This window comes from Tenrec ecaudatus, chromosome 12 (assembly GCF_050624435.1).
Source record: "Tenrec ecaudatus isolate mTenEca1 chromosome 12, mTenEca1.hap1, whole genome shotgun sequence".
NCBI lineage: Eukaryota > Metazoa > Chordata > Mammalia > Afrosoricida > Tenrecidae > Tenrec > Tenrec ecaudatus.
Window position 1 is genome coordinate 17,149,155 of NC_134541.1, and position 101,160 is coordinate 17,250,314.

Consider the following 101,160-nt stretch of genomic DNA (forward strand, 5'->3'; position numbering starts at 1 on the left):
AAGATGGGGGTGAGGGGGGTAGAGGTTCCCAGGACATGAGGAGGTCATGCCCACAAGGAGGCACCATCAGGCTGTGACCTGATTGACATGCTAGACTCCACCTCTCCTCTTCAAGTTGACACGAAATGATGTAACTACTCCTACAGGTATGGAGATATCTATGATATTTATTATGGTTATAGATATCAACCCAACTTGCTGGGTTGATCCTTCAGTATGATGGGCACCTTTGGATCACAAGATTACCTGGTACCCCATAGTTAAACCTTCATTTATTATCAAGCCTGGACCAATAGAGAGAGAGAGAGAGAACCCAAATAACATACCTCTTTGTGTGGTGGCACAATCCCAAGGTGTTGGATCCATGTGGCCTCTGTGAGCACCAATTGTGGATCCAAGCAGGAGGAACCCCCACCCCCACCCCGACAACGTTGGCCTTTTATTCATCCATTATGCTGGTCTCTGTTGTACAGTTGTGAGGATTTGTGTTTTCTTCAGTGGAGGCCGCAACCCTTGATCTTCATCAGCAGGTGCTTGTGTCATCTACGTACCACAGGTGGTTAGTAAGCCTCCCTCCCATCCTAATGCTCTGTTCTCCTTCATAACGTCCAGCTTCTCCGCTTCTCTGCTCAACATACAAACTGAAAACTCGAATAAAGAGATTGTTACGAGTTAGGTGGGGCCGTGGCTGGAGACATTTGGAGCGGGAGGAATAAGACCCGGCGTCCCGGTCCTCAAGGACTTTGAATCCTTCCTCGATGTGATGCTGCAGGATGCGAGGCCCTTCGGTCCCACGTAATATGGTCCAGTGCCTGGTCTGAGTTTGCATTAGCCAACCCACCGCATTGTCCCAACCCAGCCAGCTGCAGGAGCTAGCGCAGAGGATGCAGCACTCCAGGTAAGTGGGTATCCACAGCAACAACATCAGTCATGCCCCAAGCTTAAGGTGACCAGACGTCCCACTTTTGGTGGGACAGTCCTGATTTTTAACAATTTTTCCCGCATCCTGTGGCGTTTTTAAAAAGTCCTGATTTTTTTAAAGAATGCACGCCAAACTAGGGTAGACGGTTTTCGGCTGCCATGTGGCTATTTCACCAGGATATGAGTTTTATCAATGGCGTCCCGCTTTGCCAATGTTAAAATCTGGTCACCTTACCCAAGTTACACTTCCCCTTCTGTCATTGAGATATTAAAGTTTATTGTGCCAACCTGGCCGATAAACACAAGTGGAGTTAATGAAGGGCGGAGGGATAAATGGCTCGGTGAGCCTCATCTTTCTAGTTCTTGGGTCTCTTGCTTTCTGATGGTCGGACCACGGTGAAGTTGCCTTAGCCAGTTCCCTACTTCAGCTGGAAAAGCTCACTTCCTGCAAGACATCCCTGAGGAGAAGTCACATGGATCTACCCCGATGCAGCCCTGGGTGCTGGAGCAGCCGTGTGGAGACCCCTACCAGTGCTGAGATGCTTACACACTCACTGACTCAGCTTTCCTCCTGCAGCCAGCATCACAGTGTGTGTTTTGAGAGCTGGAGGAGGACTTTGTGGACTGGTGTTGGACATATGAGTTAATGTTGGGCTTTTGGGCTTGGGCAGCACTGGGTTGGGATGTTTTCTTGATATGCACTTAACCTTTATATAAAACTCTCTCTTCTACATGAGTTTCTGTGGATTTGTTTCTCTAAAGTACCCAGACTAACACAGTCATCACAGACCACAAAAATCCATTTCCACACACATCCCCGAGGTTTTCAATAGCGTCAGTTAGCAAGCTTCTTCAATTCTGCCCGAGCCCAGAGCTGTTTCCTACTTAGGCCCTCCCTTTGATCCCTAACCAGTTGAACTGATCCAGCTTCCAGGTAGGTGGCTTTGGAGGATGGGGAGGGGTGAGTGTGTGTGTGTGTGTGTGTGTGTGTGTGTAAAATTGAGGGAGGGCCTGTTTCCACCCATTGTTTTCCAGCATCTTTAAATTCTCCCACATCCTCTGGCCGGGCCATCCCATTGCCATCCACCCACTCGCTTTCCAGGCACACCTAACTGCAGAAATTCTGAATTCAGCCACCTGCGTAATCAATTGTGTGCTTTGGCTTGGAGCTGCCCCAGCCCCACTGCAAGTCACGAGACTCTTTCATCGTGGCTCTACATTCCATGCTGTGCTGTGTGGTGACAATTGTTATATTTGCATTTGCTTTGTCACCTCTCCCTGTTCAGTCAGAGCCAAGTGTTCTATTCCACAGCCTGGGCGTCCCTCACCTCCTTGAAATCAGACTGCCCTTTCTCTGAGCATCCCGCCCTCCTCCCTGTCAAATGCCATCCGTCATACAGACGATTGTTCCTCTCCCTGCCTCTCCCTGGCAGTCTGCGGCTGTCCCGGGCCAGAGTTCAGATGCCTTTGCTGTGTTTTTTGCTATCACAGTCCAATGATGTTTAGTTCCTCACATCTCCTCAAGGTTATGCTGTGTTCTACTCTACTCTACTTCCGGAATCCATGTTCCAGGTACCACTTACCACAACAGAATCCAACTGACAAAGCCTTTAAACAAAAATAAATAATAACAGAAGATGCCTTTAAAAGGTACTTGTATGTGGGCGCACCTGCATGTGGGCAGACCTGCCTGGAGACGGATAGAGGAGCGGTGTCTCGGTTCCTAAGACCATCCGAAATACGTGTTTTCCCATGGTCTCAGGCGACCCCTGTGAAAAGGTCGTTCAACACCCACCCCCCCAAGGGGTTGAGAACCGCTGACCTTGGAGGCAATGACTACCCCTCACTTGTCCATTGTAGTTTACAGCGTGATTTCACAGACATTCTCTCACAGCCTGCCCTCAACCACCCCTCGAGACACGACCCACCACAATAAAGTCACTCTGTTAGCCCCAATGGTCCGATGAGAAGGCTGTGGCCCAGGGTCAGACCGCACAGTGAAGCAGGGATCCAAGCCCAGGCTTCCAATCCTACATGGTACTTGCCTGGCACCACATGCCACTTTGGGCACCTGGTGTTTGGCAAACTTGGCTCCCTGGGCACCACTGCAGGAAGTGGCCTTGAGCACGGGCCCTGTTACAAGGTCTTGTTTACTCTGGCTCTCTGGACATAGCCCTTAGGTGCTGGCTGGGATGGCCCTCCCCGATGGCCAGACCTCTAACTCTGGGCCAGCCAGGTCCCATGCCCGAGAATGGAAAACTTGCTCCAGGATGGCTTGAGAGTTTCGGCGCTGGCATTTCAAAGGGACGGAGTCTTTCAGAGCCCAGCCTGTTAGGAAGGAAGAGGACAAGGGCAGGTGCTGGACTGCTGCCTAACCTTGTTCAGGAACGGCAGGAAATACATTCCTTTAGGAAGAGAAATTGCACCGCTTGGACTCTGCAGGCAGACCTGGGTTCAAACATCGGCCCTGCCATTTCCCGTCTGTGTGACTTGGATTGGCTTCACGATGCGCCAGGGAACACCACCTCATCGCCAACCGCCAACTCGATCCCAAGCCTTCCCTCGTGCCTTTCCTTCCTGTCTGTGCGCCAGGACTCTTTCCATGACAAGTGGCAGAAATCCAACGGGCTCAGAGGTTCAACTGAGGCCATCCCCTCCGGCTCCCCACCTCTCCCTCTGCTCTGCTCCCGTGCTGGCTCCAGGCCCAGGCAGGCAGGGCGCTGTTAAAATGGCTTGGAGGCGAGAGATGCCACGCGGGACAAAAAGGATATGGGCCTTGAACCTTGACGTCCCACTACGTGTGGGCTGTGTGATCTCGGTTGGGTTTCTTGGCCTCTCTGAGCCTGTTTCTTCTCTTGTCTTGGTCTAATAATAACTCCACCTCAGCGTTAATGTCAAGCTCAGGTTAATCCAGGTGAAAATAGTGGCACAATAAATGGTAACAAGAAGCATTGGCAGGGAGGAGAGCTCAGTGGCGCTCAAGGCTCTGTTTTCTTCCTCAAGGGGGTGCAGCGACTCTGGGGGGCTTGGGTGAGTAAGTCATTGACGTCCAGCAACCCTCTGGGATGGAGCAGACGTGCCCGTGGGGGCGTCCTCGGCGGAAAAGTCTCGGAGCAGGTGGTCAAGTCCTTTCTTCTCGCAGAGCCAGTGGTGGGCACGCACCACCGCCTGTCAGTCAGCGGCCTAGAGCTGGCCACTCGTGTCTCCAGACTCACTCCTTGGACATGGAGCCACAGTTAAAAGCCCAAGAATGACCGTCAGTCATCAATTAGCCAAGGTTGAGCCCAGATTTAACTGCTGAGCAACTTTGAGCCTCATTTGAATTTGAATCACACCCTCTAAGTAGGACGCTGACCGAGATAAGGCTAATGGGCTGAGGGGCCCCACCCCTTATATTTGCATAGGCCTTGGGGGCTTCCAAGGGGTTTTCTGGCTCATCGTCTTGGAAACTTCCAGAAACGGGAAAGTAGAAGTCAGAGATTTAATTTTTTTTGTATCATATACTTGTACATGCACAAGAAAAAGCAGTGTTCATCTCGATTGTTCTCACCGTGAGCACAGAGGTGGCTAGCACCCCAGGAACTAGATCAGTACCCGGCCTGCCCTCCTCGTGTTCCCGCCCAGTCACTACCCGCCACCCTCCAGGGTCAGCAGCCCCCTGACTTCTAACACCACATGTTGGGCTTCCCTGGTTGCAGACTTTATGGAAACAGATTTGTCCGGTGTGTGCTCTTCATGTTTGTGAGATTCAGCCCTCTTGCATGTAGCGATGATTCAGTCACCATCTATATGACGTCTGTGCTGGGTATCCAGTCTGCGTTACTGGGTAGCTGTTGGTCAGCAGTCTGGCACACTCATGAATGATAAATGCCGCCATGAGTAGTTTCAGTCTGTGTCTTTTGGTGAAAATATGTCCATTTTCAGGGGCGCACATCTAAAGATAGAATTGCTGTCTTTGAGAGTTCTGGTTGTCTTCCAGCCTCGTCTAGGAGCCTTCTTTGCCATTTTCATTTTAGCTCTCCTGGCGCGTGTGAAGTGGAAGCCTATTGCCGTTTGAGTTTGAATTTTCCGGTTGGCCAAGGAAGCTGAGCACAGTCATGACGGCCTGTTTTTGAGGAGCACAAATCTGATTGCATCATGTGCCTGCTTCAACCCCGCTGGCAGCGCTCTAGCTCGCGGGGACGGCACTCCAACCCTTTTCTGTGGCCCGAGGCCCAGCACACTACACTCTGGCAGCCTCACGGCGGCTGCCAACTCTCATCTTTGTACACTCCGTTCAGGTCAGAACGGCCGTCCTTCCCAGGAACGTTCTGGTTCCTGCCTCAGGGCCTTTGTTCTCCCTCCAGAGCTTCCACCTGCCGGCTCTTTCTTATCATTCATCCCGAAGGCAGGATCCTTCTTTCAGAAGTCTTCTCTTCAGAGGCTGTGCTAAGCCACTTTACAGAGTTGCCTGCAAACACACTCACACACTCAATTCCATCACCCAGCTTTGTGTTCTTTTACGGTACTTGTTCTCTGCAACGATCACGGATGGGCCTACCTGTTTCACAGACTCACTGTCCATCTGACAGCTACAAATCTAAGCCACGAGCTTCGCTCTCAAGTGGCGTGATTTTCGGAGGCACAGACAACCCTTGGCAATGCTGAAACCAAACCAACTCCAGGCTGTCCATCCCCGGAAAGTGGCACAGAGCGTTAAGCTCTTCATGGGGTGCTCTGGGTCTAGAGGTAAATGAGGCTGGGTGTCAAACCAGGTATTTCTAGAGTAGAGGGCAGTGAAAAAGAGGAAGGCCCTCAACAACATGGACGGACACCGTAGCTGCACCAGTGGCCTTGAACGGAAGAACTGAGAGGCTGGTGCAGGACGCGCAGTGTGTCTCTCTTGTACGCGGGGTCGCGATGCGTCCGGCCTAGCCACGACAACAATGTATAAATAAGCTTTGCCCTGACACATCCAGCGGGACATGTGGACGTCGTGCCAGATGCTGGGCAATGGATTGTTGTGCAGGACTGTCCCAGAATGCCTTGCAGCACACGGAGCATCCTGGCCTCTACCCAATTATTGTCACGACTTCACCCACTCCTACACCCAGACCCCTCCTGGTACCGCGCCCCGGAGAATCATTGTCAGGCTGAGAACCCATGGCCAGGAGGAGCGGGAGGGAAGTAAATTCACATCTAGTGACCCGTACGCCAAACCACAACGCAGAGCCCTGCAAATTACCCTTTCTGTGGATCTACCACTCTGCATTATTTTCCCTAAGAGACTTTGTGTGAATGAAATGATTGTGCCCAGCATCTAAATGCTCAGTCTGTGTGGACTTCTCCCTCCCTCCCCGTAGCTGTCAAGTTCTCAGCCTGTTATCAATCCTGGTGAGACAAGAAAGTACACTGGTTCATTGTGGGAGGGCGGTGAGTAAATTTAGCACCAGCAAATAGGCCCACATCACCCCAACTCCCAGAGAAGCTGGGAGGACAGCATGTCACAGAAGACTGTGGGACTGATCGACAACCCTGGAGAACGACTGCGTCCGGAGATACCTGCTTTTCAGTCTCTGCTCCTGCCTAGCTGCGGAGTCAACTTCCTGCGTGAGGGCCACGCACGGCTGCTCCTCACTGGACACTGGCTGGGCAGTAGCAGACGGGCATGGAGGGTTCCACGGTGATCCTCACCCAGGCCGTGTGCAGGCTGGTGCCTCGTGGTCCTCACTTCCTGTCCTTTGTGCACCAGGCCACCTCTTAGCCCCTTGTCACGTCTCAGGCTGTACTGCCTCTCCCAGAGGCCAGGCTTCCTTCTCAGCAGAATTGATGGTCACGCTGCATGTCCTTGGACCCTGCGCTTCCTTCTGCCCGGGCCGTTCCAATGTGATGTATGCGGGTGCTTGACGAACCCCCCACTAGTCTGCAAGGGCTGTCTGGCTCGTCTGGATCCCCTGGCACTGGTGCAGTACCTAGCGCATAGCAGGGGCCACCACACGTTCACTCCCTCCCCGCAGGTCGTGAAGTAAGCACACTGCAAACTCGGTGCCACAAGGCTGACAAGGGCATTTCCCAGGAAACACGTGGAGAACTCGATCTGTATTCCAAAGGGCAGTTTATTGAAAACAAAGTTGACACAGTACAGGAAGACGAGGGGGGAGTAAAACCACTCTGACAAAAAGGCACATAGGAAGCATTTCAAATGAAAGAAAGCACAGGGCCGGGAGGAAGCTATGTCTCACATATACAAACTGCTGGCCCCCACCGGTTATGTACACCCAAACCTTACAAAATCGCCTTTCAAGTCGCATCCAAGCCAGTGTCGTTAGCTTTTGTTGCAAAAGTTAAAGCTACAAACTTCACATTTTTAAACTGTACATCAGCAAACAGTATTTAACTTTTGTTTTTCCCCAAGTTGGTCCGAGAGCAAGCTGGTGGAAGACATGTTTTTGAAAACACACACAAGAATGTGGACTACAGAGACTGTGAGCAGAGCCCCAGCGAACACAAACATCATGCTTAAGAAAGGACGGGGGGCGGGAGCATGATCCAGGCGAGAACAATTTCCCAGTTCAGGAGGAGCTGCAATCTTTAGAGGCAACATGGTATGCTACATGGGCACTGGATTTGCATCCTGGCTCTGCCACATCCTAGCTGCATGGCCTTGAGCCACGGACTCCATCTCTCTGAGCCTCTGTAGAATGAGGGCAGAGCTGAGGACTGAGCCCCCAGAGCTGAGGTCGGACAGGCGCAGGCTACACGGGTTTCCTAATTCTTGGATGAGGTTTGCTAGTTTGTATCTTCCAACGAGTTTGCCCATTTCACTTAAGTGGTTGAGCACAGTAGCATGAAGTGGTTCGAAACATCCTGTTAGCATCCTTTGAATGTCTACAGGAACCGCATAGTGGTGTCACCCTCTCAGTCTGATATTGTGAAGTATTACTGAGTCTTACATGATAAAATATATTTCTGGCACCTGGTAGGTGCTAAATGATTCCTGGATCAGAGGCTGTACACTCAAGGAGTCAAGGCTTCAGATTATTGGCTGAGTTTAATCTACCTACCTACTTTATCTAATCGAATCCATCCACCCATCTGTCCATCCATCCATCCAAGTTACCTCCCTCCACCAGTCAAGTGAGACTCATTCTCCCAATTATTGGCTGGAGGAAGGGACATAGGAGGGAGACAGACGGGGAGTCAGTTAAGATACTCTTAAGAGAATCTGACATTTTTAAAGATAAAATAGGCGTGAGCTATTGTTTCTTTGAAGCACAAAACCCGAGAGGGCTCAGAGCCCAGTGGAGGTGTGGACCAGTGCCCATGTGGTGACGGGCACTCGGGTCCTCCAGTAAAGCCAGCAGATCCACCCAGAACTTCATGCACTAGGGAGAAGGAGTGAGCAGCTGCTCCGCTGCCCCCACCCCTCCAGAAACAAACGTGTCTTGTCAGGACAATGTATCTGATCCCAAACGGGCTTCTGTCCAAAGGGTTCCGTCCAGCCAGAGTGGTGAATGGAACATACTTTGTGGGACCAGCATGTGGGGCACACAGGCTGAAAACAAAACAGACACAGGTCCAGGTTCCTGACCCCGGGAGATTTATGAGGGGAGTGAGCCTTCTTTCCCAGACGTCTGGCCCAGAGAGGGAGACATGGACGTGCCCTTCCGCCCTGCCTGGTGCGAGTCCTTGGTCTGGGGAGCACATCGATGCTTTGGCTTTTCACAGTGACTAGCAGACTGACAGCTACGCCAGCAGCTTCCGAGCCCAAAAGGCCGGCACGAGTCATGGAGTTTACAGGAAAAGGGGTCGCTTTTGATGTTCAAGGCTTGTGACACACCTCTGCTCTGCACAAAGTGGTCCCATGAGGTGATGCTGCGAACCCGGACTCCATTAGCTGCGCCTGCTGGGGCAAGAGTCAGTCGGTCTTCTCTGAACCCCGGGGTGGGAAGCAGGCCCGCATACCCCAGTGGCTCCCGAGCCGTCCACACCACGGCTTCGCTGGCCAGGTCCCGAAGACCAGCCAACCCCGTCTCTCGCAGTTTTTAAAAACTCGTTTAAAGGCAAAGAACAGGACCTGGTGACAGAAGAGGGCCATCCCACCCTTTCTATCGATTCCCACGTCTGGGGCACAAACCTAATTATACAGTTAAATTACAGAACGCCAAGGTGCAAGCCGGGCCTGGCTGCCCTAGCGGAGCAAGAGACAGTGGGAAACAAATACGCTGTCTAAAGACACTCACTCCTCTGGCTCAGCTGTGTCCTCTGCTGGTGACCGGTGCCACATGGCCCTGAGCTAGCCCGCAGGAGGCCTGTGGCATCCGAGTAAAGCCCTCTCCCCAGCGGCCGACTCAGCGCTCCCTGCAGCCCTCACAGGTTCGCTGAAATGGAACCAGTGGGTGCCCCTTGGGAGCCTCTGCCCACTGGGCCACCCACTTAGGACGCAGGGCCCCCTGGGCACATGTCTCCTCCTGGGCAGAAGAGGCTGCTTGGCACAGGGTCCCAGAGGGAGGCAACCCCGTCCTAGGCCCCGTGCTCCCCTAACCTGCTTTGTGCCCCAGCACCTGCCTCCAGCCCAGCTGCCCCATCTCGACAGCAGAGGGGCCCTTCCAGCTCTGGCATTATGTATGTCTGGGTCGATCTTCTGGAGAGGTCCAATTTTCATCTATGTTTTTCAGACCTCCTTAGCGGTTACATGAGAAAGACATCAGCCACAACTTTGAGTGTGGACAGCGAAAGCACAGAAGGCCCTCTGCCCCTCTGGGTAGAGAAGGCAGGACACAGCGTGGACAATGAGCTTCGGAAACCCTTTCCCTGTGCAGACTGGCACAGCCCCGTGTCTGCCGAGAGCCCCTGGGCAGACAGCGCCCTCCCTGGGTTGCATCTTCTCTTAAGGCACTGAGCAGGGTCTGTGCTGGGACTCCAGGCAGCGGAGAGTGGGGAAGGCCCAATTGCAGGCAGGTGCCAGGCTACCCTGGGAGCCCACATGAGCCTGAAAGTGGCTCGGGCGTCATGTTGAAATGCAGCCCTGCAAGGGGGTCAGACAGCCCCCAGGAGCCCAGTATCCCAATAGCCCCCCGGAGGCCTTCTGCCTCGCCGTCCACAGTACCGTAATCATACAGAGAAGACGCCAACTGCTTACCACCGTACCTGTACAGAGACGCCACCGCGCCGAGTGGGAACCCACTTATAACTTATATATATATATGCATATTTATATATCTTTAAAAGTCTCCCAGGAAGAACCGCTGAAAGCTATCAAGAGAGGATACACAGAAAGACCACGTAAGGTTTTCCCAGCAATCAGTCAACTAGGGAGTCTCTGCTCTGGGGCTTCACAATGCGGAGTGAGTAAGCGCCAGAGTCACGCCTGCTGGCCCGCTGGCCTGCAAGGCAGCCCTTGCCTCTGGCGCCCATTCCTGAGTTTGCACGGGGCCGTGGAGAGGTGACGGCGAGCAAGCACAGCTGTCCAGGAGCCCCGGGCCTGGCCCAGCTCAGAAGTTCTGCTGCCGCCGCTTCTTGGCCTCAATGGCATCCAGGATGGGCTGCCGTTTGGACTGGTACTTCTGTCGGATCTCTTCGATCTCCTGTTCCATCATGGGGTCAAGGGCCAAGAGCCTCTTCTGAAGGTCTTCCACTGTCCACGTCTTCAGCTGGAAGAGAAGCAGAGAGCAGTTACCAGCACACCGAGGCCAGGGGAGAGCCGCCTGCCAGAAGCTCCCGGAGGACAGCATGGTCACAACCAAGTGGGGAGGGCGGAGGCTGGGAAGCGGCAACTCACTGAAGGGACTGGCACTCAGAAGCTCCCCTGAGACACGTCATCCCGGAGGAGCGCCCAGTGCTGATCCCTGTCACTTATTGTCAGGCCGGCTCCCGTCGTGCTGCACAAGGCTTACAAGTATGGAAGAGCAAGGACGTTACTTTGAGGACCAAGGAGCACCTGACACCAATCATGGTCTTTCCAACCGCCTCACGTCCATGTGAACGCTGGACACTGCCTAAGGAAGAAGGATGTACTTGGACTGTGGTGCTGGAGAAGAACATTGAAAGGACCAAGGCTGCTGGAAGGACAAACCCGTCTGTCCTGGAAGAAGCAAGGCCAGAGGGCTCCTCTTTAGAGGCAAGGATGGCAAGACTTCGTCTTACATCGCTGGACATGTTGTCAGGAGACTGGTCCCTGGAGAAGGACATCAGGGTGGCAAGGCGGAGGAGTGGCGGGAAGCAGCGGCCCCTCAAGGAGCTGGAGGGGACAAGGCTGCATCAGGGGCTCAGCATGGGAAATGTGCGGAGGGTGCAGGGTGGGCAGTGTTTCCCTCTGTTGTGTCTGGGGTCACGATGGGCCGGAGGTGACCCGATGGTCCCTAATAGCTGCTCCACTGCATGCCAACCCCGGGAACCACAGAACCAAGCAGGGCCCGCACCATCGCCACTGGCCTGCTCAACAAACCCACTGCTGCAGCCAGGAGAGGCTCCCAGGGCTTGCTGGCCAGGGAGCTCACCTTCCCTCCCGAAAAGACACCATCCTGTTGGCACCCATACGTTTGCACGGGCTGATTTCAAATCATTCCTGGTCTGCCTGGGCCCACAAGGTCCACTGAGCCATGCCCACCACGGGGGATCCCGTTGGTCTTGGAACCAACTGCTGGTAGCCTATCTCCCAGCATCATGGCAGGAATGCAGGCCGCCCACCACACTGACTGATGGGCAGGAGACTCAGAACTCAGGGACTCGTGCATGCTCCTACATCCTTAGTCTTTTTAACGAATGAACCGCAGATCCAGCGGGAGGGCTTGAGAATCACGGTAACAGTATACAAAACCACCGTTCCTGCCCCGTGAGCACTGGAGAGTGGCTGTCGGGATGGTGCTGGCTGAGGACAAGTGCGCTTCCTAGATTACTCCTGCTGGTTTTGCACTGTAACATCAATGAATTGTCACTAACACCTACGGGGACTATGGGGTACTGGTTCAAGTGTTCGGCTGTGAACCTAAAGGTCTGTGGTTCAAACCCACCCATCGCTGCAGGGGACAAAGACGTGGCCTCTGCTTCTAGAAAGATCACAGTCTTAGAGACTCTCCGGGGCCAGTTCCACTCTGTCTTCAGGGCCATGATGAGTCAGAACTGACTCGGTGGCAATGGGTCTGGTTTATAACGATGTGCCAGCACTTTATACAAATTATCCATGTAAGCCTCTTGGGAATATAGAAGCAACCCGAGGGGAGGGGCTGGTTGCAAGAGCCCTGAGACTTCGTTTCCGGCGCCCAGACAGAGAAGTGGGCTGGATAAATTAACGGTGACAGCTGGCATTTGAGAAGCGTCTCCTGCGAGCCAGGCACTAAGTGCTTTAGATACATTGATTTGTTTGCTGTTCCCAACAATCCTATGGTCTCAGCACATTATCATCATCCACCTTAGGAACAAAGACGCCAAGACGAGGGTGGTGGCTAATTTGTCCAAGGTCTCCAGTTAGCAAGCGGCCGAGTATTGGTTCAAAGCGGGGCACAATGGCCCCCAAGTTCAGTGAGTACTTTTAACTGGGAGAGCAGAGAGTATGCCTCGAGCCCGCTCAACCACGTGCCAATGAGGGTTGTTCTTGCAAATGTGGCCAGGTGGCCTGGCCAGCCCTCCAGTGTCCCAGCGACAGCGGTGGGGCCGGCAGCTCCTCCCATGTTTGCTGTGAGAATCGCGCGAGACCAGAAGCTGACTGTCGCGCTGTCCGAGCCTTCTCACCAGAGTGCCCAGGAGTCCTTGCCCCTGTGCTGCACGGGGGCTGCGGGCCGGGCGGGCGGGCCTGGGCGAGGATGTGGGAATGAATGCGCCAGTGTTCACAGCAGGTGGTGGCTCCCCGCCATTTTAACAGGCACAGTGTTTCCAGAACCGGGTGGCTAACCTAAGTCTTACAAGGGGCTGTTGTGTCCACATTCATAAAACTGTCCTTCCCCCTCGGCCCTTCCTGAGGCCTCAGGGGCGGGTGAATGAGCCTCTTTCTGCCCAGCCTTCCTGCAGGGAAGGGTGGGATCCAGGGAGGTCGGCGTGGGACAGTGGCCTCTCTAGAAACGGCTTAGTGGGGCTGTCGGCCACCGGAATGTTCCTTGGCCTCCGTCAGGCTAACTGGGAAGGGAGAGAAGAGGATCCGTTCAAGGCGAAAGATTCTTCATGGTGTGAGAATGGAAAGACTCTGGAGTCCGGGGAAAGGCTGGAAAGCTGGGCTGTGAAAAAATGCAATTTTTCTTTCCAGCCTGTGGTCTGATAGCCCCACGGAGCTTGGGGTTCTTGGCCCAGCGACACCCCAGTGAGTGATGCTGGCCTAGGCTCTCGCCTTTCCAGCTCCTCCCCAAAGACAGCCGAATCCCACACTTCATCATGTGTGCTACCGGAGACCACGGGCTTCATCTTTGGGGTCACAGATCCTGGATCTACACCTGCTTTGCAACTGTGGGCAGGTAACTTCACCTCCAGAACCTCAGTTTGCCCCTCTGGGAAACAGACATGAGTACTCCCTTCCCCCGTGGGTTGTAGTGAGGAGGCGGTGACAGGCTGGGTAGGCGCTTCTCAATCCAGAGCGTCACAGTGTGGTCTTGGCAGAGCACAAGGCTGCCATCCAGGGAAGCAATCAGTATTGCTGTTGCCCTGATTGGTAACTGTGGTGAATACTAATATCATTGGAACGTTTTTAATTATCATCTTCCACAAACAAGCCGTTCTTGGACGCTTTGATCCAAATTAGAATCAGATGAGTCAAAAAGAAAGAGTGCGTTTCCTGCGAGCTGTGGCTAAGGGTGGGCACTTGCCCGCGATGCCGTTCACCTTAAGCATTTGTGAGCATTCACTCAGGACTTTCCCTCCAGTCAGTCACCCATCCGTTTAGCACGTATTTGTGTCTAACGCCTGTACTGAGACAGGACCCATCTGCCATTTACAACAGGCCCCTCGCGGGAGCCAACTGCAGCGCCTGCTCTGTAACCGGCACCTCCACAGAGCCACTGCACACCTGCCATGGGACAAGCACTGCTGGAGGCGCAGCGGAGATGCTTGCGGGAAAGACAATAAAACCACAGTGATGATGGAAAAACAAAGATAACTGCGGCGGTGGGGGGGGGGGGGGGGCAGACAAGTAAATCTAAACCCTGCCATCAGAACCTCCTTCTCAGGGCAGGGGTGAAGCGTGCTACTGGGGAAACCAGAGTGCAGGAGGGGGAGCCCACAGCCCGCGGGGAGACTGGTTTGAATCCACCCAGAGGGAGGACGAGGAAGACGTGTAAAATGAAGAACGTGGTCTCCGTGGGGACTGGCTTTCTACCTTCTCTTCTCTAGGCCTCAGTGTCCCCGCCTGTCACAGAGGCTGGGCCACCTCTCACAGGTCTTAGCATTGCTGCGGTGTGGAAAATGGGGCCCCGGTGCCAGAACCCCTGGGGGAAGTGGAGTGAGCCAAGGGTGCTGGCGCGCAGGGGGAAGCGCCGGGCTACCACTGTGCTATCGTGAGGCAGGCGCTTCTTCTCAAGCAATGCCCAACTGTGAGACGCAGGATTCAGCACTTCCCATCTCCATTTCCTGTTGCCAGAATTCTCACACGTTCCTGCCCCTGCAGGCTTCCTCTCCGCTCCAATTTCCATGCAGGGTTGTGGCTCCTTGATTCCAACATGGGAGCTGCCACAAACAGCCCTGCTTCCTCCAGGTCACCTTCAGACGAAGGTACTTGTTCTGCAGCCTTCTGCCCTGAAGTTACACCAGTCCCGGCGGATGACTCAGCCACCCACCCCCGCTATGGACTGCTCTGAAAACAGCACCAAGTGTAGCATTTCACTCTCCTGGCCCAGGGGCCGAGAAGACACTTCCGAGGGCTCTCTGCAGTAAGGGCCGAACTCTACCATTCTGCTGTAAGGAGCAAGCTCGCAAAAGAGCCACGCAGGCAGCCCAAGTCGTGTTTACCACTTAGTGCCTCTTCCGCCTGGACTAGGATTCTCCCCTGAACCTCAGGTGCACGCAGCCAGACCAAACCCGGTCGGGTGTCTCAGCTCCTGGTTCTCCCACAGACGCCTGCCACTAACAGCTAATGCACACTCGAGTGCCCATGCCTACCCTGCCCCTTATTCCAAATCTCTTCTCCCTGCTGCCCAGGAACGGAGCTGCTGTCCACCCAGGCTCTAAGAATCGCCCTGGACCCTCCTCCCCTCGCCCAGCCCCAGCCGGCCTACGGATCTAAGCTCTGAAATACTGCTGGAACTCCAACCCACCACTTCTTTCCACCACCATCTCCACATCCTCAGTTCGGGCCACCCAAGAGGGCACTGCTCAGATGGCCCCTACTGCATGACCAGTGCACTGGGCACCAGGGCCCTGCCGCCCCCTCCAACCCCGCTGCCCACCACTGTCCTCCAGCTGCACTGAATCCAGATGCTCACGCAGGCCAAACTTATTTTTTGCTTCAAGGGCTGATGTAATTAATGAGCCTTCGGCCAGGATGCCCTGTCCCAGCCCCCATTTGTCCTCATTCTTGAGGGCAGGGGTTCTCAACCTTCCTCACGCCACAAACCCCTTCATACAGTTCCTCATGTGGTGGTGACGCCCAACCATAGAATTTTCGTTGCTACCTCATCACTGTCATTTTGCTACTGTGATAAATCGGGTGACCCGGGACAGGGTTGTTCAACCCCCATATGGGCCGTGACCCACAGGTTGAGAACCACTGGCTTCAGGTCTTAGCTCTGGTGACAAATCCTCAGGTAAGACACCCAGGCCTTCTCTGCCATCCTCACTAGAAAGGTCTCTCCCGACTCGCCCCATTATTCTGTCTCAGCCCCTGGCTCACGTCCTTCAGAACAAGCGAATACCTTATCGTTATCCGCGTGCTGGTCTCTCCTACGGGCGGGCAGTGACCTCACTAGTCTACGCGTCGTCCTGATTGGGGGGATGACTAAGAGCCCTCTGACGTGCACAGAGCGAGTGACACACAATACCTCTGCGGCACTGCCAACTGCTGTGGACCGGACAGCAGGTCTGAAGAGTGGGCGCTGCCTCAGGGAGCCTGGCAGCTCACAGAGGCCGATATCCCTCCCTGCACATTCTTTCAGAACCAAGAATGCGGTCTAACTGGTAGGAAGCAGGGTCTGAGGCTGGGACCCAGGGCTTCTCGACAAGGCAAGGCAAGCCTGCTATACGGCTGTATTTGGCTAGTGTGCTTTGGAGAAACAATGAGATCATCTGAAGACACGGCTGCGTGCATGTTAGGGCTAGTGCTGTCGAGTTGGCTCCAACGCCTGACTACCCTTCGGACAACGGGATGGAACGCTGCCCGGTCCTGGACCATCCTCCATTTGACCCAAAAGGGGAATGCCGACCCCACTGTGCCAGGAGTCCTGAGGAAGGAGGGCTCACAAAAGGGAGGGGAAACGAAAACCCGCCTCTCCCCCAGTGGTGGGGTTTCCTGACCATGTGGGCGGGTGATGGACCCATGGAGGGCAGGCTGAGGGTGACAAAGTGCCAGCAGCTGATGCACATTCAGGCGCTGCCTCGCACCTGTGGCGGGCGGTTCCCGAGCTGGCTGTCCAAGTACAGGCAGCGCGAGCTGTGCGGGGTAGTTCTCTGAAAGGATGTCGTCTTGGGAGACGTGCTTCCTTCTGCCCTTACGACTAGAAGCCCTGCTCGGCACACTGGTTACAATGGGTTGCTAACCTCGAACGAGGCCAGCAGTTCGAAACCACCAGTCGGCTCTGCGGGAGGAAGATGCGGCTCTCTACTCCCATGACGAGTGACCATCTCAGAACCCCCTGCGGCCATTCTACCCTGTCCTTTGCAGTCACCATGAGGTGGCATCGATTTGACGGCAGTGAGTCTGGACTGCGGTTTACCACCAGACTCTACGCATGGACATGGAAGGGATGTCCTGCTGACCAAGCGCCTGCCATGTGTGAGGCACCGAGCTGGGCATTTCCTGCACTGTTTTCTTGGATCCACACAGCACCCCTGCAAGCAGGCCCTGTGATGCGCCTCCCTTTAAAGGGAGGACAGTGGGGTGATTTAGCTAAAGCGACGGAGCAAGCAGCTGGGAGACTGCCACATCGCGTGAAGCGTTTCTGGAATGGGGCTTGTGCGAGAGGACACATGGGCAGCACAAAGCCAGAGTTCACAAATGCTCCCACGGATGGCATAGGCCGTGGCACTGGGCCTCCCTGGGATTTGGTTTCCCATCTGGAGAGTAGGGTGCTGCTGCCCATTTCACTGCCTCTCCTGACGGCAGAGCGTGCGCGGCTGCGGCGCCCACTGAGGCATTCCGGGCTGCTGAACACCATTCAGAACAAACCAAACACCCCCTGCCTGCAGCTGTGGTGGGCCAAAGGGGCCCAGGTAGCACAGGGGTTATGCACGGGGCTATGATCCACAAAGCCTGCAGCTCGAAACCACCAGCCACTCCTCGGGAAAAAGACAGCTCTCTACTCCCGTAAACAGGTATAGTCTTGGAAAGTCACAGGGGCAGCTCCACCCTGGCCTATGGGGGAGCAGGAGTCAGCATCAACTCTGTGGCAGAGAGTTACACTGGGCCAAGACCTGTGTGGGAAACTGTGGGCACCATGAACACGAGGGAAGATCTTTTCTGAGAAGCAAGTGAGTCTGTTTATGGGCAGGAGTAGTACTGCAGAGTCAGATGGGCCTGGGTCCCCCGGGGGCTCTGCCCTGTGCACCTGGATGCCTGTGGACGGGCCACCTGGTAGGTGCTTCGGTTTCTTCATCGAGTCCAGAGGGCAATAGTCACCCTAAAGCAGCGGTTCTCAACCTGTGGGTCACGACCCCTTTGGGGATCCAACGACCCTTTCACAGGGGTTGCCCGATTCATAACAGTCGCAAAATAACAGTGATGAAGTAGCGATGAAAGTAACTTTATGGTCGGGGGGGTCACCACCATGAGGAACTATATGAAAGGGTTGGGCATCAGGAAGGTTGAGAACCCTGCTCTAGAGGAATGCCATGGCATGAGAGAGGAGTAAAGTCCAGTCCTGGATACGTGGGAGCTACCATTTTAAATGTCCTCTTAGCAGATGGAAGGAAGAAGTAACTCAGATGCAGTGGAAGGGGTGAAGGCCGTAACTTGACTGGCTGCATTGTTTTCCCAGGTCTTGCGGTGTCTCCCTGTGAGAGGGTGCAGCCCCCCACTTTCCAATGACACGTTAGAGTGGAAAATACTCGAACCCCCCCACACACACGCACAGGTTCCTGACGTATACAGCCTCCAGTTTCCGCAAGCTTGACTGTGGTAAGAAGCGAACCACGCGGGGAGCTCCCGTGGCTCCCAACACGGTCCCCATCAAAAGGCAGGAGCACCTACATGCCCGTCAGCGGGGAAGGGGACCCCCAGAGCACGGATACACAGTGGGCTGCTAGGCAGCGCTCAAGGGAACGCTGGATTGGCAAGGGGCCTGACCACATCATGAACCTGGAGGCCACGGCGCCGAGTGAAGCAAGTCAACCACCAAACCGAATGACGACCTCACTGCGTCAGGCTGACGCCGGCTCCTAGTGAGCCCACAGGGCAGGGTGGGGCTGCAGTTCTCGGTGGGAGTCGGAAGGCCCGGCCTGCTCCTGTGGAGCAGCTGTGGTCTCAAACTGCGGATGTGACAATGAACAGCCCAACGTGTAGCCAGTAGGCCACCAGGGCTCCTAAGTCAACCCAGAAGGGTACGTATTCTGAGACCATGGTTTATAAAAGTCGAGAAGTTTTCACACAAACAGAGGCGGTCTCTGAGGGCTGCCATGGAGGCTCAAGGAGGGTCAATCACTGACTAGTGTCATACAAATGAATAAAATACGATACGGTGTACAATGTACCTCACAGTAGTGAGGCTTCCCTTGTGAACTCTGAGACGAAGCCCAAAGCCTATGAATTGGGCCTCCGCCAGGGCGAACCACATCACAATCCTGTTTCCCGCAGTATGAAAATGGGAGGCGCTCGGGAATGGACTTCTTCTCAAACAGCCCTAGCACCTGAGCATCTGAATCAGACCGCGGCAACACTGGCTGCAGGACTGGCCCCCCGAGACCAAGGCTGCATCACAGGATCCGACCAGCCTGTCTAAATCAGCAGAGGGAAGCGAAGCCAAGCACACTCGATTGTACAGTCGGGGCTGCTAGGCACACAGGAAGCAGCAGTCTGCTCCACATCTAAATTATCAGGTTAGACCTATTTCCAAATTTCATTCTGACGCTGCTCCTAACTCCCATGTCAGAAGTCTACTGAGCAGACAGTGTGAATAAGGTGTTCCCAGAAAGCCCTCAAAGACAGATTCTTCAAAGCTTTTAAAAGAAAGGTTTTGGTGCCATGCATACTGTACTAGAACATGCATGGTCCTGCCTCCAATGTCACATGCAGATTTCCCAAACACGTCATTTCTTCTTGGATGGGTGGCTCATGTCAGGCCAAACCCTGTCACAGGTGATCCTTTCCCCATGGCCAGGAATGAGGAAAGAATACACCTGTGGGGTTTAGCACGATGACAGGGCAGCTTGATGAAGCTCAGAAACCAAATGAAGTCATCAACATGCCACCCACGAACTTGAGAGTGAGCAGAAGTGCAGCGGGGCATCCCAGCCCCAAGGGTGGGGTGGGGGTGGAGGTGGCCTGGCTTAGTTCCACCAAGTGGTCTCATCTCGGAGCACATGCTCGTTGGGGGAGAGGTGACCCGAGTAAGGTAAGATTCCCGGGGGATGCAACACTTCCTCAGCAGGCGTGTGAGAAGGTGTCCGAGCAGAAAAGCGAGGTGGTTGATGCACCCGAACACAAGGTGCGGGGAGTGCATGAGCACCAGGTCATTGCGTTCAGAAAGCCTCGTTCTGGAGACAAAGCCCGGGAAGAATTCAAATGAGACATTTCCTCAGATTCAAATGAGAGTAGTGACCAGTTCTACGACAGCTATTTCCCACAGTCTCCCTGATGCTGCCCCAGTAAGGAGAAAAACCGACCAAATCTCATCGGCTCCTTCAATGCCCTCGCGAGTGTCTCGTTACTTCCAACCCGCTGGAATTCAGAGGAAGAAACCGTGTGGACAGCATGCTTAGCAGAAGGCTGGGGTGGGATGTGGGATGCCTGGCTCCCCTGGGCATCACGGAGCAGTGACAGGAGCCCCGACCTGGGTCAAAGGCCGGGTATGGGGACGCTGGACGCTGCGTCCACAGAGCCTCCCGGGAACACAGGGAGCTTGTGGGTGTGAGAATAAAGGATATGATTGGATCAATGGTATAACCGAACATGGAAAGCAAGGGAATTTTGTTTAGATAACTAAGTTTTACTGAAATTTAAAGCATCATCTGTATATTATTAGGCTTTGGGAGGCTTTTTGGGTGTGATTTGTTGACAATCCTTCTTAAATCTGGGTGACAAAAGGCTTTCCTTCTGGAAGTCAGACCTTCCTATGTTTAGAATTCAGCCAGCTCTGTTCTGGCACACCTCACTCTGAAACTCACAGCATACCTGTGCTGTTTGTGTGGCTTTGTTCTGAGAGCTGGTAGGCTGGCCCAGGTGCTGTCCTGTCCCGCGACAACAGGATCTCAGGAGGAGCTCCGTCCTCCTAACCACAGACGATCCTGGCTGCCCAGGGCACGGCACTCTAATAGCTCGCCTTCCCGCTTTCCATAATTATAGAGGCAGTGCCAGCTCTGAGCCTGCCATTTGTGCTAGGCTGGACTGGGATTGAGGCAAGGATGCTGGAGAAGTATAGACGAGGATGGGCCAAAAAGGATGGAGCGGGATCACGGTCCCTCCCACTAGAAGTGAAGGGAGGCGGATGTTACTCAGTCACCGCGCACCTTACTTAGGTGTGGGTATTAGGACCCCGTTTTACGGGGACAGAAATGGAGGCTCCAAGAGATAGAGAATCCCCCTAGGCCCCTGGTTGTGTTAGGATAGGAACCGTCATGTGACCGGCTGTAATGCCCAAGCCAGTCTCATCACGACAGCAGTGACTGCGGGAGCTGAGATGAGAGAATCCCTGTGGTCAGTCTCTGACAGACACAGCAAGGACGGCGCGGTCACTGCAGTTGAGGAGAAAGTCCGAATCAACGAAGGAGAAAGGAAATCTTTTCCTTCATGTAGCTGTGGCACATCGGTACCAGGAACTGGATAAAGTTAGATTCCATCAGGGACAGTGAGTGAAGTGACTCAGGGGCCCGTGTGTCACCAGTGTTCGTAACCACTCAACAGCCCCTCCAGGCGCCATGCTTCACCACAGCTCCTGGCTCTGCTCCAACCCACCCTCCCCTGGCTGCGGGGATCATTCCACCCGAGGGCACCCCTGCCAGACAGCGCTCCTGTGCAAGCCTTCCACGCCGTGCCGAGGGTTGGGGGTCTGTGACGTGTACGGAAGCAGGCTGGCAGCCCTGTGCCACAGGGGCGCTGCTAAGAGGGAGCTGCTTTGCAAAATGCACCGCCAGAATCAGACCAGCAGGTCGGGCTCGTCACAAGGAGTGAATCAAAGCAGGTATCCTGGATCTTCAGGCCTCCGCGAAGGAAGCTGACTTTTCACAGAGTTCCCTCAATCACCAGCAAGATGCTGCACTTTTTGGAACGTTGAAAAGCAGAAAATCAATACATCAGCCTAAGAGGGCAATAGAAGTTCGTTAAATAAAGCTAGGCCAATTCCTCAAAACTGACCCACTCGTGCCAAAATCAAAAGGAGCGGCTCCTCCAAAGTCAGGGGGAAACGGGCCTGCAACCCCGAGTTCCGGGCGATTGGAACCGCGCGTCAAGGAAGCACGCACTTAGCATTTCACACTGGGAACCAACCGACAGGTGAGAGGCAGGCGTGTACACTTCGAGAGTAGGAGGGAGTGTCTGAGGATGGTACCGGAGAACAGGCAGAAGATGGTGCTCCCAATGTTGAAAGCAAGAAGGGGAGACACAGCACCGGTACCAGTATTCTTGAAGGGATATCGATCTTTCAGAGGATGTGAAACCCTAAAACTGCACCAAGCTGCTGTTTCAATGCAGCTTAATAATTCAGTCAGCTAATGCGGGGAGAGCTGGCTAATCACATCACGAGTGGCTGCAAGCAGGGCCTCTGCCGACTTTCTTGGGCTGGAAATTTCCAAAACAGCAGTGAGGCCAGGGTACTGTCTTCTCTTCCTGCCAAGCACAGGATCCCAAGCACAAGTCAGGCTCAGGTGCCGGCCGACCTGAATAGCTCGCGGATGTGCTATTCTTACAGGGTAGCCGCCGACTTCAGTGGGACCGGATTTTGACTGCATGAAAAATGCAAACGCTGCCTCTGTCCTGGAGTCTTAGCCTGTCAGCGGCCTTCCTCGGGGAAATCATGAGGACACACCCAGGCACAGACAAATCTGGGCTGAAACTGAGAAACAAAAACAAAACCCAGTGTTATCGGGTAGAACTTTTGACCCGAGGTACGGCTGACTTCCCAGTTTCTGGAATTCCTTCTCAGAAATGCCCCTGAGGTGTTCAGGAAAAAGCTGGATGCTGCTCTGAGTTGGAGACTAGCTGCTGGGGTCTGGGACGCAGGCCCTGTGAAGCCCTGTCATCCCGAGAGCCTATAACTCTCTGACTCCCGGAGCACTGGGGAAGCTTCGTGAGAAGGCGACAGCTCTTTGTGATTCAAGACAAGCCCCGTTGGTCAGCTGGGTTTCCAGCTAAGCGGCCTGGCAGTGACTTGAGCACAGCACTCCAGGGACCAGAGAGACCATCTGCTCTAAGCCATGCCCTTATATATGATTTCTTGCCACTGTACATGTCCTCTGCCCAAACCCACAAAACCCGAGGTCTGGACAGAGCTCGGGCCGTGTCTAAGCTAAAACGCCAGCCTCTATTTTAGCACCAGGGGATCATGCGCTGTGAAGAGTGAATGCTAAGGGCAGCTGCCAAGCAGCCTGGGTTCAGGCTGTTCCCGAACCAAGGAAATATGCGGTGTCAGACTCACACAGGCCGATCTTCCTTTTAAACAGCCTCCTGGGGCCACAAACCGCTAGCAGCTGAGCCTCCCGCTCCGTGCCAGTCAGAAAGTGAGTTAGAAACCGAGCTCCAGTCAGCTAATGCGGTTCACCAGCAGGAGCGGGCGGCCGCGGCGGGTAGACAAAGAGGGCCTTCATCTGCCCTGTGGCTTCCCGGAAAGCCTCACTGAATGGCAGCAGGTTTCCCTGGCCATTTTGGACACATATTTCTTTTTCAGACCGCTGCTCTTGGCTGGGTTTGCTAAAAGCAAAAAGCACAAGACCTCATTATACTCCAAAGTACAAATAAATTCCCTCACGGCCCACCTGAAACCCGGTTGGTTTTACAGGAAAAGGAAGAAATGTGAAACAAAAACAGTGTGCCCTGCCGACAACAATTTGGGACATTCTTCTCAGCAGACACAGCTCAGCAGGATGACCTCAGTACAGACCCATGAACACGCAACTGGTGCTTTCCCTGGCAAGCTCGGGGCCCCGGCACACGTAGGGCAGAGCCCGTGCACCTTTCTGCCAGCACAGCCAGGGGCTGCCCATCAGTCCTAACTCGAGGTGACCTGGGCTCTACACGGCTCCCAGTGGCTGACTCTTGCTTGGGTAGCAGACTGCCAAACCTTTCTTCTGAGATCAATCTCTCTCTCACTGCCGTCGCGTTGACGCCCACTCATAGCGACCCTGTGGGACAGGGTAGGACTGCCTCAGACACGGAGTTGACAGGAGCAGCTGGTGGTGGTTTCGAACCTTTCACATCGCAACGCAGCACGTCACCACTCAGCAGCCAGGGCTCCTCTGGGCTCGGAGGGGTCTTTAGGTGTGCGCACGCAAGCTGTAAGGTGAGCAGGCGAGCACGCTGACCTGTGCACCAACCCTCAGGGATCCCCGACCCGGCACTGTTGGGTGGATTCCAACTCGTGACAGCCCCCGTGTGCAGAGGACGGCTTTCCAGCTGTGGCCTTTCAGAAGCACACTGCCAGGCCAGGCTTTGGAGCCGCCTCTGGGTTGAGGAAATCAGCAAGGACCGCATCCTCAAGCTTCAACCTTGTGGTTGGTAGACAAGAGCTTGGCACTCCTCATTCACCCAACACAGGCATTGGAAGAAACTTCCAACGGGGCCGGGAGGCAGCCGAGCCTGGAGATCATCCAGAGCCACGGGGGCAGTCTGAGGACAAGCTCCTCAATGCCAAGCACAGAGAGTGTGGGGTCAAAAGAATGTGGCGTGAAGAACTATTGTGTAACCCACAAAAATGATGGCTTAAAATGCTTTTAATGATGCTGGAAAATGTTTACAATGTGTTCGGTGGAAGATTATACATAGAGAATGAATGCAGTTGTATAAAATACATCCGTACAGAAAACGGATGGAAATACCTGGCGTGCAAACAGCGATGATGGCTGGGGGTGGGGGGTGGAAGGACTGAGTCATAGGTGACATTTTCTGTTAAGCTTGTCTTCTATTTCTAACTGTCTACGGGTAGTTGGGGGAAGGTGGGAGGGAGGGGTAGAGTGGCATTACAACATCCTAGAAGAACAAACCAACACTAATTTTTTTTTAATTTATCAAGAGTGTTACAAGCATTATCTCACTGGTACGCACCACAATCGTATGAGACAGGTTCTTGCCCAGGTGGCAGTGCAGGTGGTGAAGACGGGATATGAGCTCTAACCAAATGATTCCCGCCACGCTTCCACTGCATAGCGCCTCCCAACCTCAGGGTGGAACCTGCCTCCCTGCCTGCAAGCCATCTCCTGCACGAGGCAACCTAGCACATTAGGATACCAGGGCCACAACAGAAATGTCCGTCGGGAGACTAAGCTACTTGGGTAGAAGTTCAAAGGAGAGGGCCTAAAACCCAAACCAAGCTGGCTGTCACCGCACCATTCAGAGTCACAGCGGCCCTGCAGGACAGACAGAGCAGCACACTGCCCCTGCGGGCTGCCGAGGCTGGAGCGCTTCACAGGAGCTGAACGCCTCCTCTTCCTCCCACGAGGACCTGAAAGCACCGCTAACTGAAGCCAGCAAGTGGGGAGCATCACCAAGGGTAAAAACCGTGTCAGCAAAAGACATTCCAGCCAGAGCTAGCGAGCAGCCCAAGCGCAAGTGGAAGCTAGGAATGGCGCTAAGGCAGGTTCTGGAGGCCTACCAGTCTTCCACTCCAAAAGGAAGAAGCCTTTAAAGATGCACTCACTAAGACTCGGACTGAACAGATTTCTGCACCCCTCACACGCGTCTCCCCAAAATGTCCCCCAGCGAGCAACTAACAACTTAAGAGGAGAAAACGTATAGAAAATTCAAACACCCAGGACTGGAGGCCAAGCACTGGCCTCTGTGCCTGGTCTAGGAGGCCCTCTTGTGTCTTTTCAGCCCAGCCCCGCAGGCCTTGGTTAGAGAGAAGCCATTGTGCTTGGCAGACGGGCATCAAGCTCAAACGTACGATGGTTCAAATTCTGAAGAATCAGCCGATTTGAGATGCATTATAGTTAATGCCAAAACCAAGCTGGCGGCTGTGTTCACAGTTCCCTTCTGGGGGTCCTCAGGGCAGGAAAACTCAGAAACTCGGAGTTTGATGTGGAGACTTCCTATCTGTACAAACACTAGAATCCACCGAGATTCGCAAGACCCAGGATGCACCAGGCGCATTAATTCCTGGCTGTTGGGACAGTGGCGGGCTGTGTGGAAGATAAACGGGCTGTTACTTCCCTCCTCAGACCAGGGCCAGCTTCACAGCTTTGGATCCGATACTGACAGGAACACAAGCAAACATCCTAACACAACACACAGAGTGCTTGAAGTGCCTGTGTTCTTAGGGAAAATATACATATTTAATGGAAAAAATATATTTGGGGGGATTCTTACGATAGATGTTAAAAGTTCAAAGCCTTCCTCAAGAGGGGAACAGCTGACAGTGACACAGCCCATCAAATCCATCTGTTGTCTTTAGTTAACCGGCACTTTAGGACAGAGACGAGCTTCCCTCTGGGGTCCCTGGGTGTCATTTTTATGGACACAGACAGCCACGTGTTTCTCCTGCAGGGTGACGGGCGCGTTCAGAGTGTCAACCTTTTACAGACTTCACTGAGAGAATTCTTCAACATCAATAAGGGAAATTACAATTCTATAGAAATTCAGATAAAAGAGCACAAACTGCCAAGAATTTCTGTCACATACCAAACGAGACGGGAAGTTGGCAACGTGTACCACGATTGTCTATTTATAAAAGGTTTAGCCCAATAATTCCTCTTCCAGGAATTAATTCTAAAGACAAATACAGCACACAAAGATGGTCATGAAAATGAGGTTTATGAAGACGAAAATCCTGGACGTCGCCTACATGTCCAGGAACTGAAGAGCGGGGACATCAGAGCTCGCCCACATGTTTCTGGGGCCAGGGCAGGCTCACGGGCCTTTACTAAGATGAAAACAGGGAGTGGCGGGGCGGAACTGACGACGTGCTCATGCCCGCTGTCAGTCCAGCCACACAAATGCCACATGCTGCCACGTGGCTCTCCCTCCCCTGGCTGGCGCCCCTGCCTTGGGGCTGGTGAGCACATGATAGCCCAGGGGTAATCTCTGCTCCTGCTCTCTCGGCAACTGGCCACGCAGGAGCTCCTGAAGGCTCCTGGGCTCTTTCACAGTCCAGTAGCTACAGAGGAGCATCAGAGGAGCCACAGAATGGATGAGCTCTAACGTTGCCACCTCGTCCCCATCGAGTCTCAGCTGCAGCCAGCCTCGCATAGTCCCTGATGAAGAAAGTGGAGCGGGGAAGACCGGTCAGGGAGGCAGGATGAGGCTCTCCTGTGGGGTTTTCATGTTCCGAGAAGAACAATGGGGCGGGAGGGGATTCAAGGATGATACACAGGCACAATCCTGGACATCAGGTCTCTTCGACATGACGGTGCACAAAGCTCCAAGCGATGGCCAAACACCAGGAGCTTAATCTCCCTGTTTCTTAAACTCCTCAGATCAAGTGCTGAATTCTCATGAGACAGGGGTCACAAACACAAATGTTTTCGGGGGCCAGGGCAGGCTCAACAGACCAGATTGAAGACAAACAGTTAAAAAGACAACAGGAGGAGGTGGGAGTTGTGGGGAGCTGGGGGCTCATGCCCACCGCAGCCACCTACACTGCACAGATTCCTTGTGGCACGGCCAAGGATTCTAATGAATCCAGCAGTTGCTATGAGGATTTGAAGAAACGATGCTGAATTCACAGTACCAGCGCAGTGCTGGCACGTCCCACAGTAAAACTTCAGGGCAGCTGTGATCCTCATTAGCCACGCCACTGCAGGGCAGAGTTGTCACCGGTAATGTGGCAGGTTATACGTGGTATTTTTACTGCACGATCTTAATGCATCCCAGGGATGGCTTTAAATTAATCTGAGAATGGCTGGTGTTTATATTCACAGTCTTTGCAGCACTTCCAAGAGCAGAAAACCTCCACTTCAATCTGAATTGAAACGCTTCTTTTCCCAGTGCATGAAAAAGGGCTTTATGCTTGGTCCTGTCATCCCTGGGAAAATCCTAGGACTTCATTTAGGAACCTCGCCCTGACGGTATTTTAAATTCCAAGGACGCATCCATGGCTGAAGGCTGCACAATCCGAGAAGAGTCTTTGCTATGATTTTCCTCAATGAAGAAAGATAATCATAGAAGTGACCGGTGGGGGTCCCTAAAGTGGATCAGGGCCAGCCACCTTCCCACACAGCTGCACTATCAGAGCTCCAAAATACTTTGAGTAACAGCATGAATGGGTTACTTGTCCCGTTCTGACAGCACCCTGGCAGGCACAGAGAGAAACCATCCAGGGAAAGCAAACAGAAGGTTTCCAATGTTTACAGTGGTATGTTTGTCACTTAAGCCCTACACACAAGATTGTCACCACTGAACTAAGCTTTCCTTAAGTGTTAAATGAATACTTCAAACCAAGCATTTACGGAATAAAGCCCCAGTGGCTTCAGCTGGGTGCTCAACAAAGTTATGAAACGTGTGGGGCCTCCCTCCTACTTCCCCTCCGTGGTGTCCCAGCTCAGCCTCTTCCCGGTGGGCCGTCCACCGTTCCCACCCCGCAAGTATTACACCAGAGGCCTTCCACTGTGCAGGCACCCTGCTGAACACTTGAAACGCATTTGCTAATTTCATCTTCCCCGTAACTCAGATAAAGCTTATTTGCACCTGCATCCTAGATTAAGCAACTTGCCCAGGCTTCCTATCTGATCCGGGTGGACTCAAAGTCTATGTGGTTCTTGGCTAGTGTCTTACACAGAATGGAATTGTGTTTGCTTTATCTACTGAGCATCTACCCAGGCTCTCTCCCAGGCTTCCTGAACTCCTAGGAGTACTCTGCACAGTCTCCATCTCCAAGATCGACAAAGACCCGCAGAGTTCACAGACCCCTAAGGGCCTTCAATAGCATCTCTCACCCAGAAAGCTTAGGCGGCTTCCTATAGGAATACAAAACTGGCCCCAGTCACCCCGAATCCACTGCTCTTCCTGATTCTATCAAGCTGTCTTCTCTAAGGACACCAACACACCAAAGATACAGCAGGAAGGCCAGGCACTTCTCCAAATGCTTTGCCTGTCTTACCCAACTCTGATCTGGGGGTTGCCCAACATCACAATTGCAGCCAGTGTTTCCTACTCAAACTTGACCAAAGGGAACAAATATCTAAATCCACAACTATCAAATGTATAGTCCAACTAAGTGTTCCTGTACACCCAGATGAGTGGATATGACCACAGAGAAGTTCTGGAAAGTTTTTCAGATAATGCACAATGGGCTCCAATGCCGTAATCAGCTAGCACCACACTCTGAGCACTTGTGTGCCCCAGCAATTGGCTACGGGCTGGGCACCCAGAGAGAAAACCAGCCGCTGTGCCTGCATGTGATGAATGGCCTCTGACGCACACAAAGATGTACTGTCCTACAAGAAGGAAGGTCTTGGCACTCAGTCATCTGGATTGGATGCCTAACTTCCTCTCAGTGATTGGGTGCCATTAACCAGATGTCTCCTAGCGTCTCTGGGTCCCCTGTTAAACAGGGGGGTATTGGGCCGGTTGTACACGGATGTGGTGAGAGGTCAACACATTGACACAGTGCAAGCCTGGCAGTTAATTTCCCACAAGTGCGCCGTGACAATCCTCTAGATCACAACAGAATATCAGAAGTCTACACTGAACCTCCTCCTTGGACTTCTGCTCTGTTCAGAGTATGTCTCATAATTCAATAATGAAATAAAAGATGGTGGTTTTTAAAAGGCAAAATAAGAAACGATGCTCAATACATGGGGCAGAGGCACATGTGGAGCAGTGTGAAAGCAAGGGCTGGCTGCTTGCTAACCAGAAGGAAGGCTGGCAGTTGGAAGCCACATCGTGGCTCCCGGGACAGAGACTGGACTGTACAGACCACCGCCCAGCAAATGCTATGGGGCGGCTCTCCTCTGCCACACGGGCTGGCTACGAGTCAAAACCAACTGGTCCGTGTCCAACAAGACCAACAACAATACCTACAGCACCCAACCGGGACGGAAACGGGCTCACCATTCTCTAACAGAACACTACTCTAGTTCTGAAACGGCAATGGAGTTCACCTAGCCCCAGCCTACATGTCATCCGATCCTTTCTCCAACACCAGAGAAAAGTATGGCATGTGGTGTTCTGCGTATTTTACAGACTGAAAACCCGAAGTTCAGAGAGAAGAGGGAGTCACCCAAGTTCCCAGCGAAAGCCAGGGCCATCCACCGCTCTCCCGACATACTTTAGCATCCATTCTACTGGTCTGTCTTCGGCTGTCACCCTCGGCTTAAAGAAAACTTGCTTTATACAGCGCCAACCCCGCCCCTCGGCCCCCCACCCTTGATGTGTCCACGTATCACTCATGCTCCCCAGCTGGCAGCCTCTACCTTAAGGCCCTTTCAAAGAAAAGACCGCACAGAAGTGGTGAGAGGGTGACACCTTCTGGCAAGAGTGGGCTTCTGCAATGGAGACGCACTGAGGGCGTCAAAATTCAAAGAAAACATAAGAAGAAACCCCAACTACACAGGGTTTCCGAAGCTGTCAATCATTACGGGAACAGACAGCTCACTTTCCCCATGGAGCTGCTGGTGATTTTGACCTGCTGACCTTGCAGTTAGCAGCCTACCAGGGCTCCTGACCCATCTCCAGTCCTTACTATGCTGTGATCTGAGACTTGCATGAGGAGGGATCAAGAGTCAGGGCCGGAGGCCACGCAGACCCCCCCATGAGGCAGCTCTTGTGCACACCTTTCTCTAAGGTAACCACAGGATGTTCTCCACCAAGGTCAGAACTAGGCCAAGTGAAAGAAGCTGCCGGACTCCAGATATTGGATGTCAACACAGAGAAGGGAGGCAAAAATGAGAAGGGATGAGGCAGGATGTTGATGACGGAGCAGGCGTAGAGCTCAGCCAGTTCCGATGAGTGCGTGTCAGGACGCTCCAGGAGCGTTTCCGTGAGAAAGAAGGATCTCATTGAGAAATTGATTATCTGATGCATCCAAACATTCTGACAAAGGCCTAAAACTGGTAGAAATTTAGAGGTTATTTGGGATGATGATTAAAAAATAACCCCATGGAGCTGTTCTACGCTGTCACATGGGCTCACTGTGAGTGGAAAGCATCCCCACAGTGCCTAATGACCTGCAGGGACTCTGCTAGGCATCAGAGACAGGAGAGATCAATAAGCAAAGGCGGGAGTTTCAACTCAGTTCACCACGTCAGAGGTGAGTCACTTCCGGAAGAGAAAGAAACACACTTCTACTTATTGGTCCCTCAAGCCTCGCATTTGAGGGCAGGTCAACATTGAATTCCTCGTGCAGACTCAGATCTACACAGGGAATGAAGAGTTCAGAAATGAGGTTAACTATTCAAAATCACACAAAGTAACTGAAGGTCTAAAATAAGAGCCCTGGATTCCGGAGTATATACCGTGTGTATCAGGAATATCAGGTAAACGCCCAACAGCGGCACAATCGAGGGGAGGGGAGACAGGAGGGAAAACTATGGTAGGGCTGAGGGGTGTGTGTGTGAAGAGGCGCACTTCATTTGGAGGTACGCTGTGATACAAGCAACTCTTGGAAAGGTACAGGATGAAAAACCCCAGCCTGATGTTGAAGCTGAGCTAGGCTTGTTTCTTTCAGAGGCACTGAGCTACCTACCTAAGACAATAACTACTTTCAGAATACTCAGGGACGCTTCCTGTGTACGTAAACCGCTGCCACTGAGTTGCTACGACTCACAGCAGCCCGTCAGAGGGTCTCCCGGCAGGCTGTGACTCGGTCTGTGAGCACGTCCCCTCAACTTCTTCCCACGGAGAGGTGGGAGGGTTTGAACCATCACCTTTGCGGTCAGCAGGTGAACGCTTTCTTCTTTGAAAATCTCCCCCCTTGTCTTCTGACCATTTTGTCTCAGGAATATAGATTACTGAACTGTTAAGAATCCACGAGAAAAAAACGAAAAACAAAAACGTGAGGTCAGGCTGAGAAGAGTGAAGAAGTGGCTGACAGCTCAAAGGAAGAGGACAACGGGCAGAGGGCGCTGGGAGGGCGTGGACCTGGGGGAAAATAAGCTCACGTCTCCTAGCCGGAAAACAAGCCTTGCTTTCCAGCTCAATGATGAACGTGCCCTTGAAGCAGCCTTCCCGCCGACGAAGCGCAAACACTGGGGCAGAGAGCTGTTTGCTCCTTTCCTTCCTGACTCTGCGCTCGGATGGAAGGTCCGAACCAACCCTGCAGCGTGGCCCTGCCTGGAAAGAGAGCCCGAGGTTAGAGGTTCCAGGCTCTGATGACAAGGGGACACCCAGGCTTTTCAACACCAAGCTGGCAGCATGCAGACACCACGGGGATCTCACCAACACCCTTCACAGGGGCCGGCTGACTCATTTTCCCGAGACACAAGGGTGTCACGACAACATGCAAGTCTTCTTCGTTCATATAAACTGCACCAGATTTGGCCGAGCAACATCACTGATAATATCTACTTCTCGCTTTTTTTTAAAAAGAGTTACTCATGCCTAAAATATGAAACATGCTTCTCAGCACCAAGAAGTCAAAGCGGGGACCTTAGCCAGTCAAAGGCCCCGGGAGCTGTGAGGCCTGGGGAGGGGATGATTCAATGGCAGTGGGTTGGCTGGCCTGGGGAGGGGATGATTCAGTGGCTGTAGGTTGGCTGGGTTCGGTTGTTGCTTTCTGTTTGGGGGAGAAAGTTTTTGGTTTTTTTCCAATGGAGAGTGGTGACTGTGACTGCGATTCGTGGAGTTACGTCAGGGAGCTGGCTGAAAGAGCCACAATAATAAAAAAGAGCAGTAACTGTAAATTGTTTCATTTCCTGTTTATGAATAAACTTAGAAAGCAATCAACTCAAACCACCACAGACATCCTAAATGTCCACCAGCCAGAGGCTGGCACAGCCTCCTCTCAACGGAAAGCAGCAAGCACTAGCACAAAGCGCCGCAAACTACATTTAATTAAGGAAAAGCCAGAGGGAGGAGTCTGCACCGTAAACTACTCTAACTGAGAATGCAGGCACGAGCAGACACACTTGCCCATATATGACTTCTCAGCACAAGGGTGGGGAGGAACCGTAGGGGAGGGCAGGACAGGGGTAAAAGCTACATCTGAATAACTCTGCTTTGTAGATTTGCCTTCAGAACCAGACAAGTAGTTTACATGAATATAAAGCAACAAAGAAAAAGAAAGTGTTTAACAAAGGGAGCAGAAAGGAAGAACAGAGCCCATCTGTGTAGGGAGCGTGTAGCTTCGCCAGTCACACAGGCAGAAACCAATCCACGTGGCTTCAACATACAACGCTGGACCTGGCTGAGGGCAGAGGGGCGCAGCGCAGCCTGAAGCTGGGCCGGTCCTTGCCGCTGCTGGTCACGCGGTGAAAAGCAAAGGAGGATGTATTGCAGGTTCTGTTCTACATCACTGTAGTACCGTGCACATTGCAATGAAGCAAGTGCATACGAGAGTTATGCCTACACTAGACTGTATCTAGTGAGTGTGCAAGTGTTATGAAAAAGTGTGAAACCTGTGAGAATGGCCAAGATGAGACACATGGAGGCACAAAGCAAGCACATGATGTTGAAAGAATGGCGCTGGCAGATTTGCTCGACCACAGACCACAAGCCTTCAATATATTTTTTTAAGCAGTATCTGCCAAGCACAATAAAGCCAAGTGCAATACAAAAAGGTCTGCCTGGAACTACACTGGTTGTGCTGGGAACTGACACTGCATGGGGTGGGGAGGGAGACTCAGAGATAGCAGATCAAAGAGATGAAGGTTTCTGGTCTCGAACCTGCGCTGAAAGCAGCCTACAGACTCGTGAGTCTGTCTTTTTTTGTTTTAAGCCTTCCTAGTTTTGTCCATTGAAAAGGCTAGACAAACTTCCCCTAACCCAATGGAGCAGCACCCCTGGCACCCTCCTGATGGTCCCAGAGCAGCAATTCCCATTGGGAAGAACCAGAGCACTTTCAAAACATGGCGGCTTCCAGTTTGGAGCAGGAAGAGTACAAGATAACCCTGGAGCATCTTGTCATGGCAGAAAACAAGAAGCTATCAAATACTGGGGAGTGGGGGGAGAGGGAACACACCATTTCTCAGTAAACCTAATTTAAAATAGAAAACAATGCTGCTGTCCTATTAGGATGTGACCATTTGAATATAAAAATGACACAAAATATTTAAAAATCCAATCTTTTATAACAATACTAAAAATATTTTAAAATTGGTTACCTTTGAAAGATGCTAGAGAGCCAACCCATCATTTTGAAAGCTGGCAAGGACAGGGTGTCTGGAGAAGAGATCAATGACAGACTGTCTGTCCTTGAGCAGCCGTATCTTGGAGGATCTACATGATGGGAAGGGTTACGTTACAGAAGTGTTTCCACTGGTAAAGCGAGAGGAGCAATGACACACCACTACACTGAAACCTGGGAGCCAGAACTCGATGAGACCCGCCTCATTTTTCTGGGTCTGCTACATTAGTTTTCTGTCTTGATAGGGGGCAGCTTCTCACAGGTGCAATGCAGTGAATTTCACTGTGCAATGTGGTGAATTATATTTAATATGGTTCTCTAGCCATAGCCTTTCTTACTCCCACAAAAGGACATTTGTTTTCCTGATGGGCCTGGGGAAGAAGACCGGGAAGCTGTTGATCGGATCCCATTAGTCAGCTGTGAGTGACATGGTTAACTGTGTTGACAGACAGCTGGGTATAAAAGGAGCCCTCTCAGAAACAGGAAGGGGGAATCTCATTTCCAGAAGAGAGAAGAGCCAGGAGAGGAGCATGTCCTGGGGGCTCCAACATTTCTCTGCACTGAAGCTCTTAGATTCAGGAGGCAGCTTTGACACCAGAGGGGGGCCAGCAGCAGAGACAGGGCAGTGGACTTCCCAGCCACACAGTTAAGTGAAGCTAACTTTGGGGCAGGAGGTTGGCTTATGGAGTGGGGTACCTCTGGGCACAATTGGGGGAGCTGAGTTGCTGACCCTGGGTTGGGGCTGGATGCCTTTGATCAAGACTTCTACCAAATGCCATGTGGACATTTAATGGTGGTTCTAAAAGAACTGTGTAACATTTCCAAGCTGGCTAAAGGCCAGGCCAACAGGCTGAGGGCCAAAGAGGGACATGCCTGGGATAAAGGAAAAGAAACTGTCCTGACCAAACAACTGTATCCTGAGGACTTCTTGCCTTGGAACCCGCTTAACTCCCCCAATAAACCCCATAACTGTGAGCATCTGCGGTGAGTTCTGCGTGGCCACTGCAATGAATCAGAGCCCAGCGGAGAAGTTGAGTGCTGTGGGAGGGACAGGTTTGGAGGGTGGAGGCATGTCTGACCTCTGCTGTGTGGAAATCGGCCTTGGGAGCTAGAGGCGATCAGATGTGCCCTCCACATGTAAAGAGGCAGAGGAGAGACTGACTGGTGGGATTTAAGCAATTGGCTTATGGGATTACTGGTGCTGCTGACATGTCCAAAATCCACAGGCCAGGTAACAGGCTGGAAACCCCAATGGGATAGCTACGTCACAGCCTTGAGGCAGAATTCTCTCTCTCTCGCTCTGGGAAACCTCAGGTTTTGCTCTCAATAAACAGCCTTCAACGGACTGGCTGAGGCCCAACCACATTACTATGTTAGTCACCTCCAATATACCTGCAGAGCAGTATCTACACGAAAGCATGGGCAAATAGCTGGGCGACATAACCTGGCCGGCCAAGTTGACCCAGAGAATGAAGCAGCGGATTAAACTGTTAAGCCCTTAGCAAGAATCAAACTGGCACCAACTGCATACTTCACAACCACAGGGACCAGTGAACAATTAAAGCCCATTTCCTGAAGAATGTTCTTGATGAAGTAGTACAAACCTTTAGTTTTATAAAAGGTGAGCCTCTAAGCCCATTTGTAGGCCACTGGACATCCTCTTACAAACGATCTTGGGGAGGAGACGAGGCACTCAGGGTGCGACGGAGCAACGATGAAACATACAACTTTCCTCTAATTCCTAAATGCTCCCTCCTCCCCACTATCATGATCCCAATTCTACCTTAGAAATCTGGCTAGACCAGAGGATGCACACTGGTACATACAGAAACTGGGAACACAAATCCAGGGCAGATGATCCCTTCAGGACCATTGGTGTGAGTGGCGATACTGGAAGGGTGGGTTAGAAAGGGGGAACCGATTATAAGGATCTACATGTGACTTCCCCCCTGGGAAACGGACAACAGAGAAGGGGGGGAAGGGAGATGTCGGACAGGGCAAGATATGACAAAATAATAATTTATAAATTATCAAGGGTTCATGAGGGAGAGGAGAATGAGGAGGGAGGGGGGAAAATGAGGAGCTGATGCCAGGGGTTTGGGTGGAGAGCAAATGTTTTGAGAATGAGGAGGGCAACGAATGTACAGATGTGCTTTACACAATTGATGTGTGTATGGATTGTGATAGGAGTTATATGAGCCCCTAATAAAATGATTTTTTTAAAAAAGGTAAGCCTCTGAGTACATGCTTTTAAAACTGTTGTCTGGGATCAAATAGCAAGTGAGCAGACAGCCCTCTTGCCACATCCTGAAACCTGGTGGTTGTCTGGGGAAGCGCTTGTGCAGCGGGATTGTACACTAAACCAGATGCTGCTGCACTGACGTCACTTTGATTTGAAAGAACGGGCGACAGATGTGGCTGTTCAGACTTTGGTGTCAGGAAGAACAACTATTTGCTGATAAACTCCAAGCTGCCTAGCCAAACTTGGCATTGGGAAAATTTTATTCCACCACTTGGCGAGTTTCAGTTTTCGAAGACTTTTCTGATGGAATTGTTAGTGAAATTGAACCTCGGTGCTATATAATGAATGGAGTGCTAGGTGCCCTGCTGGCCCAGCGGTTAGGGTCTGACTGCTGACTGACAGTGTCAGCCATCTGAACCCACCAGCAGGCCCCGGGAGACAGATGAGGCAGTCTGCTTCCTGTGGGACTGACAGCCGGGGGACCCTAGCAAACAGGTCTATTCCGTCCTACAGGGTCACGATGAGGCGCAATCAACTGGACGGCACTGAGTCTGGTTTGCATTGAGCTTTATGAAGCAAATGGCCAACATTTGCAAGATCTGTGTAACTCAATGAACCAATATTTTCCAAACTACCAGTGCATGATGTTATCAAATCAAGTCTGAGTAAAAGTGGCATTCAAAGAACAGTAAGAAAAGTTCACTGGTGATGGCTTCAGATTCCACACTAACTAACAAACTAACCCCTAAGAAATCACCACTTGTTAAGTTTCAATGTTGGATCAAAGAAGAAACTCCACAATTGCCTGAAAAGACTATTAAAATACTTCTCCATTTTCCAATTACATGCTTTTGATAGGCCAGATTTTCTTCATATACTTCAATCAAGATAATACATTACAACGGACTGATTATGGACACAGAATTGATAATCCAGCCATCTTCAAGAAGCCAGACACTGAAGCGATTTGGGAATAAAAATGCTGATGTCAATCTCGTTTGTTTTTGTTTGCAAAAACATGGTTATATTTTATAAACAATAAATTTATATGAATTCATCTGATCAACTTATTATCTTGAATAAAAAGTGCCTCAGTTCTTAGTAATTCTGTAAGTACCAATAAATAGAACTCACGTAAATAAAAGCTCTTTGGGGCCCAGACACCATCAGGACACATTCTCAAAGACAGCAGTAAATAAAAGAGCCTCTGCTGCCACCATGCTTTTAAATTACAAATAAGGTAGTGATTCTCACTTCCCACCAAACATCTAATTTTTAAAGCATGTAACCCAAATACACAGCCTAATAAAAGCAAAAATAATGGACTACATCCCGACAGGTCAATAACGTGTCTTCATGGAAACCCACAGAAATCTCTTCTTACAATCAGCTTGCAGCCCTGGCACGGGAAAGAGGGGAGATAACGTTTCAGGACCACAGCCCGTTGTCATTCTCTTGGGAGAAAGCTCAAACTGATGTCCCTTCTCTACCACAAAACGCCAGTCGAAATGGCATCTTATTACCCAGAAAGTCTCAACACTCAATCTTGTCCAGGCTTTGTTACTTTCATCAACTTAATTCTGGATTAACATTTTAGTGGTTTTATACCCTGCTGGCCCCATCGTCTCACGACTTCATAGGGACACTAGGTCTCTGTGCTGCATTAGACATCTATTTTTAATTTCTCTGATACATCAAGGAAAAGTCTGAGAGCTAAATGTTTCCAAAAACACAGGGGCATGCCAGACACTAATTTCCTTCACTTGAAGGTCTCTCCTTACTCTTTCCTCACCACCCCCACACCCTCTCACCTCCAAAGGCAATTACTCAGTACTTCCCGACCCCACTCTATCCCTTCAGGCCTCCCCAGACACACTCCATTCTGTCTCCAATGCCCTTCCCCTCCTCCTCTGGCTGGAGAAGTCCTAAGCACTTTCAAAGGGAGGAGACTCGGAGGGAGGGAAAAAAAAAAAGAGGACCTGATGCAAGGGGCTTAAGTGGAGAGCAAATGCCTTGAGAATGATTGGGGCAGGGAATGTATGGATGTGCTTTATACAATTGATGTATGTACATGTATGGATTGTGATAAGAGTTGTATGAGTCCCTAATAAAATGTAAAAAAAGAAAAGAGGAGAAAAAAATGATTAGGGCAAAGACTGTACAGATGTGCTTTATACAATTGATGTATGTATATGTATGAACTGTGATAAGAATTGTATGAGCCCCTAATAAATTGTTAAAATTAAAAAAAAAAAAAAGGGAGGAGACTCCTCCATGCCTCCCTGGGGCTCTTGCGCCCTCTTCTGGGCTCCTACAGCATCTTCACAGGTACCTTACCAGCAGGATGTATCAGAACAGCCTCCAGAGAGGTCATCCTAAGAGGATGGGCCCTGGAGCCAAACTACTTAGGTTCAAATCCTTGCTTTGTCACTTACTATCTGTACAGCCTTGAGGAGACCCGGTGTCAGAGTGGGCTTTATGTTGGGCTGCTGTCCACAAGGGCAGCAGGTCACCCAACCCACCAGTCGTTCCTCGGGAGAGGAGGCTCGCTGCCTCCTCAGAGGAACAGCCTCGAGCGACTTCCTCTGGCCTTCCCAAGGTCTCTGCCATCAGTTGTATAAACTGTGGCGTTCCTGACACTTCACTTGAGTTAAGGAAGAATCACACCGTTTCCTAGGAAGGCAGGATTAGAAAGGCTTCTCAGAGACTAAAACCCAACGCCTAAAATAAGCTCTTTTGTAAACAACAGAATGATGAAAGCTGAGTAGCAAACTTTTGAATTTAAGGATAAAAAAAACCTAATTCCTGAAGAGAAAATTCTCTTCTTAAAAGCACTCAGAGAAGGAATGTAGATTCCTTACTTTCTCCCTGAACTTTTTTTATTGACTCTACTCATTAAAGCCATGCGAATAGTAATAAGTGTCTGTGGCTGAGGGAGTCTTTCCACAGCAGAGAAAGCAAAAACACACCCAGTTCTTCATAAGAAACTCTGGAACAGTTTAATAGCCATCCTCGAACAAAAAAAACAAAAAAAAAATCAGAACCTTCTCTGAGGACATTCAATTAAGAGCAGGGTTTGCAAAATAGCAGTCCCTGCAAACAAGCATCAACTAATTCTTAAATATAAAATCACAATCCTAAACAGAGCTCTAAATACGGCGGGAGCTTCATTTGATGGTAGAAGGTTTCTTTTACCACGAACAGTTTCAAACTTGACAAAAAGAAAAGTGGCAAGAGACTAAAGGATTTCTCGGTTCCCACCCCACCCCACCCCCCAAAAAAACCACCCCACCAGCCAGGGGCCGTGCAAGTGCTCCAGTGTCAGTCAAAACACTGCTCCCTCAAACTCAGATGGCGCGCAGGCTGGGAGCTGCTGCCAGGGGGGTTAGCAGAGACGCACGGTGCCAGGAGGAAAGGCCCAGACTCGTCCAGTGAGCGGACAGGGTTGGGTGTGTGATCTTTCAAATCGCGGCCTCCAGAAGTCATGGCCACCTGGCGTCCAACCCTACTTACAAACTCATAGTCTCCATCCTGCGGCACCTTCCAGTGGGAAGAGTTCCTCGGTGGGCCCGGCGCGCTCTCGCCAATGCTGTTGCCCTGGTGCGCCTTTTCTTTCTGCTCAAAGTACTCCAGGAAAGACGGCTTTGCAGGCTGCATGGTCTCGTCTCTTCCTAAAAACCCGGAGAAAGAGAGGGTGAAAAGGAGTTTCTCTTGGAACACAGTGAATGCTTTAACAGGCCTCTCCACTGACGGACTACCTACAGTCTCCGCATCAGTGGCGCTCCTTGTGAGGGAAAGGGTCCTTCAAAACCCTGGCCAACATCACAGGTAATGCACAAGCATTCAAAATATTTCTCCCAGAATTTAAGAGGATTCAGAGTTCCCCTAAAATCCATGCAAAGATCTCCCTCTTTTCTAGATACAAGATGATGCAATTATTTTGAATAAGTTCCAAGCAATATTCTCAGTCTGATAGTTATGGAAACAAAGACGTATTGGTAACGTCCAGTATTCGCCACAGGCACACGAGTAGGGAGGGACGGTGATATAGTACACAGGATAAGACAGCGATTTCCCTTGATAACCTCATGATCTACCTGGATTAAAGAAAGAAGTATGCATGAAAAAGAGACTACAAGTAAATCATAATCTAGCCAGTCACTCTATAAAACATTATGTAACTATAAAAATGTTATGAAATACAATACATTTGTAAATGTTACTTACAAATAGTTTACAGAGGGTAAGGAGAAAAACAAGATGTTAATATATGTGAGCTCAACTTTATAAGAATATAAGCATGAGACACAGAGAGGAAAATACAGAAAGAAAACAAGAAAATATTAGCAGTACCTGCCCTGATAGTTCTGCTTTCTGTTTACTTCCTTGTGTGTGTGTGTGTGTGTGTGTGTGTGTGTGTGTGTGTGTGTGTGTTTCAAGAGTGTACCATGTTTTAAATTCATAGAACTGGTGATACAAAGTCACATGCCCCAAACCTGGAACAAAGTGGAGCAATCTGGGAAGATTGGGAGTGGAGGCCTTAGGTTGGTCCTGAACAAAACCACCAGGGCAGAACCACAAGCCGAAAATAATAAGAGCGACAGAAAAAAATAATAAGTCTTACCACAACTGGCTTTCAAAGCTAGCTCACCTGCTCCAATACCTTTGTGCCTGTGCTCAACCTATTAGACTGCATCGGAAAGTACCAATGCTTTTTCCAGTTTTCTGTGAGCGTGTGGGCTTATACTGACCTTTCCCCTCAGTAACCACAGTAAGTCCAGAGTCCTCAAAAGTTGACTGGGGGGGGGGGGGTAGGGCGGGACAATGAGGGGGGTGTCTAGAAAATAAAGAGTGCTTCTCTTCTGGTACTCCAGTGCCAAGAAATCTAATCTCCTGACACTTGCCTAATTCCCAGCCAGCGCAGCGACATCTGCTACCTTTCTCACTGCCACCACTGCCAGGTTCAACAGCAGCCGATCCCGCCTCACTTACTTGGGATTAAATACAGCATGGCTAAGACCAGTCGGTGGGCATGTGGTAAACGAGAGTTTTGCTTTGTTTGCTCTCAGTATGATGGTTAAGTGCTTTTCATACTTATTGTGTTTAATTTTTAAATTAAAGCTATTGGTTCATAATATATTTCTAGAGGAATGGGTATCTGAGGAGACCCTGAGCGGGGCCTGTCAATTCTGATAGAGCTACTGATTACTGACACATCCATTATATGAGGGGGGTTCCAAAAGCGCTTGGAAAATGGTATTAAAAGATAATGGAATCTTTCCACACACTTTCAAAGCCCTCTTGGGCAATGCACTTTCACACAAAGTATCAGGATTACAAAGAGCAATCAGGTGACCAGAATGGAAAGTCCAGATATAAAACAGAACACCCAATGGCGACCTAGCCGTTTGGAAAAAGATGGAAGTGGATCCATCCCTCAAACCTTAAACCAAAAAAACTCCAACTGGATAAGAACTCTAACTGTAAATGAAAACCCTGTAATAAAGCCTAGAGGAAAACGTGTGTGAATTCAGTTAAAACCTGAATTTCTAGCTTGGACAAAAATCCAAATGCAATGAACTCAAAGAGAAAATCTATGTGTGGTAAAAACATCATATATATTTAAAATAACAGGCATTTATATGTACTATAGGCAAGAAATTATGTGACAATCTGAAAATTGGTAATTCAGAAAATAATGGTAACAAATACCACCACGTTTTAAAAAAGAAAAGTTTAAGGAGTATTTATATATGACAGCAGTAAGCTCCCAATAAAGAACTCTTTTTTAAAAATCTTTTAAAAAAAGGTCAAAAAGTAAGTTAAAGACTTGAGAAGAGAGCAAGCACACAGATATCCAATCAACCCTTAAGTGCATGAAAACATGCTGGGGTTCACTCACGGTGACTCAGGCTACTCGGAGCTGTTACCCCTGAATTCCATACCCGAAACCCGAAAACGTGCCCATCTGTGGGAAAAGGATGCAAAAACGCTACAACACCTATAAAGGGGACCTGATAGATCTAAATATAAAAGTGTACAACGGGGCATCTATCTGTACAAATAAGGGCACTTTGTGGAAAAAAGAATGAAATGATGATGAAATTAATCCACAACTTTATAAAAGCCCCTCCATCGCCAAGCTTTCTTCACTGAGAGGTCTTGAAATCAGGACACTTCATTAGCAGGAAGCGCAATTAGCACCCAGGTTTCCAAATACCATTACCCACTAAAAGAAACTCAAGTTTCTTTTTTTTTTCCATATTCCACATTCACTTTTCTTTTTTTTTTATTTGAACATTTATTTTATGTTTTTTTTTAATTTTAACAATTTATTAGGGGCTCATACAATTCTTATCACAGTTCATACATATACATACATCAGTTGTATAAAGCACTTCTGTACAGTCCCTGCCCTAATCATTTTTTTCTCTTTTCTTTTTTTACATTTTATTAGGGACCCATACAACTCTTATCACCATCCATACATATACATACATCAATTGTATAAAGCACATCCATACATTCCCTGCCCCAATCATTCTCAAAAGCATTTGCTCTCCACTTAAGCCCCTTGCATCAGGTTCAAGTTTCTTTAAAAAAAAAAAGCTGCTTTCTGGCCTAGGGCAGGAAAAGTACAAAGTGGTCCTGGAACATCTTTTGTCCCCCCAAAGTCAGCAAGTATTCAAGAACTTATGGGGACATCTTCAAAGGCCACCTTGAGCTTCCAAATGAATGAAAGTGAACTGGTGCGCTCCAAACGTAGGGAAGCCTGGGAGAAGCGCCAATATGGACTTTGTTAGAAAAATCACCATATGACAATTGTATTGCAGGTGCAAAAGAGACCATTCCCTTCTTTTAGGGGTAGTGGTGGTGTGGTGGTTACACACTGGGGTGGGATTCGTATGGTCGGCCGTTTGAAACCACCAGCAGCTCTGAAGGAGAAAGACTGTGACCGTCCTGGAAACCCACAGGAGTCTCTATGAGTCAGCACTGACCCCAAGGCAGTGAATTTGGTTGTTTTTTTAGGAAACACAAACAAAAAGGATATTTCCTAACTTAGGAAACACCACAAAACCACTAAGTGTTTAAGAGTAAGTTACAAGGATCATGCATCATTCTCTCATTACTTCTGGGACTTCATGTCCGTTTGTCCATCCTCCTGTGGCTACAGGGAGAGAAGAGAGGAGTTGACCAAGAGGGGCAGCTCCTAGAAAATGCTCATTTCTCTTCTCCTGCGGAATTTTTACAAACAAAAGGGTTTCAAAAAAGGGATCATTGTACACAAAATGAGAAGCAGTGACCACGACTATCAGACGCTGACGGTTCCCCAGTCATCCCTCCCCGTCGCACGACTGCGGGGCCACTGCAGCACCCCCACACCTTTCCACCAAGGCTGACACGCAAAAGGCACCATTTCTGTGACCTAGTTCCCCATCATGTCACAAAGACTAAGAGCATGTGCAACCTGGCATTTGGACATCGGCCTAGCTTCTTTCTGTCAGTGAAGATGAGCAAGTGAGAACATTCGCTGTCTCCATCTCTGAGTTTCCCTCTTGTGTGGAAGACAGCATTTCTGATATTTTGGGAGCTGAAACATTAACGCTTCTTTGTCTCTTTCAACAACCACAGGTAAGAAATGGGAAGTGCTGTCTAAAAGGTCTTTGCTTCCTCTTTGGATCTCACTACGAGGGATCTTATTACACCTGACACTAATTAAAATGCAAAGTTCCAAAAGTTACAGCGAGTTCTGTTAACAAGAAAAATGTAAATCTAATCACACACTCAATACGCAAAGTTATATATCTAGTTATAGTGAAATGATTAGCTGAAAGGTGGTAACAGTTTACCAATAAAAACAATAATAATAAAGCTAAAACTGATTTTGGAGGCATTATATAATACACAAGACAAATCTCTAGCCTTGCTTTTCAGATATCTACGTTCTGGGTCTGATTAGCTGATCTTGGAAAAATCACAGGTTCCCAATCTACAAAAAAAAGAACACTGGACCAGATTACTAGGAATGTCCCTTGCTGCACTGAAAATCCCATGATTCTATTACGTTACAGCAGCTTATGAAAACACATTCATGTCCAGCTACTGATAACCATCCAGATAGCTAGGTGGAAGTTATGACAATATTTCATGTAAGCAAAGCTGAAGAGGTGAATGAATCTACAGGTAGGGAAGCCACCTCAATGGGCAAGCAACAGCCCAGATTCACCTGCAATCAAGTAATGCCTGTCTTTAGTGATTCTGGAAATTAACTGCTTACACTACACAGCTTCTCTATGTGTGAGATTGTATCACTATTTGGGGTGGTTACATAATCTGGTGTCAATTTGGGACTTGAGAGGATTAAGAGTGAAGGGGTGGAGTCTAGCCTGTCAATCAGGTGATAGCCAATGAGGCCTCTGTGTGGGCCTGGCCTTCTCCTGAGGATTCTGGGAAATCCTGATTTTCCTCCTTGGAGGGGGGAGACAATTTCTCTTTCTGCTGACGTCCTGAGACATCCCTGAGAAGCCACATGGACCTACCCTGATGCAGCCCTGGGAACTGGAGGAGCCACGTAGAGGCCCCTGCCAGTGCTGAGATGCTTACAACGCCAGTGGATCCAAAGACTTTCTACCCACTGGCCTGTGATCGTCCTGCATTCAGTATCATTGCATGTGTTTCGTGAGTCTGAAGAGGGCTTTATAAATTGGTATCAGACATATGGGCTTATATCGGACTTATGGGCTTAGACTGGACTAGATTGGAAAGCTTTCTTAATGTACAATTACCCTATATATCAAAGTCTCTTATACACATACTCTCTCTTATACACGAGTTTCTGTGAATTTGTTTCTCTAGTCCACGCGGACTAACACATTGTTGCAGTTTATTGATATGGAGATTTTAAACGCCCCTGCTGTCAAGTCAATTCAGGCTCATAGAAATCCTATATAGAGCTTCTGAAACTGTGAACTTTTACACGAACAGGGAGCCTCAAGAGCAGTTTGAACCACCGACCTTGAGAACAGTCCAGTGCTTATCCAGCAGCACTACCGGGGCTCCTGACGGCAGCGCTCCTTAACAACACTGTGATTAAACTGCAGCCCTGCTGAGTCTGAGTACACGATTCCTCCTGGCATTCATGCGCTTGAGTAGTCCTCTCGCGTGATGACTCGGAACTAGGCCAGGCTCTGACCAACGAGACTGTAACAAATGTACTGACGGGGAGGAGAGACTTAAAGTGCACTTGGGGCCTGCAGGGTGGTGAGAGGCAAGTCAACAGCTGTCTCAACTACAGCCTTCATAAATCAGCCAGCGCCACCTGCTATCCTACCAGCTGGGTGGGCACAGAGGGAGGGAGCCAGCCAGCCAGCCCAGCTAGCTAGAACTGCCTGGGCAACCTACAGAATCCAGAATTCAATAAAATCATGGAGGCTAATTTTAAGGTGTTGTGGTTACACATTGGGCTGCTAACCACAAGGCCAGCAGTTTGAAACCACCAGCCAGCTCTTCAGGAGAACAATGAGGCTTTCTACTCCTATAAAGAGTAACTCACAGCGGCGGTTGTACCCTGCCCTAGAATAGGGTCACGACGAATCAGAATTTACTCTATGGGAATGGGTTTGAGTCGGGGGGTTTGGTGCCATGGCTAAAGCACTAGGCTGTTAAGCAAAAAGTCGGCAGTTAGAACCCACCAGCGGCTCTGGTGTGGCAGTCTGTTTCCATCAAGATTTATGGCCTTGCAAACCCCACAGGACAGTTCTACTCTGTTCCATGTGTTTGTTGTAAGTTGGAATCAACTCAATGGCAGTGGGTTTGGTTTGACCTTTTGTGGTTGTTTTAAACCATTAACTTTTGGGGTAGCTTGTCCTACAGGAAAAATTACTGATACAATGTCTGTCTCACACACACACACACACACACACACACACACACACACACACACACCTATGACTATAAGAGTTCTAGACGTTCAGAACTCAGGTTAAGTTCAATTAACATTTGCTGAAGTTTCACGCTCTCTAGTAGGTGCTTCCAAATGAAGTTCTCATCTAACCTCGGGTCCATCATTTGGTGTGTGTGTGTGGGGGGGGGGGAGTTGTTCACTTCTTAAGACACCTAAACCCGTGGCCGTCTAGCGGATCCCGATTCATTATAGGACAGAATAGAACTGCCCAATAGGGTTTCCAATGCTGTAATCTTGACAGTAGCAGACTGCCACATCTCTCCTCCACAGAATGGCTGGTAGGCTTGAACCACCAACCTTTCCATTGGCACGTCAATGCTTAACCACTGTGTCACCAGGAATCCTTCATTAGACACCTACCAATGTACTCAAAGAACCTATGGAGGCAAATATTCTTCACTTTTTTTTAATCATTTTATTGAGAGCTCTTGCAGATGTCATAATATTCCGTAATCCAAATGAATTGAGCCTAACTGCTCAATTGCGCAATTGCTACTACAATCAGTTTCAAAACATTTTTCTTGAACTCTTTGATATCAGTTCCCCTTTATTTTTACATGTTATATGTGGGAAGCATGTCTAAGATCTCACAGCTGGTAACTGGCTAAGACAGGGTTTAACCCCAGCGGTCAGGTGGCACAGTGGTTCCATGGCCGGCTGCTAACTGAAACCCCCGGCCGCTCCACCAGGGAGAAAGGCTAGACTTGCTACTACAGAGTTACAGTCTCGGAAACCCACAGGGACAGCTCTACGCTCTCCCTTAGCGCTGACTCGGTGGCAGTTGAGTTGGGTGGGCTTGGTTTGGGGTTGGGTATGAAGGTTGGTGAGCTGCACTTCATCCTGTAAAACTCTCTGAAATCCAAAGGAAGATTCTGACCATATTGGAATGGCCCTTAAGCTGAGTGTAGAAGGAGTGAGGGGGATGGAGCTTTCCCAGGCATCTTATCTTTGAACTCTTCTTTCAGAGCCCTCCCTCCGGCTAGCTGATCAGGTTGGCAGGGCTGCTGCTGCCTGTGGGTCCTGAAAAGCTTTGGAGATTCAGCTCTGGGCTGATCAAAGGCAAGGCTGTCCCAAGGCTTTGGCTGGCCCAGGGACTTTTTGTTTCAACTTGAGCTTGGGGATTTCTTAAGATGCAACCCAGTCAATGAAGGCGCTGCCCTGAATGATAATAGAAGAAAACCCAAATCCACTGGGAGAATGGACTAAGCAGAAAGCAAGGCTTTGGAACACACCACAGCCTGCTCTGACTCTTTTACCTGACCCGAGAAAGGCTTGAACCCCTGCACAAGGAGAGCTCATTTCCTTTGAAGCAGCATCTGGCAGGAAGGCAGACAATCAGTCAAACCCCACAAAGTCGAATTCATAAGCAAGCCAGCCCGCTGTGTTTCTCTGAAAATGCCAGCTGAAGGCTGGGAGGCTTGGAGCCCACAATGCCCAGCAGCCGACGAGTGGGAACGGAGCGCGTGGTGGATCCTCACATACAAGACGCAGAACAGCAGTGAAGCAGGTGCTACGGCAGGGATGAACCTTGGTAAAAGTAGCCAGCCCCCAAATTACAGGGTCCTTTTGGTACGGAATGCCCAGAATAGGCAAATCTACAGACACAGAGAGGAGGTGTGTCCTTGCTTGGCATGAAGATTCTGGATAAACAGAACGTGGTACACGCACACCACAGAATATTATTCAGCCATAAAAAGGAATGACACATTGACAGATGTGAGAACTGGATGAACTCTGAAGGCATTCAGCTTAGTGCAAGGCAGATACAAAAGGTCGCCTGGCCTGTGATGTATTAAAACATTCCCAGGCCAGGCCAAGCCACAGAGACGGAAAGTGGATCAGTGGCTACCAGGGCTGGGGAGAGGGCGGGGTGGGAAGTGACTGCTAACAAGGGCGTGGGTTCTGTTTGTGGGGAGGGAATGTCTGGAATGCGACAGTGGTGACAGCTGCATAACCTTGTAGGGACGGTGAAAACTGCTTCACTGCGGGATTAAGCACTGTGCACGATGAGGGCTGGGACATGTGACTTGTAATTCCACTTCAAACGGCGAACTTTTGAAAATTGGATTGTGGTGACGGCTGAACAACTCGGGAGACTCTAAAAGCCACTGCCCGGTACACTTGAAAGGCGCGTGTTGTCATGCTATGGAGGTTAGGCGGAAACCTTGGAGAGCTTTGTTTTTCCGGGACGCCCAAGCTTTCTTGGCTCCTTCATCAGGGTGCAGCCTTACCGCTTTGTCTATCGCTCTGTATTAGTGGGAAAGGTTCTGCCTTTTCCATCTCTGACAGGCTTTCGCCTTACACAGGTTTTGCTATATATCAATTATGCAATTTTTAAAGCTAGGTTTTCTCCACTCTCCAAAAGTAGAGGGTTCCAGTGAAATCAAGTAGTGTCAAGAGAAGAAGAAATTACCATTCATCCACGTGAAAAAGTGTTTGCATGTTCGGAGACCCTTCCACCAAATCATACCAAGTACCACATACAACCTAAAATGACACACATAGTTAAAAAAAAAAAAAGACACCAACAAAGTCACTTCAGTAGTTTTGAAGGTTCTCGCTAGGTGTAAATGTAAATAGTATACCGTATATACTCGTGTATAAGCCGAGTTTTTCCGCACATTTTTTAATGGTTTTGTGGTAAAATTAGGTGCCTTGGCTGATAATCGGATTGTCTTGTACTCGAGTATATACGGTATGTTCAACACCCGCTCTTCAAAGCTCTCAGCTAAGTCCCATTTTATGCTAAGGGTAACACCTTTATGTGCTTTCCCATCCTTTAGGGCACATTTTGCTAACAGACACACCACACAAGTCAAGATACGGAGCGGATGTTTCACAGACACAGTAAGGCAATGGAGGCTGGATGCCAAGTGTAGTCCCTGGGCAGGTAACCTAGCAACGCCACGCTAGATGCTGAGGCTGCGGACCAGCTTGCTGCAATGCTTGTTTTGACAGATTCTGGTGGGGTTTTTTGTTTTGTTTAGTTTGTTGGGTTTTTTTTGTTTTGTAAAAGCAAATCCTCTTCAGATTGCTTTCTGGCAGCAAACAAGTACTAAGGTGGGTCTTTCATAAAAGGTGGCGTAAAGCAAACTTTCATCAACCAACAACCAGGGACACGTGCATTTCTGAGCTCGCCCCAGGGCCCAGGCGGGCCTAGCTGGGGAAGAGCTCGACAGGGCCGGAAGCCCGTCTCTCCCTTTGGAATGGAATTTACTGGACTTTACATGTCAGGCCCTTCCATTTCACACATTTCAGACTGTCAGTAAACAGACTCCATGGTCAACCTACTGGGCATTTGCTCTCTGTAGCCCTAACTTCTCTACCTTAATAATCCATCACGTGGATGAGAACTGGGCAGAGCCTGCATGTTCTTCTCCGTCTCAGGTGTGAATACTTGCAAGAAGTAAGAACCTCAGATAGGCCTTCAATTGTTGTCTTCTGCCTGGGAGCAGTATGCCTTAACATGCACTTAACACAGGGCTGGGGTTTCCCTGTCTACCATTTACTATGTGTGTGGGAGTGTAGGTGTGGGTGTGGGGGGTTGGTTGGGTGGGGTTTATTTTTATTGCTAGGAATATGCTAGAAGCACAAGTTCTAAGATTCCTTGGAGCCAGAATAAAATGAACACTTCCAATTAACCAGCATCACTAACTGCATGGACTTGAAATCACTTGATATCTGGGCCAATGGGCTCTACTTGCAGCCACTCCTATTCAAAGAGATGCAAATCCAGATTTCAAAGAGTGACTGATGAGAGTCACAAAGGAGCAGCATATCTAAAAAACTGCAGAAGGTGTGCAGCTAGGAATGATCCACACCTTGCAAGTTCAAAGGCTCCCTCCACCCCCTTGGCATCCAGGGTCCTCCAGGATCCAGACATCACCCACACCTAGCCCTCCTTCTCCTTCAGGAACTCTCAGCTGCCACCAGACTCAAGGCTGCGCAGGCATTTCCCCCTTTCTGACCTCACACAGACCTGGAAGGTTTCCCCAGGCCTGCTGTCTATCCAGCCTTCCTCGGATAAATCCTTAGCATTTCTCCCTGCCACCCTACCCAGCACTGGATCGCTCCAGAGGCTGGGATCCAAGCTCCTTAACCGAATCAGGTTACTATCAAGGGCCCCTCTCGGAAACACTAGGGTGAAGCTCCAGAGCAGCTAAGAGTACAGGAAGCAGGTGTCAACATTACATGGTGGCAACTGGCCTCTTCTCCTTTCAATGCAAGGGTCTGGTCATTTTGGTTTTAGAGACTCACAGCATGGAGACACAGTGACCAGTGAACAGTAACTGCTCTGTTCCTTGTTGTCAGGGGACTATCCAGGCGGTTCCAACTCCCAGCAGTGCCCTGGACAGCAGAACGAAACGACAACTGGTCTTGTGTCGTTCTCACAGCATTCCTGACGCTTGAACCCACTGTTGAAGCCACTGTGTCAATCCAGCTTGGAGAAAGTTTCCCACTTTTCGCCGCCCCTCGACTTTACCAACCATGATGTCCTTCTCCGGGGGCCAGTCTCTCCTGCCATCCTTGCCTCTAAGGAGCACTCTGGCTGTACCTCATCGAGGACAGATTCGTTTGTTCTTTTGGCGGTCCACGGTCCGTTCCATCTTCTTTAACAGCACCGTCATTCGCATCCATCGCTGCTTCTTCAGTCTGCCTTATTCAATGTCTAGCTCTCACAGGGGACTGAAAAGACCATGGAGTGGGTGAGGTGCACCTCAGTCCTCCAACTCACTGCAGCAAGTCACTTCTGGCTCGTCGTGAAGGTTTCTGAGACCATAAAACTGTTTATGGGAGTCAAACGCCTCACTTGTTCTCCTACCGCCTTCCAAAGACTATCAAAATAACTGGTTGGCTTTAAATACTAATTTTAACCAGTGCTGCTTCCAAATTATTACATTTTATGGGAATTGTGGTAGTTACATAATCTGGTGTCAACTTGAGCCTATGAAGAGTGAAGGGGTGGAATTTAGCCTGTTAATCAGGTTGCAGCTTGATATTTGTAGGCACTACAGAGATAAACAGCTCAAGTAAGCCAGACCCTCACTTTCTGCTGGTCTCCCTGTGAGACATTCCTGTTGACAAGCCACAGGGAGCTACACAAATGGAGCCAGAGTCCAGGAGCTGGAGGAGCCACATGGAGACCCAAGCCAGTGCTGAGATGCTTCCACTGCCACTGGATCCACTAGGCTTTTCACCCACTGGCCTGTGATCTTCAGCGTCATTGCATGTGTTGCATAAGTCTGAGGAGAAATTTATAAACTGGAATTGGACATATGGCTAATATTGAATTTATGAACTTGATCTGGACTGGGCTGGGAATGTGTTCTTAATATACAATTACTCTTTATATAAAACTCTTTCTTATACACATATGAGTATCTATGAACTTGTCTCTCTGGTCAACCCAGACTAACACAGGAATCATCTAATTTTTCTTTCTAGATCTACTTAAACTCATTTATGAAAATGCACGTCCATGTTCTTGATGACCAGGAGTTGATCAGACTGCCGATAGAACCAAAGGACTACATTCTGTGAGCTGGCCAAGATGGATTTATCTCGCTCGGAGGTACAAGGATCAAGCTAGATCTCCTGGTAATCACTTTCCTTTGTTGGTCATCACTGCAATTCTCTTTCCTTCTCTGGGAAACGCCATTCCCCCACTGTGAGTCTTGACTCTCCTTGTTGCCAGTAAGGCTGAAGCGCTCTATCTTCGGGGGGAGGAGAGAGGCTGTGAGCCCCTCACCCAAAACTCACACTGAGATCTGGTCTTTGTGTATCCTCACATGTGGTCTGGCAGGATGGTCTGAAGGAATTCTCAGGCACCAAGAGTCTGTGCTTTTTGGCTCATCCCAAAAGAATCAAGAATGTTAATGGTTTCCAAAGATAAAAGTGGTTCCAACATCTGGACACGATTAGAAACCCTGCACAATCAGGACCTGGTCTCTACTCTGGCAGGGTGACCTTGAACTATTTGTGCAACCAACTGTGAGAAACAGGTAAGTGCCAAGACGCCTGTCTGTGCTTCCATTGTCAGTCTCGCTCGGGAGGGAGCCTGCGGTAGACGCACAGCGCCACCGTGATCATTTCTCAGGGACGGGACCCAATCTGCCAAAAGTAACCAAGTCCACAGAATTAAGATAAGGGTTTGAAACTTTACAAAGGCGGTCTCCTGTGGAATCTGAAGCTTGGCCTTCTGTAAAACCTGCCATCTTGTGTTCGGAGCACTTAAAAGATTCCCAAAGGGCCTACTGTCTTGTTGCCAAGGAATTTTAAGCACACACGCTCCCTCCCCTCTCTTCCCGGCACACAGCACCAATGACAGCGCCCACTTTCAGTCCCGAGCTCAGGCACAGAGATGGAACTTATGAAACACCATTAGCACCATGGTTTTTACTCATGAACAAAACTAAATGCAGAAGCAGCAGGAGGAGATGTGGAAAAGCACTCCTGGTTCAAGGAATTCTTAGGTCCGATGAAAAAGCCACTCCCAGACGTATGACAATAGCCACCAGTTTTGAGCATTTGTACATTACCTATTGTGTACGTATTACCTTGCATCTCCCTCACAAGCCTGCAGGGGAGGACCTTGCATGCTCCACTTTCACAGGTTCGAAAACTGAGGTTCACAAAAACAAAGCGTTTGCCCAAGGTGGCTCAGTCTGGAAGACCTGAGCCAAGTTTGAGACCACAGACGGACTCCAAAACCAGTGTTCTTTCCAATACTCGTTTTGACTTCTGGCTTTGCCCAGAGACGCGATCCCAATAAAACCGAAGGGGCTGCACTTTCGGCTTTGGTGCGTACAACTGCTCTAGGACATCGGAGAATGGCTCCACACATGGACATTCAGACTCTCTGAGGACAGCTTGAGAAAGACTGGAGGGACCAGGAAGAGGACAGGAAGGCTACTGTGGAAAAGCAGTGTTTATATACCTGTAGCACTGTACGTCTTCACGCCTGTACAGGTGTGCCTGGCTTGCGTACGGGCTGTGCAAGAAGACATTACGTGACCTGAACATGGTGCAAACACCCTTTTAGATACTTCGCATATATATGCAACGGCATCCACTAGAGAAGCCCAGGCAGCATCGTGGTTCTGCGTTAGGCTGTAGGAAACCACCAGGCACTCCAAGCCAGGGCTGTCTGCTCCAGGACTGTCAGAGGCGGGCGGCCCCACCCTGTCCTAGAGGGTTGCTCTCAGTCAGAATCGACTCAATGACAGTGAGGGTGATTTTGTGGGGTTCTTTTGTTGCACCTCCAAATGGGTGCTTCTCCTTGGCCTCTCTCCTGCTTCTGCTATCTGCCACTGGACTGGTCTCGCTGGGCTTGGTGGCCAAGACACACTTCCCGGTAATATTTTCTAAAGAATAAACAGCACCCCAAGCACACTGCAGGCACATGATACATGAGACTGGATGGTGCGGCCTACAAGTCTAAGCATACACTGAATTAAAATAATGAGAAAAGTACAGCCTAGTACATACAAAAGCCAGTAACACACATTACGACTGCATGACATGTGTCATAGATGTATTATAGATTATGTGTGCACTGTACCATATCAAATTCAAACTCACTGCCATCAAGTCCATTCCGACTCACAGTGACCCTCTAGGGCAGAGAAGAGCTGCCCCTGTGGGTTTCCAAGACTAACTCTTTATGGGAGGAGAAAGCCTCATTTTTCTCCCATGGAGTGGCTGGTGGTTTCAAACTGCTGACCTTATGGTTAGCAGCCCGATTCACAACCCGCTACACCACCAGGGCTCCTTACTGTACCATCTAGACATATGTACTATAGATTACATATGTACTGTACCAGTCTCCCCGTGGCAGCAGATTCTTTGTAAACAAGAGACACAAGATTAGGTGTTTCATGCTGGAAGCTGTTGTGTTGGCGACATCTAGTGATGTCTGCGTTGTGCTGCACTCTGAACCTTATTATAGCCTTACGGGACCACAGACGCACATGCAGTCAGACACCGCTTGCACAGGTGCTGTGCGCCAGTCAAGGGGAACTTCAAAAAGTTCGTTGAAATATTTTATTATCTTTCAGTTCCATTTTTTCATGCACTTTCTGAAGTCCCCTGTAATTGTAAATACTATTATCTGAGTCCAAGAGAAAGAGATAAATAACACAGGGAGGCAGTGTTTCAATATCCTCCTTCAGACAAGTGCAGGTGGAAAAAAAAAATTGGCGGGCAGTCAAGAATGCCTCCCTAATACAGCTCCAAAATGAGTATGTGATAGGCAGTGTTGAAATAAAATCATTTCAGCAAGAGCTTGGTCTTTGGGTTTGATAGGAAGAAATGCAGTGATAACAAGTGCTTTCATGAGACTTGGGACTCGCTGGGGCGTACAAGTGCACACTGCCCTCACAGTAATGGTGCCGACAACGGTGACAAGTCACAGCAGCTCACCTAAAAGGTGCTTCTGAGGTGTCCTAATGCGACTGTCATTGGACTTCAAAATTCTAGTTCAGAGTGCTTAATGTGTACTAGGAAAACAATTAGAATTTTATGAACTAAAGGTGAGTTTTAAAGAAAAATTAGTTCATGGAGTCTAGTTTGAAAGGCTTGAGTCCAGGGAAACAGTCTCAATTCAGGTCCAAATTCTGCCTCCCACTGTCCTAGTAAGCCTGGAGCTAAAGAAGGGGGCAGGTAACCAAGCATCTCTCAGGGATGCAAGGAAGACAAGAAGACCATGATATCGCACGCCGCGAGTCTTCGGAGGGAGCGCCCCTGCATGCCAAACCCTGAGCGGATGGGTACCGATTGCTGTAGGTGGTCTTCCTTTGGCTTGCTTTGCCTTCACATGGGGTTTCTACACCAACCCAAACGCTCACTGCCATCGAGGGGATCCCAACTCATAGCACCCCTATAGACAAGGTCGAACTGCCCCCCCCCCCCGAGTGCCCAGGGTCTAACTCTTACAGGAGTAGGAAACCCCACTGCGTCAACACTGATTCATAGAGACCCTAAAGGACAGAAGAGAACCATCCCTTTGAGTGTTCAAGACCATAAGTCTTACAGGAGCAGAGAGCCTCATCTTTCTCCCATGGAGCAGCTGATGGGTTCAAACTGCTGACCTTGCCGTAAGCAGCCCAGTGGGTGATCCAGTCTACCACGAGGGCTCCTAAGAAAAAGTCAAAGGCTATAAAATAATTTTGAAGACCTTTTCTATACTCAACATGGAAATACATAAAATTAAAACTAAAGATGTAACTATAAAATACCACAATTAACATTTTTATATGTAAAATAACTTTCTCGTAAGTCAATTCTGCCAAAGTCCTTCGTAATATCAGAAATGTTTATTCAGTCACTCCGTGGCAGCCATTCTGGGTAGTAATGGTTTCAAAATGACACTAATGGTACCAGGCTGCAGACAGGGGGCACCTGCCGGGGCTGAAGCCACAGAAAGACCTGGGAGGGGAGGAGAGGATGTCAACCACCTGAGGTGACTTGGCTGACTTCAAGTAGGAGGCACTCCACTTTTAGAAAATCATAGCCTTAATCTAGTATAAAGCCTGCCAGACACGGGGACTTGTCTAGTCCATAGGAAACACAAGCTTACCTCCTACCAGCGGTTCTCAACCTGTGGGCCGCGACCCCTTTCACAGGGGTTGCCAGATTCTTAACAGTAGCAAAATGACAGTTATGAAGTCGCAAGGGAAATCATTTTATGGTTGGGGTTTCTGTATGAAAGGGCCGCGGCATTAGGAAGGTTGAGAGCCATGCCTTATCTGTTATTCCAGAGCTCCCTCTGCTGGCCCCAACGAAGCACGCACACACTCACTCAGCCCTCACTCCCTGCCATCAGGCCAAAGCGGATTCACAGCAACCACACAGGACAGGACAGACTGCCCCAATGGTTTCTGAAACTGTAACTCCTTTCAGGAGAAGAAAGCCTCCTCTTTCTCCCGAGGAGTAGCTGGTGGTTTAGAACTGCTGACCTATCGGTTGGCAACCCATCTCGAAACCGGAGTCATCCTTAACACGGTCCCACATCAAGTCATTTCAGAAGCACACCCTCAGTTCCTGGGGAAAAGCAAGCTTCTTCTACAACCTTGGTCAAAAAATCAAACTTTAAAAAACAAAACAACAGGAAGACAAATTAGAAAGTCTTCCAAACTGATGTTTTATCTAAATGGTGGTTTCAAAGGAGAGTGGTTATGGCTTACGGTTACTTTTCTTATGGCAATTCCTCGTCACCACCACCACCACCTCCACCACTACCTCCACGATCACCACGACCACCACGACCACCACGACCACCGCCGCCACCACCACGACCGTTTCCCCGCCCCCCCCAGGGGAGAGTGAGAATGCAGTCCCCCACTACCACAAATTATGCACATATGGGGAGATCACAGGGCTCAGCACACCCGGAGTGCAATGGATGAGCCTCGCCCTGAGAAAACCACCTTCGTGATCGTGGCACCTCCCCTGCCAGGTAAGTATTCTTACGGTGATTTTTTGAGGTGTCTTAGCAAGCCACCATATCCTGCCACACCACCCTAAATCTTCCCCCAACCACAGTGTGACTCCTTAAGGTAGACCCCATTGACAAAACCAAAACCTACTCCTCCCTCCGATGTAACTCTTATCCTTAGTCTTATCATCTGAGGCAGGCTCCCTGTAAACAACCACCCTGTTCTTTCTGTCATCATTCTCTGTAACTGTGTCTGTGTTTTAGTTTTCCATAACAAGATATTTAAATAACCCTTAAACAATAAAGGTAAAGATTTCAAAGTAGGTAGCAAGTCAGCCAAACTTGTGACCCCTTGGGCTCTTTGTGAATTGAGTTCATTTAATAATATTACTCAGCTGAGGGCTTCAAGTGATTCCCATCACAACAGGAAATGATGCGCGTTTCTCTTTGGCCAGGCTAACGCTACCCCCATTCAGAAAATGGAAAGAACACACAATCCAGAGGGATTGATTGGCACTTGAAATATGAAAATTCCAGCCGGAACAAATCTTTAAATTGCAAAAGGCATGGATTTTTCCATCAGGTGTGTAAGCCCATCCTGTGGGTCTGCTTAACGCTATTCACAGTGATTAAAATCACGTGCACAATTAAAGCACTAAGAGGCTGGGAGGAGACTCAAAGGTCAACAGTCCATTACAATAATGCACACCTTCCTAGTGAGTCACACTGCCTGCTTTAAAAAAACCCCAAAGACAGAAAAGCTACGTCAGCACACAGCACTCACGCAGTTAGGTACAACCAGGCACAAAGTATCTAGAGCGTTTTAAATGTCAAGTTCAGGGATAAGGCACAACCTAAGTGCACTGAATGAAATGAGAATTTAAAGAGTCTTATAACTAATGTCATGACACCAAATTTTTTTAAAAGCATAAATGAATGAATGGAAAAGTAATTTGTAAACTTCCACCGAACTCACAATTTAAAAGGAAAAAAAAGCAACTGTAAAGAGTCATGCATACCACCTGACATTCCTTCCATCGGGGTTTGTAAAGCTTTCATAAAAGAAGCGGGGCAGGCATTCCCAAGGCAAGGCTAAGTTCAAGGTTCTAATCTACGAGAGGCATCGGGCTTGGTGGAGGGTGCGCAGGCGCTCAGAAGCGGGCGGGACACGGGTTGCAGTGAGCTCAAACACAGCGGGGATGGTGAGGGGGGTGCAGGAGGGGCACGGTTCTACTTTGCCACACCACGGCAGTGGACATCCACAAAATCCTGCCAGCAGGGACAATAAGGTGGGAGGTAGACGGTGGTCAATGAACCTAATCATGTTGCAAATGCATCCACGTAACTACCCCTGGGGACTGGGAAGAACGCAGCTGGCCCGATTAACTCTGGGAACAGCTTTGGCAGGACCCGGAAGGCCACCGACGTACAGAGCCGGATGAGGGGCTGCAAGAAGTGGGTGGAGAATTCCAGTCTCGTCATTCCGTTTGCCCGTAACCTTACGATGCCCCCTTGTGCATTGATACCACACTTCAGCTGGTACATTTGCTTCTCACGGGGTACAGACCAGTGATTTTGGAAATGTATCAGGTGTGCACTGAACTCGGGTTGAACAAACAGGCCTACAGATAATGGCAGGGCTCATGGCAGGGAGAGAGTTACAAGTCATGAAGAAAGAAAGAGGGACGGCTAGCACTGACCTTAGGGTGCCGATTCAGAACCAACGGTATCATAGTGGACTCATGGTTCTTATACACATATGCACGTTACATGCAACAACACAGTATATGTGTCAGAATGATACGTGTGCCTTGTTTTATAGCTGCCTAGATAGTCACACTCACGCATATGTATAGATAATACACGCACAGGTGAACAGATACCAAATTATAATCATGTGCGTGTGTTTGTGTATGTACATAGATCTCCTAGCTCTGTCCACTGAGAACCTAGAAGCAATGATCTTGATGTAGAGCGATAAAAGACGCCAGAACTCCTTAGAGGTAAGGATGCTTCCCGAACTGAAGCAGGGAGGTGTCACGCTAAGGTGTTGAGCCATAATCCCCGAGGAAAACGGCAAAAGCAAAAAATAAATAAAAGCAACCGAGAGAGGATTCAATTTGAAGGAACTGGTGCCCTTGAAGCATACAGCGTGCCCTGTCGTCTCTGATGCATTACGTGTTGGGAAGCTTAGGTGAACCACACAGTGTCATGACAGTGGACTGCAGTCATGTCCCGTGAACCACTCAGTCTCCTCACGTTTGGAGAAGAATGAAGCATCAGCACGGCGTATGTGCGGGCCCACACTGAGGGAGAGAACAGCTGTTAACGTGCAAGTGAGCCCTGTCTCACTGCTGCCCCTTCCCCGTCTCGGATCCCACACGCCAGCGGACCCTTCCTCAGTTGGCCCGACACCGCTCAGAGCGAGCGTGCGAGGGCCAGAGCTGTCTTCTCTAACAGGCGTGCTGTTTGTGTGAGATGGTAGCACCGACAGGGCGCTCTTACTTTTCATTGTGCCTTCCTCTTCCTCATCCTCCGCGTTGATCACCATGGTGCCCAGTTGTGACGGCAACGTGTCATCGTGCTCAATCATAGTATTGGCTCCGTCACTCAAGGTGCTGGCCACTCGGACCGTGCCCATGTCATCGCCCACTGCTCGAACCATCGTGCCAGAATCCATCTCATCCTCCTCCTGGGAAAGGAGGGAATCTTACATTAGGGCTCAGGTGAGCCAATGACTGGGAGCTTTCTGCATGACTTTTACTGGTCATGGTGCACAGGTGTCTGGATTTGACACTAATCAGTGGTCTAAACTCCCCTTGTGGAACCAAAAGCATGCTTACTTGGCCCAAAGGTTGTCTCCTTCCCCCCTCCCTCCCTTCTTCTTAGCAGAGAGCTGCAATATGAACCTAAGACACGGAGGTAAGGCGCCCTGGAATCTCAGTGTTGTGCCGGCACCCACACGTGTAAAGGCCACGCCTTTAGAATACATGGTAGATGCCCAGTTAGGGTATAGAAGAACCAGACCTCAGACCTGAGCATTCTGCCTCCGGAATAAAAAGGTAATTGAATATAAGGGAAGGGAGCAAGAGAGGAAAGTCTAAAAGTTCCCCCAGAAGGCAGTGGGAGAAGAGCAATTACAGATTCAGCATGATGAGCTGCCCCGTCTTGAGCAAGCTGTGAGCCCAGACTCCACCTCCAGGGTGATCCACCGGTTCCCACTCATCTCACCCGGCGTGGCAATCGTGAAGTAACAGCACGGATGCCCACGGCCCAATGCCTTGCACTCACTGAGTTCTCTTCATCCTCCTGGTCCACCTCCCGCTGCTGGGCTTCCTGGCGCTTCAGCTTCACGTCCATGGCTTCATTAATCAGGTCCCGCAAGATCGACACTCCTTTGGCACTCTTGACAAATGGGTGCTTAAACGAGAGTATGGAAGACAGTGGCTTAGTGCCCAAACAGTGTCTGGCACACAGAAGGTACCTGTACCGGTGAATCTGCTTTCTCTGCTTATGCTTTAGACAACAGCTAACCCACACTCACTGTACTGCCCCAGAGCAGATGCATAGCCAAGCCTTGCTCCTCTTTTGGCTGCCCGGCTGCAATGCCATTTCTCTTGGCTCAATCTCAAGCCTGGCAGCAGGGTTGTGCCACTCCCTAGAGGACGTGTGTCCACGTGTGGGAGCTTGTGATGGTTGTCAAAGACTTGGCGAGCACAAGTGACATAGGAGGGAGGCAGGGACACCAGTAATCCTACAATGCATGGGACACGCCACACAACAGAGAACTGTGCCCTGTTCTGCCAAATGGTCAGAATACATCTGCACTTTGGTGAACAATGCAGAAAAGTTCCTCTAAGAGAGATTCAAAAGTTTAGTAATTTAGGAAGTCATTTGGATTGGAGAGTGACATTTAAATGAAATTAAAAAGACATTGTTTAGAAACCACAGGATAATTTATGCACCCTATTTATTCTTCCGATTCAATATATTAGAGCATTTCCAGTGATATATTTAGGGAAAAATACTTTTAATGCAGAAGGGCAGTTACTGCAGAAATACTAAAATGATCATCCACATAAAACAGATGTGGACCCAAACATTACCCAATCAGCAAAGGCACTTTAAACATATGGTTATGACTTAATTTAATAAGAAAAGCTTCTTTTAAAATTGTATATGAACCCTACATTACATTTTTGTTGTCACTGGTAGCACAACTACAAACAAACAGAGAAACCATGCTGATGAAAGTCACACGTGGAAATTTCCTCTGCGGGCTTGCCCACTTCAATGGGAGTGGATTGGTGAACGTGGCTCTTCTAATCAGTCTCTGACACCCACCAAAGACCTTTCCCTGCATGGGTCTGGCTAAGAAGGTGGAGAAGACATAATAATAGGATTCACTTGTAACTGTTAACAGGGTTCGTCGCGATTGCTATCCTGCTGCGCATAACCCTGAGATCTCTATGGACTGAACCTCTGAGATCAAGAGACAAGGAGTGGCAGAGAACCAGGAGGCGGCGCATGAGACACAGTGGTGGACTTCCCAGCCCACAGAGCAAGGAAAGCAGAGTGCTTTTGAGCAGAATGGCTTTGTGGGGTCGAGTGCCTCTGGGCACTTCAAGAGGGACCTGAGTTTGCTGACCCACAGAAGTGGAGCTGGGTGCTTTCAGGTTGTGGCTTACTGGAGTGGGGTACCTCTGAGTATTTCATTTTCAAGGAGCTGGGTTTGCTAACAGAGCTTGAGTTGAATGCAGTGGAGGCCTACAGCAGAGTCGAATGCCCTTTGGGCTTTTATCAGCAGCCCTGAGAGGCCTTTGTAACATGCTCTGACTGAGTATCCCTTTCTCTGTACTTTTCTCCATTGTAGCACAGGCTTGATTTTATGTGGATTTTCTTTTATCTAGGAAGCTCATTCCAGAGGTATAATGAGAGTGCCAGAAATACATATTGGTTCTAAAAATGGGTCTGATACTGAAATAGTCCAAAATGATTTTTCCAGCCCAGGGGTTGGCAAACTGCGACTCACGAGCCAGGTGCAGTCCTTCCATGCATACGTATGGCTCTGCAGGAAAACTGCAAGTGTTTAAAGGATATCACTCAGATAATGGTGACTTCATTTGTTTGCAAAGAGATTTATTTATGGCTCTCAAATAACTTTTAAATTGCTGGGAGGGACAAGATTGGTTCTTCCGTCTCAAAAGTGTGACAACCCCTGGTCTAGTTCAATAACCATAGCAGATATCTGCCAAGTTCGTACCATTCTACCTGTAAGGCGCTCTTCACTCAATCTTCACAACCAAGAAAGCAAGTATCTATTGCCCTTTTAAAAGTTACTTGTCCAAGGTTACAAACCTAGTACATAGAGCCAAGATTTGAACCCGGGCAGTCTGACTGCAGAACCCAAGCTCCTACCTGCTAAGACACTGCCTGCCACTCAAGCCCAGGTATCGCAGCTTTCTCCTCCAGAAAAGCATTCTGGCATCTCCATCCCAACGAGGCCTGCTCCTAACCTAAGCTAGAGCTCCTATCGCTGACCCAAATCTCTGTCGGCAAGGTGACTTTTGTGTTGGAAGTCAGGAAGACTTGGGTTCTAGACTTTCCTCTGCTCTACCAGCTGAGTGCCTGAAATGAGACCACCTCGCTAAGCTTCTGTTTCTTCACCGGTAGAATTGAAATAATACCCGCCAGCCGGGGCTTACCGGATGCTTAACTGGCGTAACACATTCAAAGCAACGTACACACGGCTGGTGCTCACTAAATATCTATTTTCACTCTCTAATCCCGCACACCCTGTATTTTCATGTGATGTTAGTCTTCATCTGTGACTTTCCAAGTCACATCCACTCAGTGGGAGTGCAACCTAGAGGCAGGGAATGTCTTGGATGGCTTCGCTACCTCCAAGCAGCGTTCTTAGTAGCTTCTTTTCGTCAGCATGTGAATGAAAAGGAGAGGCAGCATGTCCGGGGCTCCTACCTGCAGCAGCTGCGTGGCTGTGGCTCTCTGGTCAGGGCTCTTCACAAGACACTGCTTCACAAAATCCATGAAGTTATCTGACCACAGCTCTGGCTTTCGGAATGTAGGGGGAGGGTTTGTAGGAATCATGAAGATTGCCTGGTTTAAAAAAACGGAAGATTAAAGTGATATTCCCATAAAAATCTGAGATGGCATCTGAAGGTTGGTCAAATGAAAAGAGCCGACCCAAATTCCAACAAACTCTAAGGATCACAAAGTGGGGAGTTGGACCATTAAACTTGACCACTCGCGCTCCCCTCCCCACCCCACCAAGCCCCACACTATCCCAAGTTTTTCATTATTGCTAGCCGCCGTTCGTTGCTTTATTCGCCTCAGGCCCACAGCCGTCACGCTTCCTTCCCTCCTCCTCGGCTGGGTCACTCTTTGTTGGGTTACCCTCAAAGCATCAGGCCCCACGACCACCAATTCCCGAACCTCAGGACAGAGGTTATCTGCCGCTTCTCCCACGAGGGGAACTGCGCTTAGTGTTCAAGGGAGCACTTCTGCTACAAGTGTCTGGAAGGTAAAGTCCAGCTCACTGAGTGGGGTTGCCAACGGAGGGTCCTTCTGGTGGGGTCTATGAAGGGTGTTGTGTATATTGGAAGGACAGAGTCTCATGTCCGAGTTCTAGCAATAGAATGACCTGAGGCCCCACATGGAGATGACTCATGATGTACTACAATCAAATGGCAATGATGTCTCTGAAAGCGGGCCCGGGATTGATAGACTATAGTTAAATGAATGGATTTGAGTTCTCACTTTGGATGGCAGCCCTAATATAAGAACATTAGTTCAGCCCTGCCTGGGACTTGCCCTCATGAGATCACTGAAGACAGGGCTGCCATAGCAAAGTGTGGTAAAGAAATCAGAAGGCAACCGGTTATCATTAAAAATAGCCTGGGGGAAGGGGGGTCTTAAAAGCTTGTCTTTAAAACAAGCAGCCATCTAAGTGAGGAATCAGCTAAGTCCACATGGAAGAAGCATGCCAGCCTGTGTGATCCAAGGATTGTAAATAATATCCAAACCCAGAGGAAGGAACAGTACCAACGCCTACTCCTAAACACCTGGTTTTCAGCAAGCTAGGGATGATGGCGGTAACCAAAGTCGATTGGTGGGGTCTCTATGAAGGGCGTGCTGGTGAAGCCCCGAGGCACACAGGGTAGGCACGTTAACAGCCCTAACAGCCGACAAAGAGCAGTGTAAGGTAGACTTCAGCCGCTGTGTTTAGGCTAGAATGAAACACCCTGTCATTTGATCTCCCTCCAGACCTAATGTGAAGGTATTCTAAGTTTTTAATCTTCTCTACTTTCTCTTAGATTGAGATATTTCTCTGTTTTATGTGGTCATTGTTGCTGGGTCCTTGGTTGTTGTTTGCCCTTAGATGTTTATCTGGACAGGGAAACCAGGATGGGTGGATTTAGGAAGACAGCAGCTGGATTAACGATTGCTGGGGGCCCGGAAAGAGGGGCGGATAGGGAATTGGGGAGTCAACGCTAACAGATACATGAAGGAAGACAAGGTTCCAAAGTTGACTGGGATAATGATTGTACACCCTTCTGAACTATTAAATTGGATGTGTTATTTTCAGCTCAATCATTTTTTTATCTGAATTAGTAGATAAGGTCATTAAGATAGATTTAATAATTATGTTTTATGTTAAAAAAATCAAGAAATACTGAAAATATTACATAGAAGCACAACATATTTTTCAAAAAAGCCAAAGTGTTTACAGATAATAACTTCACTGTCTGCAGTAAAAAATACACTCGATAAGAAGATTAAGGGCATACGAGGGGGGTTTAAAACCATGGAAAACGAGATTAAAAGAAATGGAATTTTTTTGCTGTAGCCCCTTCCTATTAGTCAATGCCGAGGAAAAATACTAATAAACTTGGAGGCACAGCAATAACAACTATAAGATTGTAGTTTCATGTTAGGAGAATAGTTTATTTTCCCAAATCTACTCATATATCACCAGTAAATTCTCTCAACTTTCCCTACTTCTTGCCTCTCCAGGAGAAGCTTATCTGTGGTCTCAGATAAGCGCATGAATACTTTGTTGTTTTTAAAGTCTGAAAAGGAGAACTGCGTCATCGGAGCAGGGCAGAGTCCAGGTCGGAGCTATTGCACAGCCTGTGGAGCCACAAAGGAAGATGAAGCCTGGTTCTTGAGAGTGCAGAGTAGGCTAACACTCTACAATTAGCTGGAGGCTGGAGAAAACAGATGAAGAGTGTCTGGGGAGCCACAAACGAGAACTCGCAAACGCCAACGGCTATGGGCGGCAGGCAGGAAAAGGCAACCAAGGGACCAGGCTTGGTAATAGAGATAGGCGTTCAAAATATTAATTTGCTGTTCTCTTAATGTGACAGCTGATGGCTGGCGATACAAAAGGAAAGCCCATGCCCTGGATAAGAGAGAGAAGCACGACTCAGCTCCAGTTACTGTCATCGTGCCAATGTCGACCCCTAAGAGATGCAGATAATGATATAAAAATGTCACATAGGTCAAACAAAGCGTTTCTGTGGCCCATGTCCTGTGAGAGGGCTACCATGACTCACCGTGGCACTGGAAAGGGCTGGATCAAGCTTGAATTCAGTAGTGACCACAACTAGTCAACAGAAATGCATCATCGAAGAGTCTAGAGCGGCACTTCTCATTTCCCTGCAATTCATTTATTGTCCAGTTCCAAGCCAAATATGCCATTGAACTACCTTGCTAATCATCCCACTGGTTGTCCATTCCCTTACCCTCATGGGGTGGATGTCCGCATATGGGGGCTTCCCTTCGGCCATCTCTATGGCAGTTATGCCCAGCGACCAGATGTCTGCCACACAGTTGTACCCAATTTCCTGAATGACTTCCGGGGCCATCCAAAAGGGTGTCCCAATCACAGTGTTTCTCTTAGCCATCGTGTCCTAAAATTGAAAGAGGCGAGAAGATCGTTAAGCCCTGAAGCGATGGAGAAAAAGAGATTTCACCAATAATAAGAAATGCCTCATATTGGAAATATATCTATAACCTATATTCAACACACGATCAAATGAGTCATAAAGGAAACTCAGATGACCAAGAAATAAGATTATCCATCAACTATGAAAACAAAAAATCTGCTACATAATCCTGTTTGGGATCCAAGCAGTCCCCAGGTTACAAACATCAACCTAGGTACAACCCATAGTTACGGACCAAGACCTGTTTTGTTAAAATACAAGGTATATACAATGGTTTAGTAAACAATTGGGTGCAATCTTAAGACATCCGAGAACACATTAATAGTATGTTATAAAAGTAGTATATTTGAAAGTGTTTAATATTTTCTATGCATCAAAAGGTATACTATCTAAGAAAAATACTTGACTGACAACAGATATCAAATCCTAATTGTTGTGACTTATAAATTCAACTTAAAGTCAGACCTAAGAATAGGACTCACTCGGGGGGCGGGGGAATCACATCACCATGAATGAGGGGGAGTGCGTGATGGGGACCCAATGCCCATCTGTAGATAGCTGGACACCCCTTGCAGAGGGGTAGTGGGGAGGAGATGAGTCACTCAGGGTTCAGTGTAGCAACAATGAAACTCAAAACCTTCCTCTAGTTCTTGAACGCTTCCTCCCCTCCTAATTATCATGACCCCAATTCTACCTTGCAGACCTGGTTAGACCAGAGGATGCACAGCGGTGCAGTAGGGATCTGGAAACACAGGGAATCTAGGACAGACGAATCCCTCAACACCAGCGGTAGGAGTAGCGACACCAGGAGGGAAGGGGGTGTAGAAAGGGAGAACCGATCTTGGAGATCTATGTGTAACCTCCTCTCTGGGAGATGGGCAATGGGAAGGTGGGTGAGGGGAGATGCCGGGCAGTGTAAGATAAGATATAATCATTATTTATAAACTACTAAGGGACCACGGGGAAGGGGAGAGCAGGAAGGGAGGGGGAGGGGAAAAAAAGGGAAACTGAGCTGATTCCAGGAACCCAAGTAGAAGGTGAATTTTGAGAATGACGAGTGCAACGAATGTACAAGGGTGCTTTGCCCAATTGATGTATGTATGGATTGTGATAAGAGTTGTATGAGCCCCAATAAAAAGATTTATTAATAAAAAAATAGGACTCATTCATAATCTAAGGACTGCTTGTATCATCCTGAAAATTTCATAAATATTCAAAATAAGTACTGCTGGTTAAAAAGGGGGCAGGAGGAGAGAACTCAATACAATGTTACTGAACTATATAAATTGGTAAAACTTTCTGGTAGGTTATTTGGCAGTATTTATTAAATTATTAAATATCCCTATCTTTGAAAAATGAATTGCTCCAAAAGTTAAACCAAGAACATAGTTTGTTCTTTTGTGATACTATTTTTAAATGAAATTATCTGAGAAAAATGTAACCAAATAGTAATGGCTATAAACTACAACACATCTTTGAAATAAACTAAAAAGGACCTAAATAAATGGTAGAACATCCTGTGTCCATAAATTGTAAAACTTTAATGATTAAGATGGCAATACTTTCCAAAGGGATCTAAGATTTAACACAATCCCTATCAAAAGTCTAATGGTCTTTTATGACAAGATTGACAAGCTGATCCTAAAATTCATACAGAAATACAAGAGGCTGAGTCAAAACAACCTTGAAAAATAATAACATTTGAAAATTCACACTTCCTGTGGCAGTTACATGATCTGTCGACTGGTGAAGGGGTGGAGTCTAGCCTGTCAATCAGGCCATAGCCAATGAGGCCTCCATGTGGGCATGGCCTTCTGAGGACCCTAGAACTCCTGTATTCCTCCCTGGAGGCAGGAGACACTCTCTGCTTCATCTTCCTGCTGACAAGCCACGTGGAGCTACATTGAAGCAGCCAGAGCCTTGGAACTGGGAGGAGCCACGTGGGGACCCACACCAGCCCTGAGATGCTTCCACCACCACTGGATCCAAAAGACTTTCCACCCACTGGCCTGTGATCTTCCTGCTTTCAGCATCATTGCATGGCTACGCAAGTCTAGAGAGGAATTTATGGACTAGTACTGACATATGGGGTAATGTTGGTCTTAAGGACTTGATCTGGGCTGGGCTGGGATGTTTTCTTAATGTACAATTGATCTATATAAAGTTCTCTTTTACACACCTGAGAGTGTCTCTGGATTTGTTTCTCTAGTCAACCCGGACCAACACACTTCCCTATTTCAAAACTTAGTTCAAAGCTACAGTGTGATGAATTGAGAGCCATGCATATAAGCGCCTACATTTGGGGTTAGTTGATTTTTGACAAGCATGCCAAAACAATTCAGTGGAGAAACAACAATCTTCAATAAATGATCCTGAAACAACTAGATCTCCACATACAAAAGAATGAAATTAGATCCCTACCTCACACTACATATAAAATCAACTTGAAAGCAATCACAAGCCTAACTGTAAGAGTTTAAAAAAACACACTCAGAAAATAACAGGAATAAACCTTTAGGATCTTAAATTAGGTAACAATTCTCTAAGTATGACACCACGTAAAAGAAAACATGTGAACTGGACATACCAACAAAGTTAAACACTTTTGTTTCAAAGTTCACCATTAAGACTGTAAAGAAAGCCCACAGAATGGGAGATCATTTATGCACATCATATAGGTGATAAAAGACTTGTATCTGAAATATATCTTTTAACTGGGTAAAGATTTTGAATCGGCATTTCCCCAAAATGGCAAACGGCCAATAAGCACAGGAAAAGATCCTCAACGTTACTGTCGCTCCTACGTGCCCACGTTGTTCCAACTCACACCTGCTCCACGTGCGACGGAATGAAACGGGCCTGTCCTGCATCAGGCTCACCATCACTGCGGCTGGAGCCTACGGCAGTCGCCACACTCAGTCCAGCTCATTGAGGGTCATCCTCTCGTTCACTGACCTATTGTACTTGGGACATGAGGTCAGGAGAGACCAGCGCCAGACGGACACCATGCTGGGTAAAGCAAAGGGGCAGCAAGAGAGGAAGGCCCGCGAGGAGACGGACTGACCCAGCGGCTACAAGGACGGGCACGAGCACAGGAAGAACTGTGGGGCTGGAGCGGGACCTACTGGCACAGGGCTGCCATGGCACCGCACACCGATTTTACCCAGGGATTGGTCCCTCTTGTCATGAGTGTCCAGAATGAGTCACTCTCACCATCTTTGCTTCTAATAAGCATTCTGGCTGTATTTCTTCTAAGACAGATGTAAGTTTGTGCTCTGGCAGTCCATGGTACTGTCAATAATCTTTGCCAATACTGGAATTCAAAGGCATCGATGCTGGTGGCACCATGGTTGAGCACCGTATGCTAACCAAAAGGTCAGTGGTCTGAACACACCAGGCACTCCTCAGGAGAAATGTGTGGCTTTCTGCTTCTGTATAGATTATATCCTGGGAAACTCACGAGGGAGTTCGACTCCGTCCTATAGGGTTATTATGAATTACAATTGTACACACACACATCATTTTACACACACCTATACCACTGTATACATAAAATGATACACTATTGTGTATGCTGTGTATCATTTTATATACAGTAGTATACATGTATATAATTACACATGCATATATACATTTCTACTATCCAAGAAAAACCACTTAGCATCTGCTCTTACAAATTTTAGTGTCTACCTACCCCAAACTTTTTCTCAATTACTTTAAGATATATTTACCCATTTTACAAAATCAGGTAATTCTAGATTTGTGAGCTGAAAATGGGTTTTCATTACCATGTACCCACCACTGAGACAGTGGGAGAATCAAGAGTCTGGTATTCTAGATACAGTGATGGGCAGTGTTTTCAGTAAAGTTAACGTTCAAATATGGTCAGGAGTTGAATGAAATGATGTCCTATCTTATTCAAGAAAAGAACGAATTTCATTGTTCTTCCTTTTATAACATGATGATCTAGCTCAAGCAAATTTAAACTTCTACTTTATCATGTCTTACATTTTAATTTTAAACATGCACATCGTGATCTGAAAACCTTTGGTAGCTCTAAAATAAACTACCAGTTGAATTATAAATTGTTACAACATCTGTAAGAGCTCCCAATAAAATGATTAAAAATAAACAAGTATCCTACCAGCATTTTTGGATTCTGTTGATAAAAATGTACATTGTTTCAATGGATGGATGGATGGATTGTGATAAGAGTTGTACGAGCCCCCAATAAAGTGATTTTAAAAAGAAAAAAAGTCCACATTGTTTTGTTTCAGTAACATGATCAATCAAATATTTTACTAGTGAAAGAAAACATACAAGCAATTAACTTCAAGACAGTGCTGCATGTGATCAACATGGGGAACACTTTTGCTTACTGTGAGCTGGCCTGCTACTCCAAAATCTGCAAGTTTTGCATGCCCCTCTGTGTTTAGCAAAATGTTTCCTGCCTTGATATCTCGGTGTATTTTTCTCATAAAGTGAAGGTATTCCAGTCCTTTGAGTGTTGACTGTAATATGGTTGCTATTTCATCTTCTGTTAACTAAAGAAAAGAAAAAAGAAAAATGAGATCAAATTCTACCCAATTACATCAGCACATGAGAACAACTTTCCTCAAACATAAATACGTCCTCATTCAGACTGTGGACCACTCTTAGTTGTGGCTTACACCATCAATATGCTGACCATTCCCACTTCTGTTTCCAGCCCAGATCTCTTCAGAATCGTGTATCGGCCCACTTAGCACTTCCTCCTAGATATCTAACCGGCATCCTAAGCATAATGTGTCAAAATCAAACTTTATTTCTACCACCACCTTACCGTACCCCTTCCCGCCCACGCTTCCCCAAGACTCCCCTCGCTCTGTTAAAGGTCAAAGCCTTCTTCCCATTGCTCTGGTCAATTCCAAGTCATCTTGACTGGCTTCAAAGTGTTATCACCTGATTCCAGCCACCACTGGCCTGAACAATTCTCACCATCTCCACACTGCTCGCCCCACTTCCACCCAGCAGCCCCAGGCAGCGCTGTCCAAAGCCCTCCAGAGGCTTCCTCAGTCACTCAGAAAAGCCCGTAGTAGGCCTCTGAGGCCTTTCACGCTCTAACTCCCGCCTGCCTCTGCAACTTCATCTTCCACCGCTCTCCACGCTGCTCAGCCTGTGCCTGCCGGGCTGGTACGTCTGCAGTTCCTCCAACACTCCAAGCTCGGGCCCACCCTTCTGCCTGCTTTTCTCTCGGCCTAAAATGCTCTTCATCCAGACATCTCTACAAGTTGCTCCCTTACTTCCTATCTCTACCCAAATGTCACCTCTTTAAAAGCATCCAGGTGGGCCTGGCCTAGCTCCCGTCCATTCCCAGCATCTCTACCCCTGGTCCTACCGTATTTTTCTTCACCCGGCGGCATCTGGTTTGTTGCGGGTTCACTGAGCTTGTATACCTTTTACAATGAATATACAAGCCGTGCTTGGACTGGTTGGGATACTTGGTATACATGCAGTATTTGTACTTGTATAAAGAAAACAAAAACACACTGACACTGCGTTAATTCTGATTCATAATGAGCCTACAGGACCGGGAACAGCCCCCACAGGATTTCCAAAGTTGTACGTCATTGCAGAAGCAGAATGCCACCTCTTTCTCCCTCAGAGCTGCTGGTGGGGGCAAGCAATGGCCTTGGGTTAGCAGCTGAGTGCTTTATCCATTGGGCTCCTAGAATCCGGGCTGGTTGGAATAAAATTTAAACTCATGTTCATGGTCGACCATACCCAACATAATCGAGCCAACCACGGCTTCCTCTCCATCTTCATCTTCTACCAGCTTCCCCTGGCCCGGGACCCTCTAGTCTCTGGATGCCAACCATGCCCAGGCTCAGGGTCTTGGCACTGGTTAAAAACACTCTCTTCAGGGTCAAGTCTTAGCTTAAATGTTGCCACCTGACTGACCTTCCTACCAGGTACTCTGGCACTGCCATCATGTCACTCTGCCTGGTTTTCTTCAGAGCCTGCACCGTTACCATTAATGTGCTTTTTCGTTGTCCTATCAAAAAGTCTGCTCTCATGAGGGTCACTGTTGAATTGTTACTGAAGCCCTCAGCCGAGAACTAAAGCTCACTCACTGCCAGAAGGCACTCTGACTGGCAGTGACCTTATAAGACAGGGTAGGGAACTGCCCCTGTAGATGTGTGTCCGAGACTGGAACTCTTGACAGGAGGAGAGAGCCCTTCTCCCAGAGGTGCCTGGTGATTTGGAACTGCTGACTGCAGGTAGCCGCCCAAGGCACAACCCATTGCGGGGCCTAGAAGAGTACACTGGAAATATGGAAATATTTCCGGAATAAGTGAATATACAGAGTTTGAGAAATCAAGCCCATGGCTTTGAATTCTTAGTCCAGCTCTCAGGTTAACAGCAAATAAGCTTTCTTCACGACTTTATCCTTCGATTAATGATTCAGCTGGGCTTCAGAGTTTGAGTGCTTAGATGGAGGAGGTTGTTGTTGGTTTCCATGGAGTCAATTCTAGCTCACAGCGCTGAGAGCTGTCTTCTGTGACACTTCTGGGTGGGTTTGAACTGCCAACTTTCAGCTACTAACTGAGTTTGTAACTTTCTGCGCTCCCAGCATAGGGTAGGGAGGGCACTGAGCTGTGAACACACTGGATGTGTAAAGAAATTCAATTCCTAATGTAAGCATTTAAAATTCACTGCTGATTTAATAGTCAATTGTTCTCCAGCAAGTAATATGCTCAGAAACTTGAAGAGCATATACAATGTCACTGAATTTTATGTGTGAAATTTCTGGAAATGGTATATTCTTTGTTTCTTTTCATGCACACGCAAAAAGGAAATTCAAAGTAAGTTATATATTTTTTAAAAGGAGGAAATAAGCAGCAGGTGCTACAAACGGGGTTGGTGCCACAGCTGCTGTATCTAGGAGAGGTCCACGCTCAAAGTGGGGGCAAGCAAGGCCCTGGGGAATGGGGACGGTGGACAGCCCCAGCTCCGAAGAGGTAGTAGTAGGATACTCATGAATCAATGCCCAGAGAAAAGAGGATGGTAGAGGCACTAGCTCAGCTGGGCTGTTCTAGAAGCAAGCTTACCGTTTTATTTCGTAATCGAATGATATCAGACACAGAGCCAGCCCCACAGTACTCCATAACAATCCACAAGTCTGTGTTCTTAAAATAGCTGCCATAATATTTGACTACATGAGGGCTAGAGAGAGAGAGAGAGAGAGAGGCAGGGTGCAGATTAGTGAAAGCAACTACAAACACCTGTCTTGAACGCACGTTAAATACACACAAATGCACTCCTCAGCTCAAACGATCAATTCAAACTCAAGGTGAAGACAGATGCCCTCCTGTTAAGAATGCAAAATAATACCACTTTGCTGCATGGCACTAAATAACCAAATGATCGATCATACAAGCTCAAATACTTAAGTCCTTTAACCCAGCATTTCTTTTCTTTCTTTTCCTTTTAAATCACTCTACTGGGGGCTCGTACAAGTCTTATCACAATCCATACATGCATCCATTGTATGTCAAGCACATTTGTACATGTGTCACCATCATCCTTCTCAAAACATTTTCCTCCTACACGAGCCCTTGGTTTCACCTCCTCATTTTCCCCTTCCCACCCTCCCGTAACCCAGCATTTTTAACAAAATTTGTTTTCCTAAGAATTTTACATTTTCAGAAAGAAGTTGTTGTCATAGTGCTGTTTATAAAAATGAGAATTTAGTACGTTATATAAGTCTAACATTAGGGAGAAATGACAATATAACCACATAATTAAATTACCATGAATTCATGAAAAACATTACAGAAGAGTTAACATGAGAAGATATCTTTTTTTCTTCTTCTTCTTCAGGGGAGAGTGCGAACGCAGTCCCCCACTCCCACAAATTATGCAGTCGAGTTTCCCACAATTGGGGAAATCACAGGGGTCAGCACATCCAGAGTGCAATGGATAAGCCTCACCCTGGGAAAACCACCTTCATGATCACGGTATCGCCCCTGCCAGATAAGTATGAGAAGATATCCTTTTTAACAACAAAAAAAGCAGGTTACAAATTAGTAAACATAGTTAAACAAACCAATTGAATGGTTTCCTCCAAGATGCCATATGAATTTTATATTCAGAAATAAAATTCACACTGTAATCACCTCCAAAGACAAACTAAGCCTCATACTCGATGAGATATTTTTTAAAAGGGCACCAAGAAGAAATGGCAATGAAAAGTTGGGCGTCCAGTTGAAACTAAGTCTGCAGCCCAGAGGAGCCAGCTCTAACTAGCTGGACGGTTATCAAATCAAAGTAAAGTTGCATAATAGCTGCAGATGTGAACATCCCCTTGGACACTCGGATGCTCCTTCCTCCTGGAGAAGCATGTCAGTGATAAGGGGGTCAGAAGTTTGTGTGCGCCTAAGCACACCCAAAATGTTAATGGAGAGAGAGGGGAGTATGTCTGTTAGGGTGCAGATCACCACAGCTGCTGTCCCCCCTCTAAGCTCCTGCCCCCCTCTAAGCTCCTGCCCCCCTCTAAGCTCCTGCAGCACTTACTGCCTCTTTCAGGAACTTACTGTCAGAGTGAGCGTTAGCCAGCCGGTACTGCCCACTAGACTTTACTGTGCATGCATGCACCTGGTCTGTCCAGTGAGTCTATAGACCCTCTGAGGACCAAGACTCTGCCCTCCATTTCTGGTTCTGGAGGAGGGGGAAGGGAGGGAGGGCAGGAGAGGGGCAATCCTCAGTGTCCACCACAGAGTAGCAGCTTCATACGTATCTGTGACTAGAGACAGAAGCCCACCCTTTGGGGAAGAGAGCTCTCTGTAGTCTATCCAAAGTGCCACGGTCCCAATCTGCCAAGTGGAAATCGAGTCCATTGGAAGGAAAAGGAAAACTGGCGCCTGGATCTGGTCGCTCTCACAAGGAGAAGGGGGTGTAAGTGACCTAAGAGACATGAACTGGGAAATCAGGGGATAAAAATGACTGCATTTACAGTCTGCGAGACTGAGAGCTCCTGGGCAAGTTTCCTGCCCTAATTTTGAAGCTGAACAAACCAGGGTACCCAATTGTTCTGCTGACTGAAAGGGCTTCTGAAGAACGGACACGGATGCAAGGCTGGGAGCACAAGGCCTTCTCAGGCCCCGCCGACTCCTCAGGGCTGGTACTCCCCCCTCGAAGTAGCAGGTACTCAGGAGCACGCAGGAAGCCTGCACCATCACAGAGACGGGCCATGTTGTCAAGGAGTGACGGCACAGGTCACGTGCTTGTCTGTGGTTGTCTCTTGCCTGACTTCCTGCTTTCAGAATCTAACAAATCTTAGTTCCTCAAAAAAAAAAAAAAAAATGATTCCTAGCCTGAGTATATATATTTTTAATGCAAACTAGTTAATAATAGCATAAGCACTCTCCATAAATCTATTAAATACTCCAACACTTCAAGGATTCAGAACATCAGAATTCTCTCTCCTTTGCTGTCTCGGGAGAAATGTTTTCTCAAAGTTAAAGAGATGTTATCAGGGGAAAAGCAAGCACCACCTTCAGCCTCTTCTTCCCACTTTGCAGAGGGCTTCTGCAGAAAGGAGCGCTAACACAGCGGTTCTCAGCCTCCTAATGCCACCACCCTTTATCACACTTCCTCAGGTGTGGGGCCCCCCAACCACAAATTACTTTTATTGCTACCTCTTCACTGTCATTTTGCTACTGTGATGAATCAGGTGACCCCTGTGAAAGGGTGGTTGGACCCCCCAAAGGGGTCGCGACCCACAGGTTGAGAACCGCTGCGCTAAACGGTTCTTCCTGCAGCCTCAGGGGGTTCATCTTTTCGGGGTTTTTTTCTGGAAAGACCAGGCAACATGGTAACATTAGACTCCTCTTCTACAAAATCTCTAGAGTGTATTTCCACCAAGCCCGGGAAAGGAATACAAAACCCCATTCTCTCCCAAGTAAACCAGGTGTGTTCCTTACCTGTCACATTGTTGCATTATTGAGATTTCCTTGATTATCTCCTGCAGGTCCGATTCCACCGGAACTTGCTTAATAGCAACAATCTGGCCCGTCTCTTTATGAATAGCTTTGTACACGCTGCCATAGGACCTAGAATCCAGGGAAGGAGAGCATTTGTCAAGTAAGGCAAGACCCCATTCACTGTCCTAGTTTAGGACCCTCAAGTCCTGACACGAGGGGGGCTTCAAAACGTTGACGGGAAAATTCCATGCTCATTGGATTCCATTTCCCAGAACTTTTAAAGTACCTAGTACATATGCATCCAAAAGTGAGTCCAAAAGTACTGCTGCAAAATCACAGAAACCTTTAGTAAACGACAGGAGCCCTGGTGGCATACTGGTTACAAGTTGGGCTATGATCTTTCTTCAAGGTCAGCAGTTCAAAACCACCAGCCGCTCCTAAGGAGAAAGATAGGGCTGTCTACTCCCATAATCAGTTAAGTCTCAAAATCCCATGGGGAGGGAGAGGGAGGTGTCACTATGAGGTGGTACGCCTCCGTGGCAGTGAGTTTGGTGTGGGTTTATTAAACAAAACCATCCAACTGTGAAGCCACAGTTGGCCTACATCTCCTCCACCTGAGCTCCTCACTGCTGAGAGCAGTGCTTCTGGCTCTCACCCCTTCCCTGGTGACGAAGCCTGTGCTCTGGGGTGTACACCACACCCACCAGGCACTCAAATCATCTTCCTTTCAAGTGCTGAGTTTGGGGAACAGAGAGGAGTCTGAAGGGCTGTACGGTGGATGGGCTAAGGTTTCCCAAGTCAATTCTCACAGGACAGCCCTTGAATGAGAAGGTTCACTGTCCTGAAGGAACAAAATTCCTCAGTGCAACATTCCTGGCCTTTTTCTCAAAAAGAGTTTCCGGTATTCTTAAGACGTCTTCCTAGTAAGTTCCTGAGCTCCTGTGTCCTTCAGGAAAATCTATCAAATGACCCCAAAGAATCTCCAAAAACAGACACCGCAACCTTTGGAGCAGACCTCTCTGCCTGGAATTTAACGGCCGAGCAGCTCCTGTGGGAAGCCCTTTGGAGCTGCTTTCATGGGACCCCACCCCCACCCCCACCCAAATCTTTTTAAAGCACCTAACAAGATTAAGGCATGTCCATCCCTGGAAGAACTTGTCTGCAGTCATCCACGATTGCAGACAGGTTCAAACAGGTTTGACTAGAAGACATTTGTGCGTAAATGAATTTTAACATTTTTATGTATAAAAGCTTTATATCAAAGAGCAATTGTATATTAAGAAAATATCCCCTCCCCCCAAAAAATAATTTTAGCATTTTTAGCACCACCTCTTGATTTAAGTATAGTTAGCTCTAACTTGTAAAACTGAGAAAACTGAAGTTGCACTTTGGGGAGGGAAAAACCCTGCCAAGATATTTACGGACATGAGGACATTTGTTAATAAAACCATCAGTGGTAGCAACCACACCCTGATGCCTACTATCTGCTGGAAACTGCAGCACCTTGGTGCATCCTTACCAATTTAAAAAATAGAGAAGCAAGACCCGTGGTCCATATTTTACACATATATAAGTGTGCACAGGCTGAGAGAGGTTACTTGACTTGCCAAGGTCACATAAATGGCCAGTCTAGGATTGAAACGCAGTGTGACTGGATCCAATGAACCCTGGTAGTGTGGTGGGTCAAGCTCAGACTGGTAACTGCAAGGTCAACAGCTAGAGCCACCAGCCACACCCAGGGAGAAAGACTAGACTTTCTGCTCCCCTTAAGTTACAGCCTAAGAAACCCACAAGAGCAGTTCTACCGTGTCCTATAGGGTCGCTGCTGGGTGTGTCTTCCTAGCTCTGGGCTGAGCGAACTATTCATCACTGAAAAAAATAAATAATACACACACACACACACACACACACATAAAGAGGGGGTACCCCTCCCAAAAATGAAATTTTCCCCCAAAGTTTTGCATTTAAAGTTTTTTACAAAACAACCTTATCACCTTCAAAGCACTCTCCATTACACGTAATACAATTGTCACATCTGCGATTCCATTCTTGGAAAGATTTTTCATACACAGTTGCTTGGATGGCTGTCATCACCGCCTTCATTTTTCTCTTCCCCTCTTCTACCTCATCAAATCGCTGTCGTTTCATGCCCCTCTTCATTCGTGGAAAAAAAGTCACACAGAACGAAGTCAGGGGAGGAAGGTGCATGGGGCAAAAGAGGAAGACTGTGTTTTGCCCAAAACTGGTGCACCTGGCACTGAGCTGGCTGTGGGAGCAGGTGCACTGTCATGGAGGCAAAAGCAGCCCCCCGTCTGCCACAAATCAGGCCTTTATTTTTGTAGCATAGTTACGCGATCTTTTCAGAACCTCTAAATAGAAAACTTGATTAACAGTCTGACCTGACAGAACGAAGTCCAAGTGCACTAAGAGTTCACATCTTGGTCTGCTCGGGAAATTGACTGATGTCCAGAACAAAGTTTGTCATCAATCGACACTTCGCCTTTTTTGAAATGAAAAAACCACTCATACACTCGAGTTTTTCCCATAGCGCTGTCCTTGTAAGCTGTGTTCAACATCGCAACAGTTTCTGCGGCATTTTTCTCAAGCAGGAAAAAGAATTTTAGTCGCATGCCGTTCTCTTAAATTGTCCATCACAAAAAAAAAAAAAAAAACAGGTTCCAGCGAAGCTGCTTTTACAATAAAATTCACTGTGACCAGAGAACTTTCCAAGGCAACGCCACTGAGTGCACTAGCTCAGAGCAAACTGCTCGATGCTCTGAGCTAGTGCTTACTATGAAAGCTCTGCTCTGTCCAGTGCAATTCTGGGTGGGTTTTTTTTTGGGGGGTGGGGGGAGGAATCGTGTCTGTGTGTATGTGTGTAAGTCTCTGCGTGGACTGAACACAGCAATTGGGAGAGCTCCTAAGAACACACACAGACCTGCGTTCACACTGCTTTACATCATCTGAAGGTGGCAGACTTCAGCATCCACACTCACATCTGGGCAATTCCCTTAAGACCCATCTCCCCACAACCAGAACTAAGTGACTCAATAAATCTTAACTGGCAAGGAGCAACGATGGTGGGGAAGGAAGTGCCTCGCTCAAGCCACACAAAGCAAGAGTCCAGTGTTCTTTCTAGATGATACTCGGGGGCTTCCAAAACTTCATAGGAATGTCGCTTTATCTTTTCATTCCAGATTTCCACAAACTTTGTGAAGCATGAGACTTAGCAATGCTGCTCATCTCTAGCTATGAAACCGTGGGCAAATTAAACCTAGACACCCTGGGCCTCAACCTCCTCCTCTGTAAAATGGGAATAATGACAATACACAGCTCATCTGATTGCTGACATGGCTAAATGAGAAAGGAGAGATTAAGTTATAAAACACTGTGCACATGCTTGTTTTTGTTGTGATTTTTTTAAAAAATCAATGTTTAAAAGTAAGTATAAATGTAGCAGAATAAATAAGGTCCCAGAGCCGATGCAAAAACACTCTACGTGTGCTCTCCCCTTTTCCTGGTCTTGAGCCAACTTTGCCGCCGGAGACCCATCCACACAGTCTCTCCAAAACACAGAGTGACCGCAGTCTCCGGGGTCCAGCCAAGTCCTCTAGACAGAGCTCCTATCAAGAGACACCAGTCAGAGAGGATTCGCGAGCCGTTCATCTTCCAGAGCAAGGGAAGGGTGCCGTGGCTGTCTGCATGCAGAGGGGCTTCCAGTGCAGGCCTTCCTCCAGATTCTGCTCGTGCAGGGACGCCCGTTCGAGTTCATGACTCAGGATGACAGGCACCTGGCTATCCGAGCCACAGAACAGTCAGCCTCGCTTTTCAGGGCCAGGGCTATCCTGTGACAGAATGGAAGGAAGATCGAAGCTTTGGTTTCTCCCTGATGGTGGTAGCTTAATGGGAAAGGTCCAAGTTCCACACCGAAACATCCAAGGATCTGAAACACAAGTTTGAAAAAAAAATTTTTTTTAACTGTAATTCAGCTAACTTTTTCCATACATTATATTCCTGGTATATCCCCAAGCCAAATCATCCCTGAACTTCCCACGGGAACACCTGAACAAACTGTAAGTTTGAAGATTTCTCTTTGATGTGGCTTGATGACATCAGAAAAATGCTTCGGTCGCCCCACTTCAAAGTAATAGCTGTTGCCACTGACTGAGTACTTGCTATGTGCTAAGCATGTGCCAAGTACTTCGCACCCCGTTATCTCAAGCAAGACTGACACAGCCCTGTGAGGTAAGACGCCGTCAGTAACTCTACTTTCTAGACGAAGAGAGTAAGGCGTTGAAATATTAAGCAATTTGCTCAAGTTCACATGATTAATTAACCGTAGGCCAAGGACGTGAACCCATGTCTGCCTGACTCTGGAGCTCATGCTCTTTGGCACTGGAATACACTTCTATTACAATTTAAAGAGACCACTTGGCCTTATTTCTAGGAGAGCCTACAACGGGCACTGTCACAGAGTAAGGGACCTGGACCAACGGCGTGGAGGCAAACAGCAAGGATCTCAGGCGAAAGCTGAAAATGGCAAGCAAGCGCTGGAGCGTGGCTGCTGTTTCTCCGTACCTGTAGTGGCGCGGCCGCCTGGCAGTCTTCCGACTGGCCCCGCTCATCTTCTGGCAGCGCCGCCGGCGGCAGGTAGTGGCGCGGCCGCCTGGCAGTCTTCCGACTGGCCCCGCTCATCTTCTGGCAGCGCAGCCGGCGGCAGGTTCTGCTGCCCTTCTCTGCTGATTCCAAAGGGCATTTTCCCGACTTATTAAAAAAAACATGGACTTGTGCTTTTTACAGAGAGGTAATCCATCAGAAACGGTCTCGTGGAATCCAGGATGAGGCTGAACATGATTGTGTAGCCATACTAGGTGTAACCCCCAAACCCACTGCCACCAAGTCAATGCTGACTCATAGGGACCGTAGAGTAACACTAACAAAAATAATCTAAACAAAGTAAAAGAGCTGGTGCTACAGTTATCAGACAATAGATTTTTAAAATGTATTTCAGGACTTTTTTGAGAATCGCAGCCCAAAGTGTAAGCACTATGCCACAAGTATTTCAGGACTTTAACTAACAATATACCCAAGGGAGACAACACACACACGCACGCACACACACACCATTTATTTATTGTTTGTACAAAAATTATTAAAGAGACACAAGAAACTGCTACAGTGGCCGTTCTGGGGCAGCTGAGAGAGACAAAAAGAGAGCATTGAAGGGCCAATTTTTTTACTATATGTATTTTATATTTCTTGAATATTGAGGCATATGGATGTTTTTCATTCAAAAATTAAAAGCCAACAAGACCCTCCCCCAAAAAATCTTAAGAATGGGAAGCCAAATGAGGAGCTGATGCCAAGGGCTTAAGTGGAGAGCAAATGTTTTGAGAATGATGAGGACAACAAATGTACACATGTGCTGTACACAATGGATGGATTGTGATAAGAGTTGTATGAGCTCCCAACAAAATGATTTAAAATAAAGGAAGGAAGTCCCTAATATTTCATCTCCTGGTCATTACAGAAGACAAAAAAGTATACACAAGGATGGCAAGGGAAAGTGCAAAACCTTTCGGACATCATCTTCATTTTATTGTAGAAGTCAATGACACCGGCAGCCCAGTACTCAGTATCATTTTATCAATACGTTATGAACTCATTCATATCTCTGTGTCTCAAAAGTCCACTGGTTCCCACCGAGGGTCTGGGCTCCCACAGAAACACTGGAACCATGCTAACAGATGTATTATATTTCACAGAGCTGCACTGATTAAGGTACGAAACTTTCTCTTTTATTGAAACAATCAGAAGCTATGAGTAGCCAATAAAAAGGTCTGATGAATTTAGAAATGAATTACAATCTATTAAGTGCAATGTTTTAAAGAGACTGAATCTTTCAAGCCATGCCTTCTGGAGGGCAGAGAACAACAGATGGTCCCTGGTGTGAAAAGGAAGAGAAATCTGGAATTCTGTGGGAAGCAGAGATGGGGAGGGAGCGTGTCCAGCTGAAGATTTTACCTCCCACCCACCAGCAGCCAACATGACAGGCAACACTCCCCTTCCCTTTCTTACACCTGCGAGCTGACACTGCAGCCAACTGGTCTACTGTTTTCTACATACTCACCCTTCCCCAAGCTTCTCTAAGACATCAAACACTTCTTCTGGTTGTTTCGTTAGACTATCTTCATCCAGCTTCTTCAGCTGCCTGTGAATAGAAAGAGACACACAGATGCACTTGGCTTGCTAGCGACTAGTCTGTTTTACAACCAGCAGTGAAAGGTCTCTCCACAAAGTCTTCACCAGCGCACAGCAAGCTAGGAGACTTTTAGAGAAGTTGGTGGCTGGTCTCTGGAAGGATGACACATCCTCTAGGTTACCTGCGGAGTAAAATCAGGACCAGAGGGTGGAGAGCTGCAAAGAGCTTCACCTTATGTAAGAGTTTTCTAACAACAAAAAGTTGTCCAACAATAGTTTAGACTACCTTGAAAGGTCTCTAACTTCCCATTCGTCGCATTGGGTACAACTGCTGCACAGATCTCTTTAAAGTGTTGAAAAAGCAAGGGTGTTATTTTGAGGACTCGGGTGAACCTGATTCAACCCCACTACCATCTACTCGATGCTGAGTCACAGGGATCCTGTGGGACAGAGTAGAACTGCCTCTGTGAGTTTCCGAGACTTTAACTGTTTACAGGAGTAGAAAGCCCCCCCTTTCTCCCTTTGAGTGTATGGTGGTTTCAAACTGTTGACCTTGGGTACCACAGCCCAACACATAACCACTGAGCCATCAGGGCTCCCATCCTTGACCCAAGCCATGATATTTCCCATCGGCCCATATGCATGTGAACATTACTTGAACTTGCAGTGCTGGTAAAAAACATTGAAGGTACAGTGGACTGCCAAAAGAACAAACAGATCTGTCTTAGAAGTATAGCCAGCCTGCTCCTTAAAATAAGAATGGTAAACTTTGTCTTGGGTCTTTTGGACATGTCCTCTGGAGAGGCCAGTTCCTAGAAAAAGACATCATGCTCGATAAAGTAGAGAGTCAGAAAAAAAACAAACCAGAAGACCCTATACAAGATGGATTGACACAGTGGCTATAACAAGGGCCTCCAACACACAAACAATTGGGAGGAAGCTGTGGGACACAACATTAGGGTGCTGTTCTGTGGTACAGAAGGTCACTATGGGCCGGAGCCAACTCAACAGCACCGAACAACATAGCAACAGCTTTCCATTGTTGAGGATTTTAAACAGAAACTAAATCACTCTGTGCCTGAGCTTCTATAAAAGAGACTCGAGCATTAGATATAACTTATAATGTCCATTTAAATTTGAGAGTCCGTGAACTAAAGTGACAAGAGTTCTCTCTCAAGAAAAAAAGATGCTTCAAGAAGGCTAATTATGAATCAACTCCTAGGCAGGGGCAGGAGACCAAAGAAGATACACAATACCCTTTTCTCCATGTGCTAAATTTCAGTAACTTTATCAAAGTGTGTAGATCATAGATAAATTCCCCCAAAGAAAATAAGAGATGCAGAGAAAGAGATTTGGCATGCGAACCACACACACACACAAAGTGGGAAGGAGACGGAGCAGCAAAGCGACCCAGGAGACGGAGGCTGGAGTGATACAGCCACAAGCAGAGGGATCCTGGCAGCCATCAGAAGTTGGAAGAGGCCAGTTTAATAGAACAAAGTATTCTTGCATTGAGAGAGTACTTGAGTGGAGGCCCGGTGTCCATCTGCTACCTTAATACTAAGCCTATAAATATATACACATAGATCTATTTCCCTATCCTCATATATATATTTGAATATGTACATGCCTTTATTTAGACTTCTATAAATGCCCTTTGCCTCCTAGCTCTTTCCTCTTATTTCCTTTTACTTTCCTCTTGTCCCACTATCATGTTCAGCCTTCATTTGAGTTTCAGTAATTCCTCTTGGTTACATTGCCCTTGCTCAAGCCCTACCAGGCCTCCTATACCCTCCTCACCACCGATTTGGATCACTTGTTATTCCCTTGTGATCCCAAGTCTACCTTACAAATCCAGCTAGACCAGAAGATGTACACTGGTACAGATAGGAACTGGAAACACAGGGAATCCAGGACAGATAAAACCTCAGAACCAGTGGTGAGAGTGGTGATATCGGGAAGGTGGAGTGGAAAGGGGGAAACGATTACAGGGATCTACATATAACCTCTTCCCTGGGGGACAGATAACAGAAAAGTAGGTGAAGGGAGACCTCGAACAGTGTAAGATATGACAAAATAATAATTTATGAATTATCAAGGTTTATGAGGGAGGGGGGAGCAGGGAGGGACGGGGAAAAAATGTGGAGCTGATGCCAGGGGCTTAAGTGGAGAGCAAATGATTTGAGAATGATGAGGACAATGAATGTACAGATGTGCTTTACAGAACCGATGCATGTATGGATTGTGATAAGAGTTGTATGAGCCCCCAATAAAATGATTAAAAAAGAAGTTGGCAGAGGCAAGAAATGGATTCTCTCCTACAACCTCCAGAAGGAACAGGCCCTGCCAATATCTTGATTTCGGCAAAAGAGGGGTTGAACTTGTGGCCTCAAGAACTTTGAAAGAATACGTTGCTACTGTTTTCAGGAAGGAAAAAAAGAAGTGTGTTTTATGGGTAGCACAGAAACAAAAAGTGGAACGTCCACCTTTGGACAGGATCGAAAGTGAGAAACAACTAGGCAGTTGGGACTTTCAAAGTCTCGCAAAGCCTCTCTGGCGAGCAGTCCCAGACTGCTGACTCGTCCCCAAGGATTAAAGGAGTGTGGCTGTCCGAAACGTATGCTAGAGAATCATAACCAAGATGGGAAGTCATACACTTTATATACAGATATAGCTTGAGGACCTCTGGAAACTAAAGCCCAAGGAAAAACTAGATTCGCCGTTACTGTATTTGAGTGTGTGTGTGTGTGTGTGTGTGTGTGTGTGTGAGTCCTATACAATGGCTTCCTGAAACAACAAAGAGCAAGAAAAGCAAGCTCAGGAAATGGTGAAATATGGAAGTAGTCACACTGAAGACTGCTTTATAGAAAAAAAATTAAATCAGTTGGACAAGACCAACCCCTATAAGATTTGGATTTAAAATGTGTGTGTGTGTGTGTGTGTGTGGTGTCCATACACACAGAGAGAGACAGACCGATGAACGTGTACCTTCCCCTAAAAGCAACGGCAAAACCAGAAGGGCAGATAAAAAACCTGAGCCCTTCAAGTGTACCTCCCAGGAAGCACTGATTGCAAAAGGGCAATCCTAACAGGATCTTTAAAATATCAAGGACTATGTACTTACTCGTGGAACTGAGAACTTCTCCAAGCCATTAACTGCCTTAACTCGAAAATGAAGGCCACAAAACTCTCGGCTGACCTTTGAAAAATCAAAAGGTCTTAAAAATTAAATTCCAATGACCTCATTAAAAACTCCCTGCTTCCAAACACAAGCGGCTGACATGAGACTCCTCTTCCGAACCTCAGAACCAAAATGCCTGTGCATACCCAAGTTAGGAGAAACATCTCAGCAGTCCCAGACCTGGGGCTAGCTTTTATTGTTGGGGTTTGTTTGTTTGAAGTCCTGAACTATCACTGTCTAAACAATGGACAATACCTCATTTCTCAAGTATAAGCAAAGTTCTTATAAACAGTTTATATAGGAAGGAAGATCAGATGTGTTCCTATCCAGAGCTACTCTTGAAAAATACAGACAAAAAGCAAAACTCACGATGTCAACGACTACAGAAGCCACGGCCTAACAAAGGAAACTGCCATTGGCACAAGAGAAGCAGCTGCGAGCCTCTGATAGCACTTGGGCCCGCAACCTTGATACGACAGGTCGGGCAGACCTTTATAAAAACCTAAGTGGGATTCGTTTGCGGGTGTTTGGTCCAGGGTTGTTTAAATACGCTGACCTTTACATCTCTCGGGTGCTTGACAGTGGTGACTATCTATTTGCTAAATGGACTAATGGACCTTCATCAACCATCTTTTTTCAAGACAATGTTTCACCTACAAAGAAGCTGTCTATGGAAAACCTTCTGCCAAGCGCCTGCTCGAGTGATGGAAGATACCGTGTGCTTCCTGGAACAAGCGCGACAGCCTCGACAGCCCGACACTGAGGCTGCAGCTTCAGATGGGACTTCCCCAGGTCTTAGGCTCAGAAAGGCACATGACGGCCCACTCGACCTGCAGGGACCCTATACTAACGGGTGCTCTTCCTCAAAGTCAGATGACCAGGTAGGTGGCCAGCATCTCAGGAATGGGCCCTGCACCTTCCTTCTCTAGTGACAACTCGCTTTTTAAAGTCAGGAACTCCCGCATCAGATGCCTGCTTTAACCTGGAATCATTCGCTCTCACGGTCACACACACAAACTCAAAGTGCTAACCACAAAGAGCATTTCCGGCCTCGGAGTGGCTATCCCTGGTTGGAATTGTAGACCACCTGAATCTCTTGAAAAGACACCTGCATCTTTCCAAGCACAAATAAGGGCGCTTATGAAGCAATCAAACAGGGTCCCCAGACTTGTCTCCTAACTTAGAGCTCCTGGTGGTGGCAGCTGCCATCGGTCAGCTCCAACTCACGGCAACCTCACTTAGAAACTGTGCCTGGTCCTGCACCATCTTTGACATCTGCGAGGCCACTGCTGTGGTTTTTGTATCAATCTAACTCCTGGTTGGTTGCCCTCATTTTCGCTAACCCTTTTTATCTTGAAACAGGAAGTCTTTTTTCTAAATATTGGTCTTTCAAATGGCACAGTCTAAACATCTCCTGTAGGTTGATTTTAGTTATGCATATCCACCCCTCTTTCTACGGGGCCTTTGGGCTGCTAACCACAAGATGAGCAGTTCAAAGTCGCCAGGTGCTCCAAGGGAGAAAGATGAGGCTTTCTGCTCTCATAAAGATGTATAGTCTCCTCTAGTTCTTTAATGCTTTCTCCCCACAACTATCATGATCTCAATTCTACCTTACAAATCCAGCTAGACCAGAGGATGTGCACTGGTACAGATAGGAACTGGAAACACAGGGAATCCAGGATAGATGATCCCTTCAGGACCAGTGGTGAGAGTGGCCAAACCAGGAGGGTGGGATAGAAAAGGGGAACCAATTACAAGGATCTACATATAACCCCCTCCCTGGGGGATGGACAACAGAAAAGTAGGTGACGGGAGACATCGGACAGTGTAAGATATGACTAAATAATTTATAAATTATCAAAAGTTTGTGAGGGAGGGGGCGGAGAGGGAGAGGAAATGAGGAGCCGTTATCAAGGGCTCAAGTAGAAAGCAAATGTTTTAAGAACGATGAGGGCAACAAATGTACAAATATGCTCAACACAATGGATGTATGCATGGATTATGATGAGTTGTATGAGCCCCCAATAAAATAATTTTTTAAAAAAAGATGTAATAGCCTCAGAAAATCTCAGGGGAAGTTCCACCGTCCTACATGGTCACGGTGAGTCAGAATCAACTGGATGGCAGTGGAACTCTTGAGCACCTCTCTTTCCTAAGTCAGAATCGACTCCAGGGCATTGCCTGAGTTTTATTTTTACTCTTTCTACACAAAATTTGACATGGGCTTTATAAGGGGGCTTCACAAAATTCATGAGGAAATACCTTTTTTTTTCACTCCATTTTCCACAATAAATTGATATTTTTCAAAAGCTCAATCTGCTACCCCTAGCTATGATGACCATGACAACACACAAGTCCTTTCTGAAGGCTCATCTTCTGTGGTTTTACTTGGAGGGGGGAGGGTGGGGAATGGGGAGGAGGGGTGTCCAAAACGTCCAGGATGCCCATGTCAAAAAACATAAACAAGGCTTCGTCCAAGATTACGCAACAAAAGCAAAAGGAGAAACAAAACTCAGATTCCGAGTCCTCTCTTCAATTAAACCAAGGCCTCACTCTCAAGGAGGAAGAATGCACTAATTCAGAAAAGCATAACCAACATGCACCTATAACTGGGGAACCCTGTGGGTGTAGGAGGTACCAGTTGGGCTGTGCTCCGCAAGGTCAGCAGTTTGAAACCACCAGCCTCTCCAAGGGAAATCCACAGAAATCCACAGGGACAGCTGTACCCTGCTCTGTAGGGTCAGCAATGACCCCGTGGCAGTGAATTTTGGTTTGGTAGGGTACTACTGCAAATATCTGCGTGCACACACACGGCCTGGGGGAGCAGGGGTTCTTCCAGTGAACCAGGAGAGTGAGGCGTTAAGGGCATGGATCTTGGACCTGACTGCCTGGATTAAAAGCCCAGCTCTGCCACTTACTGGCCATGGGTTCAACAGCTAATTCCTAACCTCTCTGCACCGCAGTTTTATCATCTGTAAAATCGGGGGAGTGAGATAGCCACTTCACGGGACTGTGGGGCAGATTCAGAGGAGTTCGAGTTCATTGGAACTATTTGAAAAGACCATTTTTATAGGTCAACTGTGGTTCTGATGTCAGCAAGTTCTGATGAGTCCACCAAAGGCACAGAAAGCGCTCTCCACAAGGCCTCGACCCAACGTGTGTCAGAATCCTCCTACTGCATTCCCTACCCTCCCCCCTCCAAGTAAAACCACAGAAGATGAGGCTTCAGAAAGGACTTGTGTGTTGTCATGGTCATCATAGCTAGGGGTAGCAGATTGAGCTTTTGAAAAATATCAATTTATTGTGGAAAATGGAATGAAAAAAAAGGTATTTCCTCATGAACTTTGTGAAGCCCCCTTATAAAGCCCATGTCAAATTTTGTGTAGAAAGAGTAAAAATAAAACTCAAGCAATGCCCTGGAGTTGATTCTGACTTAGGAAAGAGGTGCTCAGTGGATCCTGAGTCTGCCGTGTTGGTGCGCCATGCAGCAACTGCGCCATGCAGCAACAGCCCCAGCGGCCTCCCTGCATCTCTGCCTTGCCCCTGCACTCCCACGCCCTGCACACTTCCTACTTGAGCGATTTTTCTGCTGCAGGAAGTTAGAGAGGGCTGTGAAGGAGAAGTACACTACACTTCAGAGAAGTCTTGACTCGCTCTAACCTCCCCCCAAACACACACACACACTTTTTTCTGGATGTAAAAGAGTAACAAAAGTCCACCATGATGGACCACAGAACCAAACCAACAATACAACTGCATCCAAACTCTGGAGTTGAGACCTTTTAGGCTCTGACCCCTCCCTGAGCTTGACCGCCTCAGTGGAGATCAAAATAAAGGCACAGCCTGGCTGAGTCCAGTGACCCAGACCCAGGGTCTTAGAACTGGACCTCACCTCCTCTGGGTCTCAGTGTGGCCAATTTGAAAATATCCTCTTCTTTTCTAACCCCCGCCTCCCCATGACGGGTTTTTTGAGGGGATTCGGAGAGGGCGGCACGCCAGCCTCAGGAATGCAAGAAGCCATCATCAGCTGAGCGACTAGGCACATCACCCCCGAGCACCCTCCTGGAGGAAATCCTGCAAGCCCGTCCCCCAGCGAGACCCCCACACCTGTCACTTCCTCGCCGCCTGAAGCGCAAAACTTCTCCCCTCCCAGAACCTCCCCAGATGAGTTGCTCGCGTGGGATCCCCGGGGTCGGAACGCCCACCCGCCTTCCTCCTCTAGCAAGCCGAGCGACCCCGTCCACAAACCCCGTCTGGGGTTCTCCCGCTGCTTCGGCACCCACCACTGCCCACCCCAGTCGGTCTTCCTGGGGAGCCTGCCCCCGGACGGCTGTCGCCCTCAGCAAGTGCTCTCCCTAACTTGTGCCCCAGTTTAGCGTGCTCAAGGCGTGCTCTCCCTCGCCGAACCCCCACTTTCCACCGATTGCCCCCACCCCACCCCCGACTCCTCAAGTGCGCCCAGCAGTCAGGTGGCCCCGCCCCAGGCGCCCCACAGACCTTTTCCCCCCGCAGCCGGCGCCCCCCCTGCCCCCACGCCCCCCCCCCCAGGCGCCATTCCTCCGAGGGAGTGCCCGCTCACCGGCGCGGCGGGTTCCTCAGCTGTACCGTCTCCATGGCGCTGCCGGCAGCCGCCCGACCCCGCTCACTGCTCCATCCTCCCGGGACCTCCCTGAGCCCGCCCCATTGGCCCCGCCCACACTTCCGCTTTCCGCCCCTACCGGAAGCGCGCGCAGCGCGGGAGTGGGCGGAGCCACCAGGGGGCGGGGCTGTGGGGGAGGGGAGGGGCGGGGCAAGCAGCTGCCCGGTCACGTGGTGTGGGTCAGCGTCACGTGGTCCGGCGCGCGCGGACGGGCCCCGCCCACAGTAGGCGTCCGCTCCTCGCTGGGAGGTCCGTCTAGTGGCCCCTTTCGTCCAGACAGCCGGCCCCCGGTAGGGCCGCCCGCTTCTGTGACGTTTCCGGCCCTCCATTTCTCACCCCGAGATGCGCAAGCCTCTCGCGAATCACCGAATTAGGAAGCATTGTCCCTTCTGAATCTGAACGCTACACCATTTGTGGGGAGCTCTGCTGCAGGGGGCTCCTGGGCGCCCCACTGAGCAAGCCCATCGTTTGGATGCCACAAGTCATCTAGGTGCGAACTGGTAACCACCGTGCCTTAGGAGCCCGTTTGGAACACAAAAAATAGCTAACGTTTATCAAGCTTTTGTCGCGTGCTTGCTGTCATTGCATCTAATCCTTACATTAAATCTGTAAGATGATCTCTTTTTCACAGTATTTGCATGGCTGTTTGGGGAGTCCCTGGTTGATACAAATAGTCAACGCACTAGACTGCGCCTGCTAGTTCACCGGAGGTGCCTCAGAGAGAGGCCTGGTGATCTGCTTCCAGAAAATCAGCTATTGAAGAAGCCATGAGTCACATCAACTATGTGACAAACTGCTTATAGTATTAGGGAGTCCCCACCCCCACCCCCCACAAAAAAAAGGAAAAAAGCTTTGCTGGGCAGAGCTTTATAGTACACATTTTCCCCTACTATGCGAGTATCTAGCAACTCGCTCTGAGTTAGTGCACCCAGTGATGTCGCCCGGGAAGTTTCTCTCTGGTCATAGTGAATTTTTTCGTAAAACCAGTTTTGCTCCAATCTCGTTTTTTTGTGATAGCCAATTTAAGAGAACAGCGTGTGGCTGTGAAATTGTGTTTCCTGCTCGGAAATAAATGCCGCAGAAACTGTTGCAGAGTTGAACACAGCTTACCAGGACAGCGTTAAGGGGAAAAACTCAAGTGTATGCATGAGTGGTTTTGTCATTTCAAAGGTGAAATGTCGCTTGATGACAAACCTCTTTCTGGACGGCAGTCAACATCCTGAACAGATGAAAATGCCAACAAAGATGTTGGCAAAATTTGTGCACTTGTGCATGAAGACCAATGACGGACCATTGAAGAGATGGAGAAGTTATTTGGACTATCTTGGAGCTTGGTTTGGCGGATTTTAACGGAAGGTTTGTGCTTCTGGCGGGTACTGACTGACCAGGAAAGAGCATTCAGTGGAAACGTGCCCTGCTTTGACAGAACAGCTCCAAAGCAACCCAGACTTTTTTCCAAGGTCATTGCTTGTGATGAGACATGGTGCTATTCTTACAACCCTGAAGGCAAACATCTGTCAAGCCAGTGGGAGACGCCATCTTCACTTTGCCCAAAAGGAGCTCATCAAGTGAAATCAAAGATCAAAACAGCGCTGATTTGTTTTTTATGTAAAGGGGATAGTGCATTTGGAGTTTGAACCACCAGGTCAGACTGTTAATCAAACTTTCTATTTAGAGATTCTGAAAAGATTGCATAATAGTGTGTGACAAAAAAGGTCTCATTTGTGGCAAACGGGGCAGGTTTTGCCACCACAACAACGCACCTGCTCACACAGCCATATCAGTGCACCAGTTTTTGACAAAAAACAGCCTGCCTCTCTTGCTGCACATACCTTACTCACCTTACCTTGCCACTTGAGAATTCCTTTTGTTTCCTTGAATGAAGAGAGACATGAAAGGACAGCGATTTGACAACATCCAAGAGGTGAAGAAATAAAGGAGGGAGGTGCTGTCAGCCATACAAACAGAAGAGTTTGGAAACTGTCTCCAAGAATGGAATTGCTGAATTGACAAATATATTAAGTGTAATGGAGAGTACTTTGAAGGTGATAAGATTGTTTTGTAAACAAATTAAATACATAGCTTTACAAAAAAATTCCATTTTGCAGGGGGGTATCCCTTCATATTCTCTGTGCTATATTAAAATTAACTCCTTTAGTCCTAATTCTGTAAGATAAGAACTATTCATGTCCTCATTTTTAAAGCTCAGAGAGAGGGGTGAGTGTCTTGCTTCAACGTTATAGCTGAAAGTGGATGCTTGGAGTTTCAAATCCCGGTCTGTCTAACTCCTGCGCATGCCCCAGCAAAGTAGACAACCAGTGATGGGTATTGGGTATCCTCTGGCTGGGTGAGAGGGGCAGAGCTCCCCCTCAAAAGTTCCAGTTTCAGATATTATGATTCAGAATTACTCTGTTGCCAAAATCACTATGGACCGCCCCAAGAACATACAAATCTGTCCTGGAAGGACACCCAGAGTGCTCCTTAGAAGTAAGGATAGTGAGACTTCGTCCCACTTACTTTGGACAAGTCAGGAGAGACCGGGCCCTGGAGAAGAGCATCTTGCTTGGTAGAGAGGCAGCGATGAAGAAGACCCTCCACCCGATGAATTAACCCAGTGACTATACAAATGAGCTCAAACATAGCAATTGTCAGGAGGGTGCCGGACCAGGCAGTGATTCATTCTGTTGTGCATGGGTAACTGTGCATCAGGACCAAGTCAATGGCACCTAACCACCACTACCACCACCACCTCCACCACCTCCACCACCTCCACCATTAGTGTTAGGAAAATGTCAGATTCTTCCCAATTTACCACTGGTAAAAGTTAATGAAGAAAATGTCCTGAGGTTTCAACTGTCCAGTTTTCCCAAAGGTCCACTATCTACACAACTTAAGCCTTGAGTAATACCATGAGGGCCATCCAGGTATTGCACTCTATGCATATGCAGTGGTGTGATTAAAATAATTTAACAACCCGTTTGCTGCCCTAATGACTGTTTTGAGTATAAATATACATAGACTACATCTTTAACATTTTTTCCCTCCAATAAAGTTGAATATAAGTTAAATGGGGCCTTGAAGAAATGGTTAACTCTGCGAGGAATCTGGGCAATTTCAAAAAGTCACCTCCTGTCAAGGAAATGAAAACCACGCAAAGGTCCACCAGTGGGTGGGTGGGTATAAACAACACATGGGGGAGCCATCCAATGGAATGCCAATTAGCAGTAGAAGGGAGTGCAGTGCTGACCGATGTTTGCTACGCTACGGATGAACCTTGAAACTGGAGTCAGGCAAGAGCTCAGTCACAAAGGACCAAGTATGATTCTGATGGGATGAAATGTCCAGAAACTTAGTGCATCTTCGCAGCATAGCTTTGGAAGCTGGATAATGCCGCTTCCACCGTTGAAGAATGCATAGATCCCACCTCCTGTTGGAGGGGTGGCGACTTCTGGAAGAGCCTGTGGGACAGAAAACATTGTCATTTTCCAAAAATATAACCTGCCACAGGTGCGTTCATCAGGCATATGCTCACCTGCCTCTAACTGACAACTGAGTGGCAGCTCCAGGCACCGGCACATTTGCTGATTACGAATAAGACGCCCAGGAGTCCACAGTTCCTGGGTTGCATGCAGTGGGGCAACAATGTCAATGTCATCTTTCCCCACTCATCGACTAAGCAGACTGGCTTTTCCTACCTGTGTTTATTGCCTCGCAGCTGCAGAATGGTTACCACACCCCTTCAAATATATCCTTAACCCAATAGTGCCCAAAGTAGACAGAGCTAAAAAAGTTCTTCTGTCCTGCTACCTCTCTTCATCAGAGAGGAAACAACTGTCTCAGAAGTACCTGGCAGACTTCCTCTTCTATTATTGGCTAGATCGGGATCGCATCCCTGAGTGCTGGACAATCACCGACAGATGAGAATGAGAGCCTCATGACCGGCTTAGGTGAAAGCTGCTTCATATCTGAACCTGGCAGAATCTCAAGCAAAATTCTGGCCCCTGGGAGCAAAGACGGGGGTGTGCCAACACTGTATGTCTCATCTGGTTTTCCTACCACAGTGACCTTCGTTCTCATCGAGCGGGATTTGAGCTGGTCTGGCGAGATTCAGATGGACTCCTCAGAAAGTTTATAGTCTGGTGGCATTGGGTGTTTTCATGAACAATTCTATGGGTAAATGCCCAAGAGCAGAGCTCAAGTCTTCTGTCAATGAACATTGATAAGGAGCATGCCAGGTGGGTGTTGGACAAAGAAGGAGACCTATTTCCTGCCTTTAAAAGAAAGAACTCCCAGCCTTGGAGAAAATCTATGCATTGACAATCACAGATCATTGATACATGCCCCATGACAGATAAGCTCAGGGAGCAGCAGAAGCAGAGGAGGCACAGAGCATCCTGTGAGGACTGCAGGCTGTGGGGACTGTAGCTGTTATGGGTCACTCAAGACCATTTCAACTCACGAGACAGGTGAACTACCTTTTGTGTTTCAAGAGGAGCCCTGGTGGTGTAGTGGTTACGCATAGGGCTGCTAACCACAAGGTTGGCAGTTGAAAACCACCAGCTTCTCCAGGGCACAATGACGAGCGTTCTACGTCTATAAAAAGTTACAGTCGTGGGGAGCCACAGGGCAGCGGGACCCTGCTCTACAGGGTGACCACGAGTGGAACGGACTCTATGGCAGTGTTGTCATTAGTTGCTGTGGAGTCGCGTCTGACTGACACTGTGCAGCACAGAAGGAAACACTGCCCAGTCCTGCTCCATCCTCACAGTTGTTCCTATGCTTGCGCCCACTGAAGCTGCCGCTGCGTCTGTCCACCTCGTCGAGGGCCTTCCTCTTTTTCACCGCCCCTCCACCTCACCAAACACGATGCCCTTCTCCAGGGACTGGCCTCTCCTGACAATATATCCACAGTTTGTAAGATGAACTCTTGCCGTCCTTGTCTCTAAGGAGCACTCTGGCCTTCTTCCGATACAGATCGGTTTGTCTGTTTAGCAGTCCGTGGTACTTTCAGTGTTCTTCTCCAGCCCCACAATTCAAATGCATCGATTCTCCCGTGGTTGTCCTTATTCAGTGTCCAGCTTTCACTGTGATGCAATGGATATGGTGCATGCGTAGGATGCACTTCACATGTATATAATGCATGATACCTTGACTTGGGTCAAGCGCCCTAGTCTTCAAGTAACATCCTGGTTCTTCAACACTCTGAACAGGTCTTGTGCAGCAGATTTACCTAACGTGGCACATCTTGTGAAACCGTGACTGCTGCTTCCATGAGCATTGATTGTGGATCCATGTAAGACAAGCCTGTGACAATTTCAAGCTATTCTGCATTTATCATGAGATACATTACCTATTGGTTGAGCTGTGAGGAGTTTGGTCTTCCTGACATTGAGTTGTAATCCATACCGAAGGCTCCAATCCTTGGACTTTATCAGCAAGTGTTTCGATTCCTCCTCACTTCCAGCAAACGAAGCTGTCATCTGCATACTGCACACAGTTTGTTAATAAGCCTTCCATCGATCCTGATGCCACACTCTTCGTCACAGAACCCACCTTCTCTGATGATTTGCTCAGCATACAGATTGAACAAGTGTGGGGTACCAGCCCCTACAACCAAATGGGTCCAAGGGGCGATTGTGTAATTGAGGGGTAAATTACAGAAACATCAGATAAGACAAAGCATGCAAGGGCTCACCTCAGCAGTCAGGACTTCAGGAGCCAAGTCTGCGCAGAGAGAATGTATTGCCAAAAAAACGCTTACATATACTCTAGGAAGCGTGAAAGCCCCCCTAATTACAGGTAACCAAACACTTAACCCTAAAAGGTCCCTGAGTTCATTGGAGGAGTAACCAAACACCAGTGGCAGGACAGGTAAGGGGGGTGGCTGTCCTGAGAGTCTAGAGAGCAATCACACAGGTCTGCTCCTATAGTCAAAGCTGCAGGCTAGATAGCAATCAGCCGTGGGCTTGTAGGAGGTAACTTTAAGACACACTATTATGGGAGGATATAGTGGGGAACAATATTAATTATGAGAATGTGACTGGGACTCATCTCCAACTCACAAGGGTGAAGGCCTCCCTTCACCCCAGAAACCCAGTCTGCCAGGCTTCTTAAGTTATGAGAATATAAAGGTTTCAACCGCATACACTCTCTTGCAGTTGTTTCCCACAGACAAGTATGGTGAGAGGATACAACTCTGACACACACCTTCCCTGATTTTAAATAATGCAGTATTCCCTTGTTCTGTTCACTGCCTCTTGATCCATATACAAGTTCCGAATGAGCACAATGAAGTGCTTTGGAATCCCCATTCTTCTCAAGGTTGTCCAGAGTTTATTGTGGTCCACACAGTCAAGTGCCTTGGCACAGTCAATGAAACACAAGTAGACACCTTTCTGGTACTCTCTGCTTTGAGCCAAGGTCCATCTGACATCAGCAATGACGCCCCTTTACCCATAGCCTCTTCTGAATCTGGCCTGAACTTCTGCAATTCCCTGTCAATGTCATGCTGTAGCTATTGTTTGGAGGATCGGAAGAAAATTTTACTTGTGTGTGATATCATTGCTATCGTTCCATAGTTGGAGCATTGGTTGGGTCACCTTTCATGGGAATGGGCACACATATGAATCTCTTCCAGTCTCTTGGCCAACAAGTTGTGTTTAATTTTCCTGGCATAGACAAGTGAGTGCTTCCAGTGTGTCTTCAGCTCTGGAAAACATTTTTCTTTTTTTTAAACATTTTATTAGGGACTCATACAACTCTTATCACAATCCATACAGACATCAATTGTGTAAAGCACATCTGTACATTCTTTACCCTCATCATTTTCAAAGCATTTGCTCTCCACTTAAGCCCTTTGCATCAGGTCCTCCTTTCTTTTCCCCTCCCTCCTCGCTCCCCCTTCCTCATGAGCCCTTGATAATTTATAAATTATTATTTTGTCATATCTTGCCCTGTCCAACATCTCCCTTCACCCCCTTTTCTGTTGTCCGTCCCCCAGGGAGCAGGTAACATGTAGATCCTTGTAATTGGTTCCCTCTTTCCAACCCACTCTCCCTCTACCCTCCGAGTACCGCCCCTCACACCCCTGGTTCTGGGAAACATTTCAATGGTTATTCTTTCAATTCCTGGAACATTCATGCAGATTGAATTTCTTCCTTCAGCACCATTGATTCTTGTTCATATGTTACCTCCTAAAACGGTGGACTGTCGGCTACTTTGTGTGTGTGTGTGTGTGTGTGTGTGTGTGTGTGTGTGGTTTAATACCAGCAAAGGGCTGACACTCCCTGGCTGTGTGTCACACCGATGGCCGCCCTGCATGGTCTTATTCGCTCCCGACTAGTTCTTTTTGGTAGAGGGACTCTGTATTCTTTCCATCTTCTCTTGATGCTTCCTGCATCATCCAATATTTTGTCAACAGAATCTTTCAAAATTGCAACCTGAGGATTGAATCTGTTCTTGAAATTCAGGTGGCATAGACTCAAGGTTGCATTTTGACCCTTGTGGGCTTGTTTTCATTTCAGCTTCAACCTGAACTTGCATGTGAGCCGCCCATGGTCTGGTTTTAACTGCTGATATTGAGGTTCCCCACTGCCTTCCCACAGATGTAGTCAATTGATTTCTGTGTATTCCATCTGGAGACATCCATGTGTAATAGTTGCCTTTTGTGTTGTTGAAAAAGGTATTTGCAAGGTAAACCTGTGGCCATCTAGCTCAGAAGCAACAAAGCCCACATGGAAGAAGCACACCAGCCTGTGCGATCACGAGGGGTCAAAGGGATCAGGTATAAGGCATCATCAAAAAAAAATATCTTACCATAGTGAATGAAGGGGGAAGTGCAGAGTGGAGACCCAGAGTCCATTTGTCAGCTACTGGAGATCCCCTCGCAGAGGGGTCTAGGGGAGGAGATGAGTCAGTCAGGGTGTGATGTAGCACCGATGAAGAATACAGCTTACCTCCAGTTCCTAAATGCTTCCTACCCCCTCCCCCAACTATCATGATCCGAATTCTACCTTGCAAGTCTGGATAGAGCAGAGGATGTACACTGGTGCATATGGGAGCTGGAGGCACAGGGAATCCAGGGCGGATGATACCTTCAGGACCAGGGGTGTGAGGGGCGATACTGGGAGGGTAGAGGGAGAGTGGGTTGGAAAGAGGGAACTGATTACAAGGATCTACATGTGACCTCCTCCCTGGGGGACGGACAACAGAAAAGGGGGTGAAGGGAGACGTCAGACAGGGAAAGATATGACACAATAATAATTTATAAATTATCAAGGGCTCATGAGGGAGGGGGGAGCAGGGAGGGAGTGGGGAAAAAGAGGACCTGATGCAAAGGGCTTAAGTGGAGAGCAAGTGCTTTGAAAATGATGAGGGTAAAGAACGTACAGATGTGCTTTACACAATTGATGTCCGTATGGATTGTGATAAGAGTTGTATGAGTCCCTAATAAAATGTTTTTTAAAAAAAAGGTATTTGCTATGATTCATCAGTTTTGCAAAACTCTATCATGTGATCTCCAGCATCATTTCTATCACCAAGTCCCTGTTTTCCAAATACTCTCCCTTCCTCTTTGTTTCCAACTTTTGTATTCCAATCACCAAAAACTATAAATGCACCTTGATTGCACGTTTGATCAATTTCCAGCTGAGTCATTCGTAGAATGCTTCAATTTCTTCATCACTAGCATTTGTGGTTAATGCACAAAGTTGAAATTATAGTTGTATTGCTTGGATTTCCTTGAAGGCAGATAGATACAATCCAAACACAGATAGTATTGAACTTCATGATGTTTTAACAAGATTCTTTCTGACATTGAATGCTGTGCATTCCTCTTGATTCAGTTATTCCCAGCATGCTTTTCTGATTCAAATGGCCAATACTAGTCCATTTCAGCTCACTGAGACCTCGGATATCAGTCTTCACGTGTCCTGGGAGGGGAACCAGCCCCTAACAAATACTCACGGTCCGGTTGGCACAATTTTACATCTCTAATATATAAAGATTATAGTAAAGCTGTTAGGCAGCTTAGCCTAGGGAGTTGGGAAGTCCATTTACCCATGCCCAGGAGAGCCAGCATATGAAAGCTGGATTTCCCCGCCGGTGGGCTCCGATGGGCGTTACACCTGGAGCAGCCCACCTGGGCCAGGTGATTGCAACTCAGCCAATGGAAGCGACCCAGGTCGTTCACCACGCCTCCGCCAGGAACCCTTGAAAAGACAGGGACGGGAAGGGAGAGGGGCTTGCTTGGCTGGTCTGGTCCTCTTCGTGGGAGGAGAGAGACCCTTGCGTGATCCTGAGCAGTCTCTGCCAGGCCGTATGGTCAAAGGAATCCTATGGGTGCCGCGTAAAACCTGAAGCTTCTTTTAACTCTCATTAAATTCACTTGGATCACGAGCCTGGCTTCGGCGTGAAATCTTTCTCATGCGGAGCCAAGGACCGAGGCTGAAATCTAGCCCTGAGAGAGAGACCTTACAAAACCATAGAAAATAAGATAGGAGAGAGGGGAAAATAATGGAGTCAGACACAATTTCATGGTAGCATGCTCACTTCAGCCCTTCTTGGTGGTCCACGTGGAAATGTGGAAGGTGGAGACGGCAGGAGAGAGAGTGATTTCTAACCAAGGCTTATATATCTTTTGGGGTGTGCAAGCCCCCTGATTACAGGTAAAGACATACGTCACAAGAAGGAGTTGTACTATAGATAATACAGTAATGAGAGGGGTGCGACTAGGGGTTTATCTGCTACAGGAAGAGGAGGGATTAAAGGTACACATGTGGTAAGATGGGTGAATCATAGTCATGATGGCAGCCTAACCTTGATTGTCCTTGAGTTGGAGACTTAATTTATTCTGTCTCCTTCTGGGAAAGCAATCCACTGTCCTAACAGCAGGGGTGAGCCCCACCTACCTAGGTGGGACAGACAATAGGGTCTGCTTGCTCTGGGTGGCTGATGTCTTCAGGGAGATAACTTGACAATCATTTACCATTAGTTGCCAGCAATGTCCTAGGTCTGACATAGATATTTGGAGGAAAGAAGCTGGGGAAAAGTCTTTTTATATCCCGCAGAGTCCCATTTCATTTATTTCATTTTTCCCGTCATTTTGCACCACTTCCAATTTTCCTAAATTCATACTTCTGCACATTCCAAATTCCAATCATTAGAAGACTTTTGCAGCTGTTTCTCTTTACTTGTAGATGGTAGTGAGTTCTTGGCCATTGCTTTGGTTGTTCACCTTGACAAGAGAAACCTTAACAGCTGCTAACTGAAGGGTCTCACTTGGGGGGGAAAGGCCAGCCCCCCACAATTAATTGCGGGTTCAATAGGCGCAGTTGTAGGGTTAAAATATATACTGATTATAATAAAGTCATAGAGAGCATGAGAGATAGAAGAGACATTAAAATAATGGAGTCATGGTAGCATGCTCACCTCATAGAGATGGGAGACCGGAGGGCAGGAGAGAGGGGGAGGGAAGGACGACAAGGGGAAAGGGAACAGGGGCGTGAGGAGGGGTGGGGTGGGGGTGGGAGGAGGATGGCAAGAGCCCGGAGAGGAGAGGAGAGGGAGCCAGAGAGAGCTCTTTATTACTGACCAAGGCTTTTATCTCTTTGGGGGGCGTGCAAGCCCCCTAATGACAGGTAAAGACATGCATCACAGGAAGGGGTTGCACTATAGGTTACACAGTAAGGAGAGGGACAATCTAGGGATATCCATGCAATAGGAAGGGGAGGAATTGGGGGCACACACGTGACAAGATGGGCGGATCCTAGATACAGGATGGCAGCCTAACTTTGGATGTCACCAGAACAGGTTTGACCTGTTCTCTGGCTTTGCACAGAAACATTATCAGTAGGGTGTAAACTCCATCTACAGGGAACAGACTGATAGCCGCAAGCCATTAGTCAGCAGCAGCCCATTGTTCTTAACAGAAGGAATGGGCCCTACCTGTGGTGGGACCAGACAGTAGTCCTCCAACTGACTGTCTTCAGGGAGGCTGTCTCTAAGCTTCTGGCCTCCCACCACATGCTGGCAAACAGCCTCTAATGTTTGGCATATCTTTGGGGGAGACAAGGCTGGGGAAAAGTCTCTTTATAATCCCACACTCACTTGCCTCTCTACAAAATAAAGACGTGTATTTCCATAAGGATTTACAGCCTAGGAAACTGTGCAGTGAAATTCTACTCTGCTGGATAAGGACAGGGGTCTGTTCATTGGAACCAACAATGAAGCAGAACTAAGGGCAATGAGTTGTTGTCTTTCTTACCCTTTACAGGAGGAAATTGCCAGGCCTTTCTTCCACAGAGCCACTCAACATATTTGAAAAGGGTTGTTCCCTGGAAGGAGATCTTGCCCACAAGTAGCAAAAAGCCACTTTAAAAGGAATTGGAGAATTAAGGGACATGATGAAATTAGATGTAACTGGAGATAAGGGGAACTCACTTTCTGTGGTCTTTTTAGCTCTACCAGGCCCGCCCCCATCTCTCTTGCTCGTTGGTGAGCGGACCAGTGTGCTGCTGTTTTAGCTAATTCTCTCCCTCAACCTGTGAGTTACGCCACCTGTGAGCCAAGTCAACCTGTGGATCTTGTCGCCAGAGTTGAGCTCCTTGGAGACTTGCATCGCCACCCATGCTGCTGGTGCATACATTGCTAGAGCTTGAAGCTGGTAAATCCTGTAGCTTTGCATTGCATGAGTTTGATATCCCATCTAGCCTGCTTTGCTAAGCTCCTGAGCTCCTGACTGTTACTGACTCACCCTGCTGTCTTGCTGCCTGTGGGTGGATTCTGCCTGCCTTACTTGAGGGAAAACACCTGTCTCCTTTGACTTTGGACCTGGTAGCTCAGGAGAGTTGCAGGACTTCTAGTATATTAACTGTTCCATGAAAGTGAGTTGAACTGAGCCCCCTGTACTGCTGTGTGGACTAAGTAGCTGTTCTATTCCCTCTTGAGGTATAAA

The 101,160-nt window shown here is 48.3% G+C and overlaps 1 protein-coding gene, 1 non-coding gene and 1 pseudogene across 2 annotated transcripts; all 3 read right to left on the bottom strand.

Moving 5' to 3' along the window:
- Positions 1-6,998: 6,998 nt before the first annotated feature.
- On the bottom strand, positions 6,999-89,256 carry STK4 (serine/threonine kinase 4). Its single transcript, XM_075528706.1, has 11 exons — positions 89,148-89,256; positions 81,317-81,397; positions 75,187-75,315; positions 72,313-72,427; positions 69,601-69,765; positions 65,018-65,185; positions 62,232-62,369; positions 59,544-59,672; positions 58,758-58,944; positions 39,367-39,524; positions 6,999-10,553 (listed from the first exon to the last, which is right to left on the bottom strand). The coding sequence occupies exons 1-11, from the start codon at positions 89,180-89,182 to the stop codon at positions 10,395-10,397; spliced, it is 1,464 nt and encodes a 487-aa protein (XP_075384821.1). The 5' UTR covers positions 89,183-89,256; the 3' UTR covers positions 6,999-10,394.
- On the bottom strand, positions 56,131-56,281 carry LOC142423475 (U1 spliceosomal RNA; annotated as a pseudogene).
- Positions 73,082-73,245, bottom strand: LOC142423671 (U1 spliceosomal RNA). The gene has a single exon (XR_012779276.1). It is a non-coding gene; the product is annotated as a U1 spliceosomal RNA (small nuclear RNA).
- Positions 89,257-101,160: the final 11,904 nt, after the last annotated feature.

What these genes read in the sequence shown, in the direction of transcription:
- STK4 (XM_075528706.1), bottom strand. Translation starts at nt 89,182, where the DNA reads ATGGAGACGGTACAGCTGAGGAACCCGCCGCGCCG. An exon ending in CAGCCACGCAGCTGCTGCAG is followed by an intron (nt 59,673 to 62,231) that starts GTAGGAGCCCCG and finishes CTCTCGTTTAAG; the next exon opens with CACCCATTTGTCAAGAGTGC. An exon ending in AGGATGGAGACTATGAGTTT is followed by an intron (nt 10,554 to 39,366) that starts GTAAGTAGGGTT and finishes CTTCTCTTCCAG; the next exon opens with CTGAAGACGTGGACAGTGGA.